We start from the raw sequence: 144,179 nt of genomic DNA, 5'->3' as shown, positions 1-144,179 counted from the left end.
CACCATCGAGAGTATCCTGACTGGCTGCATCACCGCCTGGTATGGCAGTTGCACCGCCCTCAACCGTATGACTCTACAGAGGGTGGTGAAAACTGCTCAGCACATCACCAGGACGGAGCTGCTATCCATGGAGGACCTCTACACCCAGCGGTGTAGGAAGAAGGCCGGTAGGATATTAAAGGACCCCCATCACCCCAGCAACAATCTGTTCTGTCTGCTGCCGTCTGGCAGACGGTACCGCAGCATCCGGACCAAGACCACCAGACTCAGAGACAGTTTTTTACCACAGGCTATAAGACTGCTGAACTCCTGAGCTCTGTGAATGTCTACTCACATCTGTTTATAGTACATATATAACATATATATATATCAGTGGTGGGCCGTCAGGGCTAGCAAGGCCTTCTCTGCTGGCCTAAACATCATCAGAATATAAATAAATTTTTATATATTTTTTCCACAAATACGTATTAAATTATTCCCCATAGTCTATTCTCTTCATTTTATAGAGTTCGTCTTGGCTGCGCTGCTTCCAGCCTCAGAACGAGATTTGGAGGGCTGGCCTTTATGTTAGAGCTTTTATCCAATCATATTTCAGCCATTATGTGTTGCTAGGGTCAAAGAAATCTGTCCTTAGGCCTTCAGAATCAACAGTGCGGGCGGCTGTAAGCTTAAAGTGAACGCAAACAAAACTGTGGCGTTAACCAATCAGATTTCGAGGTGGCGAAAACGGGCCAGGAAGCAGGCGTACGCTAACGTTAGCACATGCACATCTTCTGATTGGATACGCACTATTGAGAGGCAGAGCTAGGCAGTAGGCAGAGCCATACAGTCTATGGGCAAAGCTAGCAAACAGAACTAGAACTTGAGCGAGCTAATTTGTGTAGATTTCTACAAGCTATTTTTTTCAACCCACAATGGCTGAAGGAGGAGAAGAGATCAATTTGGTCGAAGATATAATTACAACGCCATTTTCAAAACGAACTTTTCAAGTAAAGCTACACATCTTGAAAAGGGAACGACCAACTCCAACGCTAGCGAGCCTAGCACAGCAGGGAACAGGGTGTCCGCGGGGTCTTAAAAAGTCTAAAAAAGTCTAAAATTACACATTTTCAATTTAAGGCCTAAAAAAGTCTAAAATATAGAGATATTTCGCAGTGTAAGTCTAAAATTGGGTTTGAGTAATTTAAGACCTACGTGTCAATGCAAAATATCGACAAAGGATTATTTTTTTTGTTTGTTTTGTTTTTACGTCCTTTTCCACGCCGTTCTGTTTTTTTCTTTTTCTGTTATGGTGGCAGTTATGGTCCGTGTAGTTCTACATGACATGTGCTGTTAGTGGAACGTACAATAATAAAACTACAGATGTGAAACGGAAATGTACTGTCGTCACAGGATGCAGCAGCAAGTATTTTGATTCTCTGTGTGCGAGCAAGGCGGGAATAGTTACGAAGTAGGATAACGTCCGAATGGCAGGAGAAAGTTAAAAAAAAGGATGGGTAAATGTAAATTCAACGACAATTGGCTCTCAATAGGGCAATTTGCAGACTGGCTGAAACGCGTTCCCGCTGATGACAGTGAGGCATACTGCACGTTTTGCAAAAGAACTCTTAAACTCGGGACCCTGGGCATCAAGGCACTGGAGTCTCACACAAAATCCAGCAAACACCAGGAGTCGGCAAATGCAGCACGCAATTCCCATGGAATTGCCCAGTTCTGTTCAGTAGCAAGCAGCACATCGTCAATAAATAATACGGGTAATATTCGTGATCTATTGGGCTCCACTGATACAATGAAGGCAGAAGTTCTGTGGGCGCTTAACACAGTGGCTAAACACCAGTCATGCAGATCCAATGACGGCATCGGAGAGCTTTTCCAAGCGATGTTCCCCGACTCCACAGTTGCCAAAACATTCCAATGCGGGAGAGACAAGACGTCGTACATACTCTGATTTGGAGTGGCAGAGTTCGTCAAAAAAGAGCTTATCTCAAAGGTGACCGGGCCCTTCGTCATTATGTTTGACGAAAGTCTTAACCACGCAACAAAGAGGAAGCAACTGGACCTTCACGTAAGGTACTGGGATGACGGCCAGGTACAGTCCCGGTACCTGGGCTCACAATTTATGGGCCATGCCACAGCAAACGACTTGCTGAAGGAGATCAAAGTAAGTGCTTTTTTTGTATTATTTTTATCCACTGATTGGTCGTAAAAATGTCACTCTTCATTAAAATTAATAGAAGTACTTTTGGCCAATCGCTGCGTTTCTTACATCTGGAGTAACATCTTGTTACGGGGTAGCCAGCTGTCACACCGGGTTTATCGTAACGCAACATTGCCCCCAGCACCGGTTGTTGCATAACAACAACATGGCCCCAGATGTCGGTTGCTGCGTAACGCAGCATAGTTGATTTGTCATTGTTGGGGATGTATGTTATTCGTCGGTCTCTGCATTACGGCAGGGATCATACAACTTCCGTGTTGCGGTAGTTTTATGATCCCAAACGTAATGCAAAGACCGACGAACGATTTCATCTCCTGTTATGAAAAGGGGCTCCATTTAAAATCGGAAGGTGTGTGGCTGCGCGTCTGATCCGCATATACAGTTGTCTCTGTCACCATGTCCAAACGTTTCTTAGTGAAAATATTTTGATCATTGGGAGATTTGGTTTATTCATTTTCTGAAGTAGTGCTCTGCAATTGCTGTGTGAGAGAATGAATGAGGACATCTGTGTATTAAATTGCCTTCTCTTAATCATAATTTGTACATGCCTCCTTTTCATTGCCCAACCTTTACATTCTGCTCCCATTACTTATTTGTATGCTAGCTGCACATAACTATTGCCTGTGTGTGTGATTTTGTTGTTTAAATATATGCTAATTTAATTGACTGGTTGATTTGTTTCCTTCCCTTAGGAATGTGCGGGCCACCTGGACCTCAGCAAGCTGATTTCGATCTCAATGGATGGTCCAAATGTAAATTTTAAGTTCTTTGAGCTGTTCCAGGCGGAATATGCTGACCTGTACGCTGGTTCTCAGCTCATATCTGTTGGTAGCTGCGGGTTACACACCGTACACAATGCCTTTAAAACAGGCTTCTCATCGTGGCAGGTGGACAAGATCCTCAGGGCCTTGCACACATTGTTGCATAATGTTCCTGCAAGACGAGAGGACTACGAGAAGACCACCAGGTCTACCCGCTTCCCGTTGGCATGGTGTGGGCACCGATGGCTGGAAAACCTGCCTGTCGTGATACGAGCGTTGGATATCTGGTCATCTATGCTGGTGTACACCAATGCTGTGAGGAGAAAGGAGCTTCCAAATCCTGGCACTTGAAGCTTTGCTGTAATCGAAGAAGCCCAGAAAGATCCCCTGACTCTACCTAAGCTGCAGTTTTTCAGGAGCATCGCCCAGCTATTTGATCCGTTTTTAAGGAAGTACCAGACTGAGGAGCCGGTGATGCCTTACCTAGGCAAAGATCTGGCAGAGTTGATCAAGGTAATGCCTTTTCTAATGAGCAGAACATTATTTAGGAAACTGTCATGAAATGGATGTATGGATTTTATGATTGCATTATATTGATTTTGAGAGTTTTGGTGTGGTTATGATGCCAGCCCACCCACCCACCCCATTACACCGCCAGCTCAAAAGTAAAGCATTATGTAGGCCTGTAATTACACAAATACAGTTGTGAACAAAGACACATTCACAGCAAATCTACAACAGTCAAAATGGTACACAGTATTTTGCAAAGTAATTATGTAATTGAAATGTTTCTTTTGTTATCGTCCAACAGAGTCTGATGCGTCGTTTCGTGAAACGAGAGGTTCTGCAGGACATCACCACAGCCCAGCTTACCAAACTGGACATAGGTGACAAGAATATCTTGATGCCGGTGCACTGTGTTGATATTGGCTTGGGTGCTGAGGAGGCCCTCAAGGTACTAATAGCTTAATGTCAAAGATTATCAGGGGGAAGCCCATGTGTACAGCATTTTTGCTTACATTCCTTTCGCATTTCTCTGTACAGAACAGCAAAAGTTCAGACCTCAGGATTCTTGAATTTAAAAGGGACTGCATGCAAGGACTCTCAAGCATGGTGAAGAAAGTACAGGAGAAGAGTCCTCTTAAGTACAGTACCGTTAGGCAGATGGATTGTCTAGACCCCACAGTGATGAGCAGTGATCCAGACGGCTGCAAGGCAAAGATGAAGGGACTTGTGCAGACATTTCTGCTCAACAGGCAGCTGGCAGGAGGAGTTTGTGCTGGTACTAGGAGTTCTAGAAAGGGCTGAGGAAAATTATGCATGCCACTTTCAGATAATCTTGTATATTATATTTAGCATCTGCATTTAGCAACTGATCAGTATTTATTGTATGTCAAAATATGATCACAATATATTTGAGTGTAGATCTCTTAAGTTAGGTTACTCCAGCAAATCATTTCCATGCACCCGTTTTGTGTGGTTTAAAGACTGTACCCCCACAGAGCTGTAAGGAAAGCCACAATGGTGATGACTAAATGGAAGCCATAAGTAAATTTATTTTTACATCTTTTTGTCTCAGGGGACACCATTCTCCAACAGTTCGATGCTGCGTTGTCTGTGGAGTGCAGGCATGAAGATTTCATCTCCTTCAAGCCAATGCAAAAGAGGCTAGATGTCTTCCTTCATGGCTTCATCGGCAAGGCATACCCAGATCTTTGGGCGTTTTGCAAGACCCTTCTGCTTTCTCATAGTCAGGCGTCTGTAGAGAGAGGCTTCTCAGTGAACAAAGAGATCGAGACGGAGAATATGCAAGAAGAAACATTGGTCGCACACAGGCTTGTTTACGACTACGTTGCAATACATGGGGGCGTTACCAAGGTTCCACTTACACCTGACCTAATGAAATCTGTCATGGCTGCCAGGTCACGGTACCGTGTGCATTTGGACGAACAGAGGAAGAAGAAGGAGACAGAGACACAAGGGAAGAAAAGGGCACACGCGGAGGAGCAGTTACAAGACCTGAAAGTCAAGAGGGACAGTCTACATAAAGTTACTGAGAGCCTGGGCAAAGAGGCAGATGAGTTGGCAGAGCAAGCAGAGGGCAAGGCTGGGAGCAAAATGGCACATCTGATTTCAAAATCAAATGCTCTGAGGAGGGCTGCCAAAGACAAGCTCTCCCAGCTTAAGGTTCTGGGGGATGAAATTGCCACCAAAAGTGCAGAGCTTAAAAGCATGTAAATAATGTAAATAATATGTTTGTTTCATTGACAATAAATGTAAATTGACGGCAATCTGGCTTTGTTATTTCTTTTTTTTTAATACTTCGTGAAGGTCTTAAATTTAACCCATGATGGTCTAAAAAAGGTCTAAAAAACTCTAAAATTGCACTTGTTAAAACCTGCAGACACCCTGAGGGAAACTACGAGCGGTACCCCTGGCTCACAGCCTCCGAGAGGCACTGCAAATTGTACTGCCGGGAATGCCTGGTATTTGCAACTGATCGATTTGGTGTTTGGAGCCACACTAAATTTGCAAACTTGAGTTGTCTAACCAAGGCAGCAACGAGACACCAAAGCACAGCTGGGCACTTGGAAGCACTGGTGCTTTTGAAAACCTTTGGGGACACCCGAGTGGATCTACAGCTCAACGAACAAGTGCGCAGGGAAACGGAGCTCCACAACGAAAGGGTGAACAAAAATAGGGAAATATTGAAAGACTGATTGATTGTGTCCTGTTTTTGGGTAAACAGGAACTTTCATTTAGGGGACACGATGAAAGCGCCGAGTCCAGAAACAGAGGAAACTACGTGGAGCTTCTTTCTTTTCTTGCTGAGAACAACACAGATTTGCATTACCACCTGTACACAAACAACATGTTTACTGGGACGTCAGGCAAAATACAAAACGACCTGATTTATGCTATTGCTGAAGTGATGGGAGAAGAGATCAAAATGAAGATTAAAAAAGCACCCTTTGTCGCTGTTATGGTGGACGAGACGTCAGATGTGGGTAATGTAGCACAGCTGGCACTTGTCCTGCGTTATGTGACAGACACAGGTGTCAAGGAGCGGTTTGTCAGATAATGTGATTAATTAAGTTAACTGTAAATGCTGATGTATTGATTATAAATGCTTCGGAAATATTAATATAACTCTGTTGTACTTGACTATGTTAAGGTGACGCAATGCCCGGTTATACTGCGTTTCTGTCTAAATGTATAGTTTCTAGAGCCATGGCGTCATAATGATGGTATTAAGAGGTGGAATAATTCAGGTAGGACTGTGTAGGACATCACTGAAGGCCTAGGTGTGAAATGCACGGCCCGCCACTGATATATATATATATATATACAGTATATATAAATATATATATATATATCTGTTTATAATACACATATCTATATATTATACATATCTGCCATACATATCTGTTTATAGCACACACATCTATATTATACATATCTGCCATATACATCTGTTATACGTAATATATGCATCTGTCCATACCTCCTCATTCAACAGTGTAAAGTATTTAAATACTCTCAATGTATTCCACATATGTATATATTTCACATCCTCAAATCTTTATTGTTGTTATTGTAAATATTCTTCTCTCTTTTTGCACTATTTTACTTATCTTATTCGCACCATGTATGTGGAGTTGTTGGAGGAGCATGGGACATAAGATTTTCATTGCCAACATATACATTGTATCTGCTGTGCATATGACAAATAAAACCTTGATCCTTGAACAACGTTATTATTCACAAAAATATTGATCTGTTTGATGAGCAGTGTTGCCACAGTTACCTTGAAAACGTAATCTGATTACTGATTACTTCTTTAAAAAGTAACTTAGTTACTTTACTGACTACTTGATTTTAAAAGTAACTAATTTAGATACAAGTTACTTTGTTAGTTACGTTCAGCAGCTGCCGACAACACCCCCCGCCGCTTCAACATAATGAGTTGTAGAGCTGATGAATGGGAGTTGGAGGCGGTATGTTTAATATGGAATTCCACAGGTTAATATCCATTTATTCTACACACACACAACCCAATGTAAAAGCCTGCTACTACGCAGCAATGAATGAATTTCAACCGCACCGGAACTCTTCAGTCCCACCCCCTTACGGGTCCGCGGGGAAGCAGTCTAACATGTTCCCCACCCACAATAATACAACGGTGAATTATGTCCCTCAATGTGTCACCACACAAGCCCTCACAGAATTCAACCAAACACAAAGTCTGTGCGGCGAGGAGGAACAACAGGCCGACCACCACGACTCCGGAGAACGGGAGCCGGGGAATTGACCTCTGCTGGGGAGCTTGATGAGGGTGGTGGGACTCGAACCGTAGGCCCAAGGTTGGTGACAGGGGTTAAGGCCGGTGGGCGGTTCGCCACGGAGGCCGAGCCAGCACCACAGGCTGATCCAAGTCCAGGTGAGCAGCCTTCACCCGGTCCACCGAGACGTGCTCAGCCTTGCTACCCAGGTCCACCAACAAGTGCTTGCCCCCGTGTTCCAAGACCCGGAAAGGCCCGTCGTAAGGGGGTTGCAGTGGGCCTCTGTGAGCGTCGTGTCGGATGAACACATGCTGTTGTTGACATGGTCAAACTTCCTTTCAGGCACGAGGAATCGCTAAAGGGGGGCCTTTGCATGGCGGTGCAGCCCCAGCCAGATGAATTCGCCTTACCCTCCAATGCCTCGTATAGTGGCCGCATAATACCATACCACAATATAGCTAATGTGGAGCTGGCTAAACTACCATGCCACCACCATGTTTATGTTAACAAATGTGTTCACAATAAGATGTTCTGTTTTCATTGTTCAAATCTGTAGGAAATTTTATTTTTCTCAGAACTTTAACTTAAGTCTTTCTACTTCAAAGATGGAATATGATGTCAGGTTGTAATAATATAGTTCTGATATACTTTACTTTGTACCCAATGTGATCCATTTCATGGAGGTCATTTAGATACTCATGTTTATTAAAAAGGAGTGAATTGATACAGTTCATTTACAGTTAAAAAGATAAATACTGATTTAAAAAGCTGTTCAAAAATATGAAAACTTATAGACATAAATAAGTCTACTAATGTCAAGATAAAAGTTCATGATGAATAATTTTGTTAAAATATTCGTACTGTAAATGTGTACACCACCATTTACAATGATTGGAATAGTGTATGTACTCTGGATATGTATGGGAGAATCAGAGTAGGAGTAGTAGAAAGTCATGTGATGAATATGGATACGGTAGTAATTGAAATGTATTTGCTGCACCATGAGTGTAGATAGTTTTTTTGCTGGGTCAGGGGTTGATCGGTACGATTCTGAACCTTTGGCGGTTCACTGGCAAGCCAGGTGATCGACAGCAGACAAAGATCGGGATCCACTCCGAAAAAAACAGACATCTACTCACTTCACTTTGACAAATAAGAATGTTCACCACAAAACCTATCCAGGTAGTAGAATGAACAGGCATATACACACACAACACAAGATGGAACCCCATCTTCTGATAAAAAAGAAAAGACACTTTCTTTGAACTTTATTGTTTTATTTTATCTTTATTTTATTTGAAAGGGCTCTATTTTTGTTTTCTTCCTAATTCCATGCACTGCAAAATAATAATTATTTGGGAGGCAATAAAAGATCACTGTTCAACTTTAAAAGATCACAGTCCAACTTTATGAGCCTAGGGGAAATGTGGGTTGCTTTCTTCCATTAAGGTTAAAGGCGCTACATTTAGCTGACTCAAACTCAAAATAGTGACTGTATTTCCAGTTAGAAAATGCGCAGCTCTTTCCTCCCTCCATTGTTGTTTACGTTTATGTCGCTGCGTGGTATTAACCGTGAATTGTCCTCATGCTGAAAACGTGACTTAATTGTCGCATAGACGTCACTCCCCGAGACGGAAGAACAAAGCAAAAATATATCTTTTTACCAAGGAAAATGATAAAAAATACTAACGTACAGTGACTTGGATAAGTAATTTTCATCTGATTACTGGTTTGGAAATAGTAACGCGTTAGATTACTCGTTACTGAAAAAAGTGGTCATATTAGAGTGACACGTTACTAAGTTACTACAGTGATGTCGGTAACAGTTACCGACATCACTGGGGATTTATATAACATCAACATAGAGAAATGTTAGTCTGAGCCCACATACAGTATTTTGTTACCAGTCAGATTTTAAATAAACTGAACAAATGGGGTAATTGTTGAATATTTGCTTGCAATTATTTACCGTAGACTTCTGCTTTCAGACGTAGTTATATATGAAGTTATTACCAAAACCAATAATATTCCAATAAGGCAATAATTTAGTATAAAACATTATTTTAAATATATTATATATATGTATATTTATATAGTCTTAAAGTTGCAACCGGCCCTTTGAGGGCAACCATTATGCTGATGTGGCCTGCGATGAAATTGACTTTGACACCCTTGCATTAAAGACTTTGAACCATGCTGTTTTCTTAGGAGGATTTTTCATGTTATTATAGAAACTTCACTGCCACTTGAATGGTTAGAGAATAAATCTGGTGTGAGCCCACTCTGCGACGAATATTAAGCTATTGTTGCCAATTATCTCATTCATATTCTTATAGAGCAGTGTTCTAGATATAATTCAAATGTAAGTTTTATTAAGGAGCGGATATTATGTTACACATCCTTTTTTTTCTCAACCCATTACAATACACTACAAATAACATTTATACATAAACACAACCTAAAACACAAACACATAGATAAAAAATGTGGAGTGACCATGTAGATTCTCCATCGCAGCTTGAGGCATCAGGCCTGCAACCTCTCCCTGGGCCTGCTATAAGCCTCAACTATGACACCCCTGTTAAAACACACACACACCTCTTTAGTGAAGGGGCAGCTGCTGACACGAGCACAGCAAACCACCAGCAATCAGCGAGGCCAAAACCCACCAGCCAGCCCATCAGTTTTGCAAATGCTTCACTACAGTTTCATACTGAAGACCACCGGACCAGCTGGAACCCCACTGAGTCAGGTTTGCATCCTACCCCACAACCTCCAATCCTGTCACCTTATATCACTGTGTTATTCCAGCCATGCAGCCGCTTCCCAGCCGTTGGTACAGTCAACGATGGTCCCTGCCCTCCCACCTCAAGTCAGTGTGTACGAACCCACAGCTATTGTACCACCTCGGAACTTCCCACTTTGGCCCCAAGTTAAAAAACACCACAAACACTTAACATTATGAATTAACCCCCCTGCTGCTGGGCAGACCCTGCAAGGGTCAGATTGTGAACCAACCACTGCAAAGGACTCCTGACAGAGACCTCAGCAACCAAAGCATTCCACTGCCTGCCTATGGTGGGTTCACCTATCAGGTGAAGAATGTCCAAGACTTCACTGGCAATGCTGACAGTAAATAATCATGGACAGCGTTCAAGTTAGGTGGGAGCCATTGAGAGCTGAGCTTCCATAAGGAGGGGTCTGAGCTCCTATGAAAGCAGTGAAATCATACATCTGTGGGGTTCGCCAACAACCATTATTTTAATCACAATCGATGCATTTTTCAATGTAATAATTATTATTTACGTTAACAAGGTAAATAGGCTAAAAGAAAATCATGTTTTCCAAAAGAACTATGCATCGTATTCTCTCTTGAATGACAATTTGCTTGCACTTCTGCTCGAAGGTGTGCAATAAAATATTGTGCAATCTATGCCTGTGAGGGTGCTGCACGAGCTTAAAGAAGAAACCATTAAACTGATATTCAAATATATTGACAAGAAATTAGGCTAGCAGACAAGTTCCCAAAGTCTATGGCCCCTGCGGAGGAGAACACACCTAACACTGTTCAGCATTTAAACGCCTAGAGCCCATGGTAACCAGGGAAACCATGGGTGGGCAGCAAGTGAAAAACACAAGTGCTGGAGAAGAGGGCACCCCCTTAGTGGGCCCTAGGAACGAGGGTGAGGTTGAAGTCAATGAAATAGAGTGCAAAACTATCATCGACTCTGGCTCTCAGGCAACCAGTATTACCTGGGTCAAGGAAGACCACCCAGAGTGGTACACCGCTCTACTGGAGATTTTTAGCACCGACCGTGAGGCAACAGATGACAAGGTGGGCCCAGGTGTGTATACCAGGCCAACAGAGAAAGACTTATACTGCTATCATTGAAAGCAACTCCTCCTTGCAGCTTCCCCAGGGCCTCCTGGTTGCCATGGCATTCAAGCTTTAAATGTTGTGGAGTGGAGGCACACTGTGTAAGTCAAACACTGTTGTGAGGAGAGCCAGAAATCGCTGCTGATTCTTTTGAGGTCAGAGTTAGACTGGTTATCTGAGTCATGTTCATTTGAAGTCGAAAAGTGGTTCTGCAAGCTTCAAGAAGTGCGGCAACTGTTATCTCATTATTGTGATTCATTGCATCATCATAATTTAAGGCTGTCAGTCATTGTGACATTCTGTCCACATTAAAAACACTGGATACTTTTTGGAAGTTTCCTTTGAGTTTCCTTTTTACTTCAAGCATGTTAGGTCTGTATTCTCCTTTCAAACTGTGTCTGACCACAGTCTGAACACCATCAATGGACCGGGGCCTAGGCCAACCCCAGAAAAAACACCCCATAGTATTATCCCTCTTCCACCAAACTTTACAGTTGACACATTGCAGTCAGGCAGGTAACACGTGTTTGGTCACTCCACAAAACACATTTGCACTGCTCCAGAGTCCAGTGGCAGCATGCTTTACGCCACTCCATCCAACGCTTGGCATTGTGCTTGGTGATGTAAGGCTTACATGCAGCTGCTCGGCCATGAAGTTCCCGGCACACAGTTTTGGTGCTGATATTAATGCCAGAGCTGGTTTGGAACTCTGCAGTTATTGAGTCAGCAGTTTTTGCCATTTTTAGGCACTATGCGCCTCAGCACTCAGCGATCCCGCTCTATAACTTTACATGGTCGGCCAGTTTGTGGCTGAGTTGCTGTGGTTCCTTAGAGTTTTCCACTTAATACAATAATGCAATAATACCACTGACTGTTGATCATGGAATATCTAGGAAAGAAGAAGTTTCACAAACTGACTTGTTGCAATGGTGGCATCCTATTACAGTACCACGTTCAGATTCAGTGAGTTCTTTAGTTTGACCCATTCTTTCACAAATGTTTGTAAAGGCAGACAGCATAGCTAGGTGCTTGATTGTATGCACCTGTGACAATGGGACTGAATCAAACACCTGAATTCAATGATTAAGAAGACTGTCCCAATAGTTTTGTCTATATGGTGTGTGTCCTGCACCGAAACTCAAGGCCCATAAAGTGGCCACACTGCTTGTGGAATGCACCCTCAAAACCTGGGTTGGCTTAAAGCCCTTGCAACTATAAACCAGAGAAATGGCCTCCTTGAAGCGAAAAACTAAATCCTGCTGTCCCACAGGCTTATTTCCCAACCTTACATGACAAGTGGAGATAGCTGGTAAATATACCTCAATTGTAGGCCTTACCCTCATCTACTAGATCTTGCAGAAAACACCATAGGTCAACCAATGAGCGTTGAAAATAAATGATGTGCCTAGAGATTCAACACTTTTCAAAAAATTCGCCACTTCCCACCGTAAAGCATAGGTGGGACCAAGTCATTGTTTTATCACATGTAAGTCTCAAGTCTTTGCACTCAAGTCAAGTCAAGATGGGCATGTCCGAGGTCTCGGATGTGCAGAATATGTATTTGGACTGTTCTCCTCATTTAGAGCATCTCATGGTTGGATGCCAGCCCTTCTATTTGCCAAGGGGGTATGCAGCAGTGTATGTTCCGCCACACTGACAACATATTATTGCGGCTGAAGGACTGTCCCGCCGAGATACTATCAGCACATCAGTGTGGAAACACACTGGACCATATCTATTTCCCTTTCCGACATGTTCATAAAGCTCTCTGTCGCCCTCCCGTCTACAAATAAGATCACATTTCCCTTCTGCTGCTGCCTGCTTACAGGCAAAAACTCAAACGGGACAGGCTGGTGACATGGATTATACAACGCTGAAGTGAGGAGTTTGACTAAGCTCTGCAGCACTGCTTTGAAGCTACAGAGTGGTGTGTGTTTGAGGATGACAACATCAACACACACACGGACGCGGTCATCTGCTAGATTGGTAAATGCATCGATGACATAGTACCAAAGATTACTGTACAAACATTCCCGAATCAAAAGCCCTGGATAAACTGCGAGGTACGTGCCAAGCTGGAAGCGCGGACTATCGAAAACGGGAATACAAGGTACGCACTCTGGAGAGCTATAAGCAGTGCTAAGAGACAATATAGAGACAAAGTGGAGACTGACTTCAAAGGCTCCACCATCGTTCCTGTCCCCAAAAAGTGAAAAACCAGCAGCTTCAATGACTACCGCCCAGTGGCCCTCTTCAATCATAATGAAGTGCTTTGAACGGTTAGTCAAACCATTCATCACCTCCTCCCTCCCTGACTCTGTGGATCCCCTGCAGTTTGCTTACAGAGGAAACAGGTTCACAGACGACGCCATAGCCCTCACACCTGGACCAGAGGAACACATATGTGAGAATGCTGTTGTCCATTGTGCCCTCCAAGCTGGTTATCAAGCTCAGGGATCTTGGGCTCAACAAGCGCCCTCTGTGATGGGCTCCTGAACTTCCTGACAGGCAGACTCTAAGTAGTGCCGACATCTCACCCACCACCCTTATCCTCAACACCAGTGCCCCTCAAGGCTGCATGCTACAATCTGGCAGAGGACAAGTGAGAGTGAGAGTGACGTGGTATATATACTGTGGAGCTAAAGAGGGAATGAGTAGCAGGTAAGGGTAGGGGCTTGGGAGACCGAGCGCGAATGAGCCGATTGCAAACGGGCACGAAGGCGGGATCTGAAATGACATGAGAGTTATGATGTGCAAAACCAAAAACAACTTTAAATGTGTAGAACTTTAACGTAATCCAGGTTCAAGTCTCCAGTGTTCAAGTCCGAGTCAAGTCGAAGTCATTAAAAAAAAAATCCAAGTCGAGTCCGAGTCGAGTCCACTACCCATCCAAGTCAAGTCAGAGTCGAGTCCCTATTGATCAAGTCCGGGGGGGGACACACGATAGCAGAGCGAACAGGTACAGGAGGCGTAGAGCAAGGAGATCATTGTCCACTAGTTAATCAATCGCGGATAGCATCTACCGATTCCGGCAACATTTCTACGCCGTATTATGGCATAAATATTAATAGAAACATATCGAAAACATTGCAAAAACGCGCCGGCGCATTAGTCGACCTCAGGGTTTTAATGACAAAGTTGAATCCTTTCGAGTCATCGCAAGTCCGAATGCACGAGTCCAAGTCCGTGTTCAAATCATTAGTGCTCAAGTCCAAGTCAAGTCACGAGTCTCTAAATTTAGCTCACGAGTCGGACTGTTGACGGTTGTAGTACTCGAGCCCGAGTCCCGGACTCGAGTACTACAACACTGGGGGATACCACACTACTGGAAGTGCAGGTACCTACTTTTTTGTTTTACAAAATACTGAATTATTTTAATGCATATCTTTTTATTTTATAGTGTGTTTAAAGCCTACTACTCCCAACTCATTCACTCCAGCTCCTCCAACCCAAAGGCTCTATTCTCCACCATGAACAAACTCCTGAAACCAAGTGACACCACCAGAACATCCTTTACAACCGACAAGTGCAACTCCTTCCTCTCATTTTTCAAACAAAAATCTACAACATCTACAGCAACCTGAACACCTCATCTGCACCTTCCGCCTCCAACCCCCTCTCCCCCCTTCACCACTCAGACTCTGTCTCAGTTCTCCCCTGTTTCCCTGACGGAGCTCTCCAATATCATGACTAGCATGAAGACCTCCACCTGCATCCTGGATCCCATCCCCTCCCATCTCGTAAAGAACTGTCTCCCAGCCATTTCCCCACTCATTTCAGACTTCATCAACTCTTCCCTCAGCTTTGGCTCTGTCCCCCCCTCACTCAAATTGGCTGCTGTCACCCCCATCCTCAAAAAACCGGGACTCATCCCAGACATCATGTCCAATCTCCCCTTTCTGTCTAAAATACTCGACCGTGTAGTCTCCATCCAACTCAAAGCCCACCTTAACTCCAACGACCCTTTCAATCTGGCTTCCGATCACAACACAGCACAGAAACAGCCCTACTTAAAATCACCAACGATCTCCTCCTCGCCTCATCCTCCTTGACCTCACTGCAGCTTTCGACACCATCAACCACACCATTCTCCTCTTACGGCTCGAACCTCCTTCAACATCACTGGCACTGCACTCTCCTGGCTACAGTCTTACCTCACAAACCGACAGCAATTCATCAACATCAACAACTGCACCTCCCCCCCTGCTCCCCTGCCCCAAGGTGTCCCCCAGGTTTTGGTGCTTGGTCCTCTCCTCTTCATCCTCGACCTCCTTCCCCTCGGTAATATCTTACACCGCCACAGTCTCCACTTCCACTGCTACGCTGATGATGTGCAACTTTACATTTCAACTAAATCCATCACCACTTCCACTCTCACCAACTGCCTCACTGACATAAAATCCTGGATGCAGAACAACTTCCTAAAACTCAACTGTAATAGATCGGTCATCATCGGTCCCAAATCCCTCACCAAAAACAATAACAACCTATCCCTCACCATCGACAACACCACGCTGACTGCCTCCCCTCACATCCGAAACCTTGGACTCACCTTCAACAACAACCTCTCCTTTGAGAACGACATCAAGCACATCACCAAAACTGTCTCCGCCCATCACTTTCCTTCTCAGCTGCCGAAACCCTGATCCATGCCTTCATCTCATCCAAACTAAACTACTACAACAGCATCCTCTATGGTACACCATCCCGACTCCTCAATAAACTCCAGTACATCCAGAACTTAACCACCCGTCTCCTCACCCACACCCGCTCCCGTGACCACATCACCCCTGTCCTGCAGAACCTCCACTGGCTCCCCATCCCACAACGCATCCACTTCAAGATCCTTCTCCTCACCCACAAAGCCCTCCATCACCAGGCCCCCTCCTACCTCACAGACCTGCTCCAACACCACACTCCTTCCCGCAGCCTCCACTAGTCAGATGCAAATCTCCTCTCACTTCCTCCCAGGACCAAACTCCGGACTTGGGGGGACAGAGCCTTTCCTGTCACTCCCCAAAAACATCCGTGACTGCCCCGACCTCACAATCCCAGATCAAAACTCACCTTTTCAAAACTGCTTTTAAACTGTAAATGCATTTTCCTTTTCCTCAGATGTTTTCATGATCAATCCTTTGCTACAGTATGTGTTTGTTTTAAGTTAATCACTTTAAATGCCAATGATTTAAATATGTCTCCTTTGTGGTTTTTCACAGGTAATATATATATATTTTTTAAATATTTATTTGTACGTTTATAAGTAAGAGCACAAAATGTAACCACTGTAAAACTGTACGAGGATAAAGTCAGAAAGGTCCGTGACCTTGACCTGCTGTGTCCTTGAGTCTGAGCCAGGATCGATAAGACAGTGTATAATGAACGAGTTAATTAGCGTCATCATGAATGCTCCTCTCTGTGCTCCTGTGTGTTGTTTTAATTATGTTTTTATGAATTGTATCTCTGTAAAGTGTCTTTGAGTTTTTAGAAAAGCGCTATACAAATAAAATATATTATTATTATTAACTGGGAACGTCTGGAGGAATCCCAAGTCAAGGAGGCCTTTAACTCACACCTCCGGTGGAGCTTTTCAGGCATCCCTGTGGAGGCTGGGGACATTGAACCAGAGTGGGCTGTGTTCAAAGCCTCTATTGCTGAAGCTGCGGCGAGGAGCTGCGGTCTCAAGGTCTTAGGTGCCTCAAGGGGTGGTAACCCTCAGACCTCCTGGTGGACACCGGTGGTCAGGAAAGCAGTCCGGCTGAAGAAGGAGGCCTTCCGGGACATGTTATCCCTGGGTACTCCTGACACAGTTGCAAGGTATCGGGGTGTGAGGGACTGTCATGGTTGACACGTCTCATCAACATTGCGTGGAAGTCGGAAACAGTACCGAAGGAGTGGCAGAACAGGGTGGTGGTTCCCCTTTTTAAAAAGGGGGATCAGAGGGTGTGTAACAATTACAGAGGCATCACACTACTCAGCCTCCCCAGGAAAGTTTACTCTAAGGTGCTGGAAAGAAGGGTCCGGCCGATTGTCGAACCTCAGATTGAGGAGGAACAATGCGAATTTCGTCCTGGTCGTGGAACGATGGACCAGCTTTTTACTCTCGCAAGGATCCTGGAGGGGGCCTGGGAGTACGCTCATCCGGTCTACATGTGCTTTGTGGATTTGAAGAAGGCGTATGACCGGGTTCCCAGGGAGATACTGTAGGAGGTGCTGCGGGAGTATGGGGTGAGGGGGTCTCTACTCAGGGCCATCCAATCTCTGTACTCCCAAAGCGAGAGCTGTGTCCGGGTCCTCGGTAGCACGTCGGACCGATTTCCGGTGAGGGTTGGCTTCGGCCAGGGCTGCGCTTTGTCACCAATCCTGTTTGTGATATTCATGGACAGGATTTCTAGGCGTAGTCGTGGGGTAGGGGGTCTTTAGTTCGGGGGGCTAAGGATTGCACCACTGCTTTTTGCAGATGATGTGGTCCTAATGGCTTCATCGGTCTGTGACCTTCAGCACTCATTGGATCGGTTCGCAGTCGAGAGTGAAGCGGCTGGGATGATGATCAGCAACTCCAAATCTGAGGCCATGGTTCTCAGCAGGAAACCGATGGATTGTCCACTCCAGGTAGGGAATGAAGCCTTACCCCAAGTGAAGGAGTTCAAGTATCTCGGGGTCTTGTTCTCGAGTGAGGGAACAATGGAGCGTGAGATGGGCCGGAGAATCGGAGCAGCGGGAGCGGTACTGCAGTCGCTTTGCCGCACCGTTGTGACGAAAAGAGAGCTGAGCCAGAAGGCAAAGCTCTCTGTCTACCGGGCCATCTTCGTTCCTACCCTCACCTATGGTCATGAAGGATGGGTCATGACCGAAAGAACGAGATGGCGGATACAAGCGGCCGAAATGGGATTTCTCCGCAGGGTGGCTGGCATCTCCCTTAGGGATAAGGTGAGAAGTTCAGTCATCCGGGAGGGACTCGGAGTAGAACCGCTGCTCCTTCGCGTTGAAAGGAGCCAGTTGAGGTGGTTCGGGCACCTAGTGAGGATGCCACCTGGGCGCCTCCCTAGGGAGGTGTTCCAGGCACGTCCAGCTGGGAAGAGACCGAGGGGTAGACCTAGGACCAGGTGGAGGGATTATATCTCTTCACTGGCCTGGGAGCGCCTTGGAATCCCCCAGTCAGAGCTGGTTGATGTGGCCGGGGAAAGGAAAGTTTGGGACTCTCTGCTGGAGCTGTTACCTCCGCGACCCTGACGGAAAAGCGGGAGAAGATGGATGGATGGATGGTATGCTGAGTCTCTGTTAGCTATCTGTTAGGCCCTTTCATAGTGTAGGAAATGTTCTTTTATTCAAAGCCCAGGAGTCGCTGTAAAAGAAAACAAAGTGAATCTCCTCTTATAAGTTTTAAAAGGAGTATTTAATAAAAGGATGCAGCAGTAGGTTTTACAAAAGTTTCACAGCTGTGGCTCAATAGCCCGGTACACGCGTCCACAGGCCGCTGAATGAGTGGAGCTCATCAGTAGTTACTGTCTGGCGGTCCGGAACAAAAGAGAGCTCGATTTCACAATACAAACATGTTTTATAGAACCACCCCTTTCCGGTCATAAAATAAACAACTTCAAAATAAGACGAGCTCCGGTCTCGTGTTCTCATTGGTTGGTAGCGGGGGCTGATCCTGTTGGCCGGTTGGCACATGGGGTTTTCCGGACTCTTCTATTGGCTGAAGTTGTCGGGGGCGGGTCCTCCTATGACGTCACCGTCGCCATCTTGTTAGCGATGTCCTGAAGCTCTCACCTATGATGTTCTATTATGCAATCCTTCTGAGGTTTATCAGTTATTAAACACGCAATAGTATTATTGGAACATCAATGAGTGAGAGATAGAGGTGGTGTGTTTAGTATTGTTAGAAATAATCAATATATTGGAGCGGAACATTAAAAGATAATTCACTGTTTCTGGACGGATCATATTTGTCCAATTCCGGTAGTATTACCCAATGTTGTTTTTAGCCTCAGATAGCATAAAGCTAATATTGTATTGTATGAGTAGAGGGAGAAGGACGCGTGGAGTTACATACTAAACACACCGCCTCTACCGCTCACTCATTGATGCTGCAATGATATTATTGCCTGTTTAATAACTGATAAACCTCAGAAGGATTGCATAATAGAATATCGTAAAAGAGAGATCCAGGACATCACTAACAAGATGGCGACGGTGACGTCATAAGAGGACCCGCCCCCGACGACGTCAGCCTATAGAAGAGTCCGGAGAACCCCATGTGACAAGCGGCCAACAGGATCCAGCCCCCCGCTACCAACCAATGAGAGCACGAGAGCGGAGCGTGTCTTATTTTGAAGTTGTTTATTTTATGACCGGAAAGGGATGGTTCTATAAACATGTTTGTATTGTGAAATCGGGCGCTCTTTTGTTCCAGACCGCCAGACAGTAACTACTGATGAGCTCCACTCAGTCAGTGGCCTGTGGACGCGTGTCCCGGGCTGTTGAGCCACAGCTCTTAAACTTTTGTAAAACCTACTGCTGCATCCTTTTATTAAAAACTCCTTTTAAAACTTACAAGAGGAGGTTTGCTTTCTTTCTTTTGAATCGACACCTGGGCTTCGAATAAATGAAAATTTCCTACAGTATGTAACTCCACGTGGCCTTTTCCCTCTACTCATATATACAATACAATATTAGCTACATGCTATCTGAGGCTAAAAACAAAAACCGGTAATACTACCGGAATTGGAAAAATATGGTCCGTCCAGAAACAGTGAATTATCTTTTAATGTTCCGTTTCAATATATTGATTATTTCTAACAATAGTCTACGCAAGCTACGCGGATGCGAATGCATCGAGCTGTGCAAGGAGGGTTTGACGCGTACTTGCGTAGTAAAATGTGTAGTCCCGATTTTTGTAACGCGACTCAAGCGCGACTGCCATTTCACGCGTTTCCGATAGTGGCGCTGATGAGAATTACTGTACTGTACTGTACTGTACTAAATCACTATTAACAGAAGAAGTACTACCATGGCTGACAACGAGGAGCGTCTCTGTGAATTAGTTCGTGTGCACCAGCATATTTGTGACACTGCGAGCGCTTCACATTCAGACAGAAACTTAGTTGAAAATGCACGGCGAGAAATAGCACTGGACCTAGATATCGATGTTGATACCATCAAAAAAAAGTGGAAGCAGATGAGGGACCGGTTCGTGCGAGCCCAGAAAAAATAGAAGCAGGCAGCAAAAAGTGGCGTGGGGCAGCAGAGTTTCGGCTACCCAGCAATACTTTCTCATCTTGGTTGGCTTGCTGAGTACATCAAGCTGCCGGCGATTCAGCAAGAGCAAAATGAGGCACTGTTCTTCTGTAGCTATTTTCCTTTTTTCCAGACAGACGACTCACCGGAGACTCTGCTACCCCCTGTTGGATGAGCGGTGTATTGCGTCTGACAAGGCACAGCACAGCAACTGACGCGCGTTCTGTATGTACTAAAATACGCGCGTGAACCTTGCGTTTACAACTGCGTCCGCGTAGCTTGCGTAGACTATGAAAGGGCCCTTAAGCTATGCAGCATGACGCATACGCAAGGGCAGAATAAGCGGTATGTTAATGTCAATGTCTTTTCAGTCTCTGTGGATGTTGGAACCACTGAATAAACTGAAGTAAACCTGAAATGCTGACAATGGGTCATTGTGTTTAATTTACATTACATGTCATTTAGCTGACGCTTTCCCCGGGGAAAGGGAGCTTAAAGGGTTTGAGAATTATTGGTATTGTTCCCGGGTAAAACGGGTAAAAAACCCCCCCAATTTTTTCCCAAAACCCCCCCCCGGGCCCCCCCCCAACCCCTTTTTTTAAGCGTTTGATTAAAAAATATGTACGACGGGAAAAAAAAAATTTTTTTAACAAAAATTTTTAAAAAAAAGGGGGAAAAGGCCCCGGGTAAAAAATTTTAAAGCTTCTTTAGGGTGACCCCCCTTAAATTCCCAAAATATCCAATCCCCGGGTTAAAAACCCAAAACCCTTTTAAACACAAAAAAAAAAAAAAAAACCAATTTTTAAACAAATTTTAAAAAAAAGGGGGGGGGAAGGGGGGGGGTTTTTTTTTTTAAATATTAAAAATTTTGGGAAGCCCCCCCCAAAGGGTTTTTTGGGGTTTTAAACATAAAATGGGGAAAAAAGGGGTTAAAAATTTTTTTTTTTTGGGGGGTTTTTGGGGGGGGGCCCCGAACCCCTTTTTTTTGGGAAAAACCCGAGCCTTTTTTTCAGAAACCCCCGGGGGGGGGGGTTTTTGGGGGGGCCCGGGGGGGCTTGTGGGAACGGGGGCCAGGGGGTTTTCCCCATGGGAAATTTTTCCAAAAAAGGGAAAAACTAAATTTAAAAAAAACCTAAAATTTAAATTTTTTTGGGGGGTTTTAAAAAAAAACCCTTTTTTGGGAGCCGGGGGGAAAGTACCGGGGGGGGGTTTTCACCCGGGGTTTTTTCCCAAAATTTTCCCCAAATTTTTTTTGGAAACCCCCGGGGGAAAAAAACTGCCCAATTTTTTGGGGGGAAAGGGTGCATAATCTTGGGGGCCCAAAAACCCTGGGGAAACCCCCGGGGGGCACCGAAAAAAGGGTCCTCCCCCATTTTGACGGTTTCCCCCAGGGACAAGGATGGGGGGGCCCCCCCAACCCGGGGGGGCCCCAAAAGGGGAAAAAATTGGGACCCCTGTTACCCTTGGGCCTCGTGCGCCGGGCCCCCTTTGTTAACCATTCCCAAATCCCCCCGGGGCCCCCCACTTTTAAACCCCTTTGGTTTTAACTCTCCCTTTAAAAATTTTATGCTTGGGTTTTTTTGTGTTAAAATTTGTTGTGTTGGGGGAAAAACGCTTTAAAAATTGTGTTAGGTCCCTTTTGGTATTAAAATTTTTAAAAGGGTCCCCCTGGGGGGGTTTTTGGGGTTTTTTCCCTTTTTATTTTTAAAAACCCCCCTTTGGGTTGTACCACCCCCTACTTTAGAGGGGGCCCCCCAATTGCCCCGGGGCCCTGTTGTTTCTGGGGGTTTTTGAAAAAACCTGTGCGGGGTCCCCAATTTTGACTGGGGGGCAATTTTGGGGGTGGACAACAAAAAAAAAAAGGGAAAAAAAAAACTTTTTTTTAACCCTTTGGCCCCCAAAAAATTCCCCCCCCTTGCAAAAAAAAAACCCCCCCCAAAACTAAAAAAATTTTTTAAAAAACCCCCCAGTACCTAAAATATAACAAAAAATAACAAATGGATGCTTTAAAAAATTTTCCACCATTGTAAAAATTTACTTTTCCCCTTAACTCCCCATTCTTCCCGCAAATTTTCCTATTTTAAAACCCCTTCATTAACAAGTCCCCCCTTTTCCCGGGCCTGCCTTCCCAACCCGTCTCCCTGGCCCTTTCCCCCCCCCCCCCCCTTTGCCCTACCCCAATTTTTAAAAAACCCCCCCTTTTCCAAATGAGAGGGCCCCCAAAAAAACACCCCAAAGTCGGGGGCACCAATTGCCACCCCTTCTCCCTCCCCAACCCCCACCCAAAAACCACTTTCTATTCCCCTCCCACAAATCAGGGAGGCCCCCCCTTAAACCACTTCCCCGCCAGCCCTTTTGATCCTTATCCTTAAACCCTCCCCCCTTACGGCCCCTTTTGGCCCCCCCCCCCCGGCGTTCTTGCCTTAGAATCCTCGCCCAAAGGGACTTCCAGGATCCGGCCGGCCTCCTGAAGTACATACAGCATATTAGCTACTGCTTATCTCAGCAAATCACAAAACCGTCATACTCAACTCGAAGAAAACTTGGTGTACCAAACAGTCCCCAATGTATCTTCTGGTGTCGTTTGCACGACTCAGTGACTTTCTAACAATAGCTCGCAAGCACCGGATGCAAGCATCGAGCGTGCAATTTGACGCTACTGCGTAGTAAGCTGTGTACCCATTTTTTAACCGACCAAGCTCGACCTGCCATTTACACGCGTCCGATCAGTGGCGCCTGTGGAATCGTTCTGTACCGTACTGTGACTAAATCCCCTCATTAAACACGAAGAAGTCACACCACTGGCGACAAACAGGACGCTCCTACATTCGTTCGTCCACCACAGATTTGTGACCCGGCGGCCGCTTCACAGTCTCCCACAGAACTTCTCAAAATCCGCACTGCCGCAAAAGCAACGACCAGTTCGCCATGTCTGGTTCCTCAAAAGGGCTCAACACATGAGGCCCGACCGGCTTTCTGCGACCCAGAAAAACTAGAAGCAGTCACCCAAAAGTGCGCTGGGCCCAGCAGTTCGTCCCGATCCAAGCAATACTTTCTCAGTCTTGGTCTGGCTTGCTGAGTACATCACTGCCGGCATCTCACACGACCAAATGACACTGTCCTCGTAGCTTTCGCCTTTTTCCAACCACTGCACCTCCCCGCAACGTCTGCTCCTCCCTCTGTGGTGAGTCGGTGTTGCGTCTGACCCAAGTCACCCGCAACGAACCCGCGTTCTGTATGTACTACTCACCGCGTGCAACCTTGCTCTTACAACTCGTCCCGCGTACCTTCGGCAACTATGAAAGGGCCCTTCGCTATGCAGCCATCGCGCACTCGCAAGGGCAGCAATTAAGCGTATCGTTCCAACTCACCTGTCCCTATTTCCAGTCTCTGTGGCTGTGGACAACCTCACTAATCAAACTGAGTACCCTGACGCACATCTGGGTCGCATTGGTTTAATTTACCCACTTTACATGTCATTTAGTGCCCATTTATACAACACCAATACAAATGCCAACCTCGAAACTACAAGCAAATTTTGACTGTGACCAAGTCCCATGCTAACTGGCGGGGATTAGTTCAAGACCGCGGTGGTCCTCACATATCAAGCGTTCCAGTGCAACCTGCCGTCGAAACGCACCGCACGCCCCTGTCAGAGATGTCAATTACATACTTGGCTGCCATATTGCCTCATACAAAACTGTACCCCACGCTCAATTCCACCCACACTTTCATACCGATGACACCTCAACACCCTGGACTCCTCGCTGCCTCTGCCAATAGTCAAGTCTTTCTCGATTAACATGCCTATCGTACACCGTGAAATTCCTCACATAGACACCAAATGTGTTCATGAAGAGTAAGAATTGTGGCCAGCCGAGCAGTAGATGAAAAAAAACTTAAAGCTGCTCTCCCCTCTAGCCGTGATGTCCCCCACTTTAAGTCTTAACGACCTCTCCAATACACACCCATGTGACATTTCAAAAAACGTAAACTGCGACTACGTGAGAATCGTACTAACTATCAAAAAATATCCTAATAAAGTCGATAGTAGTAGTTGTATGACTAGTATTAGTGGTAGTTGTAGTAGTAGTTGCGGTAGTTGTAGCAGTATTAGTAGGTGTAGTTGTATGAGTAGTAATAGCAGCAGTAGTAGTAGTAGTTGTTGTTGTTGAAGTAGTAGCAGTAATAGTAGTAGTAGTAGTTGTTGTAATAGGAGAAGTAAGAGTCGTAGGTGTAGTTGTGTGTCTGTGGGGGGGTTTCTAGAAAAACAACCTTATCTTTTATTTTGAAAATACATATCTATGTCTGCCTTTCCGAGAACCAGCACCTTATCGTGGTGGAGAGGTTTGTGTGCCCCGATGAACCTGGGGGCTGTGTTGTCTGGAACCTTGTGTTCCTGGTAGGGTCTCCCATGGCAAATTGGTCTCAGGTAAGGGGCCAGACTAAGATTGGTTCAAAAAGACTTCATGAATGAACATCATTGGAAGCGAGGATACCCGGCCCGGAGGAAGCCCGGGGTCCCCTTCTGGAGCCAGGCCCAGGAGGACTCGTCAGCGAGCGTCTGGTGGCCGGGCTTGCCACGGAGCCCGGCCGGGCACAGCCCGAAAAAGCAACGTGGGCAACACCTCCGCTTCTCCGTCCCGCGGGCCCACCACCTACGGGAAACAACGATGGGGTCGGGTGCGCTGCCAGAAGGGTGGCAGTGAAAGCAGAGGGTCTCGACGGACCAGACTCAGGCGACAGAAGTTGGCTTTGGGGACGTGGAATGTCACCTCTCTGGGGGGGAAGGAGCCGGAGCTTGTGCGGGAGGTGGAGCGTTACCAGTTGGATCTGGTGGGGCTCGCTTCTACGCACAGCGTCGGCTCTGGAACCTTACTTCTGGATAGTGGTTGGACTCTATTCTTCTCCGGAGTTGCCCAAGGTGTGAGGCGCCGAGCGGGTGTGGGGATACTCACAAGCCCCCGGTTGAGTGCCGCTTTGTTGGAGTTTACCCCAGTGGACGAGAGGGTCGCCTCCCTACGCCTGCGGGTCATGGGGGGGAAAACTCTGACTGTGGTGTGTGCTTATGCACCAAACAGCAGTTCAGAGTATTCGGCCTTCTTGGAGACCCTGAAAGAAGTCCTGTATGGGGCTCCTGAAGGGGACTCCTTAGTCTTGCTGGGAGACTTCAACGCACACGTGGGCAATGATGGAGACACTTGGAGGGGCGTGATTGGGAGGAACGGCCCCCCTGATCTGAACCGGAGTGGTGGTTTGTTACTGGACTTCTGTGCTAGTCATGGATTGGCCATAACAAACACCATGTTTGAACATAAGGATGCTCATAAGTGTACGTGGTACCAGAGCACCCTAGGCAGAAGGTCCATGATCGATTTTGTAATCGTATCATCGGATCTGAGGCCGCATGTTTTGGACACTCGGGTGAAGAGAGGGGCGGAGTTGTCAACTGATCACCATCTGGTGGTGAGTTGGGTCGAGTGGCGGGGGAAGCCTCTGGACAGACCTGGTAAGCCCAAACGTGTAGTGTGGGTGAACTGGGAACGTCTGGAAGAGTCCCATGTCCAGGCGGCCTTCAACTCACACCTCCGGCGGAGCTTTTCAGGCATCCCTGTGGAGGCTGGGGACATTGAACCAGAGTGGGCGGTGTTCAAAGCTTCTATTGCTGAAGCTGCGGCGGGGAGCTGTGGTCTCAAGGTCTTAGGTGCCTCAAGGGGCGGTAACCCTCTAACCTCGTGGTGGACACCGGTGGTTAGGGAAGCCGTCCGACTGAAGAAGGAGGCCTTCCAGGATATGTTATCCCTGGGTACTCCTGACGCAGTTGCAAGGTATCGACAGGCCCGAAGGGCAGCAGCCTCAGCCGTGGCCGACGCAAAGCAGCGGGTGTGGGAGAAGTTCGGAGAAGCCATGGAGAAGGACTTTCGGTCGGCACCAAAGTTGTTCTGGAAAACCGTCCGGCACCTCAGGAGGGGGAAGCAGGGTACCATCCAAGCTGTGTACAGTAAGGATGGGGCGTTGTTGACCTCAACTGATAGTGTGTTAGGGCGGTGGAAGGAACACTTTGAGGAACTCCTGAATCCGACAACTCCGCACTCTATGTTAGAGGCAGAGCTGGAGTATGAAGGGGGATCAATTCCAATCTCACGGGGGGAAGTCACTGAGGTAGTTAAACAGCTCCACAGTGGCAAAGCCCCGGGGGTGGATGAGATCCGCCCAGAAATGCTGAAGGCTCTGGGTGTTGAGGGACTGTCATGGTTGACACGTCTCGTCAACATTGCGTGGAAGTCGGAAACAGTACCGAAGGAGTGGCAGACCGGGGTGGTGGTTCCTCTCTTTAAAAAGGGGGATCAGAGGGTGTGTGCCAATTACAGAGGCATCACATTACTCAGCCTCCCCGGGAAAGTTTACTCTAAGGTGCTGGAAAGGAGGGTCCGGCCGATTGTCGAACCTCAGATTGAAGAGGAACAATGCGGTTTTCGTCCTGGTCGTGGAACGACGGACCAGCTTTTCACTCTCGCAAGGATCCTGGAGGGGGCCTGGGAGCACGCTCATCCGGTCTACATGTGCTTTGTGGATTTGGAGAAGGCGTATGACCGGGTTCCCAGGGAGATACTGTAGGAGGTGCTGCGGGAGTATGGGGTGAGGGGGTCTTTGCTCAGGGCCATCCAATCTCTGTACTCCCAAAGCGAGAGCTGTGTCCGGGTCCTCGGCAGCACGTCGGACCGTTTTCTGGTGAGGGTTGGCCTCCGCCAGGGCTGCGCTTTGTCACCAATCCTGTTTGTGATATTCATGGACAGGATTTCGAGGCGTAGTCGTGGGGGAGGGGGTTTGCAGTTCGGTGGGCTAAGGATTGCACCACTGCTTTTTGCAGATGATGTGGTCCTAATGGCTTCATCGGTCTGTGACCTTCAGCACTCACTGGATCGGTTCGCGGCCGAGTGTGAAGCGGCTGGGATGAGGATCAGCACCTCCAAATCTGAGGCCATGGTTCTCAGCAGGAAACCGATGGATTGTCCACTCCAGGTAGGGAATGAAGCCTTACCCCAAGTGAAGGAGTTCAAGTATCTCGGGTCTTGTTCTCGAGTGAGGGAACAATGGAGCGTGAGATGGGCCGGAGAATCGGAGCAGCGGGAGCGGTACTGCAGTCACTTTACCGCACCGTTGTGACGAAAAGGGAGCCGAGCCAGAAGGCAAAGCTCTCTGTCTACCGGGCCATCTTCGTTCCTACCCTCACCTATGGTCATGAAGGATGGGTCATGACCGAAAGAACGAGATCGCGGATACAAGCGGCCGAAATGGGATTTCTCCGCAGGGTGGCTGGCATCTCCCTTAGGGATAAGGTGAGAAGTTCAGCCATCCGGGAGGGACTCGGAGTAGAACCGCTGCTCCTTCGCGTTGAAAGGAGCCAGTTGAGGTGGTTCGGGCACCTAGTGAGGATGCCACCTGGGCGCCTCCCTAGGGAGGTGTTCCAGGCACGTCCAGCTGGGAAGAGACCGAGGGGTAGACCTAGGACCAGGTGGAGGGATTATATCTCTTCACTGGCCTGGGAGCGCCTTGGAATCCCCCAGTCAGAGCTGGTTGATGTGGCCAGGGAAAGGAAAGTTTGGGGCTCTCTGCTGGAGCTGTTACCTCCGCGACCCTGACGGAAAAGCGGGAGAAGATGGATGGATGGATGGATATCTATGTCTGTCTGTCCGTCTGTCCGTCAAAAATTGTGATTTTCACTACAGGTGTTGCCCTAAAAAATACGTCGTCCCTGCAGCGCTGTACCTAACCCCAGCCAGCAAACAATACTGGGTGGACAGGCAATGTAGGTTAGCATGCAAAAGGAGGATGTACCGTGACAGTGTTTCATATCATATTTGATTGATCAGTCATGTGCTTGAGGTCCATGATGCAGGCCCGATAACCGTTAGAAACAGTGCTCAGTCCTTGTAGCTAAATATGCTCTTATGTCAACAACACAAATAACAAAAGTCTTCCCTACATCTAAGAACAAGTCAAACAGCACTACGCAAAAAAAAAAAGGCCGGGATTATACTAGCAAATAACATCTTCATATCTACCTGTCTATTCAGTAGTAACTAAAACTAGAAAATCTTTCTCCTTGTTTAATAAACTCAATATAGATATTAAAATGTTGAGGCCTTTAAATTATGAGGAAAAAACTTTCTATTTGTGGCTTTTTGTTTCATTATCCTGCTGGATGTGGCCAAAGCATCAACATACAAATGTATATTTGGCCAATAAACAATAGCAGTTTTATGAAAATTAACATAACAACATGATTGACAAATATTAATTATAAACAGAATATATGGGTAACTGACCCTTAATTTCATTTTGTTAAATAATATTAGGCAGCAATATATACGAAGGGTAGTTTTAATTTCTTTAAGCTCTGAAGTCTCTCTTTCGCCCTCCTTCCCTTTCTCCTTAAGGATTACGTCACCCATTCCTGTCCTATTGCCTTGCTTATCCGTCATTGTATCATCGTGAAATTTGAGTTCTTAAAATGCCTGTGTGAACATGCACACCCAGCAGAACAGTTCTGCTCACATAGAATCAGACATCACCTCCAACATGCACACAGCAAAGATGTAGGTGGATGACTTTGGTTTTACGCTTTTAGAGTTTAAAGCTTTTTAAATTTCTTACATGCTATTTCAGATTAATCAAATGCATTGTCTGTCTGGATAATAACAAAGAGAGGTGCCCATAACGTCTCTCTATGTCACCAACATCACTGTTGAACAGTAACTCCAGGGAATTCTGGAAATTGTGTTGTTTTCTGTTCTGATTATAGTTCCATGCTGTGTTTCTTTGCATTAATGTGATCATGCTGGATTTGAAGATTACATTTATTTAGATAACTTTTGTTTTTTCATGTACACTCAATTAATTATTTGTGCTTCTGTGTTATAATAACATCAAAAGGCTAATGCTAATATTTGAAAGTCTTTTATGCTATTTCAGATTATTCAAATGTATTATCTATTTGTATAAAACCCTATAGAGGCCTCCAAAAGAGTCTGCATTATGTCATCTCAGACTAACATCACTACTAAGAGAGGATTATTAGAAGTTGTGTTGTTTTCTGTTCCAATTACAGTGCCATGCTGTGTGTTTCTCTTCATTAATGGAGTCATGTTATTCACCTTGAGGAGTAAAACTGTATTTCGTGATACCTCCCGTTACGTTCTTCTGTTTAACCTCCTTTTTGCAGACACTGTACACATGGCATTAAGCCAGTTACTGTTCCTATTATCTGTATTTCAAATACGGCTGACATATTCTGTGTGCGGTGTTGTTGTCATGCTTGCTGATATCACAAGAGAAATTTCTCCCCTCACCCTGGTGGTGATGTCTCTGGAGAGATATGTAGCTGTGTGTTACCCACTGAGGTACTCTACCATCATTACTATCAGAAACACAGCAGGGGCTATCATTATGGTATGGTCCTTCAGTGCACTCAATAACATTGCACGAGTTATTTTACTGTTAGATATTTCAGTTGAAGACCTGGTAAACCTCCAGATGAAAGATTTTTGTGCTAAAGAAAACATGCTGCTTGGCCGGTACGCTGATGATTATGATAAAGCATACAATTATTTTGTATTTGTGTCATCTGGTGTAGCAGTCATTTGCTCCTATATTGGTGTGATCATAGCAGCCAGGTCGGCTTCCACAGACAAAGCTTCAGCTCGTAAAGCTCGTAAGACTTTGCTGCTGCATCTGGTGCAGCTGGGCCTCTGTCTCTTGTCAACTGTACACAACCCCCTGATCGAAGCAATAGCCAAAGTCACTGACAGATTAGCAATGTTGCGTGTCCGCAGTTTTCTTTATGTGTGTATTATTCTTTTACCCAGATCTCTGAGTGCTCTTATCTATGGCATCAGAGACCACACCATTAGACCTATCCTCTTGTACCATCTGTGCTGTCGTATAAAACTGACCATCATACCTGTCAAAGCAAAAGTCTCCCAATGAGTTATTCAAGCATATATATCTTTTTTAAGAGACAACGAAAATAATATAACATGAATGAAAAGCATTTCATCATTTAAAATCTATACAGGTTTTGCCACGCTTGCTGATGTCAGTGGTATGAATCAATAACAAAAAAGTGGGGCTGGCAAAAGTGCTTTAAATTATTTCTGAATTATTAAAAAAAAATCTGTATACTATATTTAAGGAAAACGTGTTTTTTTTTATGTCACTTGTAATACAATGGGTTTCAGGAACTGTTTACATACATAACATTAAACAGTATTGAAAAGAAAATTAGAGTAAAGGTATTTGACCTGACCAACATATTCCAGTATTTACTGTGAATACAAAGGTTTTCAAGGAGTTAATATTGTTTTTAACCGATATACAGTATTAATGTATGCAATGATGAGTACAAACACCAAATTGTTCTGTTGTTATACATGTGATTACACACATTGGGGAAATAAAGTTAATAAAAAGAATAATTTCTTAAATCAATTATAATTTTAAAAGGGACATTGATCAAAATATATTTCACAAAAAAACTAAAATACAATACACTATGATAATATTATGTAATTATACCTGGAGCCAACAAAGGCGTCCCGCTGCCCCAGAGATGATGGAAAATGTGTTTGGGTTGTACAAAAAATGGGGGCAACTTAGGAAGGTAAAGGATTTTTCTATGCATGTACTGAATTTGTACTAAGTGCTTATGAACAACAATTCTGTGTTGACATCAGCAGGAGGACAGCTAGCTAACATCAGCTGTTCGCAGCCGGTGGGCAGTACATTCGTGCTTTGCAAATTAACAAAGCTATCAGCTAATTCTAACAAAAGTACCAATGATAATAATGCACACGCTACAGAAACATATTAAAACCAAATATACACATTATATATATTGTATCTCAGTCAGTTAACATTACACTTTGACAAAACCGTGTCTATTAAGGATTTACATTGAACTGTGTTTTACCTTTACATTAGTTCACGCTAGCCGCTAACGTGAAATTGCAGTTTCCAACATACACACATAACTGCAAAATACCACTTGATCCTAAACAATGCACTTAATCACAACATATCCGTTACACTGTTATCCTTTATACTGGGGTACATTGGTTCTACTTTAAGGACACTAAACCTACCTGTTTTTTTGGCCTAGATTCAGTGTCTCCCCGAACTTGAGAGGCCTGAGAGAGCGGCCTGAGAGCAACAGAGGACACATGGACCAACACAGATTTTTTTATTGTCTTTTTATTTTCTCCAGTTATTTTTCTTTAGACACTTTGTATCAGCCAGGTCGTGCCATACTCTTAGCTGGCGGTTTTGGTGGATTTCATTCACAACCAGTTGCAGTAAAATACAGAGAGCATGGGCTGTGTGTAAGGAAGGAGGATGTGCGCTTGGTGCTGAAGGAGCTGGATCCCAGAGGAGTGGCATTAAGGCAAGCAGGACGACTCCGGCGGAGGAGATATTTCTCCCAAAGATCAAACTTCATCTGGCACCTGGACTCCTATGATAAACTGAAGCAATATGGCATTTGCCTACAAAACAAGTAGTGACCCAAAGTTGATTGGGGGGTATTACATGGAAGCAGTGCAGCATTTAGGGGGCTGCCCTAGACTAGTGAGAGGCTATCTTGGAACAGAAAAGTGCTATGTTCGAGGCATTCAGCGTTCTATGTCACACAGGCTCCGCCCTCTACTGGACTATATTCATACCTGCAAACTCATAAGGGCTGAAAAAGGTGACAAACTAAACTGTTGTAGGGGGGTCTGGGGGCATACCCCCCAGCCAAATTTAGCTATTTTAACATGTAAATTAAGCATTCTGGTGTACTCCCATAAGAACATAAAGGGAAAAGACAACATTTTCTTATGGTAACAATGGCACATTTATTGACCCATAAACTGGTCAGTTAAAAACATTTTAAATGGGAAAAGCATTCAGGACAGGTAAACAGTAAATCCCATTGGCCAAATTTGGCAACATATCAACATAATATTATTTTCATTTTTTCCTCCTTTTGGCCTGGACAAGCCTTTCAAGGGCCCGTTTTCGCTGCTTGGCAATGTGCCTCTTTCGGGCCACACTATCGTTCTCCACCACCTCTGCCCTATTACTAGCAGCACTGGTAGATGGCTGGCAGCCAAACTCAACCATCCTTTCTCTGATTACAAGCTGATTTTCCTGTCGTTGGGCTTTGTCCCTAGTTCCAGCTGCACTAATGTTATAACACAACCTCCTATCTACCTCCCCAAACTTCAAATCATCCCTTCTGAACGTTTCCACCCCAGTCTGGTTCCTGGTCTGCAAAGTGTATTTAACAGTCTGCACAGCACTGAGGGTGGAGATCTTCATTGACGTTGATCGTTGATCAATGATGGTCCCCATGACACTGAAGGAAGACTCAACCAGGGCACCATGGAAAATTGAGAGGGCAGCCTTGACTGCCTGACACAGTGCAGGGTACTTCCCTGTATTGAAGACGACGGCCCACCACTTGACAACATCCTCTCCATGCTGAAAACTGGGAAGCGCCTGGTCAACATTGAAACGCAGAATTTCTTGGTCTGTGTCAGCATCTGGTGGCAGCAGGTGACCCATCATATGTATGAGCTTCCTCAAATATATTCTCTTCATAGCTCTGACCAAAACGACGTACTCTCGCTTTGTACACGTTGCCTAGCAATGCCGCGCATGCGCATTATATCCTGCTCCGCTCCGAGTTATAGTAGTAGGCTATTCATGGGAAACGCATGAACAGCACGTTAAGATCTCGGCCAAGTCGTAAGTAAAGCAGTTCTTCATTATTTAAGTTAAGCGGCAGTAACGCCAGTGTTAAACAAGGTGTTAAACACGCAAATGCCGGTTGGTGTGCGTACGGTACTGAGTGTTTATCGGTCCACGGCCGTAATGAACGTGTCGCATTGGTCCATATGTAATGCGCACGTTCTGTTGTTCCCATTGGCATAGAGCTATTGAACATTAATTTTAACAAAGGATACGGATAACATATAGCCCACGGCAGTTTTGTCATTGTATGTATAGCCTATATTTTTATTACGCTATCATCATTCAACATGTAGAATGAACGTGTAATCTATAGAGCCGATTTACATAGATAATCCACAACCATGAACCTAATCTGGATCTTAAACCTGCCAATTGCCAACAATTGTTACTACATATAAAACATGTTTTCGTTTTTAGATTGCGTGTTTCAAAGGCATCTGCGTCTTGTGTACATAACACAGCGCAATATGAATAATGTCATTTCCAACAGTGACAAGCGTTATACGTGCTTACGAACACTTTAAACAAAATCTACACACGGTCGCCAGCGTTTGTAGATTTTGTTCGTAACTTCAAACTTTTCGTAGCTACTAAAAAGTTGATAAATGCGAAACCGAAATAATTGATCCGAACGGATCACGGATCAATGATGATTCGTTGCACCACTACTAGCAGGGCTGGACTGGCATCTGAAAAGGGCCCGGGCACTTTTGATCACCCAAGGGCCAAGCGCCATTTTTATATATATATATATATATCAAAAGAGCGTAAGCTAGTCATTATGTCTAACAGTGTTTTTTTTTCGGACACTCGTCATTTTTTTCACCACAGCAAAACCAAGTGACCGCTTGTTATTGCTTAGGATTCCAACATAACTTGTTAAAGTTCCGTGTACAATACGCCTTGAAACATCCAACTGCGTTGTCTCAACCATGAAGAAATTGAAACATCCATTGCTTTAATGCTTTCCAGAACACAACGTGGTGAATGGTAGGATAGCCTATCCATGACCACCACAGGAAAATGCAACTCATAAAGACACGATTAAAATATCAGATACACATTGCCAACAACAAAGCTAATATACCATGTTTTTACATGTCATGCAAATTGGAGTGAGCGCGTAGCTATCAGCTATCAGCTATTCCTAAACAGTAGCACGGCTAGTCAGCTTCTTACCTATCCATCTACCGTGCAAATAGGCAGAAAACTTAAGATAATACGAGATGTCTTGATAATGACGTGGCATGCCATTACAGAAGGAAAATATTACAAAAATACATTTTGTATAAAATCACAGTTGCACAAGACACGACAAGCAGTAGAGTAGAAATAAGATATTTGTTGGATTTGAGAAAGTGAAAGGGGGGATGCCATAACTAACACGCACTAGCAATTACAAGACACAGCACATGTCGTCCTTGTGACAGCTGACAGCTCAAGACAAATGGAAGATTTCTATAAGCTGTCAAAACAATACAAGAAAGGTGTACGAAAATAAATCGGTACATATTTGTGACTGATTTGAGAGAGTGGGGGCGACACATTTAGTCTTAGTTTCAGGCAATAAATGGGAAAAACGCCGAAGCAGTGAATAGCTAATCTGCCTAGCTAGCTAGGGTATTTCTAGACGGGACGGCACTAGCATAACTTAAAACACATCACATGACCTTGTAACAGCTCAACAAATGGAAGATTTATATATGCTGGCGCAACATTACAAGAGAAGTGCATGAAAATATATCAAATGGGTACATGTTTGTGACTGATTTGATAAAGTCAGGATGACAACTTGGTCTCGGTTTCAGGCAATAAATGGGAAACGAAACGCCGAAGCGGTGAATAGCTACACTGCATTGGCTAGCTAGCGGGTGTGTTGAGCTGAATTCTAACCTCAATCTCTCCCTGCTGGGTCACGTCTCGTGACTCTCGTCTCTCCGTCTCCTCCTCCTCTGGTTCCCCGCTCGAACCATCATCTCCTCCGCCTCTTCCTCCTCTACATTCTCCACCACCTGTGCGCTCGTTGTCGTTGTACTGGCGGCCCCACCGCCCGAACCCGAGGTTGAGCTTGTGCTTTTGAATAAGTCGGTGATTTTTGCACATTTTGCTACGTCGTCTTTAAGTTTTTGCTTTCTCTTTTCCATTCGCTTCTCATGGCCACTTTTTTGTTTCTCCATCTCGCGACCTCTCTATCCTCCACCATTCGCTTACAAAATTTGAGGTGATGACTTGGGTCAAGTGAGGGCCTCTAGGGAGGGGCGGGCCTTCGAGAACCAAGGAATTTCATTAGACTAGCCAAATGTGCCTCAAGAGAAGCATCCAATGGGCCACGATGTGTCATGTTTTTACCGTCGCAATCAATAAAAAATATAATATATATAATGTATGTTTTGTTTCCGACCCTGGGAAGGCCCAAAACTTTGGAGGGCCTGGCGGGATTTGCCCGGTAGGCCAGATAGCCAGTCCAGCCCTGACTACTAGCTACTCATTAACCACACACGGATGTGTATTTGTTCATTACGTGTTCGTTTTCATCCCTCTCAGATCTGACCACAATGACATAGCCGCCTGTAATAACAGTACAGGACGGATGCTGTGGAGATCAGCCTTCACAAACAAATTCTTTTCGCATTGAACGAGGTGACGTAGAACTGGTCTAGCTAGGCTAACTTTAACACAATTCACTGAGGTTAGCTAGCAACCTAACAAGCTGATAAGCTTAAGCATGTTAATACACTTTATTTGGCTAAAATAATTTTACTTCAGCAACGTTAAAATGATACAGCATACAATGTTTTTGCCAGATTAGCTGCAACTAGACCTACCCCAAAACTTGTATCTGTAACGTATCCCGAAAATTGTCCAGAAGAACCACTCGCTGATGACTGAGCAGTCCACTCCAAGAGGGACCGATGGGTAAAAAAGCGCGCGCTGTGGTTTATCTTGCTTATGATTGGTCGGTGGTCGTGGAACGCGAGTCATTTGAACAGAGATTGTATTTATTGTGAAGATAGCAAACTTGTTTCTTGCTCATTATACAGTCGGTTATACAGTCTATGGTTGGTCGGTCAGTCGTCGGTCAGTCGTCGGTCAGTCGTCGGTCAGTCGTCGGTCCCCCCCCCCCCCCCCCCTAAAAAAAAAACTCTTCGAATCTACACGATTCACCTCAATGACATATTTTGAGTTGAAAACGGCGAATTTCGCCGAAAGGTGACTAGTTTGCAGGTATGTCATTAGAAGATATGAAAGGAGGGAAGTGAAGATTTTACACGTTTAGGAAATTGCTGCTATTTTTTTTAGGTGCCATTCCAGGATTTCAACCACAAGTATTCAATAATAAAAGATTGTATGATCATGTATACATTTTAACTATAGAATTCTGTATTATGCAATATTCAAATGAAGAACATATTGATTATAGTATAGTTTACACACCTTAAAAGGTGTGTAAGGAGGGATTGTTAGAAATAATCAATATATTGAAACGGAACATTAAAAGATAATTCACTGTTTCTGGACGGATCATATTTGTCCAATTCCGGTAGTATTACTGGATGTTGTTTTTAGCATCAGATAGCATATAGCTAATATTGTATTGTATATATGAGTAGAGGGAGAAGGACGCGTGGAGTTACATACTAAACACACCGCCTCTACCGCTCACTCATTGATGCTGCAATGATACTATTGCCTGTTTAATACCTGATAAACCTCAGAAGGATTGCATAATAGAATATCGTAGTTGAGAGCTACAGGACTTCGCTAACAAGATGGCGAGGGTGACGTCATAGGAGGACCCGCCCCCGACGACGTCAGCCTATAGAAGAGTCCGGAGAACCCCATGTGACAAGCAGCCAACAGGATCCAGCCCCCCACTACCAACCAATGAGAGCACGAGAGCTGAGCGCGTCTTATTTTGAAGTTGTTTATTGTATGGTCGGAAAGGGGTGGTTCTATAAAACATGTTTGTATTGTGAGATCGAGCTCTCTTTTGTTCCGGACCGCCAGACAGTAACTACTGATGAGCTCCACTCGCTCGCTTGGTAGTTTCGAGCTAGATGGGCGTGTTTCAGTAGCCACGCCCGCTTCAGCTCCAACCCTATGTCCATATTTGGACGGGAGGTAGACTGAGAAGATGTCGACAGTGGGAGTCGCCCACTTTGAGCTTCATTACGGGTCTTCACAAACCTATGGGTGACGTCACGGATACTACGTCCATTATTTATACAGTCTATGGCAGGGGTGCCCAACCAGTCAGTCGCAGTCTACCAGTCGATCGCGGGCTGAGTTCCAGTCGATCGCGAGAAAATGTGTGTAGGCCAGGGGTCACCAACCTTTTTTGAACTGAGGGCTACTTCTTGGGTACCGATTAATGTGAAGGGCTACCAATTTGGTACGCTTCAAATTTGCGCGGTTTACCTTTAATTGTATGTTATTATTAATAGTAAAACTAATTAGTTATATTCACCTGTTTGAGGACACTGCTCATTTTAACAAATTTGCACAATAGGCCTAATTATCAATAATGGCTTAAAAAGGAAGGAAACAGACAAATATCAAAATCAGCACTTTATTTCTATTTCACTGTAATCACCATCAAACAGAACAACATAACATTAAACAAAAGTATTTATAGGCCTATTTAATCCATCACAATCTTTCATAAGTTTTAATGGGAAGCCTGGCATTGCATGCTGGCAACCAGGGCCTCGTAATCTGGGCTGTAATTTGACACTGCAAGTCTGAGTGAGTCTTGCAGATGTGCATCAGTGAGCCGTGTTCTGTGTTCGTTTTTTATGAAATTCATGTCAGAAAAGGCTGATTCACAAAGATAGGTAGACCCAAACAGACTGGCAACCTTCATTGCTGCTGTGCACAGACCACTGTACTTTTCAGTATCAACAAGGCCCCAAAAGTTTGCTGCAGCCTGGTGGGCTTTGAGGCGAATGTCATTCTGCAGTGTCACTATTTCTATTTCCACCTGCCCAGCATCCAAGCTGAACATTGCACTTAGTTGCTCAGCAATGGACGTTGTGTCCACGTTTATAAATGGATTCGAAACGAACGACACACATGGCTCAAGTTTATCAATGTCACAAAACCTATTCTCAAACTCTTGCCCAACCCTGTTTATGACTTGAGTGTATTTTTCGGCAGCGTTGCCAAAAATCTCAGACGCAGAGGTATTGTCGTTCAGCACCATCTGCAAAGAGGGGAAGTGCAGCACCTTTTTTCTCTGTAAATGCGCAGAGAAAATGCTCATCTGTGCTTTAAACGCATTTAAAGCACTGATCATGTCGGCAACAGTCTTACCTTTGCCTTGCAGCGCACAGTTCAGATTGTTCAGTTTTCCAGTAATGTCCGTCAGAAATGCCAGGTCTAGTAGCCACGCAACGTCCTCCAGCAGCGATGTGTCTTCGTCTCTAGATTTCATAAAATCTTTGATCTCCCTCAACAGCGACAAAAACCGGAGCAGAATCCGTCCTCTGCTGAGCCATCGGATGTCCGTGTGGAGAAGCAGGTCCCCATATTCAGCCGACAGCTCCGCCAACATCACCTTGAAACTTCGGTGTTGTTTAGCTTTGGAACGGATGCTGTTTATGATCCTCACAACAGGAGTCATTACGTGCTCGAAGCCGATCACCTTAAAAATAAAATAAAATCACTCTTACTCAAAGCACTTAAAAACAATAACAATACAATACAATACAATACAATACAAAACAAAATGTATTTATATAGCGCCGTATCACAACTATGAAGTTGACTCTAACGACCAAAAAGCGCAGTAGGGGCCGGTCTACAAGCAGATGCGTAAAATATGCCCAATAGGCCTACTCATAATTACAAATAGGATATTAGGCCTACAACAAGGATAACATAAATTAATAAAATACAAAATGAAAACGCACCTTTGCACATAAGGCCTGCTGGTGAATGATGCAGTGGTACTGTACGAATTTCGGGAACGCTGGGTCGCTTTTACAGAGCGCGATGAACCCTGCATGCCGTCCGGTCATCGCAGGAGCCCCATCGGTGGTAATCGACACCAGCTTTTCCAGTGGTATGTTTCTGTTGTTGAAAAACTCCTTCACCGCGTTGTAGATATCAACCCCCCTTGTGCTGGTTTTTAGGGGGAGTAGTGTGAGAAGTTCCTCTTTTGTAGAGAAATCTTGAAACACCATCCGAACAAACATCATCAGCTGCGCCGTGCTGCTGCTGTCGATGGACTCATCACATTGGATGCTGAACCACCTGCACTCCCTGAGATCCTGGTCCAGCTGATCAGTCAAGTTGTCGGACATTGCTGTCACTCTCCTGACCATTGTGCTTGCCCCCATTTGAACATCAGCTACAGAAGAGAGCACTTCCTTCCCATATTTCTCGTCTTTAAGCACAGTGTTCAGAACTATCATCATCGTTTCCTTGAAAAGGTCTCCATCTGTAAATGCCTTCTTCTTCTTTATCAGGTGTTCTGTTGCTCTGAACGAGGCTTCGGTAGCTTTCTGAGATTTTTTAGCTGGTCTTGTGAAAAAAGACTGTTGCTTGCACAATCCTGCCTTTAGCTCACTTACTTTTTCCACTCGTAGTGCGCTGCCCGGTGGGTAGTTAGCATGGTAGCTTGCGTGACAGGTCTTGAAATGCCTCTCAACATTGTGCCGCTTTGGTATCGCCACAGTCGCCCGGCAAATGAGACACACGCAGGCATCTTTTACAGTGGTAAAAAAAAACTCTTGCTCCCATTCACCGTGAAAATAATACGTTCTCTTTCTTTTTTCTGCCATGTTTTCGATTAAATTGTAATCATCCGTTCATCTTGACTTCGCTTCACTGCACTGACTGGACTCGGTCTCCACGCAACGGTTGTCGTGGAGACCAGCTAGGTCCAATCTACGTAATCTGAAGCATTTTATTTTACACAAATTACGTTTTATAAGTAGGCATATGTTTATATGCGTGCATACTGCATATTGTTATCTTCTTACAAGCAATGCAATATATTTAAAAATAATAGAAAGTTTAACAACGAATAAAATAAAGTTGTGTGTCACGTGAGAACTAGGCTATTTAGAACAGGCCTTCGCGGGCGACTCAAGTAGTCCTCGAGGGCGCCATGGCGCCCGCGGGCGACGCGTTGGTGACCCCTGGTGTAGGCTATCCTCCTACTGTTGTGTAAAATAGGCCTACATTAAAACTTCCAACTTAAAACATCTTAAATAGGCACAATGAACTGCTGATTGCGTGAAGGAGTGTGTAGATTTGTACAGCTATAGTAAGGTAAATCAGGCATAATCAAAGAAAAAATCTGTATGGTTGCTAGGTTCTAACTAACGACTCGGAAGGGCGCGAGAAGCTTAACTAGAGCGAGTGAAACTAAAACATCTAAAACTTATCATTTTCATTCAGAGTGGGAGGATGATTATTTTTTCGTGTATTCGAATGCCAAGTCCATCTGTCTTATCTGCAATGCAAATGTGGCTTTACCAAAGAAAGGAAATTTGGAGCGGCATTTCAAGACGGTCCACACGAGCTACGATACAAACTTCCCAGATAAATCACCACTGCGCACCCGAAAGTCAAGGAATTGAAAAGTCAGCTAGCAGCACAACAGTCCATTTTTACCAGGCCCAATACCACGAGTAAGGCTGCAACCATAGCTTCTTATCATGTCTGTTGTGTTCTTGCAAAAGGAGAGAAATCTTTCATGGATGGGGAAATTGTGAAGCGTTCATGGAAGCCGCAGATGCGCTTTTTGCTGATTAAAAAAATCGAAAGGAGATTGTGTCTGCTATTCAGGATGTGCAGCTATCAAGAAATTCTGTTACACCGATGCGGATGTTGAACACGGATGTTGAACAGCAATTGAGGAATGATGTTGACACATGTGAGTGTTTTTTTCTGCAATTCGATGAATCCACTGATGCTGTGGATGTGGCTCAGCTTTGTGTGTTCATTACAATGGTTTTCGACAATATGAGTGTAAAAGAAGAGCTGCTGACCATTTTGCCTTTGAAAGGGCACACAAGAGGCACAGATATTTTTCAGGTTTTTATGGAATTCGTTCGTAAGAGCAAGTTGCCCCTCTTCAAACTCATCTCCATTACAACCGAGGGGGCTCCAGCAAAGATTGGACGTACTGCTGGGTTCATTGGATTGTGCAAACAGTCTGAATTTTTCCCGGATTTCCTGAATTACCATTGCATAATTCACCAGCAAGGGTTGTGCGGAAAGATTGTAAATATGAAAGACGTGATGGATGTGGCTAACAAGATTGCCTGTTCTGTTCGGGCCAGGAGTCTGCAGAGGTGATCATTCCGTGCGCAACTGGGGGAGACCGGTGCAGGACACACATATCTGCTGCTGCACACAGACGTAAGGTGGCTCAGCAGAGGTTTTCTGAATTGTTGCCCGAAATTAAAGAATTTCTGAAACGTTCAAACCATGCTGAATATGCACAGCTATAAGACAGTCAGTGGCTCTTGGATTTAGCCTTTCTTACTGATCTGACTGACAAGCTCAATAACTTGAATCTAGAGCTGCAGGGTAAGAACAAACACATCATCAACATGATCAGCTCCGTGAACACCTTTAAAAGCAAGTTGCTGCTGCTATCAAGCAGGCTGCAACAGTGTGATCTGCGGAACTTTCCACACATGGACACAGAACTTAAGCGTCAGGGCTTGAGAGTGCACGTTATGATGATCAAGTGCTAAGCATCTTGTCAGAATTTGACAGGCGCTTTACTGACTTTGCATCCATTGAGCCTGTTGTCAGTTTTCTCAGTTTTCCATTTGGGGAAAATATAGCTGTGGATTGTATAACGTCCAAAGTGGCATCACTCTTCAACCTGGATAGCGGTGCTATTGAGAATGAGATCCTCACACTAAATAATGACATTGAGCTCAAATCAAGAGCTACACCTGACACAAATATCCAATTCTGGAATCTAATGCAGAAAGAGAAGTACCCCAACCTCAGACAAACTGCAAAGAATTTGACTGCACTTTTGGATCAACAAATTTGTGTGAGTCTGCCTTTTCACAATCATTAAGTCAAAATACAGATCCACCATGACTGATGACCACCTTGCGGCCTGCTTACGGCTGGCACTCAGCTCCTACTGTCCGGACTATGAGAGACTAGCTTCCTCCTCTCAGTGCCAGAAGTCCCACTTTTGTTGATACATTTTGTTTATATTTAGTTATACTTAGTTATTTTAGTTTATATTTAGTAATATTTGATGTATATTTAGTAGTTTAGTTATATTGAGTGTATATTTCTCCTTCCTTCTTTGTATTAAACTGTTGCACCTCAATTTCCCTCGGGATAAATAAAGATTCTTGAATCTTGAATCTAAGGTAGAGAACCACTTTTCCAACTTTAATTAGGCATTGTATTAATTGGGTTGTACGTTGTTGTGTTGTTACGGGCCAGTCCGAGGCCTACGACGTACATTTACTTCAATAAATGTATTATTATTGTTAAAACTTGATCTTTGTGTCAGAAAATTGTGTTATTATATAGGTGCACAATTAATTGTGGCTACGATATGGCTTTCGATATGGCTTAGTAGATCTCGACACACTATCAACTTTAAAAGTAGATCTTGGTTCAAAAAAGGTTGGGCACCCCTGGTCTATGGTGTTCTCTACGGAGACCCTCTGGTGACATCGGTGAGAATTTTTTTAATTTGTGGCCATGAATTAGTTATTCATAGCCACGAAATATGACACTGGCAACACTGGAGCTCCTAATGAGGAACACGCAAGGTGGCTGTCCATTTTATGGTTGCCACGGATAAAGGTAATCATACTTTAATAAACGTATATATTTCTGGGCTGGGGTTTTGTATCTGAAATGTATGGTTGCAACTGTTTGAAATAATCAATATATTGAAACGGAACATTAAAAGATAATTCACTGTTTCTGGACAGATCATAATAAACCCCACCCATGTTAACTGGTGATATTCACAATATGACACAGGCAGACGGTGCCAACGCAAGCCTCAAAAACTAATGCAAAAGCCATGTGTTATGGACAAAACAACAGCATGGACATCTGAAAGGATATCGCTTTGTTTGTTTGCCTAAAAAATGCAGATAGTGACCATTACAAAGCACATATCAAACGCTATGAAAATAGCCGCTGTGAGATACGAACCCAGTCATGCTTTCAAAAGGTATTAATCCACTGTCTTACCGCTAATGGCCTGAGCTACTGTTCAGACGTTGAAGCAACAAGCTGAATATTTATTATTGACTATTTACTTGTAGCTGTTCCCAACAATTGGGAAAAACAGTAACAATGACATTGAAATTGATCACTGGATGAAGTCAATTAGCAAATTAGGTGGCAAAGGATATATATATATATATATATATATATATATTGTGGTGTATTAAATCTGGAGATATATCAGGGCAGATACTCCCTGAGGTCAGAGGAAGGTTGGGTGGAAGAAGAGTGAAAAACAACATCTGGAATACGTTAAAGATGCCCTAGGTCACCGAGTAGGGCACAAGGTTATGGCCTAGGTGGTATAGTAAATCAGTTCATATGCAGTTGTTTACTCCCTGAGGTCATAGAGAGTGCAGAGAGTGATGTGGTACGACAGGAGGTTGTAGAGCAAACCTCTGGATTATGTCAGAAGACCTCCAGGGATGAGTAAGACAAAGACTAATGTATATCTCACCTTATTTGGGTCCACATGCTCATAGAACATCGCATTTTGACACACACCCACATTTCCCCTATAAAGTGTATGCACAAAGACTGTTCGGGGGACTTCCACAATTGGCTCTGGGAACCTCGTATTGCCCGTGTTGGTGTCTGATACTATGCTGTTGTAATAAACCTTATTATATACAAGCTGGTGTCTCCGGAGACTTCTTCATCATCTTCACAAACATCGCTACAAGATATACTTCAATATATATAGCTGTTTAGACGGGCCACTTATAATCGTCAGCATGGATGGAAAAAGTGCTGACATAATGTCAAAGAAGGGCAAGACCTTGCATAAAGTATATAGACCAACTCGGCCATAGAGCCAACACCACGTTTGCCGCACAAATAGCAAACTGGTTCCCCATCCGCAATTACTGACCCATCCTCACCTCAGTCCCCATCCCCACCTCAGTCCCCATCCCCACCTCAGTCCAGCCCTACATTTCCACAAGCACAAGAAATACAAGCAGACACTCTGGAAACTGGTAATTATGGACTTATTTTGTCGATTGTTGATGAAACTGGTGGCTGATGAGCAGGGGATCAGCCATCTGCAAATGGACATAGCGCAACAGCTCATCAAGGAAACGGGTTGGTTTCTAATTTGTTTTCAGTTGTTATTCAAGTGCTATTTATTCCAGCCAATAACATGGCTATCTGTAATCAGATGATTTGTCGGGGCTATGTCGGGTGTGTGGCGAACATGACACCCATGACCGATGGGTAAGGCAAGTTTGGAGCACTTGAAGTTGATTACTGTAATGTTTTGTAAGCTTTGTAAAAGCTGGTATCACAGCCTTTGTGTGGGGGAACCACCTGTGGACAACGATTACTGTCCTGCATGTATTTGAGGCCAAACAATAAAAAAAATCCCTTGCCAAACCATGCTTTTATTCATCCAGTGATGACGTTGTATCCAATTGTGACAGTTTTTCTCAATTGGGAGCAGCTACAAGTAAATAGTCAATAATAAATATTCAGCTCGGTGCTTCAACGTCTGAACAGTAGCTCAGGCCATGAGCGGTAAGGCAGTGGATTAATACCTTTTGAAAGCATGACTGGGTTCGTATCTCACAGCGGCCATTTTCATAGCGTTTTATATGTGCTTTGTAATGTTTACTATATGCACTTTTTTAGGCAAAAAAACCCAAAGCAATATCCTTTGAGGTGGCCATGTTAGTGTTTTGTCCGTAACACATGGCTTTTGAATTCGTTTTTGAGGCTTGCGTTGGCAGCGTCTGCCTGTGTCATATTGTGAATATCACCAGTTAACATGGTGGGGTTTATTTCATCTATGTCAAACGGTGATTGTAAACAGCTGACAAGAACTGACAACACTTATATGGTTCAAGCAGGGCGTTGTTTGAGCCGGTCGGTATCGTAATGAGTAACATTCATGGTTGATATATATATTACCCAAATGTACGGGTTCGAATCCTGTCGCTGGAGTAGGCCTATGAATGTTGTTTATTTTCATTTTTATTTTTTGGCCAGCGTATTTTCTGTTGTTGTCTGTAGGTGATCTCCACATGCACATTTACATGAAGTGATGCTTACGTTTTTTCGCAGATTTTTTTTTTTTTTTAATATTGTCTGGTCACACTACTATGGAAGCCCATTTCCGCCAGAAAAAAAAGTTAAAAAGTCGAAATTATGAGATAAAAAAGTCGAAATTATGAGATAAAAAGTCATAATTATGAGATACGAAGTGCGCATGCGCCTCAATGGCAGTGTTTTCAATGGTCCCTTCATTCATCATCTCGCTGCCTAGCCACGCTCACAATATGCAATCCTAAATGAGGTAACTATAGGTGACTTTAGTTAGATCGGATGTTAGACGTAATCGTTAAGTCTTTTAGTCTGTCGTTGCTGTTAATTTAGCTTCGGATATGTGAATATGTCATTGAACCCATAAAGTTTCGTTGTAACGTTCACGCCACTAAATGGTGTCCCTGAAATGACAAGTGTGTGTAAACCGTGTGTTAACTTTACTGCGGCAGTGAGTAGCTTCAGTTTACTCGAAGGCGGTTACAATACCATATCAGCAGTGACGTGCGGTGAGGGGAGGCAGGTGAGGCCGTCACCTGTCATCATGAAAAGTAAAATGAAGAAATAAATGTAATGATCATATTTATCCAGTTGTTTGTATTATAAAGTTATTTTCCTTTTAATTTCACCAGTTTTACATTATTTTGATCCAAAATCGCTGAATTTTCATATTCACGTTCAAACACTGAGAACGGCTGCTCGGTGAGGCACCAACCTGCTGACATGCTATACAGTGAGACTGTAACTGCTGTCTGTCTGTATGTCGCTATTAAAATGTTCAAACACTCTGGCTATATTAACTAATTTCCATACTTTAGCTGGTGTATATAATATACAGTGTTTTTTGTCAACTGTATGTCTGTAACGTGTCTCTTGTGCTGAGCAAAACCGCTGCGAAGAGAGACTAGGTGAGGCACGCAGTTCTCCTGCCTCATGGCAGTGGGTGCTAGTGAGTCCAGTGATTCTTCGTGCGCTGCAGAATAAGTGACAGCGAGCTAAAATTTACAGTTAAGTCAAGTGCAGTCGTTTGCTTATTTTTTCGTCTCGCCTGACCCTACTTTTAGAATGGAGGATTGCATATCCAAACTAAAACAATTTTCTAAGATGGATTTTCAGTCGAAGCAGGAGGTCATCATTAAAGGAAGACCAACGCCGGAGCTTAAAGGTTTGCTTCAGACAACGGGACAGAAGACCCGCTCTTTTCACATAGAGTGGTACGCACGAAAAGATTGGCTGTGTGGATGTCCAGCAAGAAATCGCCTTTTCTGCTTTTCTTGCCTTCTTTTCTCAAGTTCTGACAACGTCTGGACTCATATGGGATATTCTGATCTGAAAAATTTGCAAAAAAGCCTGATCAAACATGAGCGGTCCACCACTCACATTCAAAGCCAGATCGCGCTAAAAACCTTTGGGATGTCCAGGATCGATTTAGCTTTGGACGAACAGCGAAGACTCAACATCAGCGTTCACAATGCTAAGGTAAAAGAGAACCGAGAGATTTTAAAAGATCTCATCAATGCCACTTGCTTCCTCGCTAAACAGCAGCTAGCTTTTCGTGGAAATGACGAGAGTACCGGCTCTGCCAATCGTGGCAACTACGTTGAGCTCTTACATGCCTTTGCCGAGAAAGATGACAGGCTAGCTAGCCATTTGAAGACAGCCACTGTATTTTCTGGCTTGTCAAACAGAATACAGAATGACTTAATCGAAACTGTTGGTGATGTCATTAGAAATGACATTAAAAAAGAGATCAGTGCAGCTCCATTTGTTGCTGTAGAAGTAGACGAGACCACTGATGTTACAAACCAAGCTCAGATTTCTGTCATATTGCGCTATGTGGCTACAACTGAAGCAGGCTGTGAGGTGAAGGAGGCGTTTTTGGGCTTTGACGATGTGAGCGAAGACAGACGCGCTCCTGCTATTGCTGAGTATGTCCTGAGAGTGTTGGAGAAGTATGAATGTGTTGAAAAGCTTGTAGCTCAGACCTACGATGGAGCCGCTGTAATGGCCTCAGAGCTTAATGGCGTGCAAGCTAAAATTAAAGAAAAAGTGCCCGAAGCCATGTTTACGCACTGTTACGCACACAAGCTGAACCTGGTGCTATTGCATTCAGCAAAGTGCATACCCGAGTGTCGCAGGTTTTTTAAAACAGCCGAGGGACTAGCATCATTTTTCAGCAAGTCTACAAAGCGCACTCACTTACTGGATAATGTTGTCAAGCGCCGCTTACCCAGAGCAGCGCCTACAAGATGGAACTCCAACTCTAGGCTAGTGCAGACTATAAGCATGCACCAAAATGATCTGAAAACCCTGACAGCTGGGATAATGACATGCTGATGATGGCAGCAGGATACGATCGATGGCTGTCAAAAGCATCCATATGCTTTCTCCTTATGACATATGAGGACATTTTTAATGAAACTAACGCACTTTACAGAGTGCTCCAGAACAAAGTAATGGACATTGAATACTGTCTTGCACGCATCCGCGACACTGATGCAGCTCTCGAACGCATGATGTTGGAGTTCGATAGTTTCTATGGTCGATTTGAGAAGAAATGCAGCGCACTTGGCCTGACAGAGAGTGGAGGCGGACAGTCAGTTACAAATGAACGAAGACGAGTGTTTTGGAACATTCTAGACAACATCAGCTGTCAAATAAAGGCTAGATTTGACCATTTTGGTGAGCTGGCTTTCCTTGGTTTAGTGGACTGCGCAAAATTCATAGAAATGTCCCAAAATTTCTATGACACGAAATTGCAGGGCCTGTCAACATTCGCCAAATTCTTTGACTTTGTGAGACTAAAAGCGGATCTCGTTGGATTGTACAGCTCACAAACGGTGAGGGACGAATGTAAATCTCCTGGACAGCTTCTTAGCTTTTTGGCCCAGAAGGAGCTCATTCAAACAGTTCCTGAGGCGACAAAGTTACTCTAGCTAGTGCTCACTGTTCCAGCTACTACAGCATCGGTGGAGCGGTCATTCTCAGCGCTGAAAAGGCTCAAAACATACAGTCGGAACAGGACTGATCAAGGACGGCTTTCTTCCCTGGCAGTGATCTCCATTGAGACAGAGAGACTTTTAAAACTGAAGGAAGACAAGGAAGACTTCTACAAACAGGTCATTGATGCTTTTGTTCAGAAGGAGCGGCGCATGGACTTCATTTATAAATAAAGGTAATATTGTGGAGATCGTATTGAAACGCAGGAGACGTTCATTAAAGTTGAGCACACGAATGCGTGTCTCGTTTAATCACACAGTCAAAGTTTTAACAAAACAAGATGGCGCTGTCCTGTAAACCAACAAGCATGGGGCTCCACGTCATCGTAAACACAGATTAATTAAAGGGACCACGATCCCTTTTTACAGTTGTACTTTTAAGCATAAACCAACGGTCATACTTACAGGCATGAAACAACAGTGTGTAGAACCACACTTAAGAAGGAGGTGAATTCTGTATATTACATTCACTACACACGTCCCCCCAGAATTCACCATATAAGAAGAAAAACAAAAAAACAGTCATCGGTGAGGTGGTCGTATTAAACGGCCACAACGGCTGTGCTGTACAGGAGGCAGAGGAGGCACTACTGCGGCAGGTGTCTCACCATGACACGGGTGTGGGGCATGCAGTGTGGGGGTCTTGGGAGGGAGGGGAGCAGGGGGTGGGGGCAGACCTGGAGGTCGCCCGTGTCTTGGGGGCTGGGCCAATTCAATGGGCCTAGCCACATCCAAATGAGCGGGTTTGAGGCGGTCAACAGAGAGTCGCTCCGGTTTGCCACCCATGTCCACCACAAAATGTTTATCCCCTGTCTCCAACACACGGAATGGACCTTCGTAGGGCGGGCGTAGCGGTCCCCTGTGGGCATCGTGGCGAATGAAAACATAATCAGCCGTCTGAAGCCCAGCGGGGATGTGCGACTGAGGGAGGCCGTGACGGGAAGTAGGGATAGGAGCAAAAAGCCTCGCATTGTCCAGTAGCGTGGCTCGCTGGAGAGTTGCAGACCAAGGGGCAGTGGTGCTAGGGACAAAATTCCCTGGAACCCGCAACGGCTGGCCATAAACAAGCTCTGCGGATGAGGACTGTAGGTCCTCCTTTGGTGCAGTTCTGATGCCCAGCATTACCCACGGGAGCTTGTCGACCCAGTTGCAGTCTTTGAGGCTGGCACGAAGAGCAGCCTTCATCGACCTATGAAATCGCTCACAGAGTCCGTTCGCCTGCGGGTGATATGCAGTAGTGCGGTGGAGTTTCACTCCTAGGCTCTGGGCAACAGTGTTCCACAGCTCAGACGTAAACTGCGCGCCCCGGTCAGAGGATATGTCTGATGGAGTGCCGAAACTGCAACCCAGGTGCCGATAAATGCATGTGTCATCTCCACAGATGCCAGCGATGTCAGTGGCACAGCCTCAGGCCAACGGGTGGTCCTGTCAACCATGGTCAACAGGTAGGTGAAACCCTGTGAGGAGGGCAGAGGGCCGACCAGATCAATGTTAACATGGTCAAACCGTCTCTCTGGCACTGGGAACAACTCTAACGGGGCTTTAGTGTGGCGGTGTACTTTGGCCCGTTGGCACTCAACACAGGTGTTAGCCCAGTCCCGAACGTCCTTCTTGAGGCCGTGCCAAACAAATTTTGCCGCAACCAGCCTCTGTGACGCTTTAGAACCAGGGTGGGAGAGACCATGGACGGCATCAAAAACTTGTCGTCGCCAAGCCATGGGAATGATTGGCCGAGGGGAGCCTGTGGAGACGTCACACAGGAGCGTGGTGCTGGTATCGCCAAAAACCACATCCTCCATCATCAGCCCAGTAGTTGAGCTCCTAAGGTGTTGCACGTCTGGGTCTGTGGTCTGGTCCGCTGCCATTCGGCTGTAATCCAAACCAAGATGGACTGCCCCTGCCACAGCCCGTGACAGGCAGTCAGCCACCTGGTTGTCCTTACCTGCAACATGCTGTAAATCCGTGGTGAACTCGGAAATGTAGCACAGATGACGTTGCTGGCGGGCGGACCACGGCTCAGCCACCTTGGCCATGGCGAAAGTCAGCGGCTTGTGGTCGACAAAAGCGGTGAAGTGTCGCCCTTCCAGCAGGGAACGAAAGTGTCTGATGGCGAGGTAGAGGCCAAGCAGCTCCCGGTCGAAGGTGCTGTACTTCCGTTCACTGGGGCGCAACTGAAGGCTGAAGAAAGCAAGCGGCTGCCAGGCCCCGCCTACCCACTGCTCGTAGATGGCACCGACAGCGTAGTCTGAGGCGTCCGAGGTGATGGCGATGGAGGCTGAGGGAGAAGGATGTGCCAGCATGGCGGCGTTCGCCAGGGCTGTCTTTGTGTCAGCAAAAGCTTTGACCCTGCTTTCAGTCCAGGGCCAAGGGCCGCATGAACTGGGCGGCTCGAGGAATGAACCGGTGGTAAAAATTCACCATGCCCAGGAACTCCTGCAGGGCCTTGACAGTGAGCGGGCGTGGAAACTGTGTCACCGCCTCCACCTTTGATGGGAGAGGGACTGCACCATCCTTGGTGACTCTGTGTCCCAGGAAATCGATGGTGGAGAGACCGAATTGGCACTTGGCGGGGTTAACAATTAGCCCATGTTGGCTGAGGCGCTCAAAAAGTGTTCTGAGGTGCGCCAGATGCTGAGCTTTGGAAGTGCTTGCTACCAGGATGTCGTCCAAGTACACAAAAAGAAAAGGCAGGTCTCGTAGGACAGAGTCCATGAGGCGTTGAAAAGATTGAGCAGCATTTTTAAGGCCGAACGGCATTCTCAAAAACTCAAACAGGCCAAATGGCGTGATAACTGCTGTTTTGGGAATGTCCAGTGAGTGTACCGGCACCTGATGATAACCCCGGACGAGGTCAACCTTGGAAAAAATCACCATACCAGCCAGGTGTGATGAAAAATCCTGTATGTTCGGGACTGGGTATCGGTCAGGTGTTGTTGCCTCATTAAGCCGCCGGTAGTCGCCACACGGGCGCCAGCCGCCACCGGGTTTGGGGACGATGTGGAGGGGTGACGCCCACGGGCTGTCGGATCGGCGGACTATGCCCAGGCGCTCCATGTTAGCAAACTCAGCCTTTGCAACGGCAAGCTTGGTCGGGTCGAGGCGCCGAGCACGGGCGTAAACGGGAGGACCAGTAGTGGCGAGATGGTGCTCCACACCATGCTTCACGGCAGACGCCGAGAAAGTGGGCTGAGTGAGGGCCGGGAAACCAGCCAGTAGACGTTGGAAGTCATCTGAGGATGAGAGCATACTAGACAGTTGTATGGAGTCAGCCCCGCTGAGCGTGCACCTATATGAACAAAACGTGACAGCGTCAATCAAACGGCGGTTCTTGACATCCACTAACAGTCCGTGTGCACACAAAAAATCGGCACCAAGGAGGGGAAAAGCAATGTTGGCTGTAACAAAATCCCAGCCAAACCGATGCCCTCCGAAACACAACTCAACATATCTCTTTCCATATGTGCGGATGGGGGTCCCATTAGCAGCTTCCATAGGGGGGCCATGGCTGTCGGTCGCAATGTCCAAACGGGATGCAGGCAGGACGCTCCTCTGTGCACCCGTGTCGCACAGGAAACGTCGTCCGGAGATGCTGTCACGGATGAAAAGCAGCCTGCCTACGCGGCCAACGCTCATGGCCACTACTGAGCGCCGGCCCTGGCGTTTCCCGACCCGCCGAAACTGCATGGAGGACGGCATTTAAGAGCCTTCGGTCCAAACTTCTCATGGTAAAAACACATACCCGAAAACTGCTGGGGGCCTGAAAACTGCTGCCGACCTGTAGACTGCTGCCGGCCTGAAAACTGCTGCCGACGAGAAGATGTTGCAGCAATGAGTGCGGAATCGTCCTGTGGCACAGGAACGACGTGCGCGGGAAGGAGCGCCGCCATGACACAGTGCCCTTGACTCGCCAGGAAAAATGTATCAGCCTCTTCAGCCAGTCTCCGACAATCAGTGATTGTGGTGTTTGCTAATGCAGCTCTGACTTGGGAAGGCAGCTGACGCAGAAAAAGTTGCATGAAAAGAAAATCGGGTCTGTGCTCACCTAGGAGATCCAGCATACGGTCCATGAGCTCAGACGGTTTGCTGTCACCCAGTCCCTGAAGGGAGCAAAGCCTGCTGGCTCTCTCAGCATCTGACAGTTCAAAAGTTTTCAACAGGTGGGCTTCAAGTGTTGCATACTTTTCAGCTGCGGGAGGATTTTTAAGGAGGCTCACCACTCTGGATGCTGTTGAATTTCCAAGAGCTGATACAACGTAGTAGTAACGTGTAGTATCAACGGTGATTTCACGCAACGCGAACTGCGCTTCAGTCTGGGCAAACCATGCTGACGCAGATGATTCCCAGAATTCGGGGAGTTTGAGGGTAACAGCGTTCACCGTCATTTTCGTGTCGTGTAGTGTGTCTCTGGATACGTCCAGCAAACAAACGTCAGGGTCACCAGTGTGGAGATCGTATTGAAACGCAGGCGACGTTCATTAAAGTTGAGCACACGAATGTGTGTCTCGTTTAATCACACAGTCAAAGTTATAACAAAACAAGATGGCGCTGTCCTGTAAACCAACAAGCATGGGGCTCCACGTCATCGTAAACACAGATTAATTAAAGGGACCACGATCCCTTTTTACAGTTGTACTTTTAAGCATAAACCAACGGTCATACTTACAGGCATGAAACAACAGTGTGTAGAACCACACTTAAGAAGGAGGTGAATTCTGTATATTACATTCACTACAATATCGCAATAACGTTTTTAATTACATGTGCTTTATTGAGTGATACAGTTTTTTATATGTGAAGACTGCTGATTTGGGATTTTAAACATCACACACCATTAACTGCTGCCATTCAAATAATGAATAAGATGCTCTCAGTGCCGCTGCTAGCCATTTTGGTGCCCTAAGCATAATTCCTTCATGATGCCCTCCCCCCCCCCCCCCCCCCCCCCCCCCAATAAAAAAACATTATGAGTTGTGATGAGTGAGTGGGGAGGGGAGGGGGGGAGGGGAGAGGGGGGCACCATCGGTACCTTTGAGTAGTATGCCTAAAAAGTGCCTCATATTTCTATAGTCTACTGAAATAATTTCGGCCTTATAATTATTATGACGATTTTTCATTAGGCTATTTTTGGTGGTGCCCCCTCGACACTTGGTGCCCTACGCACAGCGCGTAATGCGCGTTATGGGAGCGGCGGCACTGGATGCTCTAAGGTTCAAATCTGATTGTGATGACGTCAGTGCCTCACCAGCCATGAACTTCACCGCACGTCACTGATACATACATACATACATACATACATACATACATACATACATACATACATACATACATACATACATACATACATACATACATACATACATACATACATACATACACAGATACACAACCCCCACACACACAGAAACAGTGCATACATATTTTCCTTTATTCATTCATTTGGCTTGCCCTGTAACTTTCTTGAATAGTTACATGTATACGTTACACGTTTTCATTGAACATGTTAATTTTGTTTATATTTTGCAGATTGATTCATCAATAATTTCACTGATGTCTGAAAAACATCAACGTTGCTCTCACGCTTTTCATTTATTGATGCTTGTATCCACAGAACATGAACAATAAACGATACACTGGTTGGTTGCAATTTAGTCATTACGGTGGTAAAAAAGCAGCAACAACAACAAAAAGCCTAGCTTGTAGCCTAAGCTTACTAACGTTAACTGACTCGTTCACGGGACGGAAATGTTAAAGAGTTTATTTTGTTGTCTAAACGAAATCACATTAAGGTGTTGCCATACATTTCAGATGCAAAACCCCAGCCCAGAAATATACGTTTATGAAAGTATGATTACCTTTATTCGTTGCAACCATAAAATGGACAGCCACCTTGCGTGTTCCTCATTAGGAGCTCCAGTTTTGCCAGTCATGTTTCGTGGCCATGAATTACTAATCCGTGGCCACAAATAAAAAAAAATATCACCAATATCACCAGAAGGGCTCCGTAGTAATGATAGATGATAGAGGCTGAGATATATTGAAGTCAACTTTCTCCACACATCAGGTAGGAATCAAGAGAAGTACTGTATGGCACTCTGAGATTCCCTTGGAATGAAGAGTGCATTACAAATTAAATATATTATTATTATTATTATTATTATTATTATGTGTAATGGCAACGCTAAGTTCTAAGCATTTCTGGCCATGGTGATTTACTGTGCTGCTGAGGCAGAAAGAAAGTCAGACAGAATCGATAAAGTTCTTGATGCTGTGAGAAAGTTTCTTGAACATTATGGGAGTTACTGAAAAGAGAGTGCAAGGGCTATAACGAGAGGTTTTTATGCCTTCAGAGCTCAAATACCATTACATAGTTGTTGTTTTTTAGTTAAGAGTTCGGAACATGTTTAGCTTATTTATGTTTTGTTACTCCTATATTAGGCTACTAGCTTTCTTTAGTTACTTAGTTATTTGTCACAGCCAGCTAGGGTGGCCAGCAGTGGCGGCTGGTGAAAAAACATCTTGCATAATCTAGCATAAGCATTCAAATGAACAGTCGGAAAATGACTACAGTTCCACAATAATAATTTAATTTCACAGTTTCCAGCTTCACAGAAAAAGTAACAATTTACAGCTATATTAGACTTTATGCTATCATACTATACAATACAATCAAGGGATAAATTAACAACAAGGGTATGATTTCAGCTGAATCTATACAAATCAACAGTGAGTGAGTGAATGAGTGAGTGTGGGTTGAGAAGAGAGAATGAAACAGAACTTTCCTATTAAAATGTAACATATACAAAGAAATTTAGAACCAAGTTATTTTCAAATTTTTTTACATAAACAGATTATTTTAATACCCTCTCTCAAGGAAAAATGCATTTACTTGGAGAAAACAGCATCAGTGCCATTTGTCATTGCATGTCACAGCCTGAGAGAAACAACAAAGCATTCTCCACAACTATATTACAATTACATACTATAATATTATTACATATTACATCGCCATCATCTCTCTTCGTCGTCGCGCGTATTTTTTCCCCACGTAGCGTAGGACAGAGTCTGGGAGTCGCACTACGAAAAAAAAATATCGCTGGCTCCTTATGTAGCTACAGCAATCCTAAACCTTCACGCATGTTAGCAGGAGTAGTGCCAACACACAGCAGGAGTCCAATAATGCAACACTAGAAAGGTAGACGAGACGAATTCTTCCTTAAGCCTTTAGGGCATATTTATTATATAGCAAACCAAGGAACTGCTCTTCCAGCCTTCATCATATTGGGAGCGGGCCAAGAGAAAAATCACGCGCAGAACATTCATATATATAGGGGGTGTGACGTCACCAATCATATTCATCTCATATAATACCAATAGCACCCCCTTATGGTGTGGAGCAGGTAAGTAGTACAGAATACATCTCAGTCAATCATACACACATATGTCAACAACGCATTTCACGTAGCAGTTGGGGCTAAATTTCCAGCGCCCCACCGGCGTTAAATTTGGCGACGTTGATAGGCCAATTATTCATAATTTCCCCCTAGCAACCATAACCGGATTGGCTGTTTAGCTGCCGGTCAGGGGCACTTTGCCGATCGCCCCATGAGAGAATGATACACTGTCAGTGGAAATTCACTGTTTAATGAGTGTTAGTTGGTGGAAATGTTGTTTAAATGATTTAAATTGCATGTAGGCACACACACTATTAAGTAAAACTGACATTGATTTAAAAAAAAATATGCAAAAAATATTTTTTCCCCTCAACAGCTGGTGGGACAGAGCCCCAGCGCCCCCTATGGGCCAGCCGCCTCTGGTGGCCAGACGTATTTAGGAGGACAAATACGCGTCCGGCTTTATGCTGCGCCGGACGCCGGACAGGGCATTGAAAAGCCAGACTGTCCGGCGTAAAGCCGGACGTCTGGCGACCCTACCTGGTCACCCTACAGCCAGCTTTACGAAACACATTAAAAGAATTAAAGGAATGTAGGTGGGATTGATAATCTTAAGAATCTTTGAGTTTTTTAAACTACTGGACTGACGAAGAAGATTTAGGTTTTCGTTTTTATTTTGTTTATTGTTTTTCCCCCTCAAGAGCTCTGGTCCAGACTCCAGCAGTAGGTGGCAGTAATGTGCCTAAAACGCTAGGTCTCTGAGATTCCCTTGGAATGAAGAGTGCATTACAAATTAAATATATTATTATTATTATTATTATTATTATTATGTGTAATGGCAACGCTAAGTTCTAAGCATTTCTGGCCATGGTGATTTACTGTGCTGCTGAGGCAGAAAGAAAGTCAGACAGAATCGATAAAGTTCTTGATGCTGTGAGAAAGTTTCTTGAACATTATGGGAGTTACTGAAAAGAGAGTGCAAGGGCTATAACGAGAGGTTTTTATGCCTTCAGAGCTCAAATACCATTACATAGTTGTTGTTTTTTAGTTAAGAGTTCGGAACATGTTTAGCTTATTTATGTTTTGTTACTCCTATATTAGGCTACTAGCTTTCTTTAGTTACTTAGTTATTTGTCACAGCCAGCTAGGGTGGCCAGCAGTGGCGGCTGGTGAAAAAACATCTTGCATAATCTAGCATAAGCATTCAAATGAACAGTCGGAAAATGACTACAGTTCCACAATAATAATTTAATTTCACAGTTTCCAGCTTCACAGAAAAAGTAACAATTTACAGCTATATTAGACTTTATGCTATCATACTATACAATACAATCAAGGGATAAATTAACAACAAGGGTATGATTTCAGCTGAATCTATACAAATCAACAGTGAGTGAGTGAATGAGTGAGTGTGGGTTGAGAAGAGAGAATGAAACAGAACTTTCCTATTAAAATGTAACATATACAAAGAAATTTAGAACCAAGTTATTTTCAAATTTTTTTACATAAACAGATTATTTTAATACCCTCTCTCAAGGAAAAATGCATTTACTTGGAGAAAACAGCATCAGTGCCATTTGTCATTGCATGTCACAGCCTGAGAGAAACAACAAAGCATTCTCCACAACTATATTACAATTACATACTATAATATTATTACATATTACATCGCCATCATCTCTCTTCGTCGTCGCGCGTATTTTTTCCCCACGTAGCGTAGGACAGAGTCTGGGAGTCGCACTACGAAAAAAAAATATCGCTGGCTCCTTATGTAGCTACAGCAATCCTAAACCTTCACGCATGTTAGCAGGAGTAGTGCCAACACACAGCAGGAGTCCAATAATGCAACACTAGAAAGGTAGACGAGACGAATTCTTCCTTAAGCCTTTAGGGCATATTTATTATATAGCAAACCAAGGAACTGCTCTTCCAGCCTTCATCATATTGGGAGCGGGCCAAGAGAAAAATCACGCGCAGAACATTCATATATATAGGGGGTGTGACGTCACCAATCATATTCATCTCATATAATACCAATAGCACCCCCTTATGGTGTGGAGCAGGTAAGTAGTACAGAATACATCTCAGTCAATCATACACACATATGTCAACAACGCATTTCACGTAGCAGTTGGGGCTAAATTTCCAGCGCCCCACCGGCGTTAAATTTGGCGACGTTGATAGGCCAATTATTCATAATTTCCCCCTAGCAACCATAACCGGATTGGCTGTTTAGCTGCCGGTCAGGGGCACTTTGCCGATCGCCCCATGAGAGAATGATACACTGTCAGTGGAAATTCACTGTTTAATGAGTGTTAGTTGGTGGAAATGTTGTTTAAATGATTTAAATTGCATGTAGGCACACACACTATTAAGTAAAACTGACATTGATTTAAAAAAAAATATGCAAAAAATATTTTTTCCCCTCAACAGCTGGTGGGACAGAGCCCCAGCGCCCCCTATGGGCCAGCCGCCTCTGGTGGCCAGACGTATTTAGGAGGACAAATACGCGTCCGGCTTTATGCTGCGCCGGACGCCGGACAGGGCATTGAAAAGCCAGACTGTCCGGCGTAAAGCCGGACGTCTGGCGACCCTACCTGGTCACCCTACAGCCAGCTTTACGAAACACATTAAAAGAATTAAAGGAATGTAGGTGGGATTGATAATCTTAAGAATCTTTGAGTTTTTTAAACTACTGGACTGACGAAGAAGATTTAGGTTTTCGTTTTTATTTTGTTTATTGTTTTTCCCCCTCAAGAGCTCTGGTCCAGACTCCAGCAGTAGGTGGCAGTAATGTGCCTAAAACGCTAGGTTGCCGCCCGCCATTAGACCAAAATAAGAAGAAGAAGAAGAGCTTTCCGCTTTGCGTTTGCAGTCAGGTTACAAAACCAAAGCTGAGTCTCACAAACATCTCAAACAGTCAGGTCAAAACCTCCATTGCGTCGCGGCGAATGGGGTTTGATACGTTCTGCAGTCTGGACAGTTCCGATCCATTTTGGGTACGTCCATTTTCTCTACCTTTTATATACTTTCCTCTCGTTGTTATTAGCTAACACTAATGTACTTGACTGAAACCCGTTAAGTTGCATTCCCTGCAGAAGGCACCCGTGGCGTGTCTGTTCTGTAACACCGGCAGAACCACATGACTGTGTGCGTGTGTGTGCGTGTGCGTGTGCGTGCGCGCCAGCCTCAGTGTTCATCCCGCCGCTGCAGATCTGTACCCGGACTCATAACGCTTCTCTTGCGGCTCATACCGGGTGTGAGGCTGGTTTACACCTCATGCGTTTAATTGCAGTAATCCTCGTTCAATTGCTGTAATTCTTCGTTCAGTCGGTAAACATCTCTCAACATCTCAGGTAAATCCGGCATCAGTGATGTGACGTAAAACACAGCTGAAACAATGGCCGGACTCTGCATAGCAACTGTCCCCTGTGTAATGGGTTGTAGTTATTTAAGATAAAACTGTTTTTCCCCTTTTTTCGATAGGAGCGGTTCTCGCCGCATTCATTACTTAAATTTCAACTTCATATTACTTATGGTTTTATTTATTTTTATTCAAATGTTTAAACCGTGACAGTTGCTGACCTCTGTGCAGAAAGCATAACTGGGAGGTCTGCAGGGCTGGTGGGTGATGGTGGGTGATGAAGTATAGAGAAGGTCTTTCCTAAAATATTGGTCCCTATGCTGTTGTGCACACCAATGTTCCCTTGTATGTCTCATATGGAGGCTTCTGCTATGATGTATGATGTCTAGCAACTCCAGTTAGGTAATTGTAGTGTGATGTCAGTGACAGCCAGACTGACATCTTTTAAGGGTACCAGCGAACACAACCCAATTACTTAACCTGTACGGGGAGCCCAGTAGGCTCCTCTTTAGCATTTTTGTTTAGGCATCTTCGCTGTTCCGTCCTGCAAGTTAGAATGCAGGAAATGCATCGCCTGCACAGGTCCACAGGAAAACATCCGGGGCCAAACTCTTGTTAATCTACAACCTGAAGGTGAGCTCTACATGAGGGACACACGTGCTGTAACACTAGCATCTCCCACGGCCTGCGCTTGGCAAAAAAGTTGCATTTGAACAAAAAGCAAACAAGGAGCATTTGCAGATCGTTTTTATGTCCCTCACTACTTCTTTTGTCTCCAGATGTCATGTGGACATTTCCCACTAATAGAATGATGAAACAAATATGAATAATTTTGTATTTATATATATATATATATATATATCCTCTTCCTCCTCTTGTCTTTTTTCCTCTACCAGGATTGGAACCGTACATGGTTCACTTCTAACCCAGACCTTACCCAGTGCTTCCAGAACACTGTTCTTGTGTGGCTGCCATGCCTCTACCTCTGGATGTGTGCCCCCATCTACCTCATCTACCTCCGGAGCCACGACCGTGGCTACATATGTATGACTCACCTCAACAAAGCTAAAACTGTGAGTGGCCTTACCCTTGATTATTTTAGGAGGAATTTCTTTGAATGTCAGTGTCATAAATTGGTTGTTATTTTTCCTGCTCTCCATATTAATTGCTCATTTACAAAATATAATTATGTGAGAAACAGTCAAATATAATACATAATGAAAAATACCATATTCAAAGTGAGAAGTGTGCAGATTGTTAAAGTGTGTTTTAACCAACATGCAGCCAGGTTATGCCACCTGTTATTGTGCACTTATTATTTCAAGATTGTCCTGTAACATGTCTGTGTATGGAAACAAGTATGAATGTATCACAAACAATGACCATTATGTGCAATTGTAGAAATAAAACAGCAATTATATTATCTTCATCTGGTCAGAAACTGCATTGTGTTCTTCTGCCCGCAGGCTGTCGGCGTTCTCCTGTGGATGATCTGCTGGTCAGATGTGTTCTATTCTTTCTGGGAAAGAGGTCATGGCAGCAGCGTCCCCGCCCCCGTGCACCTGGTCAGCCCAATGATACTGGGCCTCACCATGGTGAGGGTTTATCTTATCTTTGTCATTTATATAGAAAGGTTGAAAAAAAGGGTTTGTTATATTATGTTTAACCCATTTAGGCCTAAAATGCCTGGAAAAAATGCCTGTAAAACCTATGGGCGATTTTAGAAGAACCCCCTAAAACCTGAAGTTTTTCTGGAAATTCAGCAATTGTGTCAATGCCTACTAAATAATTGATTTCTCAGCCTCTGTAGCAGATAGAAACAAAATTCAAAAGGTATTTGAGAGCTTACACCTGTGGCTTTCATGCAATAATGTCATCAGCGCTGTGCAGATAGTCAATATCACTACCTTCACTAATTTCAGATTCAAAAATCCAAACAATGCCACGTGTGTATTCAAATGCATTTCATTGGGCTAAGAGGCCGGTAATTAATGCAAAAATATACCACAGAGCTCTTGTACCAGAAAACGACGTATCCGCTTTCCCGGCTTCAATGGTAGAACAACGCAACAGTGCCTCCGGTTTGAATGGTAGAAATGCGGCAACGCTTTCCCGGCTTAAATGGGTTAAGGGCTGTAGTTTTGTTTTCTGGAAATGTCTGGTTCTACTTAAGTTTCAATATGATTTGGTTTAATTGGCATTGTTGTGAAGATTACAAGAATGACAAAAGAGAAATTAGAACAGATTATTTTTTTTGGAGTGTAGTTTATTTGCACATTGCATCATTAAATTGAGTGCAGTGTAGTTCAAAACAAAATTTCAGTCCATCTGGGGATTCTATGCTCGAAATAAGTTACTGAAGTGCCTTGCACTCCATGCATTCTTGTTTTGGTACTTCAAGTCCCGATCCTAACAACAGATTAAAGTACTCCAGACAGCCTGTTTCTAGCTAGGTGCTGCTTTACCCCAAACGTATCTCTGGGCCTGATGGGATATGTAATCCACAGAAGGTTGCAGGCCTTCAACAAACAAAGAATTAAACACGTGTTTAGCTTGTTAAGATAGTGGAATAGCTTTTACCAGAACAAGGAAGAGTTTTTTTCTGTAATGGTACTATGATTTCATGTTCCTGTAATATTTGTATGTTTGGTCAGTTATGGTGTTTGAATACATTTTTTTATTTTTATAAATGTGTTTTTGTTGCAGTTGCTTGCCGCACTGTTGATTCAGTATGAACGAATGAAAGGGGTTCAGTCGTCTGGAGTTCTGCTGATCTACTGGCTGCTGGCCCTGCTGTGTGCCACCGTCACCTTCAGGTCCAAGATCTTCCAGGCCCTGGACCAGGTCAGTCTTCAATAACTGCATTTGGACTAAAAGGTTTTTTAAAACCTATAGATACGCAACATGTTTGGCTTGGCACATGTTAGTATTTGTTCCCAGGACCTTGAACACAGTTCCCTCAGATTGTTCCACAAACGAAGCAATACATTATAACAGCAAGTTCCATGGGTCAGTGTTGTCAAGTCACCAATTCTCGAGTTTGAGTCACTTTCGAGTCCCCACTTTCCGAGTCCAAATCCGAGTCACCTAGAAAGAGTCCGAGTCAAGTCTGGGTCCGAGTCATCATTACCTGTGCTCAAGTCCAAGTCCGAGTCACCCAAAAAAAAGCTGGGGTTTGGTTCTTATCAATCAATCTTTGTTATTTTCTGCATTGCTTTTGTTCCGTCTATTACTGCTATAAGCACTTTGGGCTGCAATTCTTGTATAAAAGGTGCTATACAAATATAAGGCACACACCCACACCCATCCAGCACACAAACTGTTCACTCTTCTACCATCTGGCAAGCGCTACCTCAGCATGCGGTGCAAGACTACCAGACTTTGCAATAGCTTTTTCCCACAGACCATCAGACTACTCAACTCATCCAGGAAAATTCCATGAACATGACAACCTTGGCACCCACAAAGACCAACTGAATGTTAATTTTAATCAAAAACTGTACTGTACTTTGCTCTTCACATACACAACATCATCCATAATTACAGACATACTTATCTCAATGGTGCTATTCCTCACTTTACACTTTACCATATTGCACTTGTTATTATTACACCTCAGTAACTACTTAAATATTATATTCTGCCTGTCTGTATATGTTGTGTTTAAATCTGTGTGTACTACCATGTTATATGTTGTGTGTCAACTTTTACTTGCACATTTGGAGTATGGGGAAACGTAATTTCAATCATCTGTGTAATTACTTGTACTAATTGCATGGTCTGATCGACAATAAAGTTCATTCATAAGGCTTATAAATATAATTATAATAATTATTAAGCTTGGGTCGAGTTCCAAGACTGCCTTCAAAGAGCTGCTTCACAAATAAAAATGCTCTACATTAATCACTGTGACCCACTGTCAGCATTTCAAGTTTGCTTGCTGCAACAGGAGAGAGAGAAAAGGGAGAGACAAAGTAGTTGGAAAGAGAAGTGTCCAGTTTAGTTGGCTGTATTACAGTGTCTGTTTATTGTTAACTGTGGAGAACCAGCAATAACGGATGTTTCCAACAGCACCTGAACGGCCCTTTCATCTTTTCTCCGTGATAAATAATAGTCCGGACAGCTGGTTACCGGCTGACAACGAGCCGTGTCAGAACTTGCTGCTGAGCATCCATACTATGGTTAAGGAGCCTAGATACCGATAGTGAAGCATGTAACAGAACGTTGGGTCATGAAATGTCCTCAATCGTCCTTTGACAGAAAGAGCATTTGGCCTGCTCTTTCTGTCAAAGCACACAGCACAATGTAAATTTAGACTGAAATAGCGGGGGCACATCTGGACTTCAGACAAAAGTTGGTGGAGTTTGAGTCCAAGTCCTATTGTCAATGTGCGAGTATAAGTCCGAGTCCTCGTATGCAAGAATTCACGAGTCCGAGTTCGACTCCAAACCATCAGTCGGCAAGACCGAGTCGAGTCACGAGTCACGAAAATCAGCAATTGAGTTTTGAGTCCAGGACTCGAGTACTCCATCTCTGCCATGGGTTCAATCTGTCTTTTTTCCCAGCTGTGGACAGTGTCGGTCTGGAGGTACACCACCTTCTATATCTCCTACGCCCTGCTGCTGGTCTCTCTGTTCCTGTCCTGCCTGACGGACAAACCCCCCCTCTTCTCCCAGGCAATCAAAGACTTGGTGAGTTTCCCTCATACTGTCCCCCTGCTCTGTCTCTACTTCCTGCCTCTAGTTTCTCGCTTTTTCACTTTTTATCTCTGAATTGGTTGGTGAGTGGGACAAATACAATCACCATCATGCCCCTGTTCGGTTCGGCTCACACAGTGTCTTTCTTCTTGTCTCATGATTATGGTGGGGGAAAGCATTTGCGTCTATCCTTAGTCAGCGGGTCTTGAATAGATGCACAACTATTGAATAATCACTGTGCTCCATTAAATGCACATTCCTCATCCTGGGATCAGTATCTCGACAGAATACAAATATTTTGGGTCTAACTGTAATGTTTTTGTTTTCAGAACCCCTGCCCTGAGCCTGGAGCTCCTTTTCTCTCCAGGATTACCTTTTCATGGATCAACAGGTGAGCAGCCGATATACAGTTAGGTCCATATATATTTGGACAGAGACAAAGTTTTTTTAATTTTGGTTCTGTACATTACACAATGAATTTTAAATGAAACGATTCAGATGCAGTTGAAGTGCAGACTTTCAGCTTTAATTCAGTGGGTTGAACAAAAAGATTGCATAAAAATGTGAGGAACTAAACCATTTTTTAAACACAATCCCTTTAGTTCAGGGGCTCAAAAGTAATTGGACAAATTAAATAACTGAAAATAAAATGTTAATTTCTAATACTTGGTTGAAAACCCCTTTGATGGCAATCACTGCCTGAAGTCTTGAACTCATGGACATCACCAGACGCTGGGTTTCCTCCTTTTTAATGCTCTGTCAGGACTTTCCTGCAGCGGTTTTCAGTTGCTGTTTGTTTGTGGGTCTTTTTGTCTGAAGTTTAGTCTTTAGCAAGTGAAATGCATGCTCAATTGGGTTGATATCAGGTGTCTGACTTGGCCATTCAAGAATATTCCACTTCTTTGCTTTAATAAACTCCTGGGTTGCTTTGGCTGTATGTTTTGGGTCATTGTCCATCTGTATTATGAAACGCCGCCCAATCAATTTGGCTGAATTTTGCTGGATTTGAGCAGACAGTATGTCTCTGAACACCTCAGAATTCATCCGGCTGCTTCTGTTCTGAGTCACATCATCATTAAACCCTAGTGACCCAGTGCCACTGGCAGCCATGCATGCCCAAGCCATCACACTGCCTCCGCCGTGTTTTACAGATGATGTGGTATGCTTTAGATCATGAGCTGTACCACGCCTTCTCCATACTTTTTTCTTGCCATCATTCTGGTAGAGGTTGATCTTGGTCCAAAGAATGTTCTTCCAGAACTGCTGTCTTGTTTTAATGTTTTTTTTAGCAAAGTCCAATCTAGCCTTTCTATTCTTGAGGCTTATGCACCGTGCAGTAAACAGTGATCATGCAGTCTTCTCTTTATGGTAGACTTGGACATTGATACGCCTAACTCTTGGAGAGTGTTGTTCACTTGGTTGTGAAGGAGCTGTTTAACTACCTCATTGACTTCCCCCTGTGAGATTGGAGTTGATCCCCCCTCATACTCCAGCTCCGCCTCTAACATAGAGGGCGGAGTTGTCGGATTCAGGAGTTCCTCAAAGTGTTCCTTCCACCGCCCTAACACACTATCAGTTGAGGTCAACAGCGTCCCATCCTTACTGTAAACAGCTTGGATGGTTCCCTGCTTCCCCCTCCTGAGGTGTCGGACGGTTTTCCAGAACAACTTTGGTGCCGACCGAAAGTCCTTCTCCATGGCTTCTCCAAACTTCTCCCACACCTGCTGCTTTGCATCTGCCGCGGCTGAGGCTGCTTCCCTTCGGGCCTGTCGATACCTTGCAACTGCGTCAGGAGTACCCAGGGATAACATATCCCAAAAGGCCTCCTTCTTCAGTCGGACGGCTTCCCTGACCACCGGTGTCCACCAGGAGGTTCGAGGGTTACCGCCCCTTGAGGCACCTAAGACCTTGAGACCACAGCTCCCCGCCGTAGCTTCGGCAATGGAGGCTTTGGAAACAGCCCCCCTCTGGTTCAATGTCCCCAGCCTCCACAGGGATGCCTGAAAAGCTCCGCCAGAGGTGTAAGTTGAACTTTGGATTCCTCCAGACGTTCCGAGTTCACCCGCACTACACGTTTGGGCTTACCAGGTCTGTCTAGAGGCTTCCCCTGCCACTGGACCCAACTCGCCACCAGATGGTGATCAGTTGACAACTCCGCCCCTCTTCACCCAAGTGTCCAAAACATGTGGCCTCAGGTCCGATGATACAATAACAAAATCGATCATGGGCCTTCTGTCTAGGGTGTTCTGGTACCACGTACACTTATGAGCATCCTTATGTTCGAACATGGTGTTTGTTATGGCCAATCCATGACTAGCACAGAAGTCCAGTAACAAACTACCACTCCGGTTCAGATCAGGGGGGCCGTTCCTCCCAATCACGCCCCTCCAAGTGTCTCCATCATTGCCCACGTGTGCGTTGAAGTCTCCCAGCAAGACTAAGGAGTCCCCTTCAGGAGCCCCATACAGGACTTCTTTCAGGGTCTCCAAGAAGGCAGAATACTCTGAACTGCTGTTTGGTGCATAAGCACACACAACAGAGTTTTCCCATAACCCGCAGGCGTAGGGAGGCGACCCTCTCGTCCACTGGGCTAAATTCGAACAAAACGGCACTCAACCGGGGGATTGTGAGTATCCCCATACCCGCTCTGCGCCTCAAACCTTGAGCAACTCCGGAGAAGAATAGAGTCCAACCCCTATCAAGAAGTAAGGTTCCAGAGCCGACGCTGTGCGTAGAGGTGAGCACCACCAGATCCAACTAGTAATGCTCCACCTCCCGCACAAGCTCTGGCTCAAAGTGACATTCCACGTCCCCAAAGCCAGCTTCTGTCGCCTGAGTCTGGTCCGTCGAGACCCTCTGCTTTCACTGCCACCCTTCTGGCAGCGCACCCGACCCCATCGCTGTTTCCCGTAGGTGGTGGGCCCGTGGGACGGAGAAGCAGAGGTGTTGCCCACGTTGCTTTTTCGGGCTGTGCCCGGCCGGGCTCTGTAGCAAGCCCGGCCACCAGACGCACGCCGACGAGTCCTCCTTCTTGGTCTGGCTCCAGAAGGGGACACCGGGCTTCCTCCGGGCCGGGTATCCTCGCTTTCAAGTGTGTTTTTCATGAGGTCTTTTGAATCAATCTTCCACCACGATAAGGTGCTGGTTCTCGGAAAGGTGTCAAAGTAACCATCCGGGGAAATCATGTTATTTAGCAGTGTGGAGGAGGCAGGAAAGATTGCAAACAGCTACAATCTGGAATTTTTGCCAGGCCCGAAAGACGGAGCAGACACGCCAATGACGACCAGTCCAGGACAGTAGGCGTATATGAGACATGTGTAGGTTTTTGTTTTTGTCCCCCGAACTATTTGAATGCACTCTAGTTATGAAAGACATTCAAAATGAATTAATCTAATGAGAAATAATAATTGGTATGATATTTGATTATGGGCCTCTATTGTTCCTTTATTAATTATAGCAGTGGCGGGCCGTGCATTTCACACCTAGGCCTTCAGGGATGTCCTACACAGTCCTACCTGAATTATTCCACCTCTTAATGCCATCATTATGACGCCATAGCTCTAGAAACTATACATTTAGACAGAAACGCAGTATAACCAGGCGTTGCATCACATTAACATAGTCAAGTACAACAGAGTTATATTAATATTTCCGAAGCATTTATAATGAATACATCAGCATTTACAGTTAACTCAATTAATCAGATTATCTGACAAACCGCTCCTTGACACCTGTGTCTGTCACATAACGCAGGACAAGTGCCAGCTGTGCTACATTACCCACGCCTGACGTCTCGTCCACCATAACAGCGACAAAGGGTGCTTTTTGAATCTCCATTTTGATCTCTTCTCCCATCACTTCAGCAATAGCATAAATCAGGTCGTTTTGTATTTTGCCTGACGTCCCAGTAAACATGTGGTTTGTGTACAGGTGGTAATGCAAATCTGTGTTGTTCTCAGCACGAAAAGAAAGAAGCTCCACGTAGTTTCCTGTTTCTGGACTCGGCGCTTTCATCGTGTCCCCTAAATGAAAGTTCCTGTTTACCCAAAAACAGGACACAATCAATCAGTCTTTCAATATTTCCCTATTTTTGTTCACCCTTTCGTTGTGGAGCTCCGTTTCCCTGCGCACTTGTTCGTTGAGCTGTAGATCCACTCGGGTGTCCCCAAAGGTTTTCAAAAGCACCAGTGCTTCCAAGTGCCCAGCTGTGCTTTGGTGTCTCGTTGCTGCCTTGGTTAGACAACTCAAGTTTGCAAATGTAGTGTGGCTCCAAACACCAAATCGATCAGTTGCAAATACCAGGCATTCCCGGCAGTACAATTTGCAGTGCCTCTCGGAGGCTGTGAGCCAGGGGTACCGCTCGTAGTTTCCCTGCTGTGCTAGGCTCGCTAGCGTTGGAGTTGGTCGTTCCCTTTTCAAGATGTGTAGCTTTACTTGAAAAGTTCGTTTTGAAAATGGCGTTGTAATTATATCTTCGACCAAATTGATCTCTTCTCCTCCTTCAGCCATTGTGGGTTGAAAAAAATAGCTTGTAGAAATCTACACAAATTAGCTCGCTCAAGTTCTAGTTCTGTTTGCTAGCTTTGCCCATAGACTGTATGGCTCTGCCTACTGCCTAGCTCTGCCTCTCAATAGTGCGTATCCAATCAGAAGATGTGCACGTGCTAACGTTAGCGTACGCCTGCTAGCTGGCCCGTTGTCGCCACCTCGAAATCTGATTGGTTAACGCCACCGTTTTGTTTGCGTTCACTTTAAGCTACAGGCGCCCACACTGTTGATTCTGAAGGCCTAAGGGCAGATTTCTTTGACCCTAGCAACACATTATGGCTGAAATATGATTGGATAAAAGCTCTAACATAAAGGCCAGCCCTCCAAATCTCGTTCTGAGGCTGGAAGCAGCGCAGCCAAGACGAACGCTATAAAATGAAGAGAATAGACTATGGGGAATAATTTAATACGTATTTGTGGAAAAAATATATCACAATTTAATTTATATTCTGATGATGTTTAGGCCAGCAGAGAAGGCCTTGCTGGCCCTGACGGCCCACCACTGAATTATAGGCCTAGCTTTATATAGGCTATATATCTTGATTCTCCTCTTATTTTTGGTACAAAGGGACATTTGTTTTTTACGTTGGTTATTTACTTTATTTAGCCTACTCCTCTATTAACTAGGTAATTCAAAACATTTTGTCTTCAAATTAAGCATTTCTTGGTGGCTGTAAGAAGGGAATAGGTGCTCACAGGAGCACGACTCTGCATCCACATATCACGGATGTTAACATAGGTATAGGGTTTGGGAGGGGAACAACGGGAGGGGGGTGAGTGATCGGATACATGGGGGGTGGGCTGGCAAGTGCGCTGATATCTTACATGTTACTTATGAACCAAGAAGCTTCTTTCCTTGACTAGTGCTATATGGTTTTCATTTCCAGTTGACACAAATGACTAATTTTTCTGTAATATCATGGAATGTACAGGGCCTGAACAGGACAACTAAGAGAACTGCCTGTCTGGAGTATATAGATAGCTTACTAAGGAGTCTATCAACAATTTTAGTAACTTTAAATATGAGGTTGTTGCTTCATCCTCAGCAGATGATAAAACAAGAGGTGTCTGAGTTGTAATCAGGCGTTCTTTAAACATAAACATTATTGACGCTGGCAATGACACTGAAGGTAGAATTGCCTTTGTCAAAGTAGTAATATTTAATATGAGAATTGTTTTTGTCAGTGCTTATGCTCCAGCTAACTATGATAAAGCATTTTTTTCAATATCTAACATGTTAATGAAATGTTCTGATTATTATTTAATCGTTGGCAAAGATATGAACGCTATAATGAATCCGATATAAGACAAATCGAGTCATTCAGCGAGCAGTTCCCAGCTGTCCTGTTCCAGGGCTTTGCAGCAATGTATGTTAGATCTCAACCTGTTGGATATTTTGATATTTTTTAATCCAGTGGCCAAAGAGTATACTTTTTTTTTCCAACAGACATAAATCATACTCAAGAATAGATTACATTTTTGTCTCCAAGACACTTTGCACATTAGTACGGACAGCTGATATTATTTTGGCTTCACTGTCCGACCACCATGCAATCAAAGTAAAATTTCTACTATCATCTACTAAACAAAAAGCATCCCGTTGGAGGTTCAACACTACTTTAATTTCAAATAATGACTTCTGTTGCCAATTTAATGAGCTACGGGCATGCATTTCTGCAATACAATCTCCAGGCGGCAATATAGTAACTACTCCAGCTGAAATTAATGCAGCTTTTCATGTTTCTATAAGACACTTTACAAATCTGAAATACATTTCAGTAAAGACAGATATAATACTTTTCTCACTGACTTATACATGTGAAAATGATCTGAAACAAGCAGCAGATTTAGGGGCAGACATTTCCTTAAATGAATTATGGGAATCATTACAAGAAATGAACTTAGCTAAATCTCCTGGCCCAGATGGTATTCCCATTGAGATGTATATTCATTTTTGGTCTGAATTGGGTCCCCTGCTTCTGGAAATGATAAATATCTCTATTAGAAAGGGCTCTTTCCTAAAGCAAACAAATACAGCATGAATATCATTGCTTCTTAAAAAACATAAAGACCCAGCATTATGTACTAGCTACCGGCCTATTTCATTAATTAATGGAGACATGAAGATATATGCTAAAGTACAAGCACATCGCCTTAACAAATACCTAGGGAAACTTATTCACCGTCATCAAACAGGCTTTGTGAAAGGCCGCTTTAGCTCAGACAATCTAAGGAGATTATTACATATTCTATATCCCACTCCAGATTCGCCACATTGTCTTACTACATGCAGAATTTTAACTCTTGACGCTGAAAAGGCATTTGACAGACTAGAATTGGATTATCTCTGGGCCCTATTAGGTCACATGGGCTTCGGCAAACAATTTATTAAATAAACTAAAGTTCTTTATGCAAACCCAGGTGCAATGGTTTTATCAGGCAATACTTGTTCACCACATTTTCAAATCTCTAGAGGTTCTCGCGAGGGATGCCCTGTGTCTCCCCTATTATTTGTTTTATCCCTAGAGCCTCTGGCTCAGAAAGTGCGCCAATCCACCAATATTGCACCTACTACAATAAAGTCCACCATTCAAGATATATCACTTTATGCAGATGACGTACTTCTCTTCATTAGTAAACTCTCGCAGTCACTTACTCATATCAGTAAGTTATTTTCCGATTTCAGTAGCTTCTCAGGATACAAAATAAATTGACAAAAATCTGCTCTTCTACCTCTAAGTAGCTCTGGTGATGATTTGACCCAATTCAATATCCCAGTTTTAAATCAATTTAAATATCTTGGAATTGATACTTTCCCAACTCTAGAAACCACAGTTATCAATAATTATAGTACAGTTTTAAATAAGATCAAAGTAGATTTGGGGAAGTGGATGTCGAGACTGATATCTTTTGATGGCAGGATCTCAATCATTAAAATGATGGTATTACCTCAAATACATTTTATTGTCTCTATGTTCCCTTTGAATTCAAAAAATTGATTATTGGGATAAATTACATAGTTTAGTCACCAGTTTCGTCTGGAACAACAGAAGACCAAGGATTAAATTTACAACTCTTCAAAAAGAGAAATCAGCTGGAGGATGGGGGGTCCCACATTTTAAAAATATACTATTGGTCTTCTGTACTGCGTACTATAAAATCTTGGTTGGACCCCACAAATCCCACATCCTGGCGCTCCATGGAATAAAAATTAGTTCACCCATATAGACTACAGGATCTAATTTATGCAAGAGTCTTTCTCAAACAAGCTAAATTGTGTTTTGGTCCTATTATTGCAAATGTTCTTATAACTTGGAAACTAGTGACTAAATCGAAAATCAAGTGGCATTACCATACTCCAATATTTCACAACCATAATTTTTTGCTTGGTGGTCGGACAGTAGCCTACCCAATGTAGTCAAATAATGGAATCTATCTACTTGGACAGCTTTTCAATAATAATGCTCTCCGTACATTCCAGTACATTCTCTCGAAATAGCTTGGAAAACTATTTGGAATAATCTAAAACAAGCTTCAAAGAATCCTAATCATCAAACTATTCACTTAAGATTTGTACATAGGACTTCAATCGGATCAAGTTAGTGCCATCTTCTCTTTGCCAATTATGTTCACAAGGTTGCATAGGTACTTTTACACACATGTTTTGGGAGTGCTCTGAGGTACAGTCCTTTTGGGTAAAAGTCACTGAATCTTTATCAGATTCTCCATAAGGAGATTCCATGTTGCCCCATATTATGCCAGTTAAATGACAATTCTCAGGTCCCTATGTCTGTACATGAAAAAGGAATTTGGCTTTCCGGCCTACCTGCTGCTGAAGATCACTCACCAGGGAGGGAAATAAGGGTACTGAATACACTTATATTGTGTGTATGTGTGTGCGTGCATGCCTTTGTGCATGCGTACGTTCGTGCGCGTGTGCATACAGTGGGGCAAAAAAGTATTTAGTCCGCCACCAATTGTGCAAGTTCTCCCATTTTAAAAAGATGAGAGATGCCTGTATTTTTTATCATAGGTATACCTCAACTATGAGAGACAGAATGAGAAAAAAAAATCCAGGAAATCACATTGTAGGATTTTTAATGAATTAATTGGTAAATTCCTCTGTAAAATTAAGTATTTGGTCACCTACAAACAAGCAAGATTTCTGGCTCTCACAGACCTGTAACTTCTTCTTTAAGATGCTCCTCTGTCCTCCACTCGTTACCTGTATTAATGGCACCTTTTTGAACTCGCTATCAGTATAAAAGACACCTGTCCACAACCTCAAACAGTCATACTCCAAGCTCCACTATGGCCAAGAGCAAAGAGCTGTCAAAGGAGACCAGAGACAAAATTGTAGACCTGCACCAGGCTGGGAAAACTGAATCTGCAATAGGTAAGCAGCTTGGTGTGAAGAAATCAACTGTGGGAGCAATTATTAGAAAATAGAAAACATACAAGACCACTGCTAATCTCCCTCGATCTGGGGCTCCACGCAAGATCTCACCCCGTGGGGTCAAAATGATCACAAGAACGATGAGCAAAAATCCCAGAACCTAGTGAATGACCTGCAGAGAGCTGGGACCAAAGTAACAGAGGCTACCATCAGTAACACACTACGCCGCCAGGGACTTAAATCCTGCAGTTCCAGACGTGTCCCCCTGCTTAAGCCAGTACATGTCCAGGCCCGTCTGAAGTTTGCTAGAGGGCATTTGGATGATCCAGAAGAAGATTGGGAGAATGTCATATGGTCAGATGAAACCAAAATAGAACTTTTTGGTAAAAACTCAACTCGTCGTGTTTGGAGGAGAAAGAATGCAGAGTTGCATCCAAAGAACACCACACCTACTGTGAAGCATGGGGGTGGAAACATCATGCTTTGGGGCTGTTTTTCTGCAAAGGGACCAGGACGACTGATCCGTGTAAAGGAAAGAATGAATGGGGCCATGAGATTTTGAGTGAAAACCTCCTTCCATCAGCAAGGGCATTGAAGATGAAGCGTGGCTGGGTCTTTCAGCATGACAATGATCCCAAACAAACCGCCAGGCCAACGAAGGAGTGGCTTCGTAAGAAGCATTTCAAGATCCTGGAGTGGCCTAGCCAGTCTCCAGATCTCAACCCCATAGAAAATCTGTGGAGGGAGTTGAAAGTCCGTGTTGCCCAGCGACAGCCCCAAAACATCACTGCTTTAGAGGAGATCTGCATGGAGGAATGGGCCAAAATACCAGCAACAGTGTGTGAAAACCTTGTGAAGACTTACAGAAAACGTTTGACCTCTGTCATTGCCAACAAAGGGTATATAACAAAGTATTGAGATGAACTTTTGTTATTGACCAAATACTTATTTTCCACAATAATTAGAAAATAAATTATTTAAAAATCCTACAATGTGATTTTCTGGATTTTTTTTTTCTCATTTTGTCTCTCATAGTTGAGGTATACCTATGATTAAAGGCCTCTCTCATCTTTTTAAATGGGAGAACTTGCACAATTGGTGGCTGACTAAATACTTTTTTGCCCCACTGTATGTAAGTCTGTGTGCATGCATGTTTATAAGTATATAGGATGAAGTTTTGTGTACGTATGTGCAGGTGTACGTCTGTATCAGCTTGGGCATGTATGGTATTTGCAAATTACCAGGTGTATGTACATGCACAATATACCATGAATTTATTTAAGTTTAATTTAAAATGATATCTGTATGTGTATACATGCTCTTTTCTGTTAATATGAATTAATCAAAAATAACAGTAAAAAGTTGTTTATAGAACGATAACCTTACGGGAAATGCACAAAATATACACCTGGTAGAGCATGGGGCTGATGGGGCTCATTCAATGCTGCTCCACTCAGACGTGAGGAGCAGGTTTTCCTCAAAATAGATAACCAATCATGCACACATTTCTCCCATCAACACGGTTCCGTTGCGGTGATGGTTGACGCACGTTCCCATTCACTTTGAATGGGGTGACGTCAAGCGTTGCCGAACTGCATTGTGGTTCCGTGGCTTCGCTTTCGCTTTTGCTTGCGGTTAAAGTTGAGAAAACTTCAACTTTTCAAGCGCCTACAGAAGGGCCAGCCAATCAAATCCTGCGTATGCAAATATGCCAGTACATGCGCTAGCCAATCAAACCTCGTGTATGTGTTTCCGGGGCGGGAGATTAATGTGATTAGTTATTGGTCGCGTTAAACCCAAGAGCCAGACACACCCACCGGCAAACATCCACGTAACCCAGGGACTGCAGATGGAAATTAGCAAACTGCTATAATCTGGTACAAAGCCTTTTATCTCTTTGAGATTTATGATCTTTTTGTACAAGGTCCCTGACAACTAAACTAATAACCTAAACTTAGTTGGGGCAATGATATTATAAACCTGTTAATTTTGGCATTCTATGTTCTTTCTGCCATTCTCCCTGCTCTTTGCAGCAGCATGTTTCTTTTATCCTTGAGGTAGGTGTTTAAGTCATCGATGTAAACTGTTTAACTTCTTCATATTTATTAAATATTAAAGTTTACTATTCAATCTTGTAGTATGATGCTCCGCTGTCAGTACCCTTTTCGTTGCATCATGTGACTTATTGGTCACATGATGCAACCCCGCCCCTTTCATGTGAACCCACTTGTAACCGGACTGAGAAACCCTGGGTTGACTTAACGAGTTGATAACCAGTGCCGTAAAACCGATTAGCGAGAACTCGTTTGTCAGGGTTAGTTAAGCCAGACAATTCAGAGATATCCAGGGTCTGTTGGACTGGTTTGTAGTACAGGCCTCAGGTAGGGTGTTCACACATTTTATATCAGAAATGGTGTTCCATGGTTATGCAAATGTTTCTGTGAAACGGCAATAACATAAGGAAAGACAGTGTTAACCCATTTAGGCGTAAAACGCCTGCTAAAAAAGGCCTTTTTATGCCTTAGTACTTTTCTGTAAACCCCCTCTCAACACATGAGGGTTTTCAGAAAAATATTCAAAATTTCTCAACGCCTACTAAAAGCTTAATTTCTCAGGCTCTATAGCAGATAAAAACATGGGATGAAAAGCATTTCCGAGCTTACTTCTTTGGCTTTCAACTTGACTGACTTGTTTGCACCTTTCGGCGAAATTTGCCGTTTTCAACTCAAAATATGTCATTGACGTGAATCGTGTAGATCCGAAGAGTTTTTTTTTTTGGGGGGGGGGCTGACCGACGAACCATAAACTGTATAACCGACTGTATAATGAGGAAGAAACAAGTTTGCTATCTTCACAATAAATAAAATCTTTGTTCAAATGACTCGCGTTCCACGACCACCGACCAATCATAAGCAAGATAAACCACAGCGCGCGTTTTTTTACCCATCGGTCCCTCTTGGAGTGGAGTGCTCAGTCGTCAGCGAGTGGTTCTTCTGGACAATTTTCGGGATACCTTACAGATACAAGTTTTGAGGTAAGTCTAGTAGCAGCTAATCTGGCAAAAACATTGTATGCTGTATCATTTTAACGTTGCTGAAGTAAAATTATTTTAGCCAAATAAAGTGTATTAACATGCTTCAGCTTATCAGCTTGTTAGGTTGCTAGCTAACCTCAGTGAATTGTGTTAAAGTTAGCCTAGCTAGACCAGTTCTACGTCACCTCGTTCAATGCGAACAGAATACGTTTGTGAAGGCTAATCTCCACAGAATCCGTCCTGTTATCTGATATTACTGGCGGCTATGTCATTGTGGTCAGATATGAGAGGGATGAAAACGAACACGTAATGAACAAATACACATCCGTGTGTGGTTTACTGAGTAGCTAGTAGTGGTGCAACGGATCATCATTGATCCGTGATCCGTTCGGTTCAATTATTTCGGTTTCATCAACTTTTTAGTAGCTACGAAAAGTTTGCAGTTACGAACAAAATCTACAAACGCTGGCGACCGTGTGTAGAGTTTGTTTAAAGTGTTCGTAAGCACATATAACGCTTCACTGTTGGAAATGACATTATTCATATTGCGCTGTGTTATGTACACAAGACGCAGATGCCTTTGAAACACGCAATCTAAAAACGAAAACATGTTTTATATGTAGTAACAATTGTTGGCAATTGGCAGGTTTAAGATCCAGATTAGGTTCATGGTTGTGAATTATCTATGTAAATCGACTCTATAGATTACACGTTCATTCTACATGTTGAATGATGATAGCATAATAAAAATATAGGCTATACATACAATGACAAAACTGCCGTGGGCTATATGTTATCCGTATCCTTTGTTAAAATTAATGTTCAATAGCTCTATGCCAATGGGAACAACAGAACGTGCGCATTACATATGGACCAATGCGACACGTTCATTACGGCCGTGGACCGATAAACACTCAGTAATGTACGCACACCAACCGGCATTTGCGTGTTTAACACCGTGTTTAACACTGGCGTTACCGCCGCTTAACTTAAATAATGAACTGCTTTTAATTACGACTTGGCCGAGATCTTAACGTGCTGTTCATGCGTTTCCCATGAATAGCCTACTACTATAACTCGGAGCGGAGCAGGATATAATGCGCATGCGCGGCGTTGCTAGGCAACGTGTACAAAGCGAGAGTACAGGTCGTTTTGGTCAGAGCTATGAAGAGAATATATTTGAGGAAGCTCATACAGATGATGGGTCACCTGCTGCCACCAGATGCTGACACAGACCAAGAAATTCTGCGTTTCAATGTTGACCAGGCGCTTCCCAGTTTTCAGCATGGAGAGGATGTTGTCAAGTGGTGGGCCGTCGTCTTCAATACAGGGAAGTACCCTGCACTGTGTCAGGCAGTCAAGGCTGCCCTCTCAATTTTCCATGGTGCCCTGGTTGAGTCTTCCTTCAGTGTCATGGGGACCATCATTGATCAACGATCAACGTCAATGAAGATCTCCACCCTCAGTGCTGTGCAGACTGTTAAATACACTTTGCAGACCAGGAACCAGACTGGGGTGAAAATGTTCAGAAGGGATGATTTGAAGTTTGGGGAGGTAGATAGGAGGTTGTGTTCTAACATTAGTGCAGCTGGAACTAGGGACAAAGCCCAACAACAGGAAAATCAGCTTGTAATCAGAGAAAGGAGGGTTGAGTTTGGCTGCCAGCCATCTACCAGTGCTGCTAGTAATAGGGCAGAGGTGGTGGAGAACGATAGTGTGGCCCGAAAGAGGCACATTGCCAAGCAGCGAAAACGGGCCCTTGAAAGGCTTGTCCAGGCCAAAAGGATGAAAAAATGAAAATACTATTATGTTGATATGTTGCCAAATTTGGCCAATGGGATTTACTGTTTACCTGTCCTGAATGCTTTTCCCATTTAAAATGTTTTTAACTGACCAGTTTATGGGTCAATAAATGTGCCATTGTTACCATAAGAAAATGTTGTCTTTTCCCTTTATTTTCTTATGGGAGTACACCAGAATGCTTAATTTACATGTTAAAATAGCAAAATTTGGCTGTGGGTCTGAACCGGGTGAATCGATATGATGAAGGGCGAAGCATTTTATTAGTCACATGAATTTGAAAAAAATCCCTCTGTCTCTCTGTCACTCACCCCAAGAGTATTTCAGCAAATCACAGTGCATATTGTAGGAAATGTTCTTTTATTCGAAGCCCAGGAGTCGATTCAAAAGAAAACGAAGTGAAGCTCCTCGTATAAGTTTTAAAAAGAGTATTTAATAAAAGGATGCAGCAGTTGGTTTTACAAAAGTTTCACAACTGTGGCTCAATAGCCCGGTACACGCGTCCACAGGCCGCTGAATGAGTGGAGCTCATCAGTAGGTCCGGAACAATGAGAGATCGATTTCACAATACAAACATGTTTTATAGAACCACCCCTTTCCGGTCATACAATAAACAACTTCAAAATAAGACGAGCTCCGGTCTCATGCTCTCATTGGTTGGTAGCTGGGGGCTGGATCCTGTTGGCCGCTTGTCTCATGGGGTTCTCCGGATTCTTTTATTGGCTGACGTCGTCGGGGTTGGGTCCTCCTATGACGTCACCTTCGCCACCTTGTTAGCGATGTCCTGAAGCTCTCACCTACGATATTCTATTATGCAATCCTTCTGAGGTTTATCAGTTATTAAACACGCAATAGTATTATTGGAACATCAATGAGTGAGAGGTAGAGGCGGTGTGTTTAGTATGTAACTCCACGCGTCCTTCTCCCTCTACTCATATATACAATACAATATTAGCTTTATGCTATCTGAGGCTAAATACAACATCCGGTAATACTACCGGAATTGGACAAATATGGTCCGTCCAGAAACAGTGAATTATCTTTTAATGTTCCGTTTCAATATATTGATTATTTCTTACAATATAATTGGCTATGTGCCTCGAAAAAGACGACACCGCTCAAAATGACACAGACGCGTTTGCCGACCTTAATGGGAACTACACGTAGATGCGTGATCCAGTCTTAATAAACACGCACAGATGCGTGATCCGGTCTGAATGGGTTAATCTGTAAGTGATTTCAAAACTGTTTTTACATGTGTTATGTGAAAAAGTGGGCACTAGCCAGACAGGATAGAAAGGACTGAGCACCAGTGGCTTCATTTACAACATTTTACGGGAAAATATTGAAAACTTGAAATGCATATTAATAAGTGCAAGAAGATGCCGACAGAACAGCTAAAAACGACATTTCACACCATGTGATATCTTAGGTGTTGTTGGAAGGTGGAGACAAGTTAATAATATTGTTTGTTGAACACAGTATTAATATGACAAAGAATGACATAATGTGGAACTGTGATGCTTGCTGCCTCGTATTGTCAGTTAAATTAAAAAGTGGCCCGAAATAAATTGAAGAACACCATACAAACAGCCTCACACAGGCAGAGTGTTTGTGCCCTGGGCCGGGGACACAATGACTGCACAATTTCTGCCAAGTTTGTTTTTTATAAATCGCAAAGATTGCTTAGAAATTAGCATACGCCATGTTTTTAGCGTACGCCACTTTTATAAATGAGGCCCAGTCACCTAAGCTCCCGCCTTTGCCAGGCATTACCCTACTTTGCCAATTGTTTCCTTTGCATTGTATCTACCAGGATGATGGTGACGGGCTACAGGCGCCCTCTGGAGGAGAAGGACCTGTGGTCTTTGAACTTTGAGGACCGCTCCCACAGAGTTGTTCCACAGCTGGTGCTCCGCTGGAACACAGAGTGCCAAAAGGTTAAAAGGTCAGTAGTAAAGCAGAGATTGGCCACAGCAAGAAAATCCACACAAATGTTCAAAATGTTTTCCCTAATAAAAATATACCTGCTAGACAGCCACCAGGTTTGTTCTACTGGAACAAAGAGAATAGACTCTCTTCATACAAACTTGCAGGTGCAAGGCCAAATATCCCTTAGCTTTAAGAGAGATGGAGCCCCTACAAGATACTGTATGTATGCATTTAAGTTTCATATGAAACTGCCCAAAGTATCATGTATAAACAACACTTTATATAATTCTTACATTACTCCCCCATTCAAATAATAATAGCTAATTAATTTACCGTTGGGGTTGGTGCCACACAGTGATTAGGCTAGCTAGCTCATTCCACAAGAATTGATGGGTAACAGTTATCATCGGTGTTTTGTGAATTAAATGGGTTAGTTTTGCCAATTGGACTTCCGGGTGAATTGGCACGATATGGAGGATTAAACAGGCTCTACATGCCATCAAACAAATAGGAAAATAGATTAATCTTTGTAAAAAAGTAATTTTCTAAATAACGTACAAATAAACCCAATAGTCTAGCTGCCAGAGTCCCGTTGAGACTGTAGAAACTCCTGGATACCAACCTGCATATGTTTGGCAATTTGCACAATAATCATAAGTTGTGTTTATTAGCATGAATTACCGTTATAGCTTTTAGGGACAATAGTTAAAAATTGCAATTTTTGTGTGGTTTTTGGGGTTATTTAGGATGCTTAGCCCATTTTTAACAGATTTTGATTTTGAAGAGTTAAAGAGTTCATTTGGATTGAACGTGTTGCTTATTTATTTGAAAAAAAAGGCCACAGTAGAGGCAATCTTTTTCATTTTGTGTTATCTGTAGCCAATGGTTGCAACGTTACTAGTAGTCAAAATCAGTACAGATTTAGCCAATTGCTGGTTCAAACAGCATTTTTATCCTGAAAATATCAGAAACTGATTCAGCATCCTCAAGAACCCCCGAAACCACTCCCAAAATTGGCCAAATTGGCAATTTTTTTCTTTTTTTACTTTTGTAAGCTATAATGCCATTGATGCAATTTATGCTAATTGTGCAAACTGCCCAACATATGCAAGTTAGTATCTGCCAGATTCTATGTGCTGGGGAGGCCTGCTACACATTTCCAACATGAAACTTTGGCATTCTCAACATGTCCAACTCAACTAGACCGCAAAAAAATCCGATACTGTAAGATGAAGGTAAACCGCAGAAATCAGCAGCGTCAAGAAGAGTGAGGCATTGGCCGACTCTTGCTGAGGTACAGGTAATGTTTTCTGAACTAAAAGCTGATTTGAAATACTGAGATTAAATCAGAAAAGTCACAAACATTTCTTGGGATTTGAGCAACTGGAACAGAAAGTGAGAAACTGTCCAAGAAGATGAACCTAGTGTATGGTAAATGAATGTGTTCCAGTGTCCTACTTCCTTTTGCCATTATTACACAGATGAGGGTGAGAGTGATCGTACGCAGACACAAACAACATGGTTTTCCAGTCAGCAGATGCAGTTTAGGTTTTTTTCATTATATAATTTAACATATGTGTTGTGTTTTTATTATCTTAATTTCTAATGGACCAATGATAATTCGTGAATACACTATGCCCGCGAAATCGCGGAGCGAGCTGTCAGTTGAAGTCTATCAAAAATGGATGGTGAACGTACTTGTCCTCCGCTGAAAAAGCGGCGAATTTCTGAACAGCGCTTCAAGCTAGAATATAACGCAGAATGGCCGACCATCACCCGGTCGAAGCTGGACGACTTCCACGCTTACTGTATGTTGTGTAAGACAGATTTTAGCGTGAGGCATGGGGGCCGACACGACATTGAAAAGCACATCAGGACTGCTAAACACACGTCATACAAGGCGGCAGTGGAAGCTACAAGGCCCATCGCGGGCTTCTTTACGGTTGACAGTGACACCAGTGTCATAAATGCCGAAGTGCTCGCTGTGGACTTTCTGGTGGAACACAACATCCCGATCGCGGTGGCCGACCACATCGGGCCACTGGTGAAAAAGATGTTTCCGGACTCGAAAATCGCTGGTAAGGCTCAAATGACAAATAGCCTCAATTCATCTCAAGCATTCATAGGCATAGATTTATATCTGTATACTGTCACAATACACTCTACAATCTGTACAGACTATATAAAACAGTTACAGTACTGCCCTGGTTGATAATCTGATTTCAATCTTGCAAATTAATCATTGCTAATTTATAGCCTACTGATACTGTATCATTCTAATAAACATTTTTCATTTTATGTAAAGGTGAAAAAAAAATAGCCTAGGCACAAACAACATGGTTTTCCAGTCAGCAGATGCAGTTTAGTTGAGGTTTAGTTAGAGTTTACAATACCAATGTTGTGGTGATGAATGAGTTGGGTTGTTCTGCCCGGTCTTTCGTTCTGGTGTCTGTTGCGTCTAGTAAGAACTGTTTGCTCTCTTCACCTGTGTTCCTCCCTTACCTGTAACCTATGACCCTATTTATACACCCCAGAAAAAGAACACAATTGTGTTCTCTAAAACTATTAAATCAGCCCACCGAGTACAAATATGGCCACTTTCTGCTCAGAAATGGACTCTGTGTCCTCAATAACGAGACCACTCCAAAACTGTCCGAATCGGCCAAGCCATTCTTTAACTGTTTTCTGCAAATTGCCCAACATATGCTATTTAGCATCCAGCAGTTTCTATGTGCTGGGGACACGTACTCTACATTTGTAACATAACACTTTGGTCTACATTTCTGGGTTCAACTTCTTAAACTCCCTAAAGAAATGGTGGTCTAAATCTGGCAAACCTGAAAGCTTTCTATCAAGCAGCACAATTTAAAAGTGTTAAAGTGTGGATGCTAGAAAGTTCACACACAAAATGGAGAGAGGTGGAGTTGCATTGTGGAGATATACCATTAACTTCTGCCTTTCTCCAAGTATTACAAATGACAGCAATAGATGGGTAGCTGCTTGTTTGATGGGAAGTCTGCCAGATTCAAACTATATAAAGATCTTATTTTTTATTTTTTTTAAGAAATGGGAACTGACCCACACCTCCCTCCAAACAAATGTAACAAAAATGATCATATATTTAAACTGTGGGCTTCTAAGGGCATGTGTAAATCTGGACAAATGTTTGGTTATAAAGAAATTTGAACAGCCGTCTTCCATCGTAATATTGCTTACCCAAATCCCATTTCATCAGATTCTCCCATATTGTCTCTCTGGCTTTTGAAAAAATGTATCTTTTCAACACATCCACCCACTGATGTGCTTGACTCTGTGGTGGAAACCAAATATCTAACTAAGATGAGTATTATTAACACAGCCAGGTCAAACTACTGGAAAGATTACACATGCAACATTGTAATTCTGTACCTGAAACTCCCCAAATGTATAGTCCGTACAAAGGAAAGCTCACCACCACAGTCATAGATGTGCCAGAAGAGAAATGTCAAATATGTTTTTTATTTCTCTCAACGAGAATCCAGTAATTACTACCTTTTCCTATTTCTTGTAATAAAAGCAGCAATTATAAAAAAATATATATATTAGGGAATTGGTTAAAGATAATAACTAAATTAATTCACAACAGAAAAGAATCTGGTAAATAATAATATGAGAATCGGAAACAAAGTTCATGGCAAAATAGGTAAGTTAGACAAGACAAAGCGTTCATATTGCAGAGCTGCCAACATACACGATTTTGGCGTAGCAGATACGATTTCCAGGCCCTAATTACGCCGCTATGCTTGACTTGAATATCCTACGCATTACCCAACAAATCGAAAAATGAATCGTGTAGCTGGCAGCCTCGTGCCTGTGTTGACATCCAACCAGCCCTAAAGCTCACATATAAGCCGTTTTATGATTCGTCCCTTGCGTTGACAAAGAGCCAATAGGATCGGCTGTACTTCTTTTTTGTAATACCCTCACTACTGTTACCAGGATGCTATGCTGTTTTGGCTCCCGCTGTTGATGAAGAATTCTATTCATGTAGACCAGTGCCGTGCGGTGAGCTCGTAGCTGGCTTTCAGAGTCAGATATGTGAAAAATATGTGAAGTCAATAGAGTTTATTAAAACATAATTCAATTGGCAGCTTGCACATTGACTACTGGTTGTTTTTCATATTTTATCTCAGCATTCTTCAGACACACCTATGATAGGTACAACGAGTTGGCAGTTGGTAGCTAGAGAACTCGTGTTAATAACTGGTAGGCTAATATATTATTTCATGCGAAGATGCACAGGCACCCTGAGGATTTTTACCTTTACCCATTGAAATACAATAAGTTAAATCGGGGAAACTATAACATCAGCTCGATAACTAGCTATCATTACATGCGAATTGAACGCTTCCATTTAAATCGTTTAGGTTATTTAAGTCTCTTGAGCTAGCTAGCATAGCAACTAGATAACTATAGCAACCAAAAAACACAACTTTAGCTGCACAGTTTAATTTCTCAAACTCAGCTCACCAATACATAAAAAAAAAGATCGTTGGGTTCAAAGTGATCACAACGACGTTGTATGATGTTAAATGGATGACAGACATTAAACAATCCCCTCGGAAACACTCGGATATCAATGTAATCTTGGCTAATAATTAAACGTACTGGTGGCTTTCCATTCGTCTGCATTTGCATTGTTGTATTTTGTGGCAGATTCATCGGGGTAAATCATTATGGTTACATACTGTTACATATATATATCGGGGTAAAATCCATCAAGCATCTTTGTAACACAGCAGGGAGGCATTATACAGGAGGGAATATTTTCCTCACTTGCATCTTTGTTGCTTGTCTCCTCTGCTCAGGTCACGAGCAAATTCAGCTATTTTGGTTATAAAATTATTTAAGATCATTGGAATCATACAAAAATTACATTTATAGCACAGATAAGTAGAACATATTAATATCTGGGTTTTTTTCATTATATAATTTAACATATGTGTTGTGTTTTTATTATCTTAATTTCTAATGGACCAATGATAATTCGTGAATACACTATGCCCGCGAAATCGCGGAGCAAGCTGTCAGTTGAAGTCTATCAAAAATGGATGGTGAACGTACTTGTCCTCCGCTGAAAAAGCGGCGAATTTCTGAACAGCGCTTCAAGCTAGAATATAACGCAGAATGGCCGACCATCACCCGGTCGAAGCTGGACGACTTCCACGCTTACTGTATGTTGTGTAAGACAGATTTTAGCGTGAGGCATGGGGGCCGACACGACGTTGAAAAGCACATCAGGACTGCTAAACACACGTCATACAAGGCGGCAGTGGAAGCTACAAGGCCCATCGCGGGCTTCTTTACGGTTGACAGTGACACCAGTGTCATAAATGCCGAAGTGCTCGCTGTGGACTTTCTGGTGGAACACAACATCCCGATCGCGGTGGCCGACCACATCGGGCCACTGGTGAAAAAGATGTTTCCGGACTCGAAAATCGCTGGTAAGGCTCAAATGACAAATAGCCTCAATTCATCTCAAGCATTCATAGGCATAGATTTATATCTGTATACTGTCACAATACACTCTACAATCTGTACAGACTATATAAAACAGTTACAGTACTGCCCTGGTTGATAATCTGATTTAAATCTTGCAAATTAATCATTGCTAATTTATAGCCTACTGATACTGTATCATTCTAATAAACATTTTTCATTTTATGTAAAGGTGAAAAAAAAATAGCCTAGGCCAACTTACTCTACAGAGGATTAATATCATGATTGTAATTCTGCAATTCTGTGTAATCTAGAGTATAATCATGATAATACAATGCAATATTTTTGTGATTGCAATTGCAGGAAAGTATGGGTCTGGTCGCACAAAGAGCAGCGCCATTGTTGGAGCTCTTGCCAAGGAGGATGCGTCTGTGATCACGGAGGCAATGAGGACAGCTCCATACTCCCTAGCCACGGATGGGAGCACTGACTATGGAGACTGTAAGCTGTATCCTCTTGTTGTGAAGTACTTTGATCGAGGACTTGGGCGTGTTCTGACAGTACTCCTATCTTTGCCAGAGTGTCATGAGGCATCTACTGGGCAGAACATATTCAAACTCATTGACAATGAACTTGAGAAACGTAGCATATCCTGGGACAACTGCATGAGTTTTGGGGCAGATAATGCCATGGTGATGCAGGGACTCAAAGCTGGCACGGCAGGCTACATCAACAAAAAAAACAGTGCAGTATATGTGCTGGGATGCCCGTGCCATCTAATTCATCTAGCTGCAGAAAAAGCTGCTGCTCAGCTTCCAGTGTCCATTGAAGAGCTGCTGGTGGACATATACTTCTACCTAGACAAATCCAGCAAGAGGAAACAGGGACTGAAGAAATTTCAGGATCTGTGTGGAGTGGAAATGAGAAAGATTGTTAAACATGTAAGTACGAGGTGGCTCTCTTTAGATAAATGCATCGCCAGGTTGTTGCAGCAGTGGCCTGCATTGCTGCAATACTTTGAGTCAGAACAGTCTGGGCACAGCAGCAAGGACAAGACCACGCAGAGCAGCAGCAAGGACAAGACCACGCAGAGCAGCAGCAAGGACAAGACCACGCAGAGCAGCAGCAAGGACAAGTCCACCCACAGTGTTAGCAAGGACACATCAACCCACAGTAGCGGCAGCAAGGACAATTCTCAGTTTGATTTGGCAGGCTATCTCTTTCGCCAACAAAACCTAGCCAAATTCTGTCAGGGAAAGAAAACACCAGCAGCTGCAACCACACAGCCCAAGACTGCAACGGCAAAGCCCAAAACATCTAGCGCTGCACCCACTCGGCCCAAGACATCTAGCACTGCACCCACTCAGCCCAAGACATCTAGCACTGCACCCACTCAGCCCAAGACATCTAGCGCTGCACACACTCAGCCCAAGACATCTACCACTACACCCACTCAGCCCAAAACATCTAGCACTGCACCCACTCAGCCCAAGACATCTAGCACTGCACCCACTCAGCCCAATACATCTAGCACTGGAGCCACTCAGCCCAAGACAGGGGCACAACAGAGAGTGCAGAGGGCATGTCAACATCTGCAGGACCCAACATTCCATCTTTACTGCTACTTTCTAAGTGCGGTCCTGCCGATATTTGATGAGGCCAACACTCTGCTGCAGCTAGACAAACCCTGCATACAAATACTACACAGGACTTTGACCACACAGCTGAAGAATCTCTTGAACCGATTTGTGAAGCCTCAGGTGATCAATGCAGCTGCTAAGGTTCACCAGGTACCATTCAGGGAACCAAGCAACCAGAAGAGCAATGAGACCTTGTTCATTGGGCAAAACACCAGAGACTTCATAAGAGATCACCCTGAGCTTGAGGAGCTGCAGCTTGCCCAGGTCTTCAGCGCTGTGCGGGCATTCTACATGAAGGCTGTTGAGTACATGGTGAAGAAGTTTCCCTATGATGACCCAGTGATAAGGAATGCTTCTGTGGCTGACATGTCTGCACGGGACAGCGCAGACTTCAATTCTGTGAGGTACTTCACAGGCAGATTCCCCTGCTTGAAGATGAGTGCTGAGGAGATGGACAAGCTTGAGGGTCAATTCATGACCTACCAAACCGATGCTCTGCCAGAAAGCATCACCAGCTGTGACAGACCAGACACACAGTGGCACCTGATGAGTCAGCTGAAGGATGGAAATGGCCATCTCAAGTACCCTTTACTCTGCAAGGTAATGCTGGCTATCCTCTGCATCTTCCATTCCAATGCAGACTGCGAACGCATCTTCAGTCTTGTCACAAAAAACAGAACGGAGTTCAGACCTAGTATGGGAATGGAGACCCTGAGTAACCTCATTACCCACAAACAATTCATGGTGGCAAAGGGGTCTGTCTGCTACAAGCAGGCGTACTCCAAGACAACTCTTGCCAAGGCCAAGTCAGCAACCTATGACCATCTAAAGTGAGAGGTTGATGAGATGGTCATGTCACAGCCAAAGGTTCCCTTGAGTTGAACTCTGTTCTAAAAAAAGGCTGTGTAAAGGTTTTTCATGTGTTATTGTTCAGTATTGTTTCATGATGAATTCTGTTCGGTTAATAAAAATATTTTTTTGTGTATGTTGGTGTTTAATTGTGTGCAACAGTACAGGGAAAAGGAGAAATTATACACGAAAAACATGTCCTAATATGACCTAGATTGCATCTCAGAGCATGTAAAGTCTCTGGCTTCTGATAAGATAAGATAACTTTTATTAATCCTGTAAGGGAATTGCACATGTTATAGCAGCAGGGTGATAGGAAAAGGAATAGGGAACTATATATACATACAATTTACAGTAAAAGAATAACAGTTGAATACAAAAGATAAATATATAAATAAATAAATAAAGTAAAAATGAAATAAGGGGGCATTCAGGGAGCTTCGGCGGACCTCGGACCCCCGGCTTTGAAAAAAAATTTGCCTCGCTCCGCTCGGTTTGCTACTATTTTCTAAAACACAATGTTGGCAGCTCTGATATTGACCAAGTTCTAAGATATCGTTATACGTTTATTGTCAATACAATTTCATTTTGTTTCTTTTTCTTTCTTCTCTTTGTCTGATTTAGGTAATTATTCAAGTGTAAACATTTTTTTAATGCAAATTATAAAACTATTAATGGGTTTGTTTTATTTCTGAGGGCAATTTATCTTAAAAGTTGACATGTTGCATCCATGTTACTGTAATATACAGCGGGTAAAATTAGTATTGAACACGTCACAATTTTCTCAGTAAAAATATTTCGAAAGGTGACATGAAATTTTCATCAGATGTTGGTAACAACCCATGCAATCCACACATGCAAAGAAATCAAACCATCAATGTCCATAAATTAAGTTGTGTATTAAAATGGAATGACACAGGGAAAAAGTATTGAACACATGAAGAAAGGGAGGTACAAAAGGCATGAAAGCCAAGACACCAGCTGAAATCTATCAGTAATTAGAAAGCAATCCTGCCCCTCAGTGCAAATTAATATCAGCTGGTTCAGTTCCAACTGATGGCCTATAAAAAAGTCTCTCATTACCAAGTGTCACACAAGAACGATCTCATGATGGGTAAAAGTAAAGAGCTCTCTCAAGACCTTCGCAACCTTATTGTTGCAAAACATGATGGCATTACAGAAGGATTTCTGAACTCCTGAATGTTCCAGTGAGCACTGTTGGGGCCTTAATCCGGAAGTGGAAAGAACATCATTTCATCATAAACCAGCCTCGACCAGGTGCTCCTCGCAAGATTTCTGACAGAGGAGAGAAAATAATTATCAGAAGAGTTGTCCAAGAGCCAAGGACCACTTGTGCAGACCTTCAGAAAGACCTGGAATCAGCAGGTACAATTGTTCCAAAGAAAAACAATAAGTAATGCACTCAACCGCCACGGCCTGTATGCACACTCACCACGCAAGACTCCATTGCTGAAGAAAAAGCATATTGAAGCTTGTTTAAAGTTTTCTGCACAACATTTAGACAAGCCTGTGAAATACTGGGAGAATATAGTCTGGTCAGATGAGTCCAAAATTGAACTCTTTGGATGCCATAATACACACCTTGTTTGGAGGTCAAATGGCACTGCACATTACCCCAGAAACACGATACCAACAGTGAAGTTTGGAGGCGGGAACATCATGGTGTGGGGCTGTTTCTCAGCATACGGCACTGGCACACTTCATATAATTGAAGGAAGGATGAATGGAAAAATGTACAGACACATTCTTGATAAAAATCTACCAGGATGATGAAGAAGAAACAAGGGTGGACATTTCAGCAAGACAATGATCCCTAACACACAGCCAAGGACACTCAATTGGTTTCAGAGAAAGAAAATAAAGCAGCTAAAATGGCCCAGCCAATCACCTGACTTGAATCCAATAGAGAATCTATGGAGAGAAATAAAGATCAGAGTTCATAGAAGAGGCCCACGGAACCTTCAAGACTTGAAGACTGTTTGTGTGGAAGAATGGGCCAAAATCCCACCTGAGCAGTGCATGCGACTAGTTTCTCCATACAGGAGGCGTCTTGAAGCTGTCATTACCAACAAAGGCTTTTGTACGAAGTATTACATCTATTTCAGTAAGCGTGTTCAATACTTTTTCCCTGTCATTCCATTTTAATACACATAACTTAATTTATGGACATCAATGGTTTGATTTCTTTGCATGTGTGGATTGCACGGGTTGTTACCGACATCTGATGAACATTTCATGTCAATAGCACCTTTAGAAATATATTTACTGACAAAAAAGGTGACGTGTTCAATACTTATTTTACCTGCTGTATAACATTTTGGGCTCCCCTAGGGGTCATGACTGCTCATTGAAAACCCATGGATTAGATCTTTTGTAAAATAATTTTGATCTTTACAACCCTGTCATTATTCCATCTAAAGCTCAACATGATCAGTTCTTGATGACCATGATTTTTTGATCACACAAACATATACAAATTATGTATACACAAATCATGTCTGACTCTCTTTCAACAAAACATTGTTTTAAATATTGAATGAAAGCAGCCTGCCTTTCTTTCTATTTTATTTTACCTTTCAGGACAGAGCAGAAAATGTTGTACTCACCAAAGCGGGTCCTGCACACTGAGGGCAAAGAGGACCCACCTGTGGAGGAGTCTGAAATCTTGATTGTAAAGCCCCAGAAAACTAAGGAGCCCTCCCTGTTCTGGGCACTGTGCCTGACCTTCGGGCCATACTTCCTCATCTCCTGTCTTTATAAGATCATCCAAGACGTCCTCATGTTCGTTGGGCCTGAAATCCTCCGGTGAGAAACCTTTGTTTTTTTTCTCAAACATATACAACCCTTTAACAAGGGGAACTTTTCTATTAGGGTTATCTGACTCACACGGAGTGAAAATTAATCCTCGATGTCTCTGGGGTTCGTACATGCACCTTTTCCACTGCAAGTCATATGTTAAAAGGAGCATATCTAAAAGCAAAAGCTCTATACCACTACCCCCTTTTCAAACTGAATTCATCAAATGGACTAAAAAGACTGATTCACAGCTCCATAGATGAGAAGACAACATGGTGTTAGCCTGACCTGAAGCCGTCCTACGTTCAGTGCAAACAGGAACCTGCCATACTATGTTCTGGCAATGCCCCAAGCTATTGATATTTATTTTGTTTCAGTGGTCCATGGTTAATCATTTTTGATTGAAGGAGAGCTGCCTCCTGCCTCTCCCCTAGTCGATTGGAGAGAAGACGCAGGTGCTAAAGTTAGAAAATTATACTTGTGCAGTTAAGCATTGCAGCCCTATAACTTAATTGTGGAAGATTCTTTTACATTTTTCTTCCTTCTTTGATATTTGTAGGTGCGATTAATTCCCTTAATCGGATTACTGAAAAAAAATGTCTCATGTTCTGAGAGTGGGGATGATTGTGGATTGGTGAGGAGGAGACGACACAGACCCAGCATTCTGGCTTAATGTTAACATAAACCTAATGATGACTTCCTCCACTCGGTCATGTGCAGGCTGTTGATCCGCTTCGTCAATGACTCCAGTGCCCCCTCCTGGCGGGGCTTCTTCTATACCGCCCTGCTCTTCATGTGTACCTGTGTGCAGTCCATCATCCTCCAGAAGTACTTTCACGTGTGTTTTGTCTCAGGCATGCGTCTGCGCACTGCCATCATCGGAGCCGTCTATAGGAAGGTACAAGGGAGTGAAATGTTACTTTGAATTATGGAAATATGACAGTGGTAGAGAAGATATATTAGAATATTCTATTTCATATTTTGAGTACAGACTAAAGTTCCAAGAAAATGACTATTTACAATAACATAAACATGTTTTAGAATCAGTCAGAAAGCCTTTATTCAACCACAGAGCCTTGTTTGTAGAACCCTGTTGATATGAAGTCTGATTCCATAAATGGCTTTATAATTCTGCTGCTCAGGTGTGACCGTGCTTGGGTTGTGACTCTGCAGCAGGACTCTAACCTCTCCCTCTGGAACTGCGCTTTCAGGCTTTAGTGATCAGCAGTGCAGCACGCCGCAGCTCCACGGTGGGAGAGATCGTCAACCTGATGTCCGTGGATGCGCAGCGCTTCATGGACCTCATCACTTACATCAACATGATATGGTCCGCCCCTCTGCAGGTGGTGCTGGCCCTCTACTTCCTCTGGCAGGTAGGACTACTGAACAACCATAGACGGTCACACAGATAAATAACATCAGCTCCATCATGAGAAATCTCACATGCAGATTTTGGACTGCCAAGATAAACACTTGAGACAAATAATGGACATAAGGTTTATGTTTGGTGTGTTCTTACGCAGCCAGGCATATTGGTACATCTACTTGAAAGGTACAGCGGGGGCTACTTTGTTAAAGTTTTGTACGATGCCCTAATAAGCCCCCGCCATACTCAAACACAATCACATTATCAGATAACTATGTTTAGCACAAGAGTGTGCCAAGTTTTGAGCACTTTCAGTCAACCCTAAACAAGTTCATGTTTCCTGTGGAGCCACGTTACCAAGCTCCATGGAAACGAGAAATCTTCGCAGTATATACAGTATATCATTCTTATGTAAACCTCTAATAGTGCTACCATCAGTGAAAATGCTTCCTTAATGATGAGGTTTTTGCTGTTGCTGGGCAGAACCTGGGTCCGTCTGTGCTAGCTGGAGTGGCTGTGATGGTTCTGATGGTTCCTGTTAATGCTGTCATCGCCATGAAGACCAAAACCTACCAGGTGGGGCTCTCTCCACACAGTCATACACATCAGTTTCACAAATGTGTAATGTTCTGTCATGTGTTCAGTGACGGTGAAGACCTATCCAATGTGATGTAGTGGGGGGCAGCTGTCGTCGTCATCGACCCCCCCCCCCCCCGCAACATTCTACACAGCGACAGCGCTAGCCAGGAGATCGATCACTTTTATTTAATTAACTATGCGGTATTATAAAATCCATGTGAAGTACTCCCACACATCACAGCAATGAGGCTGCATAAATTAATTACTGTCAACCTGGGAAAATACAAGCTAAACAGTCAGACACAGCTGCCTGTATGCGGTGCGTTTGATAAATACTTTCTGACTTTTATATTTATTATATGCTACTTATTAGCTACATGGCCCTAACGTGTAAAGTAGTACAATCATTTCTGCCAGTGCTTTTCATACCGTGACTCTGGAAGGCCAGAGTAGCTGGAGTGATTCAACTCCAAAAAAAGACATACTGTAGCTGAGAAGTGATCAGGACGAATAGTGAGAGGAAAAGAAAAAAAAGTACCAGGAGGTTTAGAGCAGGAGAAGGCCTCGAGGAGATGCAGACGTGAGTGTGAGGCGTAAAGATGATGTGTCATACTCAGAAACTGGGACGGCAGGCAGTGATCAGCAGGCAGATGAAACGGCACTGTTTCTTTATCATACATATGTTATATATGCAGTATAAAATCCCACATACTGTCGCATGCCACTCTGCCATGGCCCGTTGCCCCCATTTTGCCACCCCATGTAAAATATTCTAGATCCCCCAGTGGATGGAACACAGAGAGGTCCAGGATTCATGTGTAACTGTGTGGCTGTGTGTTGAACAGGTGGCTCAGATGAAGAGTAAAGACAGTCGCATTAAGCTCATGAATGAGATGCTGAACGGCATCAAGGTGCTGAAGCTGTACGCCTGGGAACTGGCTTTCAAAGACAAGGTTTCCGAAATCCGTGAGAGTGAGCTGCGCGTCCTGAAGAAGGCTGCTTACCTGGGAGCCGTGTCCACGTTTACCTGGATCTGTGCACCTTTCCTGGTGAGTCCAACATGGAGGGTCAGACATCTGAACAGCTAGACAGGACCTCATCTGATTTAGTTCGTACACACACAGAGGCAGTAACAGTATCCAAGCAGGCTGGGACATTGCTCATTTTGTCTTACTCTTCTCCAGAATGTTTAAAATTCAACTCAAGCTGCACAATATTTGTAAAATAACTTAACCTTTTACCATTTTATGCAAATGAAACCATACAGGTTGCCCTGTCCACTTTCACTGTGTACGTGCTGAGTGACGAACAGAACGTGCTCGATGCTCAGAAGGCTTTTGTGTCTCTGGCACTCTTCAACATCCTGCGGTTTCCTCTCAACATGCTTCCAATGGTCATCAGTAGTATGGTGCAGGTTGGTGTGCCTCCATTGACCTTGTCAATCACGCTCACATTACAGAGTTTGATGTTTACTGGTATAACTGTTTGTCTCCACAGGCCAGTGTGTCCTTGAAGCGGCTGAGAGTGTTTCTGTCACATGAAGAGCTTCAGGAGGACAGTGTGGAGCACAAAGCAGTAGCAGGCTGTGAGTTTCTTCTGCTTTTCTTTCTATTTTTGTATTTGTCTGTTTTCCCTCTTCTCTCAGTATTGTACATGTTTGCATCTTGTGCAGATCTTTTCTCCTGCTGATCTAAACAGAGGCATTTGATGTACAGTATATTGATGCACCTCTTCTCTCTTCTTCGCAGCCACATCAAGCATCTCCATAGTGGACGGAGTTTTCAGCTGGTCCAGAGCTGAGTCACCAACACTTAAGAGGCATGCGTCATCTTCCTTCATTGCATTCACTTATCTGGGGAACATGTATATGACTCACATGTCATGTAAAAAATTCAGGCTTTGGTTCACTATTTTGTTTAACGTCCATCTTAAATTGATGCTCACTGTTATTTCTCCTTTTTGTCCATAATGACATGTTTCCTTAAGAAATTCTAGAGAAACTCCCTCTGGAGGGAACTGTGAGTTTAGAACACAATACAGGAAATAAAAAAATCCACAAGAAGCGTAATAGGGCATCTTTAACTTACAAAATAGAGGCAACTGATGTTTCCTACTGTGTTTTGCCATCCAGCATATTGCACAAAAAAGTGGAGGAAAATAATGAATAGTTTCTGAAAATGTACAGTACCTGTCAAAAGTTTGAACACAGCTTCTCATTCAATGGTTTGTATTTATTTTATATTTTTCTACATTGCAGATTAATACTGAAGACATCAAAACTATGAAAGAACACATGGAATTATATAGTAAACAAAAAGTATCCCCCTTTTGCTTTGATGACAGCTTTGCACACTCTTGGCTTCTCTCACTCAGCTCCATGAGGGAGTCACCTGGAACGGTTTTCAATTAACAGGTGTGCCTTGTCCAGAGTCAACCTGTGAAATGACTTCTTAATGTGTTTGAGACCAGAGGTAGGGTTAGTGCACAGTGGATAGACCTATTTGACTAATGCTGTGATCCTTATTATTGAAAGAACCACTCAACTCAGTGAAGGGAAACGACAGTCCATCATTACGTCAGACAATCTGGAAAATGTCAAGAATGTATCCTCAAACAGTTGCAAAAACCATCAAACGCTATGAAACTGGCTCTCATGAGGACCACCCCAAGAGAAGGAAGACCAATAGTAACCTCTGCTGCAGAGGCTAAATCGATGAGTTACCAGCCTCAGATACAGCAAACTAACAGCACCTCAGATCAGAGCCCACATAAACTCTCCACAGAGCTCAGGTAGCAGACAGATCTCAACCTCCACTGTTCAGAGCAGACTGTGTGAATCCTTCAGGGTCGAATTGCTGCAAAGAAGCCACTGCTGAGTATCAACAACAACAACAAGAGACTTGTTCAGGCCAAGAAACACAAGGACTTGACATTAGACCAGTGGAGACCTGTGCTTTGGTATGATGAGTCCAAATTTGAGATTTTTAGTTCCAACCGCCGTGTCTTCGCAGAGAAGCTGAGCGGATGGTTTCTGCATGCGGGTTCCTACGTGAAGTATGGAGGAGGAAGTGTGATGGTGGGGGGGTGCTTGGCTGGTCACACTGTTGGTGATTTATTCAAAATTCAAGGCACACTTAACCAGCATGGCTACCACACCATTCTGCATCGCCATGCCATCCCACCTGGTTTGTGCTCACTGGGACCATCATTTGATCTAAACCACACAAGACCCCCATCACACCTCCAGGCTGTGTAAGAGTTTTTGAGTAAGAAAGAAAGTGATGGAGTGCTGCGTCAGATGACCTGGCCTCCACATTAACCCGACCTCAACCCAATTTAGATTGTTTGGGATCAGTCGGACCGCAGGGTGAAGGAAAAGCAGCCAACCAGTGCTCACCTCCTCTGGGAAATCATTTAAGACAGGCGGAAAACCGTTCCAGGTGACTCCCTCATGGAGCTGACGGAGAGAAGCCAAGAGTGTGCAGGTTTGTCCTCAAGGCAAAAGGGGGCTACTTTGAAGAATCTCAAATATAAATCATATGCTGAATTGTTTAATGATGAAAAGGTGTGTCATAACGATAACGATTAGCATGTGTTTTTTTCCTATTAAGAAGAGTTGATTCGCTGTCTGCAGGCTGAATGTGTGTATCCCAGACGGCTCTCTGGTGGCCGTGGTGGGACACGTGGGTTCGGGGAAGTCCTCACTGCTTTCCGCCCTGCTCGGAGAGATGGACAAACTGGAAGGAGTTGTGGCTGTTAAGGTGACTCTCACACAAAATAAGTCGACACCTACAGCAGCAGTGTGCGGTTAAATCCATCTTCCTGCTGTTTGGGGTGTTTCAGGCCTAAAGCAGCACATGTCGTGAAGCTGTTGTTTGAAAAAAGAAATGATCTTCATATGGAGGTCCATATTATAAAGAAAACAAGAAAATGAAGACAGAATCTTCATACATCATGCAGCATCTGTAGTTTTCATCTACTTTACCTCCATTTTAACAGTTTTGTGCAGTTAGACTTTTATGTCTTCTAATAATTTTGAGGCTACGTCTATTACTATCTCTGATGTGTACAGTTACAAAAGTTAATGCAGTATTGTTTTGAGGCACTGTTTACATGCTAATATGAGCTGTTCGTATCATTTATCAGACTCTAAAAAAACATTTCTCTCTGTACGTATTTCTTCTCATTAGTCATCGAAGCTCCCTGTTCACGCCACACAGCTGATTATTCAGAAGCTGATTCACTACCCGCTTCTCTGAATTACTGTTCACTCTCTGCCTTCAGCTTGACACACGCAGCGAACATTTCTGAATACAGTAGAGCAGAACTGGTGACTCTACAACAGTAGTGTGTTTGACACGGGGAAACATGCGACTACGGTTCAGCCACCGTACAACAGTACTCAAAAATGTAATTTAATTCTTGCTTGCCTTTTACATAAATGTCAATGTGCTTGATTTCATTGTTCTTCACATGAGTCAGTTCATAGATTTAGTCAATCAGGTAGTCACACCACGGTTGACTTGGCAGTCACCAGCACTAAACTTTCAGTGTCAAGATGAAATCAAAACCACAGCTGGAGTTTGATAATTGCTTATTGATGTTGTTCTGCAGTGGCTCCTCAATTTAATAATGTAAATATTTGTGTGTATCGGTCCCACTCATGGCGTTACAAACAAAGCAGTTCATTGTGATTGCTCATTGTCAGCTGCAGAAAGGCATGAAATAAACAAGGTGTATGCCTGTGCTTGTGTGGTTCGCCCTGTAGGGGTCTGTGGCCTACGTTCCACAGCAGGCCTGGATCCAGAACTCCACCCTGAAAGACAACATCATGTTTGGTCAGGAGAGAAGAGAGGCCTGGTATCAGCGTGTGGTGGAGGCATGTGCCCTTGAGCCTGACCTTGAGATCTTCCCTGCTGGAGACGAGACAGAAATTGGCGAGAAGGTAATCTGCGGACTGATACAAATGCAGTGGATCTGTCAAAGTGGTCTGCATTCATTACACTGAGATTTGATCAAAGGGTAGTGTGTGAGTGTTGACATTATATCTTCACTTTCAAAGATTCATTGTTCATGTGCACAGTAGCTACTGTGTTATAAAATGACAGGCTCTTCCAACAAGAGAAGATAAGAGAATATACCCTTAATGGTCCCACAGAGGGGACATGTACATTCTGCATCCTATTTTTAGGAGCAGTGGGCTGGCATTATGCAAGACACCGGGGAACAATGCAACATAAATATACAAAAGACATCAAACTATACAAAAAGACAATAAAATAGTGCAATATTATCTAAGTAAACTACGCTGTGTGCAGAATTACTAAATGAGTATTTTGACCATATCATCATCTTCAGAATCAGAATACCTTTAATAGTCCCAGAGAGGGGAAATTTGCATTTTCATCTTAATGCTTATTTTCCAACTCCAAGCTGTGTAGACTTGAATGCGTATTGGATTTAAGCATACGAGTCATGTTTTTAGATTTTTTTCATTTGTCACTAAACTTTTCAAATAACATTTTTAGTTCAATTATAAGACTAATCTAAATGAATTTTGAGTTGCTGCCTCACCATGATGCCATTGTGTTAAGTTGAGGAACAATAACATCACCTTGTCTTGCTGATGCCTTTGGCCGTCCTGTCAGGGCTACAGAGGGGAATGGCATCTGGTAACAGACAGACACGTTCTGTCTCATTGTTAAGACTATTATTACGCTCTCTATGATCTTGCTGCATATATAACACTTAAAAATCCTTTTTTAAAATGTTTTATGCTGACTATGCAGCTTTAAAACGCGCATAAACATCACACAAGGCATATCTCTAAATGATAGTGCTTTTTCTTTGTGTATATCTCTGGCTTTATCCATGTGTGTTTCCTCTACAGGGAGTGAATCTTTCTGGTGGTCAGAAGCAGAGGGTAAGCCTGGCCCGGGCTGTGTACTGTGACCGTGCTGTCTACCTGCTGGACGACCCTCTGTCAGCCGTCGACGCTCATGTAGGAAAACATATCTTTGATCAAGTCATCGGCCCAAAGGGACTGCTGAAGGACAAGGTGTGTATGATCTTCAGATTCACCAACCTAAAGCACCACGAGTGTCTGCTGATCATTAATGATCGATGACCGATGTGTTATAGGCGGTAAGACATGGTTAGAGGAAACAATACGGAGTGTAAGTGTCTTTAAAACTACAGTAATTACAAACAAATGAGTTTCATCACAATGTTGTGGCTTTCCCATAAAGATCCCCCTTTTCTAAAAGTCCCCTATTATACTCTTTTTCAACAACAATAATAATAATAGATCCAAAAGTGCTGATTCTGTGTCTGTAGCTCTAAATGCTAATGAGCTGCTGCTAACCACGCCCCTCTGAGAGAGTATTGGTTTAATGAACCACAATGTGCTCTAGGAGGAGATTCAGGTGATAAGGTGGATGGGGATTTACTTTGTTGGTTATTGGCTAATGGTGTCACAACCCAAAAAAACATTCTGACATCGAAGCAGCAGTGTGTTCAGACCAACACTTACAAATACTTAAAAAGTGGAATAGAGAATTAACAATTAAAAAGGATCAAAAAGAGAGACGATCATTTTCCTGATACTTTCTGAGTCTCTTTACACAGACCAGAAAGACCAGAAATGGTTTTGAAAACACCTAGTGGTCATCAATAAAACCTCTTTGTTGATGCTTCTCGAGTCTTCTGGCCAATCAGATTCAAGATAACGGCATGTCGTTGTTGCTTGAAGTCCCCACGGAGAATAACTTTGCAGTAGAACTACTCTTTATACATTCATTGGTACAACTTCAAATAGAAATGAACACGTAGAAACCCGGTTTGATGATTGACAGCCCATTCTTATCAGAACGAGTCATAGTTACATTTAGTATTAGTGAGGGTGTTACACAGTATTTGGTGACCCATCAGGTAAATCAGCTATAAAATACGCACACTGAACAGTTTAGTTGAGCAATATCTAATATAATTGTATATTTAAATGAATGAGCACAATTCCACTTACCTTTAGCACATTAGTTAAAATACCTCCTTTAAAAGGAAATAACCAAATATCACACTGGAATCAGTTTGAGAAATAGAAACTCAATTATTTACTTTTAAACTTGTAAAAAAACAAATGAAATATACATTCTTCAAAGTACCTTCAATAATTTCAGGTGAATAATCCCCTTTACCTGGAAATGACAATAATGTCACAATATTTCAGCTTTAATCAAATTCACACTTCACTCAGTGGGCCACCACACACACACACACACACACACACACACACACACACACACACACACACACACACACACACACACACACACACACACACACACACACACACACACACAAGCTGGAAAATAAAATGAAATAAACCCCCACGTTGCAGGCCTGATGTGTTGCTTGAGAATGTGTAAAATCCAAGTTATTTCTCCTCTTCACTCAGATGAGTAATGAAACCGGAGTGAAACCTTAACATGTCCAACTCCAAGCGGCAGCTTTACCCGTCTCTCGGTCTCAGAGTCACGGTGGCGGGAAGATGTCCAGCTGGCTGGTCTGTCCTGTATTGTCCAATACTCCTCACTGTGTCACTGACTTGAAGCACTTGTATGATATACATCCTCAGGGTTTCCATTCCAGAAAACCAGGAACCTGGAGCCAATAGCACAAGCTGGGTTAGCTATACTGTGGCTAAGAGTCCCTTCAATTTGCTAATGAATGCTAAACACTCAGTTTGCTAACAAGCTAATATACACACGTGGATAACTGTACATCCAGCTTCTTGCAGACAGCATGTTAAAACGGTATCCAGATGAACGCTGTCGAGTAGATAATCTTACTCACTCGGTGCCGCAACTTTTTTAGTCAAGTCACAACACTAAAGCACACTCGCTGCTTCACTTCCTGCTAACCCTGAACCTGCCCACCTGCACCAATCAGTTCAAGGTTCAAGGGTTCTTATTGTCAGATGCACAACAGTTACAGTTTAGTTATGGCATTGAAAATCTTAGATCCCGAGCTCCTCCAACAATGCAGCATATTATAAGCATAAGACAATAATAAAATAAATAAAATAAAACTAAAGAATACTGCAAAATGAAACGGAGTAGTTTAAATTAGAGTAAAGTATTGCAGGTATTTTGTTTGACCAGTCTGGAAGTAGTGCAGATGAAATGATAAATGATGATATATATGATGATGATATACAGAAAATAAATAAACACAATAAGCTAAATTGCATGGAATGTTGAGTGATCAAGTGACAAGTATTACCGTTTCTCATAAACACTACTTCCTTTTACAAACATGAACTTTCAAAATAAAACACATTATTTATAATTAAGATAATTATAATTTATTAATCTCCGTGGGGAAATTTGCGTATTGTAGCAGCAACAAAGAAGATAAACAGTAGAGATTCACACAGGGATATGAAACACAAATTTCAAAAAAATATATATATACAGGTAAGTAACGAAAGTATGAGTGCAGGTCAAAGTTATTGTGCAAAAGTGCAAGAGTGCAGGCTTGATGTGCAGTCCGGGTTATTGTCAGTGAGTCTCATGGTTACCCCCTTGTTGTGCAGCCTGATGGCTACAGGCACAAAGGAGTTTCCCAGGTGCTTAGTGCTGTGCCGAGGTGGGATGAGTCTGCGGCTGAACGTACTCCTCATCTTCACTAGCTCTGCATGAAGGGGGTGGGAGGGGTTGTCCAGTTTAACTCCAACAACAGAGCTAGCCTTCCTCACAAGCTGAGAACTCCCGAGGTAAAAAATATGGCCTCAAACTCACCGCCAACACTTCAATGTCCGGAGTACAAATACTGTCCTTTACCGATACGTGTCCAGGGTTACACCATTGTTTTTGAATAAAGATGGCAAGTCCTGCGCCTCTCTTCTTGCTGCTCCGCTTGTCTCTTTCGGCTCGAACCACAGTGAAGCCGTCCGGTTACACCAGACAGTCTGGTATTTTCCTGTTAAGCCATGTCTCCATAAATAACAACAAACTCGACTCTGCCCCAGAGGGAGAGGAGCGCCTATCTTGAGTAAGAGATAGTCCTGCCGTCGATATCCATAGAAAATTGGTAAAAAAATCCTACCAGTAATGTACAGTGGGGAGAACAAGTATTTGATATACTACCGATTTTGCAGGTTTTCCCAATTACAAAGCATGTAGAAGTCTGTAATTTTTACTGTGAGAGACGGAATCTAAAACAAAAATCCAGAAAATCACATTGTATGATTTTCAAGCAATTCATTTGCATTTTATTGCATGACATACAGTAAGTATTTGATACATCAGAAAAACAGAACTTAATATTTGGTACAGAAACCTTTGTTTGCAATTACAGAGATCAGACGTATCCTGTAGTTCTTGACCAGGTTTGCACACACCTCAGCAGGGATTTTGGCCCACTCCTCCATACAGATCTTCTCCAGATCCTTCAGGTTTCGGGGCTGTCACTGGGCAATACAGACTTTCAGCTCCCTCCAAAGATTTTCTATTGGTTTCAGGTCTGGAGACTGGCTAGGCCACTCCAGGACCTTGAGATGCTTCTTACGGAGCCACTCCTTAGTTGCCCTGGCTGTGTGTTTTGGGTCGTTGTCATGCTCTAAGGCCCAGCCACGACCCATCTTCAATGCTCTTACTGAGGGAAGGAGGTTGTTGGCCAAGATCTCGCGATACATGGCCCCATCCATCCTCCCCTCAATACGGTGCAGTCGTCCTGTCCCCTTTGCAGAAAAGCATCCCCAAAGAATGATGTTTCCACCTCCATGCTTCACGGTTGGGATGGTGTTCTTGGGGTTGTACTCGTCCTTCTTCGTCCTCCAAACACGGCGAGTGGAGTTTACACCAAAAAGCTCTATTTTTGTCTCATCAGACCACATGACTTTCTCCCATTCCTCCTCTGGATCATCCAGATAGTCATTGGCAAACTTCAGACGGGCCAGGACATGCGCTGGGTTGAGCAGGGGGACTTTGCGTGCGCTGCAGGATTTTAATCCATGACGGCGTAGTGTGTTACTAATGGTTTTCTTTGAGACTGTGGTCCCAGCTCTCTTCAGGTCATTGACCAGGTCCTGCCATGTAGTTCTTGGCTGATTCCTCACCTTCCTCATGATCATTGATGCCCCACGAGGTGAGATCTTGCATGGAGCCCCAGACTGAGGGAGATTGACCGTCATCTTGAACTTCTTCCATTTTCTAATAATTGTGCCAACAGTTGTTGCCTTCTCACCAAGCTGCTTGCCTATTGTCCTGTAGCCCATCCCAGCCTTGTGCAGGTCTACAATTGTATCCCTGATGTCCTTACACAGCTCTCTGGTCTTGGTCATTGTGGAGAGGTTGGAGTCTGTTTGATTAAGTGTGTGGACAGGTCTCTTTTATACAGGTAACAAGTTCAAACAGGTGCAGTTAATACAGGTAATGAGTGGAAACAGGAGGGCTTGAAGAAAAACTAACAGGTCTGTGAGAGCCGGAAATCTTACTGGTTGGTAGGTTTAAAACAATAGTTTTAAAGGTTTAAAATGTATTGTAATTGTGCTCACTTGAGTAGATTTTCACTTTTTTTTGGTATTATACAAGTCGCATCTTTGAAACATAATCCTTTTAATTATGTGCAGACTCGTGTGCTGGTGACCCATGGACTGAGCTACCTGCCCCAGGCCGACCTGATCCTAGTCCTGGTGGAGGGTCAGATCACAGAGATGGGCTCCTACCAGCACCTCAAGGCCACAGAGGGAGCCTTTGCCGAGTTTCTGCGAACATACGAAGCCATCGAACACACTGACAGCAATGGTGAGACATACGGCATACACACAGGCCTCGAGAGTAATGGATTACCTGTGACGGGATAACGTTATCAGGAGAAAGATAATGATAACTGTTGCCTTTCAGTTACCTAAAAAAGGCATTATCAGATTAATGTTACAAAAATCGGGGATTACAATCTTAGAAAATGTTTTTTTTAAATAACCATATATTACAAATCACACATCTCAACACTTCATGAGTGTCACATCACCGAGTGAAAGGAGTCTCACTTCCCCCTTTCCCACCAAACCAGTTCCAATTCTAGCTCCCTGCTTGTGCTTCTGGTTCCGAACTGATTCCACCCGATAGATGCTTTAATAAAAAAACAACAGGAAAACATAAGACGCATTGTGCTGCTCTTCAAAACGAGAAATAATAGCAAACGGATGCTCATTAGCCTCACACTAAGCCTGGTTAGTGTTGCCTCACTTTATATAAGTGTGTTTTTTGTGTAAGTGTGTAGACACGTTCTAGTCACTATGCTCAGCGCTACTGCTTGTAACATCTTTAATTTGCCTTACTCGCTATGAATGCTCTAGTTAATCTCACCCGAGCCTCAGAAATAAGCAAGTTCTTGGCTTTTGACGGGCAGTACAGTGGGGTCGAATAAGAACTGGTTTTCGGGGCAAAGAGCCCTGCTGCGGTGGACAGAGGAAGAACCGGCACTAGCTCCGAACTGGCCCTGGAAATGCTTTGATGGGAAAGGAGCAACTGAAAACAGAGAGCTTGGACTGGTGGGGGTTTGAATAGCTGTTTTCATTATTTTCTTAAATATCTTATTTATTTTTACAGTAGGTGGAAACCAGATATATTTAACAAAAATACTTGTTATGATTTTAATGAATGTATTAAACTCAAACGGTATTCTGTAGGCCTATCCTATCAAATAATGTGCACTTTTTCGGCCGGTATATCTGTCAGTTCAGTAGGTGGACACGTCATGCATTTAAAATACTGTGGGCGCTGTTAATCCATATACTGCAGTAAACTGCTAATTGTAAGACAATTAGTTTTTTTTTTTGTTTTTAAGAATTTTTTGGGCAACCAGTGCCTTTAATATAGTGACAGTGCAGGTCAGAAACAGGGAGACAGAGGGGAAGACGTGTGGCAAATGGACCCAGGCCGGATTCGAACCCGGGTCCACCGCATGGGGATCAAACCCCAGTATATGGCCGCCTGCTCTATACTGAGCTATACAACAGCCAGACAATTAGTTTTTAAAGTGAACCTCTAAAATATTCAGCTTTGGTTGCAATAACTTGTTTTGTTTCCTGCCTCCATTAAGAACCTGTGCCGAATAGTGGAACCAAAGGAACTGAGAATGGAAATGCAGCGGCTCTTCTTGGGTGAGTAACACTTAACAACGTTGGAGCTCTACACCATAAAGAAACCTCACAGATACACTGATCAGCCATAACGGGTTATGAAGTGAAGAACAGTGATTTTCTCGTTAGAATGGGGGGGGAGCAGGGATGTGTTGGAAGCAGGGAAAATGGGCGAGCATAACGATCTGAGCGTCTTTGACAAGGGCCAACTTGTGATCGCTAGACGATTGAGCATCTCCAAAACTGCAGCTCTTGGAGAGGGTTCCCGGTCTGCATTGGTCAGTACCTACCAAAAGTGGTCCAGGTCTTAAAGGTTCTGCTGCTAACGTCCTGGAGCCAGACACCACAGCACTCATTCATAGGTCTGGTGGAGTCCAGGCCTCCACGGGGCAGGGCTGTTTTGGCCACAAAAGTGGGACCTACACAAGATGCGGCAGGTGGTCCTAATGTTATGGCTGATCAGTGTATATCAGGCATTGTATAATTGTAGAATTAGAAATTGGAATACATGTATGAAATGTTTTGGTATCCTTCTCTTATTTTATTTTAAGTGTTACAAATCTTACAAACTTGAAGTTCATGAATGACTCAGCCTGACAATGACTTCCCCTTTAAGAGGATGTGAAAGCTCTTGAGATTTCATCATTAGCATTATTATTTTAGTACCAGAAAATTAAGAACGATTGGTGTTTGAAACAAGATACTTTTCATCATACATATTGATCTTGCAGGAGGTTCATTTTCAGTAGACTTACACTTCACGTTTATTTCCGAATTCTATATACTAACTATATTTAACATCTATGTTTCTACATGTTGCTTCGTGTTTTGGCAGTAGTCAGAGTGTCGGCAGTGTGTCCAAACTGTCTCAGACGGGTAAGGAGGAACTGAGCAAGAAAGCCAAAGACCCCGAGCTGGGCAAACTGACAGAGGCCGACAAGGCCAGCACCGGACAGGTATGTGGAGGCTCTTCAAATCCCATCAGAGAGAACATCAAAGTCAAAGTCAAAGTCCACTTTATTGTCACATGTGTTATACATACAGAAAATTGAAATACCGTTTCTGGCAGTCCCACAGTGCAAATATAAACAAGAACATACAACATAAAAAGATAAGAGCGTAGAAAAAAAAAAGGGGTATACAAAAATAAAAACTAAACATTCATCATGATGAAGGAAAACCAAAATGAGCTTAGCTATAAGAGACTGACGTGTTGTCTGGCTCTTTATTGGGTCTTGTACATGGAGTTGAGAGGATGAACATTACAAGTAAATACAGAGATGCAGTCACATTGTTCCACCATCGATACTGAAGCACAGCCATTCCCTCTCAATGTTTATCCAACAAGGCAAGCATTTCACTGCATCTGAAGATGATTCATCTCAATTGCGTCTCAAATCCTAATCAACTAATTCCTAGCATTCCTATCTCCCTGGCCTTTCATGGCAGCGAACACTGGGGCCCTCTGAATGTGACAGTTGTTCACGTCCTTGTGTATACATACTGTTTATACATCTCAGGAAAAAATGAAGAGACCACTCCATATTTTACTTTAATCTTTATCTCTACATGTATGGCAACCATTCCAGTGTCTGTTGAGAATGTTGTCAGTAGTTTATAGAATACAATAATAGAACAAAAAAAGTCCTTTAACTCAAAGATGTTACGCCCAGGTCTAGAGGACCCTAGGCGCAGCATAAAAGTTGCGCGCTCCCCCCACTCTTCCCACTCCCAAGAAGGATTCGGCGACAAGGAGAGAATGCGATTAGAATGTCAATTTTAATTGAGGGTTTTTTGGTAGGTGAGACCAGCCTGACATAATCACACAAAAAGAAACACGATATAGCTCTAGTCTTGCCACACAAATAAGTTAAATTAAATACAGGCTTCTTGCCGAGGCTTAATGAATAAACAGGAGAAAACAGGATTTAAACAAAAAAGGGCTTCTCACTCCTACGCTAAACAAAGCGTGTCTCTCAAAGACAGAATAACTTATTTTAGTTTTTGCAAACAACAGAAGGTAGGCTACAACAGGGGTCTGGACGGTAGCTTTCAGCACACAGAAAACACAGGACTACTGCACAGAGACACGGTTATGCTGTCTTGTTGAGAGTAGGAGAGTGCGACGAGAGGGGCAGAGGGACTGCCTTGCTGCAGCTTAAACGCTCCCGCCTCCTCAGGTGGACCAACCGGTGAACCGCACGTAGCCAATCAGTTGATGGGCACCACCTGCTCACTCACACACACACACACACACCGACACACAAACAGACACAGACACAGAAGAGGACAGAAAACAAGCACAAAACAAGCACAACTCCCGCACAGCCGACATAATGACCCATGCTCATAACAAAGACATGTCTAATAGTAAAACCAGAGAAACTGATAATGCTGCAGTGGGGTCTTCATTGTTTCCAGAGCTGTATGTGTCTGTATACAACCACAGCCTGATCCTCTCCTCTCCCTCCCCAGGTAAAGCTGTCTGTGTTCTGGTCTTATCTGAAAGCCATTGGAGTTCTTCTGTCCTGCATCAGTCTGATCCTGTTCCTTGCCCATCATCTGCTTTCGCTGTTCTCCAACTACTGGCTGAGCCTGTGGACCGACGACCCCGTGGTCAATGGCACTCAGCCCAACAGACAGCTGAGACTGGGGGTGTACGGAGCTCTTGGCCTGTCCCAGGGTGAGGAGGGGTAATGGATGCACAATACAGATGTGACAAAGTCAATGCCAGATCAACGTCTAGCCGTAGCTTGTTTGTTCTTGAATTCCAAATACTATCCAGGTGGACATTTGAGTAAGCTTGTAGCATTAAAAATAAAAAATAATTCAAACAGAAAATTAACTCCAGGTAAAGCTGCCGCTGAGGCACCAGTTAGCAAATCTTATGCAGGGGTAAAGGATCCAATCCCGTCGAGGGTATTTTCATCAATTGTACTATTCTTTCTTTTTGTGATTTCCCTTCTAAACCACATGCCAGCCTGTTGCTCTGCTCCCAGCACCACCCTTCTCCAATATATACAATCTCAAAAGCTCAATGCTCTTTGTAGGTGTGGCAGTTTTTGGTTACTCCATCTCCATCTCCATTGGGGGCATCCTGGCCTCCCGCTGCCTCCACCATTCCATGCTGTATGACGTCCTGCGCTCACCGATATCTTTCTTTGAGCGAACCCCCAGCGGCAACTTGGTGAACCGCTTTGCCAAGGAGATGGACACCATTGACTCAGTGATCCCCAGCATCATTAAGATGTTCATGGGCTCCATGTTGAATGTGTTGGGCTCCTGTGTGATTATCCTGATCGCCACACCACTGGTAGCTATCATCATTCCTTTTCTCGGCCTGCTCTACTTCTTTGTGCAGGTTAGTTGGAAGTTGACATATGACAAAACAATAGTTTTCTTCCTTTTTTATACATTTTGTTTCTTCCTTTTTTATACATTGGTTTTCTTCCTTTTTTATACATTTTGCGTAAAAAGGTTTGTTTTTTCTGAGGTTTATTGATGTGACTAAATGTCTCTGTCCTCCCTCTGTCCAGAGGTATTATGTTGCGTCATCTCGCCAGCTGAAGCGCCTGGAGTCAGTAAGCCGCTCACCCATCTACACCCACTTCAATGAAACTCTGCTGGGCACCTCTGTCATCCGAGCCTTTGGTGAACAGGAGCGCTTTATCTGTGAGAGTGACTTGCGGGTGGACCATAACCAGAAGGCTTACTATCCCAGCATAGTAGCAAACAGGTGAGGGACATTAAGGACTCTTTCTGACTGAACGCAACTGTCGGAGACAGAGTGTCCTCTCTGACTGCATACACTGTGCCACTCAGTTGGCACCTTGGTCTTATTTCCTTGTTGCTCTGTTTCTGTTCAGGTGGCTGGCTGTTCGCCTGGAGTTTGTAGGAAACTGCATCGTCTCATTTGCTGCTTTGTTTGCTGTCATAGCCAGAGAGAGCCTCAGTCCAGGCATTGTGGGGTTGTCTGTTTCTTATGCCCTCCAGGTAAACACTCTTTTTGACTTTTACCAGAGACACAGTAAATTGACCTACACCAAGTTTAGCCTAACTGTAAAATCCTTATATAATCGTGTTTACCATGAGGCAAGCCAGTGTTTTTTCTTCATGATTTCCAGTACCAATATAACAATCAATGTTTAAGAAAACAGTTGAATGGTTGGCTGTCCAATGTCAGTGGGATTTCTAAAAATGACACAAAACTTTTGGTTATTACTTTTTAATTCTGCAATTCATCTGCAATCAAAATGTTTTTAATCTTCGTTATATCGGGGGTGGAAAAAACTATGAATAGATGCAGCTAGTGTTCGGTGAGAATGTGTTTTGAGCAGCTATTGGTTTGAGTTTGCGTTTATTTTCTCTATCTGTCATTCCACTGCTGTGCAGCTGACTGCCTCTCTGACCTGGCTGGTGAGGATGTCCTCTGAAGTGGAGACCAACATTGTGGCTGTGGAGAGAGTGAAAGAGTACAGGGACACAGAGAAGGAGGTACTTGGATTTTCTTGACCGCTCTTTGCTTCTTCTTGGTGCTAGACAGACCGTACCATTTAGGATTAAAGAGAGAGGCAAAATTCAAAATTCAAAATGATACAAGTTGTTTAATTTGATACAATTAAGTTCAGGATGATGACCTCAAGGCCACACAACACATTGACATGCTGTCCCACACAACCTTCATTTACAATTGTGTTTCTAAACACACACACACACACACACAAACCAGGGTTTCCGTTAGCCGGTAGTCTTATTGTGGCAAAAACCGTCAACAACAAAAACAGCGACATATTTTACCGGCGAAGAACCAGAGCGTAATCAGCCTCTAGCCTTCGGGGGCGGGGAAAAAAACGTGTTAACATTATAGTTGCTTTTGTAACATCTGTTATTGAAACATGACCGGTAAGTTTCAAATTTGTCCGGTAAAATAAATAATTTCCGGACACTTGACCGGCAAGAAAGGTAGCAGAAACCCTGATGTTGTGTGTGTGTGTGTGCGTGCGTGCGTGTGCGCGTGTGTGTGTGTGTGCGTGTTTGTGTGTGTTCTTTCCTCTGACAACTAGGCAGAGTGGGAACATGAGTCCTCCAGCCTCCCCCCGGGGTGGCCTACTGAGGGCTGCATTGACATGAGGAGCCTCTGCCTGCGCTACCGCCACAATCTGGACCTCGCCATTCGCAACATCACCATCAACATCAGCAGCGGAGAGATGGTGAGCTTTACATCACTGTGCTGACAGCAGGGGGCCACTTATGATGCTCATATTGATTGTGGATGAATTCAGGGGCCGTGTTTGATAGAATGTGACTATTTGGGATGGTGTTGGACTGTATAAGACTTTTCTATGCATTGTCTCTGGCCTTTAACCTTTGCCGTCTCTCTACCAGGTGGGGATTGTGGGGCGCACTGGAGCAGGGAAATCTTCCCTAATGCTGGGACTGTTTCGTATCATTGAGGCAGCAGAGGGCCACATCTTTATTGATGGGGTTGACATTGCTCAGCTGGGCCTCCATGAGCTTCGCTCCAGAATCACCATCATACCACAGGTCAGTGCAGAGACACACAAGAGGTTTCAAGTTTCAAGGTTTTATTGGTCATATGCACAGCATATACAACGTATACAGTGGTATGCAAAAGTTTGGGCACCCCTTAGGAAAACCACTGCATCAGTTTGTCACTTGCTGAGCTTTTGAAGCAGCAACTTCATTTTAACATATGTTATACCTTATGGTAACAGAAACATCTCAGTAGTGAAATAACTTTTATTGGTCAAACAGAAACATGTTTATGTGCATTCAAACAAAAATAGGCATGTGCATAAATTTGGGCACCCCTAAGAAATAATTCCATTAATATTTAGTATTGCCTCCTTTTGCTGCAATAACGGCCTGTAGACGCCTCCTGTAGCCACAGACAAGTCCCTTAAGCCTGGCAGGTGGTATTTTGGCCCATTCTTCCACACAAAACGTCTCCAGTTCAGTCAGGTTTCTTGGCCTCCGTGCATGGACAGCCTTCTTCAAATAAATCCATACATTTTCAATGATGTTAAGGTCTGGGGACTGGGATGGCCATTCCAGAACATTGTACCTGTGCTTCTGCATGAATTCCTTGGTGGATTTTGATCGGTGCTTAGGATCATTGTCCTGCTGAAAAATCCAACCCCGGCGTAGCTTCAACTTTGTGACTGACTCTAGAACATTCTTGTCAAGAATCTCCTGGTACTGTAAGGAATTCATGTGGCCCTCAACTTTAACAAGTTTTCCAGTACCTGTGCTAGCCACACAGCCCCATAACATGATAGATCCTCCACCAAATTTTACAGTGGGCAACAAGTTCTTTTCATTGAATGCAGTGTGTTTTTTTCGCCATGCATACCTGTTCATGTTATGACCAAATAACTCAATCTTGGTCTCATCTGACCACAGTATTTTGTTCCAAAATGCTTCTGGCTTGTCCAGATGTGCTTTTGCATACCTCATGCGACTCTTCTTGTGATTAACACTCAGGAAAGGCTTTTTGCACATCACCCTTCCAATGAGCTCTTCCTGGTGCAAAGTACGCTGGATTGTGGAACGGTGAACAACTACACCATCAGCAGCCAGATGTTGTTGTAGTTCTCTGGAGGTGGTCTGTGGCTTCTCTGTGACCATTTTCACCATCCTTCGCCTGTGCCTTTCCCCTATTTTTGTCGGCCTACCACATCTTTCCTTCACACGGACTGTTCCTGTGGCCTTCCATTTCACAACTACGTTTCTGACTGTGGAGACAGACAGTTTAAACCTGTCAGATAATTTTTTGTACCCTTCTCCTAATTTATAATGTTGGATTATCTTAGCTTTCAGGTCAGTGGAGAGTTGTTTTGAGGTCCCCATCTTGCCACTCCCTAAGAAAGAACCTAGGCCAGGCACAGCCAGCTATTACCTATGTTAAATAGCCTTTTTCATGATTGGTTCCACCTGTCTTTGTAATTGAAGGTCTAATGAGCTAATCAAAGCAATTTTGTGCAGCAACCTGTCAGCTATAAATCCGTACAGGTGTTGAAATGAATGCTATTTATAAGGGTGCCCAAACTTTTGCACATCCCATTTTTTGCATTTTATTTTATTATAATAAAACTATGTAATGCTACCCTAAGAATTTTGGTCTGGAAAACACTAAAACGTCTACATCTTTGTAGGAAAACAAATGTTGTTGCTGTGATCTTCTATTATAAAGGAAAAGCAAATTGTCATGAAATCTCAGAGGGGTGCCCAAACTTTTGCATACCACTGTATGTTGGCAATGAAAATCTTATGTCCCATGCTCCTCCAACAACTCAACATACATGGTGCAAATAAGATAAATAAAATAGTGCAAAAAGAGAGAAGAATATTTACAATAACAACAATAAAGATTTGAGGATGTGAAATATATACATATGTGGAATACATTGAAAGTATTTAAATACTTAACACTGTTGAATGAGGAGGTATGGACAGATGCATATATTACGTATAACAGATGTATATGGCAGATATGTATAATATATAGATATGTGTACTATAAACAGATATGTATGGCAGATGTGTATAATATATATATATATATATGTGTGTGTACTATAAACAGATGTGAGTAGACATTCACGGAGCTCAGGAGTTCAGCAGTCTTATAGCCTGAGGTATAAAACTGTCTCTGAGTCTGGTGGTCTTGGTCCGGGTGCTGCGGTACCGTCTGCCAGACGGCATGTGTGGATTTCAATTTGAATGTTCTGAAAATCAATGCTGGGTTATTCATTGAATTGCTACATGATGTGTCTGATCACATTGTGGGAGGTGTAGTTTTGAGGCTTTATAGCACCCTTGTAAGGAAAGGGGCCTCCCCTCGACTGAGAAATCTAGATTACAATAGTTGGACCAATTATATGATGTAAGGACTTAAATCCCTCCCCCTCTTCACAGGACCCAGTGCTGTTTTCAGGCTCCCTGAGGATGAACCTGGATCCTTTTGACTGCTACTCTGATGAGGAAGTATGGCGGGCTCTGGAGTATTCACATCTCAAGAGCTTTGTATCTGGCCTGCCAGACAAACTCAGCCATGAGTGTAGTGAAGGAGGAGAGAACCTCAGGTAACTGATTTCTATGCAGCCATGCCAGCTAGCACAAACTCCCCTCAGCTGTACAGAGAACCAGGCTTTTGTTTGAAAGCAAAGTTAGTACTTTTTTGCAAATATAGCCAATAGGGGCCTCATAGCCAACACTGTTCTCACTTGGCTATTCATTCACTGTACTTCTACTTGACTTTTGTTGTGTATTTTCTTTGACGACACCTTTATTATTAGGAACTGACCTTGCTTTTTTGGAGGCCTAACCTTGCCATTAATAAAAGACTGGCAGAAATCCTGAGAACATTTTCTGTTGGATGCCTCTGGCTTATGAAAGTAAGCTTTCCCTCCTCCAGTGTAGGTCAGAGGCAGCTGCTGTGTTTGGCCCGAGCTCTGCTGAGGAAGACCAAAATCCTGGTTCTGGATGAAGCCACAGCTGCTGTGGACATGGAGACAGACAACCTGATCCAGTCCACCATCCGCTCACAGTTTGCCAACTGCACTGTCCTCACCATCGCTCATCGCCTCAACACCATCATGGACTACACCAGGTGTGTGTGTGTGTGTGTGTGTGTGTGTGTGTGTGTGTGTGTGTGTGTGTGTGTGTGTGTGTGTGTGTGTGTGTGTGTGTGTGTGTGTGTGTGTGTGTGTGTGTGTGTGTGTGTGTGTGTGTGTGTGTGTGTGTGTGTGTGTGTGTGTGTGTGTGTGTGTGTGTGTGTGTGTGTGTGTCTCTGCTGCTCGTACTGTGTGAGTTCATCTGTGTTCTGATCCTCTAGGGTCCTGGTGTTGGACAAGGGTGAGATGGCAGAGTTTGACACGCCCTCCAATCTCATTGCTCAAAGAGGAGCCTTTTACAAGATGGCCAAGGATGCCGGGCTGGTGTGAAGCAGGAGGCTCCTCACTGTCTCCAGCATCGCCTCGGAGCCCACAGCTCCTCTAGTGTCCTGTAATTAGGTTCTGAAATAAAGAGTGACAGGGAGATAAAGTGAGGAGTTTTTCTATATTTTGGAACAACTGTGTTTGACTTTTAAAGCACGGGTGTTACTGAAAACAAGAGTTTTAGTTGAACCTGCTCCGACACTGTTGGTTCCCCGCTGCTTTTGGTAACCAATACTGAAGTCAGAAGAGGACACAAACGTTGTCCTGTAAGTGCCAAAGACTGCCTTCAAACATCCCAGTTGTTTTCAAATGCAGATGTCCCAGTTCCATAGTATATAGTAATTATATACAACATGTTCTCTACATTAATCATTTAGACTATGCTGTTTTTTACAGGTTATATTGAAGAAGTCAACCTACTTTACAGTTTCTAATGCTAACAGTTCCACCTGCACTCAGTGTAATGGATAAGGCAAGCATTATTCTATTATTTCAAGGAAAATATAAAACATCCAAGGGCCTGTCTGTAAAGCGGGTGTTGTAGGGCCCATTAAAGTTGACTCCGTTTTAGACTGAGGTACGTGTGGAACTGGGACTCATCTGATGCTTTGACCTTATAGCTACCAAAGCTATCTGATATAGGGCAACTGGTTTCTTACAGCTGAATGTAACATCAGCTGGATTGATTCTTCTGAGAGAAGAGTCTTTGCTGTTTTGCAGTCTTGCCTTCAGAGCATCATCACAACCATGTGGCTGTGTGAGGAGCAACAGCAGGTGTGCCAGCTGATTGGTCAGAAACAATAGTTGCGCTGATGATGTGACAGGAAGTGAGGGCTTGTGACATTAAACATCATCGCATAAATCACAACAATGCACTCTGGGAATATGTTGGATAGATTACACTGACTGTTACATACACCACTGATTGTATTTATTGTTTGTTTGTGTTTGATCATAAGGTTAGAGGTTATTTTAGGATAACTTTAATGAGGTAACATGGTACTGAATCGACACAAATGAATGTTTATAATCTATTAAGGTTCATTTGAAGTTGATTCAACCGGGTGTTTGCATTGCTGTATTTGAGATACTGAGTTACTGCGTTATTTTTGACACTTTTGATAATATTCTGACATGCAGAAATAAATTCCCACAGTTTGTAGTGGTAGCAGTTTAATGCTCTGAGAAACTCTGGTTATAGTAAAAAGAAAAACAACAACATTAAAGTTGAGGTTAATGAGTCTTAAAAATACACAGCAGAAAGTAATGATGTAACTGTACTGTATATTGTTATGACGTCTCACTGTAAAGACATGACTGCTTTGAACTGCTGTCATTAAAAGAACATTACCTTAAAACACTTCACCACTCCTGATTCCATTTAGAATCATGTACCTACATTTGAATGCTTATTGTAGCAAAGCCAACCTACATAAAAGACATAATGAAGGGTGCAGACGTTAAGAGGCTGGGCCAGTTTTATTCCCCATTGTTTCTAGTAGGAACTGAAAACCATATGAAAAATCTGTGCACTTATTCATCGTTACTGTAATAACTTGATTACATGTATTAAGTTCAGAGGGAAAATGTTCAGAAATTAATTAAGATTCATCTTAAAAGTTTGCCATAGTGTGCACATGTTGTGTAGTGTCATGCTGTGTGTGAATACACTGCAATAAATAATATTGTTCCTCCTTTGACTGATTCCCATAGTCACTGGTGGTTAGGCTGGTAACATTTGGAGCCACATATGGGATCTGTGTCTAACTAAAAGTTGTGCTTCTCTTTGCATAATGTATGATTTAAAAGATGATATCAAAGTTTTATTTCAGAAACCAAGTTGAAGTAAAGATTTGCAATCCTTGATACAAAACCTATACAATCATAATTAAAGGTGCCATAGAATGCATCCATCTGGTATTTTAAATTGTTCTCTGGGGTCTACAAAGAAGGCTAATGACTTTGGTTGATCCAAAAAATATGTCCAGATGCGGTTTTACATGCCCATTTATAACCCTATGAATTAGTACTAGAATGAAACAAGCTGACTTGCCTTATTTGGGGGCTCATTTAAATAATTATGAGGAGCTCTGCTCTGATTGGCTGGTTTACAAGGAGCAACCCATGGCTGCCTCAGAGCCCACAGAAGTAAGTGAAGTTCGCGAAACTGTGAGAGATGAGCCATGGATGCTATTGGCATCCAGCCTTACATGTTTGAGCCTTTATCGGAGGAAGAAACCGATGAATTTGAAGAACAGCCAGTTGGTCGGAAATTGGAGAGCAACGTTAAGGAGTGGTAAGTGTTAGCGTTAGTGTTTCCAGCAGCTGGTGTATGCAAATGTTAGGGCTGGACTACCGTATGTTACATCACACACAGGGATTGTTGTAATTCGCCCGTTTTACCGCTGTGATATGCATATTGATGATTTGCAGGTGAAGGAGGAAACAATGGTGTTAGAGGTTCACGGTATGTCAGTTCAATGTACCAAACTCTCCTTATTCAACTATGCCAAGGACAAAACTGCCGTGGGCTATATGTTATCCATATCCTTTGTTAAAATTAATGTTCAATAGCTCTATGCCAATGGGAACAACAGAACGTGCGCATTACATATGGACCAATGCGACATGTTCATTACGGCCGTGGACCGATAAACACTCAGTACCGTACGCACACCAACCGGCATTTGCGTGTTTAACACCTTGTTTAACACTGGCGTTACCGCCGCTTAACTTAAATAATGAAGAACTGCTTTTAATTACGACTTGGCCGAGATCTTAACGTGCTGTTCATGCGTTTCCCATGAATAGCCTACTACTATAACTCGGAGCGGAGCAGGATATAATGCGCATGCGCGGCGTTGCTAGGCAACGTGTACAAAGCGAGAGTACAGGTCGTTTTGGTCAGAGCTATGAAGAGAATATATTTGAGGAAGCTCATACAGATGATGGGTCACCTGCTGCCACCAGATGCTGACACAGACCAAGAAATTCTGCGTTTCAATGTTGACCAGGCGCTTCCCAGTTTTCAGCATGGAGAGGATGTTGTCAAGTGGTGGGCCGTCGTCTTCAATACAGGGAAGTACCCTGCACTGTGTCAGGCAGTCAAGGCTGCCCTCTCAATTTTCCATGGTGCCCTGGTTGAGTCTTCCTTCAGTGTCATGGGGACCATCATTGATCAACGATCAACGTCAATGAAGATCTCCACCCTCAGTGCTGTGCAGACTGTTAAATACACTTTGCAGACCAGGAACCAGACTGGGGTGGAAATGTTCAGAAGGGATGATTTGAAGTTTGGGGAGGTAGATAGGAGGTTGTGTTCTAACATTAGTGCAGCTGGAACTAGGGACAAAGCCCAACGACAGGAAAATCAGCTTGTAATCAGAGAAATGAGGGTTGAGTTTGGCTGCCAGCCATCTACCAGTGCTGCTAGTAATAGGGCAGAGGTGGTGGAGAACGATAGTGTGGCCCGAAAGAGGCACATTGCCAAGCAGCGAAAACGGGCCCTTGAAAGGCTTGTCCAGGCCAAAAGGATGAAAAAATGAAAATAATATTATGTTGATATGTTGCCAAATTTGGCCAATGGGATTTACTGTTTACCTGTCCTGAATGCTTTTCACATTTAAAATGTTTTTAACTGACCAGTTTATGGGTCAATAAATGTGCCATTGTTACCATAAGAAAATGTTGTCTTTTCCCTTTATTTTCTTATGGGAGTACACCAGAATGCTTAATTTACATGTTAAAATAGCAAAATTTGGCTGGGGGGTATGCCCCCAGACCCCCCTACAACAGTTTAGTTTGTCACCTTTTTCAGCCCTTATGAGTTTGCAGGTATGTACAGTCTTTGATGTCTTGCGGTCTCCGAGCCCGAGTATATAGTAGAAAAAACGGAGGAGTGTCATAGAGCGGTAACGGTATTTGTAGTAAAAGGGCTTCATCCCTTCTCTGTGGTTGAATCTCCGTCATTTAGGTATGCAAGGTTAAAAACTAATGTTTGTGGGATTTTAGGGTACTTGTACAATAACAGATACTGTTATGTTGAATCGTTTTTTGAAGGGAAATGACCAAGGCCCTAAATCCGAAGTACACGCCTCCCTCCAGAGATAGCTTAACCAATGAGTTGATTCCTGCCATATCCTTAGACACTATAGACACTATTTGCCCAGAAAAGGCTGATATGCTGATTTTTCTTAACAAGAACTGTTGAGTTGCATACATTTTTAACATACCCTCTGTTATATTGACTTTGTTTATTTGGATGCAGACAGCTAGGTGCTGTGCACTGAATGCACTTTAGTTGTAGCATTTGGCCCCTATTGCTGCTCCGACGGACTTTTATTTTTCTCGAATGTGACTTGTCAGTAGGTTTCCTATAAACACACAACATGCAGCTCAAAACATTATTATCCATAAATGGTTCCACCGCTACTGCATTCCATTGTGTTGTCCACATTTGTATTATATGCATTTAGTAAATACTATTTAGTTTGTGAAATTTTCAGTTCACGCTTAAAAGAATAAAGATATTTTTGTTATCTCAACATTTGACCTCTTTTTTTACCATTTTGGACTCGAAACGGGGAATCGATAAGCAGAATTGGAATCGGAATTGATAAATTTCAAACGATACCCAACCCTACATACATGTCAAGTCAATTTTTATTTATATAGCCAAAATCCCAAATCAGAATGAGGGGGTCTTTGATGTATTCTCTATCTTGAAAGGGGTCCTTGGCTGAAAAACAATTGAGAACCTCTGGTCTACACGACGACGGTGTAAAGTGACCCTGCAGAACGCACTATACATCCCATCATCATACATCCCCAAAAACTCTTCTCCGTGAAGTTTGCTACAACTAACGGCGCCAAGGTGTTCTTCGACGAGGAGGGTAAAAATGTTCTCATGTTACCGGATGGTACAAGGTTTGACATTTATGTCTGTCAGAAGATGTAATATTTGCAATACGAGTGTGATTGATGAAGATAAGTGTCATGTCAGCCGTGATATCCAAACATGGCATGAGATTATGGGTCACTGTAATTATGAGGATGTTTTAAAGCTGCAGGATGTAACCGTAGGTATGCATATTAAGGGTACAAAACGTAACCGTGATAAACATTGTAAAGTATGCATAGAGGGAAAGTTTACTCAAACGAGGAACAGCGATCTGACTGATAAAGCAAAGACACCACTTGAGTTGTTGAACACTGATCTAGCTGGTCCAGTTAACGACTCCATAAATGGCTTCAAGTATATGCAGTCTTGTCCTTATTCCCCAAATCAAAACGGGACAGCTGAAAGAGAAGGGTGCAATCTTTTTTAAATGGCCAGATGTATGCTTATCGACAGTGATCTACCTAAAAACCTTTGGCACTACGCCATTCAAGAAATAAAATATACATTTTTGAAAAAGAAAATGTACAGAAAATATTAACAAAAACAAAATATAATATAAAGCAGGATGTAATATGTACAATGAGTGTGAGAGGTGTGGAATATTATTAGAATAAGTATAGAATGTACAGTATGTAATGGTTTGACTCCAGTGGTCACAGAGAGGCTATGGAGCAGAGAGTTATCTTTCAGCAAGAGGTGAGTTGTTATACAGGGTTATTGCAGTAGGCAGGAATGTTCTCCTGTACCTGTTGAAGTATATCTTGTAGCGATGTTTGTGAAGATGATGAAGAAGTCTCCGGAGACACCAGCTTGTATATAATAAGGTTTATTACAACAGCATAGTATCATACACCAACACGGGCAATACAAGGTTCCCAGAGCCAATTGTGGAAGTCCCCGCGAAATCTCTTTGTGCATACAATTTATAGGATAAAATGTGTGTGTGTGACCAAATGTGATGTTCTATAAGAATGTGTACCCAAATAAGGTGAGATATACTGTACGTTTGTCTTTTTCTTACTCATCCATGGAGGCCTTCTGACATATTCCAGAGGTTTGTTATACAACATCCTGTTGTACCACATCACTCTCTGCACTCTCTATGACCTCAGAGAGTAACTAACTGTATATGAACTGATTTAACTAACTGTATGTATGAACAGATTTAATACACCACATATTCCCCCCTTCGAGACGACACTAAAACAGTAAACCAGACATGACTTCAATTCTGATAGAGATAACACTTCCTCCAATACATGCTTTCTACAGCACAACTTTAACTTATACTTTTATGGATATAATAATTTTATGGAGAGGGGGAGCGAAAAACCTGTCCGGCAGCCCTCTTCCCAAGTTACCCTCAAACAATCTAGACAGGAAAATTCTCCCACAGCCCCTCTGCCTTAGGCAACCACACAAAGTACTCCAGACCTATCAAAAGGAGGAACTCTAATTATTTATAACAATATGTGTAGAATATAACTTAAGCAAATACATATGGAAACCTCAGAACCAAAATCAAAACAATGTCCAAATTCTGGCTGGTCGACCCATCGCACCGTCCAATGGACCTTTCCCTGCCTAAACCCAATTTCCCTAGGCGTTAAAGAAAAAGAAAACATCTGAGGTCCCAATATATCTACTCAATATTAGATAACATCCTTCCTCAAACATAGATACAAAGAGAATATTATGGACGTTTAAGTCTAACTCATACAAATATATGTAAGAAAAAGACACAATAGTGGTTCACACTGCAGCTCCTCTGCAGCAGTGTTGACGACTCTCAGTGTAGGGTCGCTCATATGTCGAATCCGAACACTTTGTCACAGCGTCCTTGTTCAGAATCCTTCAGTCCGTTTTAAATTTCCATTTCAAGTGTCTGGATCCCTCCAGTGTAAATTCCCCCCTTGTCCTTATGGAAGGAGAGAAAAACAAAAACCAGTATCTTTGCAGAAAACAACAGATGCAAAGTAAAACATCAAACACTGATTATAATGTCAGATTCACGATATCATATTATTATATGTTATGAATTCCATATTCCCCTAAACCTAAACCCCCCCAGTATAACTACCACATGACAACCCTCTAATAGGTATAAATGTCATGAGTATATCAGAATCGGACGTTCAATACGGATATTTCTCCAGTAACTTCCCTTCTATCCACACTTCTGCCTCATCGGCATCTTTACTAGCCACCTGTAACAATGGCATCTGAGATGGATCACCAGGCATCACAACACCCACCCATCTCAGTATCATAGCTTTTGCAAAGGTCAATAACAGTGTACAGAAACAAAACATCACACATAACTGCCACCATGACTTGGATCAATACTGCTCCTAGTGGTCCAAATTTGTTCTGCAACCAAGCATTTGCAGACCATCCTGCTCCTTCTGATGGGCCAAACGCATCCCTTATACGCTGCAATGCGTCTATTACACTAGTTATGTTGTCCAAACTATCTGGAATTAACGTGTAACAAGCGTCTCCGGTTAAATTAAACGCAACACATAGGCCACCTTGTTTGGCCAAAATATAGTCCAGCGCCATATCATGCTTTAACAATGTCAACCTATGGCTCTTTTGAGTATTGGATAAGAAGTCAAATCCCCTTATGGTTTAATTAGCAAACCCCTGCAAGGTATAAGTGATATTATCAATGTGGTCCACCAAAAATGTCACACCATACCATGGAAATAGACCTATACCCCATTTTTCTCCTATACTGATCCTCCAATGGTAGGATTCCAAATTATGAAATTGTGCCAACTCCCTTTTCTTTCTACCGTCGGAGAGACTATTAGATTGATTCCTATCATGTGTTCCCTCCTTCTGCATAGAAAAGATCTCATATGGAAGTTTCAATGTTGCCATGTAACAACATCCTGTCCACCCACACGGCAGAAATATATATGCCTTCTCGCCGCAGACCCAACAAAGGTCCTTGAAATTCCCTATAGTCACATTATCAGGCAAAAGCTGATCCTTCACCAACACCGTTCTATGCTGTTCGCGGTGTGGGACATAGAATTTCACCTCATGTTGTCCATTGCTAACCGTACGGTCACGCCTCTCCAAGGTCATCAAATACACATCGCAGTCAGATATTCCCATAAACATACCTGGTCCATCATAAGTTTTGTTTGAACAAAAACAGGTGTTGGCCCTCACAGAGTTCACCTCCATTGCCTCAGGGACCGTTGTTAACCTATTTTCCGGCTGAGCAAGCAGATCCATGTAAGGTAAATCTCTTAACCAAAAACAATCTAATCTGGGCCAAAATAAATTCTGTGACAATGCCATCACCGTATCTGCTTCTGATTGCTGCTTATACAACAACCACGATAAGGCATAAGATTGACATTTAGCAGTTAAAGGTTGAGGCACTGTCTCTATAATCGAAAGCCATGTGCCTGGTGGAGGAACTCTCACCACACATGGACAATTAAATCTTCTAACCGATCTTATGGAATGAGTCAGCTGCTGGAACCATAAGTTCCTACTTGCCCAATTATCTTTCATTTGTAACACTGAAGAATCGAATCCATATGCCTTCCATGTCACGTCTCTCTTTTTTACTGCATGATATTGATCAATCCTATCTTCTAGTAACCTATCGAAATCAACAAACTCCTCTTCCAGATCTAGATTAACCTCCTGAGCTATCACAGCTGAATCAACATCATTCTCCTCTCTCATCTGTTCTCTAACTCCAAAGGTCTCATCACCACTGTCCACACCAGTCTCTATCCCCAGGCTCACTTCAGCCCTCGTCTTCGTAACATCTGGGTTTTGACTTTACTTCGAACTGGTCCTGTATTCCTTTGTCCTTGATCTCCAGAACCTTCTTGGGCAGTTTCACAGCCCTGTGGAACCTCTGATTTTTTGCGCTCCAAACACCCGGGTTCTGCTGTTTCAGGGACATATTGAAAGTCAATGTTTCCAAATCTTCTCTCCCTTTCATTACCTGCAGACTCGGCTCTGGCACCATCAGTAATATGCCCAGAGTCAACACCGCCATCCATAGCATTGACAATCCCTTCTTCCAGGTTTTGACCCTGGATGTTTCCATGCTTGCCCTCAACTGGTTTTATCATGTCAATAAAGTCCACCACTAGTTCCCGCATAGGACCTCTCGGCGTTGGAATGTAACCGGGAGGAACCATCACACCCTTCCGGACATTATTTTTCAGACAGATGGTACATCTGCCTATGAAATAGTCAATCTGTTCAAGCAAACATGGTGCCCAAAATCCATACTCCTTTGTGATTTTCCTTTTAACCTCCCCCCTTGCAACAAGGGCCAACCCATGTGCTTCTTGGATCATCAAACCCAACAGATCTGGGGGCGCTATTACCAGGCCCTCATGATTTCTCCAAAGATCGGTCGAGTCTTGTGTGGCTCCCCGATCCTGCCACAATTGTTTATCCAGTGCAGATGCAGCTTCCTGCATCGAAATCACATCCCTGGACGTAATTATGTCTTCCAAATCAACTTCATGAGTTACCAAAAGTACTTTACCCAATTTGTCCGCACCCGTAACTGCTTTTGCGGCTTCATCAGCCGCATTATTCCCCCGGGTGACTTTCGGCGCATCCATTTTATGTGCTGCACATTTAGCTATTGCTATCTCTTTAGGTTTCATCATTGTATGCAGCAACTTCATTATTTGAGCGGGATGCTGTATTGGAGAACTGTCCGTTTTCTTAAACCCTCGGCTCTTCCACACTGATCCAAACAAATGACACACATTATGTGCATACGCAGAATCAGTGTATATCGTCACTCGCTTACCCTCTGCCAACAAACATGTTTCAGTTAGCCCGACAAGTTCAGCAAGCTGTGCAGATGCCGGCTGAGGTATTATTTCAGCCTTCTCAGCAACAAATCCAGTTCCTTGCGCTCTCACCACAGCATACCCCGCACACAATTTATCACCCACACGATAACAGGAACCATCAGTCCAATATTCCAAGTCCGCCTCACTCAAAGGGAGGGCTTGTAAATCAGACCTGAGCCTAGAGTATCTTTCTGCTTCCTGAACACAATCATGTGGTTCGCCATCCTCAGGGGTTGGCAAATTCTCAGCCGGATTTACTGTGGCGCACCTCACTAGGGTGACATCCTCCTGCTCTAAAAGCCTATGATAGTCTCTAAGTCTAGACATGGTCAATGTGTATTTACCAAAATTCAAGAGATTTCTGAGACTATGATGGGTGAGGATTTTCACCGGATAACCCATGTTGACAGAGGATGCTTTGTTGTACATCAAAGATACTCCCACCATTGCTCTGTAGCACAGCGGTAACCCTAATTCTACATCTGAATATTCTGTAGAATAGTACGAGATAGGTTGAGGACTTGACCCCGTACCTGTTGGCTGACACAGAACCGCACATGCATATTTACCCCCAATGGAAGTGGACACATATAACAAGAAATTATTGGAGTAATCTGGAAGCGCTAACGCTGGAGCTTCTTGTAATCTCTTTTTGATTGTTTCAAATGCCAAAAGGCCATCCTGTGTCCAGGAAAGATTACAATGGAGTTGAGCATTGCCAGTGTCTTTAATCATAGCTCTCAATGGCCCTGCAAGACTAGCATAATCCTCTATCCATGTTGAAGAATAGCCAGCAATGCCAAGAAATGTCAACATTTCTCTGACGGTTCTGGGTTTGGGAGCCTTGCGAATCGCTTCCAACTGACTATCAGAAATTCTCCTGTGTCCCTGCGTTATTATCTGACCCAAATACACCACCTTCTCCTGACAATACTGCAACTTCTTCTGGGAGACTTTGTGTCCCTTTTCTGCCAGTACCTGTAGGAATGGAATTGAGTCCTTGTGACATGTTTACTCATTTGATGAACAAATAATATCATCCACATATTGGATCCCAGTGCTTTTCACCCACTGATCCATCACTATCAAATCGTCCTTCAATATTTTATTGAAAATGTGGGGACTATGCTTTAGACCCATGGGCAGTCTTTTGTATTCATAGAACTGTCCCTTGTATGTAAACCCAAAGAAACCCTGGCTTTCCGTACTAAGTGGAACACTGAAAAATGCACCGCATAAATCTAACACTGTAAAATGTGTTGCATCTGGCGGAATTTGAGCCAATAGTGTATGCGGGTCTGGCACTTCTGCTGGAAAGTCGGCTACCACTTCGTTCACTGCTCTCAAATCATGTACCATGCGGTAAGAATCATCCAGCTTTTTGAAAGGCAACAAAGGTGTGTTACTTTGAGGATTCGGGGTTATTCTCAGAACACCTGCTCTCACCAGTCCTTCGATTTGTGCTCCAATCCCTTTGACTGCCTCTTCTTTTAATGGATACTGGTTCTTCCACGGAAGTTTAACTCCTGGTCTGAGTTCAACTCTCCCTGGTTGAGCTGACTTCACTAATCCAATGTCGGTACTGTGCTGAGCCCATAGACCTTCCGGTACATTGACTCGTTTGTCATCTGCACCGCTTGTGGCTGTCCCTGTCCGTGAGCAGAAATCATAATTTTGATGAATCGCTGATCTTCGCTCCTCCAAATGGTAAGATTTTCCTTGAACGGTACGGAAACAGCTTTCTCCACTTCTGCCATCATTTCTCCTATGTGCTTCTGCTCATATTCTTCTGACACCAACAAAGTTACACGTGGCACACTGTTCTGGATGTCAAATTCTCCATTTAAATAGTCGTCTCTGTCTATCTTCATGGCTGCTCCTTGTGCTCCCAAGATTATGCAACTTGAGCTGAGTTCCACTTGACTTGGCTGATGACTTGCCCATTCTTCTGGGTTTGATTCAGAAGCATTTTTGAAATACTTGAGCGTACAGTGAAATGGATACTCCGGACGCTTTGCATTCGCCATGTTTGCCTCAATGAACTTTTCCCACAAAGTAGTTTGCTCCAAGAATTTTACACTAAGATTTCCAATCCAAAATACTGCAGAAGCTTCAGTTTCCATCCTCATCAAAAATTGTTCCACCACATTGTTTGGCACTTCCACCAGACAGCCGTCTGGTGTACACTTTATTGTACAATTCAGTCTATACATAGCATCTCTTCCCAAAAGCGCGATAGGTGTATTTTCCGATACCAAAATAGGTATTAAAGTTTTCTGGATTTTATAGCAGAGCTCAATTGGTTTTGTAAGAGGAATCAGCTGTTTAACTCCCTCAATCCCGATTGTCCGAATCAATTGCCCGGACATGGGGAGATGTATAGCATTTTCAGGCCGAATACAGGTGAATGCAGCTCCGCTATCCGCCATTGCTTTGCATGGTCGATCATTTACTTTCACCTGGATTATTGGATCTTTCTCCGGCCCTGATACTACCAGCTGGCTGGGCTGGTGGAAACTGAAGTTGGTTTGGCTGTGGTTGTGGTAGCTGTTGATTCAATAGAGACTGACTCGGTATCACCAGAGCCTGCATCTTCTCCTTCTTCTTAGTATCCATCAATTGCACTTGGTTGAGTTTTCTGAGGATCTCTTGATCCTGCTCTTTCTGATCGCTTTCCTTCTTCCTGTGTAGCTCCACCTGATGAGCTATATGGTCCATATAAACACTCTTCGTCATGCTTCCAAGACCAACCACTTCGGGTAGTTTACTCCTCACTGGTTGAGGAAGCCCCTTCAGTATTTTGGCTCGTAAAATTGACTGCTCCATTCGACCTAAATCCGGGTCATTTCCAGTAATCTTTCTCCACTTTTGAATGGCTCTTGACACATAGGCCCTTGGATTTTCTTCTTGCCCCAGTGGTTCAATAAGAACATTGTCGGGGTGTACATTTGTTGGAAATGTATCTCTCAGTGCTCTCCACACTCGAGCTCAATTTGCCGAAAACAGCTCTGGATCGTTCACAGCAGTTCCCACATATCGGTTAAGTCCATCTCTCGGTAGAATCTCTTCCATAGCTGGAACCCCAAGAAGATAAGCTAACAATCTCTTGATATCTCCCATGGCAAATTGTGTTCCCACCATGAGCTCATCCATTTTTGAAGTCCACGGATGTGCTCCATCTTGAAGAGTAGGTAACTTCTCCATTATATCTGACATATCCGTATTCTGCCAAGGCTTGTACTCCAAATTCTGTCCACGAAGAGCATCTTCTTAGGTGTGCCTTTTCTTGGGCAAAGTGAATATTTTGCATTTGATTCTCGGGATTGTTTTCCTTGCAGCTCTTCCTTCTCCGTACGCAGTTCTTCTATGTGGCATATCAACCTTCTTTTACGTTCTGATGTAGTGGCTAACTCCAAAGACGCTACACTTTCGTCGATCATTTCTTCGATCTGTTTTATAATCTCCTTTCTGTCTTCCTTCCTTGTAGTACTGGATGTTGTAGGATCTAATTCTATGGACGTCCAGGGACCCTCGCCCCCTGAATATTCATCATTGTCTCCAATGTCACATTCGCTAGATTCATCATCTCTCGAGTCCTCTTCTGTCTCTGTGTTATCTCCTCTCTTTTCCGCTTTAGCCAGCATCCACCTGACTGCAGGGTCATATCCGCCCATAGCCTCTCCTTGATCACTCTGGTCGTCATCCTCGGAGTTCCTTCTCCTGATCCTCAGTTTCCCCCCAGTTTCCAAACAGGTCGTTTTCTTCTTACTTTTGACACTTGGATACATTCTTATAGTTGTTTTTGCTAGTCCCGTTTCTATTATTTGGTCATCTTCATCTCGGATGCGGTAACCACCCCTTTGACTGATCACTGGGAGCTGGGGATAGATTTCCTCAATATTCGCCTCTTTCTTATAAGGTGGAGGGTTCTTGATTGGATCCGTATGCGAAAAAGGTGTATTAATTTCCGCCGCCAATTTTTGTATTTCCTTTGCATTTTTCCGAATTACTTCTGCGCTTCTATCATTCTTAACTTTTGTTGCTTTAACCAATCAACCAAATTAAGCAATCAATCAATCAATCAATCAATCAATCAAACCAATTAATCAATCAGTCCAATCAATCAATCCTGATTGGATTGATTGATTGGACTGATTGATTGGACTGATTAACCCTAACCCTAACCCATCGACAAAATCAATTAACCAATCAACAAAAATCAACTAATCAATCAACAAAATCAATCAACCAATCAACAAAAATCAACTAATCAATCAACCAATTAATAAAAATCAACTAATCAATTAATGTTAGGTGTTGTGCACTCAATTCATTACTCGATTGCGTGTACTCAGTCCGTTGCCAAGCCTTATTCTAAACCAACTACAGCAGGTATACACGTGAATGCAAATCCTGCAATTTATTAACCCCAATTCGGTTTAGAAGTGTTTAAATACTCATATAATAAAATATATGAAAGTACACCAAAGGCATATCAGTGATGGTAACTATAAATGAGCACAATTAAATATAGTCAAAAAGCAGGTATAAAAGAGCTGTGGACAAGAACTGTACTGGACTGGATTGATGCTGCACCCTCTGTCGTCAGCAATCCTCGTATCCTGGCCAGGTTTTCACGTCCTCTGCAGCCCCCTGTCTGCATTTTTAGCTCCCCCACATACAGATGATAGGGAGGAAGGAGGAGGCCCCCCTTTCCCAACCAAACTCCAATAGAATAAAATAGAAAAAGAAATTGAAGTTGAAGGTCTCCGTTTGGCAAAGACAAACTCAATAGATAACCAGTGTTTGTAGATTACTTCAAAAAGTTACTTCATAGTCCTGCATAGGCATATAAATATCTCAAATGATCTCTTCATTTTTCTTCAAAATCATAAACGTCTTTTCTGGGGGCTCATACACTTTAACCCATTTAAAAATGTTCCCTTAACAGAGACTCATCATTTGTAGCAGATTCGAAAATGTTCCCCAGAAAGCTCATCAGTTTTAGCCAAATGAAAGTCCTCTGAGAAAAAGTTCATATATATATACAGTGGGGCAAAAAAGTATTTAGTCAGCCACCAATTGTGCAAGTTCTCCCATTTAAAAAGATGAGAGAGGCCTGTAATTTTCATCATAGGTATACCTCAACTATGAGAGACAGAATGAGAAAAAAAAATCCAGGAAATCACATTGTAGGATTTTTAATGAATTAATTGGTAAATTCCTCAGTAAAATAAGTATTTGGTCACCTACAAACAAGCAAGATTTCTGGCTCTCACAGACCTGTAACTTCTTCTTTAAGAGGCTCCTCTGTCCTCCACTCGTTACCTGTAGTAATGGCACCTTTTTGAACTCGTTATCAGTATAAAAGACACCTGTCCACAACCTCAAACAGTCATACTCCAAACTCCACTATGGCCAAGACCAAAGAGCTGTCAAAGGAGACCAGAGACAAAATTGTAGACCTGCACCAGGCTGGGAAAACTGAATCTGCAATAGGTAAGCAGCTTGGTGTGAAGAAATCAACTGTGGGAGCAATTATTAGAAAATGGAAGACATACAAGACCACTGCTAATCTCCCTCGATCTGGGGCTCCACGCAAGATCTCACCCCGTGGGGTCAAAGTGATCACAAGAACGGTGAGCAAAAATCCCAGAACCACACGGGGGGACCTAGTGAATGACCTGCAGAGAGCTGGGACCAAAGTAACAGAGGCTACCATCAGTAACACACTACGCCGCCAGGGACTTAAATCCTGCAGTTCCAGACGTGTCCCCCTGCTTAAGCCAGTACATGTCCAGGCCCTTCTGAAGTTTGCTAGAGGGCATTTGGATGATCCAGAAGAGGATTGGGAGAATGTCATATGGTCAGATGAAACCAAAATAGAACTTTTTGGTAAAAACTCAACTCGTCGTGTTTGGAGGAGAAAGAATGCAGAGTTGCATCCAAAGAACACCATACCTACTGTGAAGCATGGGGGTGGAAACATCATGCTTTGGGGCTGTTTTTCTGCAAAGGGACCAGGACGACTGATCCGTGGAAAGGAAAGAATGAATGGGGCCATGTATCGTGAGATTTTGAGTGAAAACCTCCTTCCATCAGCAAGGGCACTGAAGATGAAGCGTGGCTGGGTCTTTCAGCATGACAATGATCCCAAACACACCGCCAGGGCAACGAAGGAGTGGCTTCGTAAGAAGCATTTCAAGGTCCTGGAGTGGCCTAGCGAGTCTCCAGATCTCAACCCCATAGAAAATCTTTGGAGGGAGTTGAAAGTCCGTGTTGCCCAGCGACAGCCCCAAAACATCACTGCTTTAGAGGAGATCTGCATGGAGGAATGGGCCAAAATACCAGCAACAGTGTGTGAACACCTTGTGAAGACTTACAGAAAACGTTTGACCTCTGTCATTGCCAACAAAGGGTATATAACAAAGTATTGAGATGAACTTTTGTTATTGACCAAATACTTATTTTCCACAATCATTTGAAAATAAATTCATTAAAAATCCTACAATGTGATTTTCTGGATTTTTTTTTCTTATTCTGTCTTTCATAGTTGAGGTATACCTATGATAAAAATGACAGGCCTCTCTCATCTTTTTAAATGGGAGAACTTGCACAATTGGTGGCTGACTAAATACTTTTTTGCCCCACTGTATATATATACATACTGTTTCGAAATGTCCTCTTCTTGGAGGCTCATATATTTTATTAATACGAACTTTCACCAAGAGCTCTCATTCATACATTTCCCTATAGCATGCTTTTCCTTGCCGCTCCTATTATCCCTTTATTTCTAAATTTCTGCTACCTTAATAGGTGTAAAATACTCAAATGACTAATCCCAACATTTGTTCGTCAACAAATGCCAAATAGAAACCAATGAATTTCTTATTCTACACCCAGTTCCGAGAAAAGACCCAAAAAATCAACCTAGTAACTTTTCAGGATTTTTAGGCCCATCTAACATCGCCTCTTCTGAGGGCTTTATCCAAATCCGCGGCTCCTTTTTCCTTTTATTTCCTTTATCCTTATTCCTTTCTTTATTTTTACCGTTGACCAATTGCCCTGGGCCCAGGGTTATCTACCTTACCTTCCAAATCTGACTATCTTTCAAAGTCAATTTTCACGCAGTGTCTACTTTACAAATGTCTTACCGTTAAGAAGCTGAGGGTCCATCTTCGTTAATCTTGCACCGTAATGTAGCTCCCTTTTTCGTTATTAATTAGGCTTATTCTACCCTTTTGCGTTTAATTTCACATCCTTTATTTATACGTATATTCCTTCCTATTCCTGTTTCCCTATTTCTTTTACTTCAATACACTCCCCCCTATTGCGTCGTGCACTACGCAATAAATTCCCAATTTAGAACGGAGTCTCTCTCCAACATCAACACAAACATGGCATACACCCACACATCAGTTCGCCCGGTGCGAGCCAGAGCAACACACACACATCCAACCCAACAAATGCTCACCGGACTGTGACGCCTTGGCAGGAGATGTGTTGTAGAGTCGCCGAAGATTGCAAGACGGCCAAGTTCGTGACGCCAAGTGTGAAGTATATCTTGTAGCGATGTTTGTGAAGAAGGTGAAGAAGTCTCCGGAGACACCAGCTTGTATATAATAAGGTTTATTACAACAGCATAGTATCATACACCAACACGGGCAATACGAGGTTCCCAGAGCCAATTGTGGAAGTCCCCCCAAAATCTCTTTGTGCATGCAATTTATAAGAGAAAATGTGTGTGTGTGACCAAATGCGATGTTCTATAAGGATGTGTACCCAAATAAGGTGAGCTATACGTTTGTCTTTTTCTTACTCATCCATGGAGGCCTTCTGACATATTCCAGAGGTTTGTTATACAACACCCTGTTGTACAACATCACTCTCTGCACTCTCTATGACCTCAGAGGGTAACTAACTGTATATGAACTGATTTAACTAACTGTATGTATGAACAGATTTAATACACCACACTGTCCTTGTGACAGCGGAGCTGGAGCATTCTGTTGGAGAAGGAGCTCCGCTGTCTGTCCAGCTGCAGGTGGAGAGGGTGGGTGGGGTTATCCATGATGGATAACAGTCTCTTCAGAGTCCTCCTCTCCACCACAGCCTCAAAGTTGTCCAGTTTGATGCCGATGACAGAGCCATCTTTCCTGATCAGTTTATTAAGTCCCCCCCCAGCAGATGGCAGCAAAGAAGAGTGCAGTAGCAACAACTGATTGGTAAAAGATCTCCAACATCTTGCTGCACACGTTGAAGGATCTCAGCCTCCTCAGGAAATAGAGTCGGCTCATCCCCTTATTGTAAACAGCGTCAGTGTTGGCCTTCCAGTTCAGTCCATTGTTGAAGTGCACTCGAAGGTACTTGTAATCCTCCACCACAGCCACATCCTCAAACCAGAATGCACAGGGGCAGTGGAGACGTCCTCTTCTTCCTGAAGTCAATGACCATCTCTCTGGTCTTGGCCACATTCAGATTTGATGGTTTCTTCCAGTCCACTCCACAAAATTATCCACCAGCACTCTGTACTCCTCCTCCCGTCTATCCCTTATACAGCCCACCACTGCAGAGTCATCCGAAAATGTCTGCAGGTGGCATGACTTGAGTTGATAGTTGATGAGTTAGTAATCCAGGAGATGGTGAACGCGTCTACCCTCATAGCCTGCAGCTTGTCACTCAGAAGCCGTGGCTGGATCGTGTTGAATGCACTGGAGAAATCAAAGAAGGGGATTCTCACAGTGCACCCCGATCCATCCAGGTATGAGTGAGCATGCTGCAGTAGGTAGATAATGGCATCGTCCACCCCCAGATGAGGCTGGTAGGCAAATCGCAGAGGGTCAAGAAATTATCTCACCTGCGGTCTGAGATGGGACAATACCAGTCTCTCCAGCACCTTCATCACATGAGATGTGAGAGCTACTGGCCGATAGTCATTGAGCCCAGAAGGGGTCGTCTTTTTAGGGACAGGAACAACGCAGGATGTCTTCCACAGCACCGGGATGTTCTCCAGGTACAGGCTCAGGTTGAACAGGTGTTGAAGAACAGGAGACAGCTGGCTGGCACAGGTCTTCAGAACCCTTGGGCTGATGCCGTCAGGGCCTTCAGATTTGCCTTGGTGTAGTTTCTCCAGCTGTCTCTTAACCTGGCCCGTACTCACAGTGAGGCAGGGGACTGTGTACTAAGCACAGATGTACAGACTGACGGTCCACAGTTGCAACAGAGGATGATGGTGAGGAGCACCCTAGGGTGACGTCACATGCCTCAGACAGTGGCAGATATCCCAGTAGGGAGCACACACCCCCAGAGCACCTGAGAGGTTATGCTCAGGAAGATAGTGATGAGGATGATAAAACACTCACTAGTGTAGATTATTGCTACAGAGCAGTTTGCGGTGTACCTCTGAGCTTTTAAAGAGGTCATGACATCAACTGAGTCAGAAAACTGGGGAAAAGCGATGGATGAGGAAATTAAGTCTCTAGAACAGGGGAGTGTGGTGCTCGCACCCCCAGGGGTGCGCGAGCTGCCACCAGGGGATGCGCGAGATGAAACATGTAATGGTGGTCTGGTGTAAAAACAGTGTTGTTTTTTAAGTGGGATTTTTCCATAGGCTACAATAAAAAACAGGAACAATAAACATTTCCTTTGTAATCCTTTTAATAAAAAACTATAATTTATTAGTTTTCGATAGAAACGTAGACGAAGACAGCGGCTGTCTTCTACGTTTCACTGTAGCCTAGGATATATGCGTGCCAAGCCGTTTCATTCATTCTTTCAAATATGATTAACTGGCTGAAATCAGGGAAACTGTGAAGTGGAACTTCTCATAACAAAGTTGTTTATATGGCGATAAAACAAAGCTTTGTTGCGTTTTGGGGTTTTTTTTGCGTTTTTTGGGGGGGTGCATCAACCCGGTTGGGACGTAGAAGGGGGTGCGCTGCAAAAAAAGTTTGGGACCGCTGCTCTAGAAGACAACCAGACTTTTACCCTGACAAAATTGCCAGAGGGCAGGTAAACAGTGGGAGGTAAATGGGTCTATTCAGTTAAGGGCGACGTTGACAGACACGACAAGTACAAGGCTAGATTCGTAGCAAAAGGATACAGTCAGAGGGCTGGGATAGATTATGGGGAGACGTTCTCACCGACAGCCAACCAAGTGTATGTGTATTATTGCAGAAGGCAGCCCAGGAAGATTTGATTTTACAACAGATGGATGTAAAGATGGCCTATCTGCATGCTCCCATCGATCACAACGTTTACATGGAACAACCCAAGGGTTATGTAAAGGAGGGAGAAAAGCTGGTGTGTAAGCTAGAGAAGTCAATTTACGGCCTGAAACAGCCACGGCGAAAGTTAAAAACATGCTTTCTACAACTGGAACTGGAACGTTTTGACATGCAGGAGTGCAGGGTAAGAGAAACGCCATGTGACCAAAAGTTAGACTACACTGAAGATGCACCTAAAATGGTGGATGTGAGGAAGTACAGAGAGGCTGTGGGCAGCCTTATTTATTTGACTACCTGTACACGTCCAGACCTATGTTTCGTGGTAAGCAAGTTATCACAGCATTTTGCTGAAACAACAGATGAGCATTGGGTTACAGTAAAACATGTTTTGCGTTATCTCAGGGGTACTGCAGACAAACAGCTTTGCTTCAGAAAGAGCAGCGAGAAACTAGGCCTACATGCATATAGTCACGCCGATTGGGCTGCAGATAAAACCGATAGACGCGGTACGATAGGTACGACAGGGTTCTGTGTGAGCATGGGTAAGGACAGCTCATTAGTCTCTTTGAAAACCAAAAAACAGTCAACAGTAGCGCTTTCTACATGTGAAGCAAAGTATATGGCTCTAGCTCTAACTATACAGGAGTGTATTTATTTGGAGCAGCTACTGAAAGGTATAGATACATAAGGAAACTGTTGTTCTCGAGGACAATTAGGGTACAATAGCCCTAGCTACAAATCCTGTGTGTAGACAAAGGTGTAAACATGTGGATATTAAATACCACTTCATTAGGTCCACCATAAGGGAGGGGAAGATGTCACTAGTTTATTGCCCTACAGACGAAATGGTTGCAGATATGATGACCAAACCTGTCTCCAAACTGAAGCTGAGGAAATTTGCAGGGGTCATGTTTGGTGTGTAAAATGTGTTGAAGAAGCCCACATTTGAATCTACCATGTTTTTGTTTTGTTAATTAAATATGAACAGGTATTCAGTAAGCACATAATTCATAAGTGGGAGTGTTGAGGTTTAACATATTAGAGATATGTATATCAGAATCAGAATAACTTTATTTATCCCACAGAGGGGAGATTTCCATTTGTACAGCAGAAAGAGCCAAAGACAGCTTAATATTATCACACCCAAAATACATTAAATATGAACAGTTATTCAGTAAGCACATAATTCATTAATGGGAGTGTTGAGGTTTAACATAATAAAGATATGTATATCAGAATCAGAATAACTTTATTTATCCCACAGAGGGGAGATTTTCATTTGTACAGCAGAAAGAGCCAAAGACAGCTTAATATTATCACACCCAAAATACATTAAATATGAACAGTTATTCAGTAAGCACATAATTCATTAATGGGAGTGTTGAGGTTTAACATAATAAAGATATGTATATCAGAATCAGAATAACTTTATTTATCCCACAGAGGGGAGATTTTCATTTGTACAGCAGAAAGAGCCAAAGACAGCTTAATATTATCACACCCAAGATACAAAACATATATACAAGAAGCACACAACTTACTAAATACACAAAAGTAGACCTCAGAAACCCTTCTGAGTATAGCAGCCATGGTATATATTGCAGTTATTAACACAACAAGGGGGTGCTATAGTCAGTGTTATTATATGTGTGGGGTCTACCGGGGGCCATGATGGTTATACAGTCTGACCACTGCAGGAAGGAAGGACCTGTGGTATCTCTCCATGAGCCACCATGGGTGCAGCAGCCTGTCGCTGAAGGAGCTGCACAGTGCGGACAGGGTGTCCTGGAGGGGGTGGGACACATTGTCTAGCAGGGATGACAGCTTGGCTGCCATTCTCCTGTCTCCCACCTCCTCCACAGTGTCCAGAGGACTCCCCAGGACAGAGCTGGCCTTCCTCATCAGTCTGTGAGATGCTGCAGCCCCAGCATGCCACACCATAGAAAATGACTGATGCCACCACAGAGTCAAAGAAAGTTCAGAATGATTTAAAGGGTTGTATAAATATTTTTCAGTACAAGAAGATGTATAAAAAAAGAGTAACTAAACATTATGAAGTGGCAGGTAATCTGTTTCCTTAGTTGATTGTGAATTAGTGTATATGTTGCTTGTTTCTTTTCTCACGTAACTAAGTATGTGTTGTAAGTAACTATGACAGACCATCTATTTTGATTGTTTATTTATGTTTTGAGTAAGGGGCAGGCAAAATAAGATTTATTCTTCTCCCTGCTCCTTTTCGCTCATGGAATGTGTAAATAGAGTTGTGTTTTGAATGTGAATTGATTTTCTTTTCTTTTTTTCTTATGTTGTGCACCATCATGAGCGGAACAAATAAAAAATGAATGAATGAAATGAAAGTCTGAAGGAGTGCCCCATGGACCCCAAAAGACCTCAGTCTCCTCAGCAGAAAGAGTCTGCTCTGTTCCTTCTTGTAGAAAGCGGCAGAGTTATTGGACCAGTCCAGTTTGTTGTTCAGATTAAAGGTCTATCCTGCGTTGAGCTGGAGATGGTTCCTCAACAACAACAGAGGAAGAAATCCTGCGTCAGCTCCCTGTCGACCTCATTGGAGATGAAGCCGACGATGGCGGGGTCGTCAAAGAACTTCTGCAGGTGACAGGTCGCCGTGTTCTTTGTGAAGTCTGCAGTGTAGAGGGTGAAGAGAAACGGTGCCAGCACTGTCCCCTGGGGGGCCCCCGTACTGCAGATGATCAGAATCAGAATCCCTTTTTTCGTCCCACAGAGGGGAAATTCTAATTTGCTACAGCAGCAACAGAGCCAAACAGAGCCGAACTGCAGCGGGTTCAATCGAATCTGAATGTGGCCAAGACCAGAGAGATGGTCATTGACTTCAGGAAGAAGAGGACGTCTTCACTGCCCCTGTGCATTCCGGGTGAGGATGTGGCTGTGGTGGAGGATTACCATTGTCGAGGTGCACCTTCGAGTGCACCTCGACAATGGACTGAACTGGAAGGCGAACACTGACGCTGTGTACAAGAAGGGGATGAGCCGACTCTATTTCCTGAGGAGGCTGAGATCCTTCAACGTGTGCAGCAAGATGTTGGAGATGTTTTACCAGTCTGTTGTTGCTACTGCACTCTTCTTTGCTGCCGTCTGCTGCTGGGGGGGCAGCATCAGGGCCGGTGACAACAGCAGAATCAATATATTGATCAGGAAAGCTGGCTCGGTCATCGGTATCAAACTGGACAATTTAGAGGCTGTGGTGGAGAGGACGACTCTGAACAGACTGTTGTCCATCATGGATAACCCCACCCTGTCCACCTGCAGCTGGACAGACAGGACAGGTACAGGAGAACATTCCTGCCTACTGCAATAACTCTGTACAATAATTCACATCTGGCTGGCCGACAACTCACTGCTCCCTAGCCTCTCTGTGAACTGGACTTAAGATGCACTCCTTCACAGTTAACATTGCACATTTACATTATATTGATTTACATTATTGCCTTTTTGTACATTTGTATATTTCTCATTTTTATTCATTTTCATTTCTATTTTTATTTTATATTCTTTTATAGATTTGCTTCTTTTGTTTTTAGCTGCTGCAACGGGAAAAAAAATCCCAGTTTTGGATAAAAAAAGTATTTCTGATTCTGATTCTGATGGTCTCACTAGGAGCCTAGGGTGTCCAAGGACCAGCCTCTCCAGGGTCTTCATCAGCTGCGATGTCAGTGCCACCAGCCGGTAGCTGTTGAAGTCCTTGGGGTGTGGGGTCTTTGGCACAGGGTACTACACAGGACGTCTTCCACAGTAGTGGTACCCCCCTTGCTTCAGGGTCAGGTTGAACAGAAACTCCACAATCCCACACAGCTCGTCTGCGCAGGATTTGAGGAGCCTCGAGCTGATGCCATCGGGACCCGTTGCCTTGCGTGCCTTACCCTTCTGCAGCTCCATCATCACCTGATTGGTTGTTAGGGACAAGGTGCCGTCAGCGGGTGGGGAGGTTGAAACAGGGACTGGTGTGAAGAATGTCTGTAAACTGTTGCTCTGGGGCTGGGTGGAAGTGTGAGAGGGGAAAAAGTAGCCAAAGCAGCGCAAAAATTATGTGCTTGTCGTCCATAGTGCAACTATATGTTGAAAAAAGAGCTATATACAATAAATAAAAACAAAACAGCAAAAAAAAAGCACGTTAAATAAATACATATATATATATATATATATAAGTTCTGACAGTTCTCATGTCACTTGTGTTCAACAAATAAACAACGCCGAGATGAATGACTAAATTGAACTGTGAGAAAAGGCCCCTTTCCGCTGCAGATAGACAAAAGGTAGGCTATAAGTCAAATCTGTTAACAATATGAACATATTAAAAAAATAAATACAAATATATTTATTATAAACGTGTTAGGCCTTAACCTATCATTGTGTATATCACCATTAAATGAAGTTTTCAAAAGTTTAAGAAACCCCACACAGCTCAGTAAACACTGAAATGTTGACTTCATTTGATCATTTCAGTGAAAAAAGTAACGTTCATATTTGTCCTTTTGATAAATATAATGTTTACCGTTCAAAACAAAGCACTTTGGCTAATAACGGCACTATTTGTAATTTGCTTAATAAGTACCGTAACTTTCATCATTCGCATTTCTTGGTCACGATCGGTTGTTTCCGTGAACGGCCGAATGTTGTGTTACGGTAAATGTTGCGGCCGCAAGGCATGTGGGATATCCTTTTCTCTTTTCTTTTCGTAGAGGAAAGTCCAGTGTTTCCTAAACTAAAGGAGGTTATAAAGGAAGTTCCTATCATTTTACGTTCAATGTGAATGGGGAGGTCCGTCTAGCGTTAGCGGAACGGAACCGTGTGTACGGGCCGTGACTGAGCACTGAACTCAGTTTCCCATCATCCTTTGCCGCCCGGTTAGTGGGGAAGGAAAATGGCGGCGATGGATGAAACTGGATTGCTATTGCGCTTTTAAAACGACTAAAAGCCGTTCTTCCCCTTTTTCACGGTTCATCAAATGTTATGCAAGAAGGCAGCGTTAATATCCTGCTTCAGATTAGACGACTACAGGACTACAGGTAAACCAGCCGCATACAGCCCCTCTCGCTACCATTAGGGAACATGAGCTACTGTAGGAGAAATAGTGAAGCTAGCTAGCTAACTGAATGCCTCCGTGTTTATAGAGTGTGCATTCCAAACGTACGTGGAGCATTCAAAGCGACAATTACAAATATGAAACACTGGCTCACGTGGACACACCATGTTACGTTTATTTATTTCTTACATTAAAAGAGTTAGAAAATACACAGGGCAGGGAGGCAGGGAACGCTACACAGGGCAGTGACGGTTCACGGAACATAGCAGGAATACAAGTCATTTGCCAAACGGGAGAAATCGATACACGGGGTATTACCTTAAATATACAGGCTATGGTAATAACCTTATACATACAAGTTATATTTATAACCTTATACATACAGTCTATGGATAGAGCCCGTTTGCATTAAATCCCAGATTTGACTGATTCTGCAAACATGATTTAAGCATCGAGAAACAGGTATAAGCTACTAATTCACGGCTGGCCTTATATTTTCCAAACTCACAAATACCAAAATGAACGTGTAACTTATTGTGAGGATTGAAATAAAGGAAAGTGAAATTTTGCTTGGGGGGGCGCAGCTCAGCAAAGAAAACCAAAAACACATTTAAGAACAACACACTGTAATGTTGCCTAAACACTAGGGCTGGGAATCACCAGAGGCCCCACGATATGATATTATTTCGATTTTTAAAAAATTGTGAGTTTTCCAATAACATATATTGCGATTTATTACATTTTTTCAACTGCAAATTATGTCCCCAAAGGGAAACATCAGTGTTATCTAAAAGGATAAAGTTTTCAGTATGTTCATCTCACTTCAATCATTTTTTATTGCAGCAAAATGTGATTGTCAAACAGACACTGACCAACACTGTCATAAAAATCTGTCTTAAATGTTGCATGTATAACAATTTTGCACAATACAAGATCGATATTTGGCGTATCGATACGATGTTGCAAACACAAAATATTGCAATACTATGCAGTATCGACTTTCCCCCCCACCCCTACTAAACACGGGCCAGTATCACTACTTGAACATACATTTTGCCCTCCTTTCCTTCTGGCCTGCAAATTTCTCAATGACTTTCTGGTTAAAGTCAGTCATCTCAGTCACCAGTTTCTTTTCCATTGACAGCATGGCCAATGCATTCAGCCTCTCCTGGGTCATGGTGTTTCTGGGAAAGGTTTTAATTATTTTCAAGGTTGAGAAGCACCTCTCTGCTTCTGCCGTGGTCATGGGTGTGGTGATAAGGATCTTTAGGAGAGTGACAGTCTCTGAAAAGACTTCTTCAAGATTATTCTCCATGAACAACTGGAATAGGTCCACAGCACCACGACAGGCTTTTAACTCTTCCTTGCTGTAGATGAGACTAAGCTCTGTCTTCAGCTTGCTTCCATTGAGCACTGGGTAGGCTTTCAAGGTGTTGCTCAGTGCATCTTCAGGAAATGCCCTCTTGTACTGCTCAAACCTGTCTCCCTGCAGCAAGCTGGCACTGACAAGGTGGTCCCTGAAGGAGAAGCGTTCCCTGGTGTATCGCAGACCTACATAGAGAAGAATTTAAAAATAATAATATGTAGAGTTGACAAAATGCCCATTTCACCTAACAGCACCTAAAATGACCAACAGGCAACAGTTTCATTTCTAAATATAGAACTAGAAATCATTTTTACTGCCGCTGTTACATTCTATGAAGTAGAAAAAGAGTAGGAAAATATTAGCTAACAAGGTCATTTATAGAGCCCTTTACTGCCATCTGTTGGACAAAATGTGAGTGGTTATTACTTAAATCTTGTAGCAAGGATCAGGAAGTTAAACACTTTTACATGGCCATTTTCATTTTAAAGTTCTCTCAGGCGGCGGAATCGACAGAACCCATGTTATTTGTAAGCACTGCAAAGTTGAATTTTCTTATCACCGGAGTCTGAAATATCACTTGCCTGCTGCTGAAGTTTTAAATCGGGTCGGTCATGTCCAAGCTCCTTTATCCTCTTTTTTTCTTCCAGCGAACGACTTGTGAAAGGGTGTTTTTGTAGGCAAATAATTAAATTTTCTTTGATTTCAGACGCGGGTCCGCTTGAAGTTGCCATCCCGTGAAGGTACTGTCGATCGGGGGGGGGGCTAGCTAGCTCGTAGCTAAGGAGCAGGAGTGACATGTGGGTGTGAACTTGAATGATAGGGTCGAGTATTCCAATCACATTAGATCAAAAAACAGAAAAACAATACTAATTCGCTGTCAATAAATATGGGAGGGTCTGGGGCGCACGGAGCTGCGACCCATGGAAAATCTGAAATAGCCAATAAGAGACCACCCTCAGGTCACCTGCTTGCCAAAAGTTGAAGGATTTACATCACTCCCATTTGGCCGGCGCCCTTTACCCAAGAAGTGTGTGTATTCACACAGAAATTTACCAAATACAATTTTCGAAACAATTTTAAATTAATGCTGAAGGATTAATGCTAGGAAACAATTTTTAAAAATTATTTCGCGTTATTAATTGAACTTATTTTTAACATGTTTAGGTAGACTTTCTTCTCTAGATATTTGGAGGGGGCGGCGCCCCGCATTAACCAGCCGCCACTGCTTGCTACACTCTTCTGTCCACTCGTTTGGACGATAAATTCCAATTAATGATTGCATGTAACTATTTTAATAAATAATACTTTACGCACAAAATTCAGAACTTAGTTCGGCCAACTCCCACTGTGCATAGCGGCAATCTGAATAGCTCTTATCATGGATTTACTCAAATACTCAAAATAATTTGTTAAATGTCTAGAGATAAGGCAAAACATTTCTTTTGTTAAATCTCAACTAATACAGTGTAGCAACTCAACAAATATTTGATTAAAATATACATAGGAGTGGGTATCGTTAAATTGTTTACGGTACTACTACTTAACCGGTACTTTAACGGTATTCTTATCGGTACTTTAAAATATTTTTTAAAAGGAAAAACTAAACAAATTGGAAACCGAGTTTACATAGCTTTATTTAAATGTCAAATAAATAAAATATATATTATTGTTATATTGTACTGTACTTAAGTACAATTTTGAGGGTCTGTACTTTACTTGAGTGTTTAATTATTTGCTTCTCTGTACTTCTACCCCACTACAGTTCAGAGGTAAATAGTGTACTTTTACTCCACTACATTTATTTGATCCCTTAAATTACTTTACAGATTTGGATGAATTATGTGAAATATAATCAACCCTTAAATCAGACTTTAGTTCACCTGGAGTAAATTCAGCAGCTACCCAAAGCCATTCAAACTAGCTGCACCTTTACCAGCTTTGACGAGATAGGGAGATCTCTCTTCTGGAGTGAATATAGTGGAAATAATGATATTGCAAATTAAAACGTAGTTGTTTGGGTAAAATGTGAAAGATAACGTTCACGTAGCAAGAATAAATATGAATTATACTGTATATATTTTATTTCTCCAGTACCGCTAACAATACCCATAACGTTTGAGCTGATCAATACCACTGTCTTAAAAAATGTAGCCCATTGACCCGTTTAGTACCGGGTTTTGGTACCCATCCCTACATGTGAAGTTTTCAGCAAGGATGGTTACTTAAACCAGAGAATCTGATCATTTGTGTTTGGAAGAAGTTAAAAAAGATTTAATGTCTGAGAAGTTTTACTTAAAATGTTGCATTTTCTCCAACCTCAAATCCATTGTTGTCAACATAGATGCCCGAAAGTATGCTCAGAACCACACCGTGGCTACTGAAGGACAAAAGCTAGCAGTGTTGCTTTACTGGTTCATATTGTGAGATGTTTTTTTTATTTTTATTAACCACATTTTAGATAAAAACTTAAAAAATGGTTGAGGTAAGTCTATGGCCATTAGAGGATAAGGACATAGACAACCATTAACCATTAAACCATTAATTGTAATTGATCCAAATTAGCTTGCTCATATCCCTGTATTATCATTCTCAAACTCCTGAAGTGTTCACAAATGCACTGCATGTGTTTGTCTTGTAGGTGTTTTCGTGGATTCCATTTCTGTGACGTATCCTTGCCTGGCACGTCCAACCGCCAGGACCTGCTTTCTGACTGTTGCACGACTAGTTTTTACTGGCCCATGGACTTTACTCCAGCATCAGGCTTCAAAAGGAGGCTTCCTGCCTCCTCTTCCCCAAGTGGAGATAAAGAGATTGCCAGGAGCCCTACTCCCTGCTCGCCATCCTTGTCTCCATCATCTCCATCATCTAATCCGTCTTCCCCCTTATCTACATCCTCCTCTGTTTGCATTAACTCAGGTTATCAGAACCATGTAAAAGGACAGACCCAAGGGACAGAGGTGGCCAATGTGTCCTCCACTTCTGCCTCTCTAGCAAAGCAGTCTCTCGCCTTACCTCCGCCCAACCCCACCTCCTCAGAATCCTTTCGTCACGCTTCAGTGCAGCCAGGTGTTGAGTGTGAAGAAGAGGGCAAGAAAAGGGACATGTATGATCCTTTCAATGAAATTGAGGGAGGGAAGGGGGAAGAAGGGGAGAAATATGACCCCTTTGACCCCACTGGTTCCCCAGAATCAGACACTGATCGAATTGCCAAAGTCAGGGGGGTGAAGAAAAATGCTGAGAGAGGTGATGAGGAGGAAGAGCAAAAAGACGAACCTCCAGATACCACTTATACCCTGACTGACCTGCCAATCCCCAGACCAGCCACCCGGCTCCCGCTCAGGAGGAGAGTGGACTGTAGCACCGCAAAAGCTGGGGAGCAGAGGGAGCGTGCTGATTCTGATCACTCCGAGATAGAGGAGGGGGAGATAGTTGGAGCTGCCGACAGAGATGGAAACAATAAAAGACCAACAATTGGAGAAATTCTCCCACTTAATTCTCCCAGTGTCTCCTTTTTTGGCTTGAAGCCAGAGCGCATTCTTCGGGTGTTGGACGGGGACGGCTTTGTGTCTGTGTGCACAGAGAGCAGCTGGGACGTGGACATGGAGGCTGAAGACGAGCCTGTGGTAGGAGTGGAAGATCTTAGAAGGAAGCTGGTCAACAGGCGAAAGGAAAGATATCTATCTTTTCCTTCTCCTTCCCCTGTCTCTCCTCAGCCACTGCCTCCTCCCTCCCATCCTCCAACTTCCACTCCCTCTCCCCCTCTCACACTTCCGGTAGAACAAGGCCTCAAGAACCACAGTAAGTCCTCCAAGAGTTCCAAAGACCACGACCAACCGAAAAGCAAGAATAAGAAGGCAGGGGAGAAGGAGGAGAGAAGAAAAAAGAATAGAAAGGACAAAGAGGGAGGCCAGGAGAGGAGCAGAGAAAAGGAACAAGGGCACAAGTCCGGGAAGGAGGTTAAGCGAAGAAGGAGCAGCAGGAGCAGTAGCCGTAAGAGAAAGAAAAGACAGCTTAGCAGCCTCGAGCTCTCAAGATCCTGCAACTCTTCAGGAAGAGGGGATCACACCAGACACTCCTTTTCAAGGCTATCTGTAGAAAGACACAGAGAAAAAGATCGAGATAAAGAGAGGGATAGAGAGAGAGGAAGAGAGAGAGACAGGGATAGAGACAGAGAGCAAAATCAGAACAGTGCCCAAAAAAGAGATGAGAGAGTTAAAGATTCTAACTCCAAAAATAAAGAGGGAGAAAGAAAAGCAAGACAACACTCAAGCAGCAGAGAGCGGGGCATTTCAAAGAGTTCTAAAAGAAGCAGGGAGAAAAGGGACGG

At 43.3% G+C, this 144,179-nt stretch overlaps 6 protein-coding genes across 8 annotated transcripts in view; 5 read left to right on the top strand and 1 right to left on the bottom strand.

Moving 5' to 3' along the window:
* Positions 1-2,204: 2,204 nt before the first annotated feature.
* LOC134877969 (uncharacterized) lies at positions 2,205-5,217 on the top strand. The gene is made up of 4 exons (XM_063903695.1): positions 2,205-3,492; positions 3,791-3,934; positions 4,024-4,261; positions 4,559-5,217. The coding sequence occupies exons 1-4, from the start codon at positions 3,454-3,456 to the stop codon at positions 5,215-5,217; spliced, it is 1,080 nt and encodes a 359-aa protein (XP_063759765.1). The 5' UTR covers positions 2,205-3,453.
* Positions 5,218-29,415: 24,198 nt separating this feature from the next.
* LOC134877968 (odorant receptor 131-2-like) lies at positions 29,416-30,366 on the top strand. The gene has a single exon (XM_063903694.1). It carries the CDS (start codon positions 29,416-29,418, stop codon positions 30,364-30,366), a length of 951 nt encoding a protein of 316 aa, XP_063759764.1.
* Positions 30,367-37,727: 7,361 nt separating this feature from the next.
* Positions 37,728-40,228, bottom strand: LOC134878259 (general transcription factor II-I repeat domain-containing protein 2A-like). Its single transcript, XM_063904174.1, has 2 exons — positions 39,084-40,228; positions 37,728-38,815 (listed from the first exon to the last, which is right to left on the bottom strand). The coding sequence occupies exons 1-2, from the start codon at positions 39,954-39,956 to the stop codon at positions 37,841-37,843; spliced, it is 1,848 nt and encodes a 615-aa protein (XP_063760244.1). The 5' UTR covers positions 39,957-40,228; the 3' UTR covers positions 37,728-37,840.
* Positions 40,229-58,685: 18,457 nt separating this feature from the next.
* abcc1 (ATP binding cassette subfamily C member 1 (ABCC1 blood group)) lies at positions 58,686-114,808 on the top strand. Of its 3 annotated transcripts, none has more exons than XM_063903009.1 (31): positions 58,686-58,839; positions 60,101-60,277; positions 60,671-60,799; positions 61,911-62,048; positions 63,770-63,895; positions 64,231-64,292; positions 79,496-79,627; positions 90,180-90,404; positions 91,116-91,293; positions 91,607-91,768; positions 92,245-92,337; positions 93,186-93,389; positions 93,608-93,754; positions 93,838-93,925; positions 94,089-94,158; positions 95,975-96,101; positions 97,109-97,285; positions 98,231-98,398; positions 102,974-103,148; positions 104,449-104,509; positions 105,327-105,444; positions 106,964-107,171; positions 107,539-107,849; positions 108,025-108,224; positions 108,355-108,481; positions 108,881-108,982; positions 109,552-109,698; positions 109,874-110,032; positions 112,427-112,593; positions 112,926-113,120; positions 113,346-114,808. In XM_063903009.1, the coding sequence occupies exons 1-31, from the start codon at positions 58,792-58,794 to the stop codon at positions 113,452-113,454; spliced, it is 4,530 nt and encodes a 1,509-aa protein (XP_063759079.1). In that variant the 5' UTR covers positions 58,686-58,791; the 3' UTR covers positions 113,455-114,808. The 3 variants fall into 3 exon arrangements, with proteins under 3 accessions (XP_063759079.1, XP_063759078.1, XP_063759080.1); XM_063903008.1 differs by having other exon boundaries at positions 105,324-105,444; XM_063903010.1 differs by lacking the exon at positions 58,686-58,839 and adding an exon at positions 59,706-59,837 and having other exon boundaries at positions 105,324-105,444.
* Positions 83,923-87,714, top strand: LOC134877495 (uncharacterized). Its single transcript, XM_063903012.1, has 2 exons — positions 83,923-85,094; positions 85,453-87,714. The coding sequence occupies exons 1-2, from the start codon at positions 84,698-84,700 to the stop codon at positions 87,561-87,563; spliced, it is 2,508 nt and encodes an 835-aa protein (XP_063759082.1). The 5' UTR covers positions 83,923-84,697; the 3' UTR covers positions 87,564-87,714.
* A 23,492-nt stretch (positions 114,809-138,300) lies between the features above and the next one.
* scaf1 (SR-related CTD-associated factor 1) overlaps positions 138,301-144,179 on the top strand; it is an 11,922-nt gene continuing 6,043 nt past the window's right edge. Inside the window, 2 exon segments of the mRNA XM_063904782.1 lie at positions 138,301-138,469; positions 142,491-144,179. The exon segment at positions 142,491-144,179 is cut by the window's right edge and continues 1,728 nt beyond it. Of these exon segments, the coding sequence (XP_063760852.1) occupies positions 138,414-138,469; positions 142,491-144,179 (1,745 nt within the window). The 5' untranslated portion in view covers positions 138,301-138,413.

The sequence above is a fragment of the Eleginops maclovinus genome, chromosome 16 (assembly GCF_036324505.1).
Source record: "Eleginops maclovinus isolate JMC-PN-2008 ecotype Puerto Natales chromosome 16, JC_Emac_rtc_rv5, whole genome shotgun sequence".
Classification (NCBI taxonomy): Eukaryota; Metazoa; Chordata; class Actinopteri; order Perciformes; family Eleginopidae; genus Eleginops; species Eleginops maclovinus.
The sequence above is the reverse complement of the archived record's forward strand: the minus strand, read 5'-3'. Positions and strand labels throughout refer to the sequence as shown.

Coding starts and splice junctions, on each gene's coding strand:
- abcc1 (XM_063903008.1), top strand. CDS start 58,792: ATGGGGTTTGATACGTTCTGCAGTCTGGACAGTTCCGATCCATTTTGG. Junction 93,390..93,607: donor GGATCTGTGCACCTTTCCTG/GTGAGTCCAACA, acceptor GAAACCATACAG/GTTGCCCTGTCCACTTTCAC. Junction 93,755..93,837: donor TCATCAGTAGTATGGTGCAG/GTTGGTGTGCCT, acceptor TTGTCTCCACAG/GCCAGTGTGTCCTTGAAGCG.
- LOC134878259 (XM_063904174.1), bottom strand. CDS start 39,956: ATGGCAGAAAAAAGAAAGAGAACGTATTATTTTCACGGTGAATGGGAG. Junction 38,816..39,083: donor AGCAGGCCTTATGTGCAAAG/GTGCGTTTTCAT, acceptor TTTATTTTTAAG/GTGATCGGCTTCGAGCACGT.
- LOC134877968 (XM_063903694.1), top strand. CDS start 29,416: ATGTCATCTCAGACTAACATCACTACTAAGAGAGGATTATTAGAAGTT.
- LOC134877495 (XM_063903012.1), top strand. CDS start 84,698: ATGGATGGTGAACGTACTTGTCCTCCGCTGAAAAAGCGGCGAATTTCT. Junction 85,095..85,452: donor TCCGGACTCGAAAATCGCTG/GTAAGGCTCAAA, acceptor TTGCAATTGCAG/GAAAGTATGGGTCTGGTCGC.
- LOC134877969 (XM_063903695.1), top strand. CDS start 3,454: ATGCCTTACCTAGGCAAAGATCTGGCAGAGTTGATCAAG. Junction 3,493..3,790: donor ATCTGGCAGAGTTGATCAAG/GTAATGCCTTTT, acceptor ATCGTCCAACAG/AGTCTGATGCGTCGTTTCGT. Junction 4,262..4,558: donor GGCAGGAGGAGTTTGTGCTG/GTACTAGGAGTT, acceptor TTTTTGTCTCAG/GGGACACCATTCTCCAACAG.